The sequence below is a fragment of the Hyalella azteca genome, unplaced genomic scaffold (genome assembly GCF_000764305.2).
Source record: "Hyalella azteca isolate HAZT.00-mixed unplaced genomic scaffold, Hazt_2.0.2 contig15791, whole genome shotgun sequence".
Lineage (NCBI taxonomy): Eukaryota > Metazoa > Arthropoda > Malacostraca > Amphipoda > Hyalellidae > Hyalella > Hyalella azteca.
In genome coordinates this window covers 1-124,917 of record NW_025945630.1, presented here as the reverse complement: position 1 = coordinate 124,917, position 124,917 = coordinate 1, and the positions used below count along the sequence as shown (strand labels likewise).

Genomic DNA, 124,917 nt, shown 5'->3' with positions numbered 1-124,917 from the left:
TGATGCTTGCATGAAATGAATGGTAATTTTACGTTATATGAACTGAATTTTAACTCATAATCTCGGTGAGGCTAGCAAGAGGCTGACGGCAGCGGCCAAACATGCAGGAGCGTCCATATGGGAGCAGCAACCGCTTTAGCCTTTGTTTAGTTCACTTGTTAATAACAGTACATTTCTATTCTATGTTCAATTGACTTTGGTTTCAAAGTTTATGTGTTGCATTAGATTGTTGTCAAATCTAGTTTGAGATTTAGGATTGTGTTAAGAAAGGTACTTCTAACATATAGTTCCATTCTTTTCCATTAAATAGTCAGTTTCTGAACTATCGTTTGAAGTAACTTGTCGTGGTGAGTGCCGAGTCCAAATAATTTGCAAAATATATTGTAAGTGGAAGATAAGTTTGAGTTCAAACTATGACAAATTATATTTTCTTCACTGTGAATGATGGTTTGTGTATGAGATTTTTTGTCTGGTGTCTCTGCCTTGTATGTGTTCTCGAGTTAACATGCGCTGACAGATCAATGCAGCATATGGCCTAGCGAGGCACAGTTCTGTCATTTACGCATGCATGTCGGAATGCGTTTGTCTCCGTTGTCTAACGTACAAGCTGGGACTGTTTATTGACACCCAGTGTCGGGTTTTGTCAAGCCATACGCAGCTCGAGCTGCTCCTCTACCTAACAATTCTTGTCCATCGTCCTTGCTTTCGTGCTCTCATAATCATTGGTGAGACAACTCAATTTATAAGTGCATGATATTCGTTGAACACACATGGTTAATTCATTAATTGTATTTGCGTTGTTTAACTGTAACTTGGAGGCCCAAGAAAATCACTTTTCTGTGCGACTGGCCGCTGTTGCTGCAAGAAGTGGAGCTGTTAACTATTATTATTGAAATATATGAACCCAATCATTTCTTTGTAATAGCTCACTATAACATCTATCATTAGGTGCCAATCTTGTAACCACCAAATTTTGACTAAAACAAATAGTTCTACGCCATTTATACCACATGCAAATTATCATTTAGTTTCCAAAGATTTTAGAAGGTATTCAGCAGAATCAGAAATTGATTAAAAACCGGTTGTTTGAGTTTGGGCTGTGAAGAAAATCAGTCCCTGCTCCTGTGCTGGTTGAACCGAATGTGCTTCTCACTTCGTACAGTAAACAACCCTCGTGGTAGTGACCAGGAGGTGATGCCACTTGGATCCTCTAACTGCAGCTCAGGTTTCTCTTTAAATACTGCGAGGACTGAGCCATTGGAGGGGATCTCTTCCACCATTTAGGCTTCACCGCAACCTCTCAAGCTATATTTGTGCGATGCTCGTCAGAAAAGGACAAGTTAGCCTCATTGCTCTTCACTCAAGTAAGCAATCAATGTGTTTGTCATTGTTTTCTTCTTAAATGTAAGTTTTAAAACATTTGTCACTCGAAACAATTTTTTCTCCATTAATTTCCGAAATATTTTCTATTCCACACATTATTTTTTTAGTATTTAATTGTCATACAGCCATTGCGCCAGCTCCCTTATGAAATCAGATGGTGCATCGTTTCCATTCCGTTCCAATGTAAATTGATTAGTTGCCATGAATTCTCTCACGATTTTCCAGTCTGTATGAGGATCGATTTGGTTGAGGTCGTGGCAAAACAATTCGCAGGCCGAGCAGACCTTTCAAAGTCATAATAATTCTCTCACTTCAAGGCGATGTTGGGCGCAGTTTTGTCGTGCGTGTGTAAATTCGCGTGTCGTGTTTGAATTAGAAGTACATGTGTTTCACTGTGTCTCGCCGCCACGCTCCTTATTTGGACACTTCTTAGTCGACCGTTCTGCCGTGTGCCGGCGAATGGCACTCGCATTGTTTTATCATAAGTATCTTTGGCAATAAGTATTTTTTGGCAATCATAAGTATTTTTTGGCAATCATAAGTATTTTTTGGCAATCATAATTAGTATTATTATTAGTATTTTGGCAATCATAATAAGTATTTTTTGGCAATCATAAGTATACGTTAATTTATCTCAAAAAAAGTTTTTTGACACTCTGTGTGGTTGGGTTTGTTTTAAAATTTCAAAAAGACCGAATAAAGTTTTTGTATTTATTGTCTCCAGAATCGTGCTTTTCGAAACTCTAATTTATTGTTCGCTATGCCAAAATATACAGCGAGAACTTTTCTAATGGAGGTGCTTCAGAGTCTTCTGAAAAATTATGTAAGTTATCGGTAAGTTTTCATTATGTTAGAAATTTGTTCAACTTATTATGAAGAAATATTTCTGCAAACGTTTTTTTAAACTGAATTATTTTCGAATTACTTTGATATAAGTAGCTTATTTTATTAGCCCTGTTTGGAAAGACATACAGCGGTCTTAGTTACTGGTTCCAATGAAGATCCGCTGAGGCGAAGTGAACGTATTCACATGCTATTGAATTTGAATGCCCCGCAAGGTGTTCTTGTGCCAGGCCCTGCAATTCTCTTTGTAGACTTTCATGTTATTTATTGTTGTGCTCCTTGAGGATGCAGAACCTGTTATCGCACGCAGCTCTCGCTACATTGTTGTCCTTATCAACAGGAAACTTGTGCTCCTTCCTCCTCCGCTGTTGCGCTCTTTGCCCTCTAATGTGTCAAGCTCTGCTGAACCTTCCGAGCTTCTGTACCCAGCCTGTGTAATTGTAATCAAAACTTTTTCTATCCATTGCGAAGTTTGCAAACTTAGCAAAATTGGGTTTCTGAACCTGTTGTCCGTAGATCTTCTTGAACCTCAGGTCATTCGAGCGCCTCCACACCCAGGCCGGGTTAACTGGACCAGTCTGGCGGGTCCACAACTTTATGTGCGCCATGCGAGAGCTACGCCTTTGGTGCCATGCTCGGCCGTGGGCATTTCGAGCTCTTATCAAAGTTTTAGTGCACTGAAGCTCCCCATTTGAGCTGTAACGGAGGCTGTGGGAGAGGGTGAGTCACAACCAGCGCCTCTCCCACGCGCCTCTTGCCCGACGTGACGTCATTCGTTAACGTCGCCCTCTCACTTTCCTACGTGAGCACTGGATTCCTTTTATTAACAATTATAGCAGAGGTGTCAAGGATTCAATGTGAGATTAAATTATTGGAACCAGCGCTTCTCCCACGCGCCCCTTGCCCGACGTGACGTCATTCGTTAACGTCGCCCTCTCACTTTCCTACGTGAGCACTGGATTCCTTTTATTAACAATTATAGCAGAGGTGTCAAGGATTCAATGTGAGATTAAATTATTGGAACCAGCGCTTCTCCCACGCGCCCCTTGCCCGACGTGACGTCATACGTACGTTGCCGTTGCCCTCTTACTTTCCTACGTGAGCGCTGGATTCGTTTTATTAACAATTATAGTAGAGGTGTCTAGATTCAATTACTGGCATCAAAAATCTAGCAAGATTAAACTTATAAAATTCGTCTAATATCGATTGGCTGTATGATTAATAGATGTATTATTTGAATGTATTCGAGATTGTGATATCGCTAGTGTTTTTCATGACATTTAGTACATAATAATTACTTTTGTTTACCTTATGTTGCTCACTCTTTTGTCCCGAAATACTGAAAGCTTGCTTACAAACCACTTATCTAGGAATCTCTTGTAAATTTGCTATTAATCCGCTTAGACAATATTAACTTCTATACGATTGATCGCCTGGATCAAATGCTTCAAGTTTATGGACAACATTAAGTTCCTTATTATAACTTAATTTCATTACGTCTACTCTTTCGTTTTTATCAGACAGGTATTTGTATTACAATTGTTATTGCGATGACTGTTATTCGTATTAGTTCGTATTCATTAGTATTTGTTCGTATAGTTTCTACAGATAGGCCGTGTGTTGCAACAGTTCTGCGTTTTAAGTTAGGTCTCGCGCGGTTAAGGTTATCCGTATTAGTTCGTATTCATTCGTATTTGTTAGTATAGTTTCTACAGATAGTCCGTGTGTTAGAACAGTTCTGCGTTTTAGTACTTAAGGTTTGCGTGGTTAAGGTTATCCGTATTAGTTCGTATTCATTCGTATAGTTTCTACAGATAGTCCGTGTGTTGGAACAGTTCTGTGTTTTAAGTTAGGTCTCGCGCGGTTAAGGTTATCCGTATTAGTTCGTATTCATTCGTATTTGTTAGTATAGTTTCTACAGATAGTCCCTGTGTGTTGGAACAGTTCTGCGTTTTAATAGTTGAGGTTTGCGTGGTTAAGGTTATCCGTATTAGTTCGTATTCATTCGTATTTGTTCGTATGGTTTCTACAGATAGTCCCTGTGTTGGAACAGTTCTGTGTTTTAAGTTAGGTCTCGCGCGGCTAGGTGTGACGCTCGTGCTCATACTGGTTGCGCTTGTCTTGCCATTGCTCATTGAATTGATCACGGCCCTAAACTTAGCCGTGCTCGTCTGTTCCCTTCGCCCCCAATGTGATGCTTAAAGCCTCCACTGTTTACTTCAGTCTTGGCAACGCGTTGCAGGCCGGTGACGACCATGAAGTCAGATCTACGGCACGTCCTTTGCATGAATTAAACCGCAAACTATCCTAGGTTTTTGTAACAAAACGAGTTTAATGTTCACACTCAAAACACCACACTATGCGCCAGCAATGATGAAACGTCTCAAAAACACAAACTGTTGCCACATTTATTTAAAAGCCTTTAGAATTCATATCTACAAAATCGCTAAATTCCTACACTGTGTGTGACTAAATTTGGCATATTGTGAGACTAATTCTGACAACACTTTAATTCTCTATTCGAAAATTTTAATTCTAGTCGTGAGTTTGTTTAATACGATGAGGATGCTTGATAACCTTTCTCATTGCTTGTTTCTATGTGTACGTACAAGACTGTTTCCACCTATAATTACAATTTTGATTCGCGAAGCTTAATATTTTTAATAATGTTTGTAGGTCTGGCCTACAAACAATGAAACAAAACTGTTTCAACCTATAATTACCATTTTGATTCGCGAAGCTCAATGTTTTGAGTAATGTTTGTAGGTCTGGAGCCTTACTTTCAAAATTCTCTAAGTTAACGTAATTACTTACGGACTATTTTCTTGTCAATGATTGGTAGATTTTGCTTGAAAGGCCGTCAATGATTGGCTGATGAACTTACGATCTCTTAACTTTTTTTGAAAGTATAGGCCCTGGCCTACAAACAATAATATTTGTTGGTCCCACCCCCGCCTACACAGCCTCCTCACGCGATGTTCTGACTGACTCATGAATGGACGAGCGCCCGCGTGATGAACGACTCACCGTTTAGCGTGCCTATTTTTGAGCTGCATCATCACTTCTTTCAGTTTTATGTGTATACCAGCTGAGTAGCACTGGCAATGTTCTTCATACTTAATCCCAAAGGGTTGATAATCCCCACTATCCTTTTACGACCATTTGTAGATTTAACCCCGCTGGGGGAGGACAGTCTACTTCCCTGTTAAAATTATGATTTCCAAACTTGAATTCAGAATGTTCAATACGGTCACGACCACGAACTCATTACAAATATTAAACAGTTTTAATTTTTTGTAATACATCATTAAAATTTTCATTTTCCAGGATTTTCATTTTTTACAAAATTGAACGTTAAATCATAGTTAATTTTTTAATTCAATTATTATTTTGCGACTCCTGATTACACAAATAACAATTCTATTACAACTTTATATAGATCCCCCATATCTTAACAGTGTTAAACAACAAACACAAATTTTTAAACCATATATATTGACAAATAATTGAACTATATATAACTTGTCAATGCATACAAGGTGAGAGCTACAAAATTGCCAGCCAATGAGTAGTGTAACAGTGAGTCATCGACTAGAATTTAGTACTGCCTTATTAGTGAAGTTTTTGGCTCGTCAATTTGGCGCCAGCGAACGGCAGAGTGGAGCGGTGTTGCCTGCTTGAAAGCTGCTCAGACCTGAACGAAGCCTGCAATACGTGCAAACATCTCGACCGTACATGGCGATGACCACTTGACCACAACAGCATCTGTTTGATGCTCCTTTAATGCTGTGCGTTGATGCTACCTGCGTCTGGTGTTTCGCTGTTGTTGTTGCTGAGACGACTCACTATGCATTTCAATTCTCTCTTGTTGAGTTGATTCTCGATGCTTATCACGCCATGCTGGTCCATCTTGTTCTCTGGTGACCGGTATCTGCTACACCAGACATATAATTGATGGATGACGAGCCATAAGTTGTATCCCTTTCTTTACTTGTACGTATTTTGAACAAATACAAATCATATATAAAGAGGCTGTTATAAATTCCAGCTCAATTGAGGTCACAATGAATTAAGTTTGATTATTATTAAACCAGGAAAAAATATATTGTACTGTTATGCCTATAGTGAATCGATCTGAAGAAGACTGCCATCATCAACGACTTAATCTCTTGTGGCTCGCGTGTGGTCAAAAATCTTTTATTTTTAGTAAACTATTACATCTTATAAATCTCTTGATTGTGGTCGCTCTGCGCTCCTAACACTTCTATTGTTTGTCAAGGAAAGCTTTTGATCATTGCAGTCTTTTTGATAGCTGACATGTTGTCGCAATGAATGTGGTCTGTAGGATGCCTATGTAGGAAGGTGGTGGCTATCTCGTGCGATTAATGTTGTCTGTTTAATATAATAATATCTAGTGTATTGGTGTGATGCCTGGTGATCCTGTGTAATGAATAGTGTCTGTTTAATATTTATTGAAAAAACTAACAAGAAGTTAATAAATAAAACTAATTCTCTGGTCTTTAACAAAACTTGTTTAATATTTAATATACAAATGACACTCGAAACGTCGTTAATATATTATTATTTGCTAAATCTGCCTTTTGATCTACCAACGTCATCTAAGAATTGTTCAACTCCTTGAAAATTCAAATGCACTCTCTGTATGATAACATTTATTAGGCGTCGTCTTAGCTGCTAATGAATAAATTCAATGTGCATCCAATGAAGGCTTTCAAAATCCTGCAAAATGAAAACACAAAGACAATTTTACTTTTTTGTTATGCCGCAGAGCGTACAGTGTGTTTATAGCACTGCATGCAGCGATTTGCATCTTAGGTATCTATTGCCTGCCGTTATTTATTTTTTAAATCATTAAGGCTGCTCATCCGCTGCTTGAGTGGGAATTGACCACGAAATGTTGCCAATAGCACACGTTCATTATGTTAATGCTTCGTTTTAAATTTTGTTTGGTGGCTCCCAGCCTCAGGAAAAGCTTTGATCGTTGTACTTACTGCATGTACTGGTAATATTGCCTGTTCTTCCGGAATTTATTATCTACAGGCAAAATTTTTTTCGCTCGTCCTGGCCGAACATTTTTCAGTTGTACTTTCCATCAATGCAAGAGTTGCCTCTTGCTTCTTGTAATTAGGCCTTAGACTGATTGGCTTTCGGTCATCATTTTACGAAATTGTGAAAGTTTTTGTATTGTGAATATTTAATTACTCGTGGCGCACCTCGCAATGAAATTTTATTTCTTCATCGTTAATCCAATCCGTGCTAATCCATGGCCAACGTCTTTTGTTGATGAGATCTGATTCACCATATTCATTTGTTCATTTCCCTCATTCATTAATCGATGAACGTTGTAAGGATGCGGGCGGCGGTCTCGCTTTACGAAGCTGTCTAGTCATTCCAAGCTTTTGCTTAACTCTTGCATTGTTTTAGTCTCGCAGCTCCGGTGACGTTGGGTTCAAATGACGACTCAAAGATCAAAGAATAAATAATTGGTAAAATGTTCATATGCTGACAAAATTTATTGCTTATTCGCTGGTATTATTTTTGGTCCAGCATACCTCTGCATTTAGCAAGGTTAAAATGATTGAAACCTGTATGAATCTCTCCTGCCTAGCCGCGTAAATGACAGCCCGCGTCTGCAAGTCATGCAGTAATTGCCGTAGCCTGCCACTAGGTTTAAATGTAATCAGTTTTGATATGGATTTTTTACTCTTAATGCAGTTTAGGGGGCTTGAGGCTTCTCGTCCAAAACAACCTGCTGGGTGGGCGAACGCCCGTCAATCGCTGCCAGTCGTCGATGGTCTGTCTGATTGTATTTGGGCATCCACTACTTTTACGCAACGTTCGTTAGCTGCGGACCGGCGTGCGTGTTTTTATCCCTGCGCTAGTTGTGCTAGTTGGGACGGCAGCGTAAAATCGTGACCTAATCTCAAGCCTAGATAAGGTGTCTCAGCTAGATCCGCGAAATGACTTGCAACGCCTATCCGGGCTTTGCTTTGAGTCCAAGGTGCTCTTATTTTCTTTCAACCCCTGTGTGCTTGGGTTTTTGGGATCCCACAAGATTTGGAGAGAAATCCAACCCTCAAACGATGGATATTTTTGCACAATATTCACAGCCGTATTTGTTGTTTTTAATTGGATATTCACTTGTACAGAGTTATCGATTACATTGTAGTGGAATTTTCCTCATCTTGAAAGTATGTATTCGCTCACCAAACTTTAGAGTTTACTGAAGAAGATAATTTACGATATATTCATTGGTTCTTCTCGCCACGTATTGGTGCTGCGTTTGCTCGACACCTGAGATGAGCTATGGAAGCTTTCAACAGAGGGCGGGCGCACTGACTTCAGTTTACGAGGAGATTATGGTACGCTGTTGTCGCGTCAGGTAATAAAGTAACGCAGTGCGTAGCCTTAATGATGTCGAATATGTACGATATTGCTTTCTTAGTATACCCAACTTTCAATGTTAAGCGTGTTGCGTATGCCGTTGAAAAGTGGCCGTACTGTTGTGTAGCGCTGAATCCTCTCAGTGGAAATTTACGTGTATGTTTGACACGACATTTGCGGATGGCATTAGTTTGGCTTGTTAAATTTCCTGAATACCTGTTTAGTGTGAGACTCTGTGTTAAATTTCCTGAATACCTGTTTAGTGTGAGACTCTCTGTGTTAAATTTCCTGAATACCTGTTTAGTGTGAGACTCTCTGTGTTAAATTTCCTGAATACCTGTTTAGTGTGAGACTCTCTGTGAGTTTAGAGCAAAATTGCAGGCCCAAGCAGCGAACTTTGACCTTTATCAGATGTACGCAGTGCGCACACATGGCATCATTCCCCTAACAAAATTTAGAGTCGCCCCAGCTTCTGGTACTCCAAATCAGAAGCTGCCGCGTCTGTAAATTTTCACTGGGAAGAACTCCTACCCTAACAAAATTTAGAGTCGCCCCAGCTTCTGGTACTCCAAATCAGAAGCTGCCGCGTCTGTAAATTTTCACTGGGTCAGATCCCTTCGATGCTTCAATTTCCTTGCATTGGATGACAAAAGAAAAGAATGCCTGCGTTTGCGGAGCTCCTGCCTTTGTGTGCTTGACGCTTCCTGCAAGTACGCAAATTTGCCGCTGAGAAGCTGAGAAAATTGAAGCTGAGAAAACAATTGTTTCTGAGAAAACATGAAGCTGGCCTCGATCCCGATCTAATGGTAGATTTCTACACGAATTGTAAGTAGGAATGAAAAATGAAAAGGGTTTTATACAATACACAAGTTAAACCAGTCACTTGTTCTTTAATATTATTTTATCTTCGATTTTAATTGAGTTCAACAAATAATCTGAGACATTCAAGGAGGTAACAAGTTCGAAAACAGAAATGTCAGCTACTCAGCTTCTGTAGTACGACGGCAAAATTCGTTCATAAATTATGTATCTATTTTTGCATTCTCGTCTCGGTAAATTAAGTCACGATCATCGCTTATACCAAAACAGGTTCTCATTTGGCTTTTCTATCTATTAAACCATGTTTAGAGTTGATAAATTCTATTCATTTGACTGGTAGTAAAAAATTCATTAGTGATGCACACACAAGTAGATATTGCGACAAATAATAATAATTATTTTCTATCCTTACATACATAGATTATTTCTTGCTAGCACCGCCAGTCCGCTTATTAAAAAAAGAATAGATATTGCGACAAATAATAATAATTATTTTCTATCCTAGCACACATCATTCATTTCTTGCTAGCACAGCCAGTCCGCTTATTCAAAAAAGAAGATATTGCGACATATAATAATAATTATTTTCTATCCTAGCACACCTAGATTATTTCTTGCTAACACCGCCAGCCCGCCTTATTAAAAAAACTTGATATTGCGATAAATTATAATAATTATTCTCTATCCTTACATACATAGATTATTTCTCGCTAACACCGCCAGTCCGCTTATTCCAAAAAAGTAAATATTGCGACATATAATAATGATTATTTTCTATCCTAGCACACATCATTTATTTCTTGCTAGCACCGTCAGGCCGCTTATTTCAAAAAAGTAGATATTGCGACAAATAATAATGATTATTTTCTATCCTAGCATACATAGATTATTTCTCGCTAACACCGCCAGTCCGCCTTATTCAAAAAGCTGCGGCTCGTACGCTGACTGCGCAAGACGCGTCTTGTGTTTGGTTTCGCATTAGCGTCGTAAATATTAGTAGCCTTGCTTCGAGGTAAACATATAGCCATCCTGCGCCTGCCTGCCCGCGGCATCTCTCTCGTCAGGTCACACTCCGGCTTTGTGTGGGTATACTTTGAGGTCATTCAGTACGTTTTTTCACAAGATAATGTTCATGTCATCGTGATTTAATACAGACTGGTCACACTCCGGCTTTGTGTGGGTATACTTTGAGTTCATTCAGTACGTTTTCGCACAAGATAATGTTCATGTCATCGTGATTTAACATAGAATGAATCGCTTTATTACTACATTATGATCATGGCATCGTGATTTTTACGTTGACTGAATCGTTTTCTCCCAAGCTTACGTTTTTGTCATCATATGTTTTAAGTATATACAGACTGAGTTTTGAACATGAGTGAGCTACTTCATGTAATTCGACATATACTCGTACTTCTTATCTCAGATTACGACGCTTTTCCAGACTTGGGAACGCAAAAAAATCTTTATTCATTGCCATCAATTTAAACTTAAAATTACCCAGCACGCTCGATTCAAAATTTTTATTAAATACGTTTGAGGTTTAAACGAGTGCAGACTTCAAACTCATACCGTCAGAACTGGGTGATGTATGGAAATTTGAGTAACTGCGCTCGAGTATAATTTATTCAAAGTCTAAATTTAGTAGATTCAAAGTCATATTTCCATCCAAACTAAAAGATCATAAACTTGCATTAAAAACACCATATAAATAATACACATTAAAGTGCTTTTTTGATCCACATCTATGCACCCTGAAGATAGCCTGGTGCACAGCACAACTAAAATTTAATCAATTTCTGTTTCAATATATTGCATCAGTTTCGTGTTTCTCAAGAGATGCTCGTCACGTATTGACAAATGTTATTTGCATCTAGAAGAAAAACACATTTCTCTTCAGATTGTTATACATTATTCGTAATAAATTAACGTTCTTTCTATACACTCCTTATAAGTGCATTTTTGTTTAGTTTTTTTTTCTATTGAACTTATTAACCGAAGAGATTGATAACATCCGGACCAAATTTTTTCATCGCTTAGAAAGTGCGATAAAACTTGCATATGATTATTATTTTAGGAAACTTATGTAATTTTCTATAATATTCAAGAGAAAATGTGTTGCGCATCACCCGTGAGCGTGTCCAGCGCCCTCACCAGCGGAGTGCGTGTGACTCGACTCATCATGGTTAAATTATTACATTTATTAATACGGTATTAATTCAACCATGCGACTCATGGCCCGCGCTGCTGGGCTGCGTTCACCAGACGTCGGGGGCTGGTGTGTGTTATGTCTGGGGCTGTCCTGTGTCCTCTCTCTCCCCTTCCTCTACTTACTGCTCCATTCTCCCTCCTCTACTTGCTGCTCCATTCTCCCTCCTCTACTTGCTGCTACCCTCTTCTTCCTCTACTTGCTGCTCCCCTCTTCTTCCTCTACTTGCTGCTCCCCTCTTCTTCCTCTACTTTCTGCTCCCCTCTTCTTCCTCTACTTACTGCTCCCCTCTTCTTCCTCTACTTTCTGCTCCCCTCTTCTTCCTCTACTTTCTGCTCCTCTCTTCTTCCTCTACTTGCTGCTCCCCTTTTCTTCCTCCACATTCTGTTCCCCTCTTCTTCCTCTACTTTCCACGTTTACTTTCACACTTCTTACGTGCAAGGGTTGGAAAAAATAAGGGAAACGCCTTAAAAATCCGCAAAATGTATTTTAGTATAGTGTAGGTCCACCTTTTGCGGCCATTACATCTTCAATCCTCCTGATTCATACAAAATGATTCATAAAAATGTATTGATTCATACAAAATGTGAATTGTTATTGTGTGACCAGCCCCTGCCGTATAAGCAGCAACAATTTGGTCCTGTTAAAGTCAGAAAGTTCTCCCATTTCATTAGGTTATATCCACAAAAATGCTCTAAAAATAACTAACAAGACTAAAATATCAATTAGCAGCAATAATAAACATTGATTATTATAATATAGATGAAGTTTGTTATTGTTTATAAAATGTAAAAAAATTATAATTCAAAATGTTCAGGGTTTCTATTATTTTGTCAACCCCTGTACGTCTCCCACCAGCTTCCTCTTCTGGCCTCTTTTACAGGAAATTATTAGCTTATACACTTGTTTATTGATTTAATACAATTTTAATTTTGTGCAATGTTTCCAGCCAATTTTTAAAATTCCAATTTTCAAGTGACTTTTTTTCCATTAAAATACTACCACTGACAGAAATCTCATAATAACCATAATGCAGATATTATTTGAGAATTGGAGAGTCTGATTTACTGACATAATTACGCCTTGATCGGGGTATTGAGATTTTGATTAACTTGAACATTTGAAATGGTGAGATTTCCAAAGGGAAAAATGTAACTCAGTACTCACTGCAGTGAGTGACAGAGAGCGCATTTTCTCGTCGACGAAAACGTGAAGTCACGGACAGACGGTCGGACATGACGAGCACAATAGCGCATTTTTTCCATAAATGAGAAAATGCGCTAAAAATGGAAAAATATGCTGTATCAATTGCAATTGCCGAGGAACACTCGTTATCAATGTTTATTGTATCAGGATATTAAAATACGTTGCAACTTTGGCTCAAAGGAAAATGTCAACGTGACGAGGTTGCTGGTCAGACATACTGGCCTCCTGCCAAAATATACCGAGACAAGCGACCAATGTAAGATAAATAATTGGCTTGGTGGATAACTAATCAATTTGTTACGGAGCAAAGTGCAAAATGGGTGAACAAGACGTCGCTGAAATGTCAACGGGGAGACGAGACTCGGCTGAAATCTAGTGCATCACTTTGCATGGTGACGTTTTCTGCAGCTGCTGCTGTTACTTTTTTTATGCTATCGCTGCTGCTGCTGCTATTGCTGCTGATACTGCTACTACAACTATTTATTGCTGGTGCGATTCATGTCCCTGGTTTCGTGGTTACTGTTGCTGCTGTGAGATTTTCTTATGCTGTCTGATGCGTAACTCACAATTCAACGATGCATCGTTGCCTCATACCATTTACGCATGAAGTCAAGTAAACTCATAACTTATAAAAAAACTAGTTATTGAAGAAACTGATTTGCTCGAGATTAATATTATGGACATGAAGAATTTCTTATTAAATTGCAGGGCTAATAAGAACTTTCCTCAATTGGGATTTAGCGTTGGACTGCGGTCTCCGTTATCTCCATCAGCCATGTAGAATTTTCGTACGTCGGGATCATTTTAGAAGTTTGGTTGAATTCAGTGCGCAGAAGATAAAACTGAGCCGGAACTGCACCAAACAGGCATCTAATGTTTTAATAACGTATAATTAGTTTTTTTATACGAATTCAACTCGGATTTCATGTTATTTCGACCTCATTTGCCATAACGGTTGATCATCAGACAGCAGTGGCTTTTCACGCCTCTCTTCTGAGGCCCGTGGGCATGCACATTGCACAATGCCCTCAGTTCTCTTTGCCCAGCACGCTATTTCTGCTCTAAAGCTCTACCTTGTTTTCTTTCAATTTCGTTTTTTTGAAGGCCGTGGCAACTGCCAAACTGAACTAATTCTACCACTGTGAGCTACCTGTTTGCCACCTGCCGCCAACACACGTAGATGCACCTCCGATGTATACCGAGTCGTTCTACTCTGGGGTTCTGCCAAATTTATTCAACGAGTAAGCATTTAATCAGCGCAGTTATGTGCCGTTGGTTGACGTTGCTATGTCGCTTCGCGTCTCTTCTGTTACGCCTGAATTGCTCAATGCTAGTTTATATGGAGGGTTGATTTGAGAAGCTTTTTTCTTTTAAGAGTGTTTGGTGGCTGAGAGGAGTCTATGTGTGAACATTTTTGAAGCTGCATTTATTGGAAAACGTAGAAATTTTCGCTGCTTTGAGCTATTCTTCCGGTTTACACGTACAATATCCTTTGCTTCCAACAATTGCTTTAGATTCACACGTTGGATATAATGTTCAAACAATGCCTTTTTTCTTCATGCAAATGGGACTTGTCTCCTTTGCCGAGCTCATCCACACACTTTCTTAGCAAAAAATAGAGTTTTTGGTCGAAAAAAAAAATATACGCCGTCGTTCGGGTATCGGCGCTCTTTTGTTTACCAGTCTTTCAGGCGACTTGAATTGCAATGAACAGACTCTGGATTGGTCAACATGGAGAACAATGAGACCTGGCGATGACACTCGAAAAACACATTGTTTGTCTGGAGACGTTGCCATGATCCGCATGGTTAGACGAGTGACCTAATGTTAGTTTGGGTGCGAGTAGCGCCTGGTTTTCACTCTTAACACGTTGACTCCGAAGTGGTACATATGCGTACCACGAAATGTATTTCTCCAGGACGTAGTGGTACATAATTCAGGTAACTAAATCACGGAATTTGTCCGAAAAAAATGACCGTCTGGCAACCCTGTTTAAAAAAAGTACAAAATCTGAAATAATAGTACAAGATGAAGCAATCGTAGTCAAAGTGTTAAGCGTCGCTTTTGAATTGTACATTCAGGCTTGACATTTCGAAAGAGAGATAAGTTTATTTATTCAACGATTAGCTATAGATTTGGCAACATCTACATAATTTTACCTCTACGTTGAAACATACAATTAAAAAAAAACGAAGTTTAGAGAAGCATCACTGAAAAAGGGCGATAAATCATTTCTTCCTGCAAAAAAAAAACGAAGTTTAGAGAAGGAGCACTGAAAAAAGGCGATAAATCATTTCTTCCTGCAAAAATCTGTTACGAAGAATATTTTTGTTAGCAATTATGTGCCAACACTTTTATTGATGTTGAGGTGTTCGGGGGCCCGTTAATTATCATGTGTACAGCGGCAGGTAAATTATTGGTGGTCTCACAGGGTGACTACTCCAATTCGTGAAGCTTTATAGATATTAATTTGTTCAGTTCTGCGTCTCACAGTGACGGTCTTTCAAGCAAAATCCACCAATCATAGACAAGAAAATAGAGCGTAAGTACTTACGTTCACTTAGCGAGTTTTGAAAGTATGGCCCCAGATCATCGACGGTTGGGTGATGGCCATACTTGTGCCACAGATGAATCGCTTATAGTTTCAAACACAGAGTAAAATTAGTGAATATGTATACCAGCATAATGGCCTGTTGCCAGTCTCATTCTATGCATTTTCTTCGCAATTTTCGACGAGGATGATTTTTCTTCTTTTCAGCAAAAGGAAAATCATCTCAATTTTGAAGTTGCCCGAATTGTATCAGTTGTTGGATTTCCAACGGATAAGATATTGTGTTTTCTTTTTCTAATTATTTATTTTGTGAAAAAGATAGCAAATGTTTTATGCATCATAATAAATTTTTCACTTGGAATTATGGTAATCATGCTAACTTAAAACGTCATCATCTTCTTCTGAATTATATTTTATTCCGCATCGTTTTTGCGATCAGAAAACTTTATTTGAGGTGCCTTATATCAACCATCCAATAATTAGGAATGCTAATGTCCTTGTTTTCCTTTAAAAATGTCGAGCTTAGGAGTTGCTAATAATATTTTTACTGGCAATAAGATCCGTTAGAATTTTTATACACCACTGTTTCCTCAATAAAATTCTGGTCATTGATTAGTCCAGATAATGAGAAAAAAAATTCACTACACTTCAATGCTTTTTTTCGCCAATTTCACTTCTTATAACATCGATTTTTTATATCCGTGGTTTCAGCTAAAGCTTTTATATACAGCCTGCCACCTGGGAACACGCCAGCGACCGGATATCATGAAAATCATTTGTGGAAAAAATGCACTATTGTGCTCGCCATGTCCGTCTGTCCGTCTGTCTGTTTGTCTGTCCGTCCGTCCGTGACCTCAAGTTTTCGTCGACGAGAAAATGCGCTCTCTGTCACTCACTGCAGTGAGTACTGAGTTATATTTTTTTTACAGTAATGTGAAATCATCCATATCGACTACATGTACTTCTCGCTCGAGGCGGTACTTCGAACTATCTATACAATTTCTATAACTCAACGGTTCCAAAATTTTGAATTCATTTCTTAAAATAACTTGATATATTTTACGTTGTTTTATACATTTTATTCAAAATCCGCTGTTCTTCTTGTGAAATTGAATTATAAATATCACTTTCAAGTTCTATGACTTTTTTAACGAGACATGCATGTTCGTGAACACCTGCTCGAGCTTAATATTATTGCAATCTTAGATATATCGGCGAATTTTTTGTTGATCATTCTTCCTCATGCATGTGTGTCAGTGAAAAATCAGTCATGTATTCAAATTCTGATCACAGAACTTTCGACATCACATTTTTTATTAAGTAAGCGACCGGCTGCGTGTTTGGTCTCGGTTCGGATGTCGTAATGACGTCATGATGGCGGACCCCGAAGCAGCTGCTAGAAATTACAGCTTAGAGTCATGTCCCATTTCACGGTGCTTGATTCGGACGCCATATTTAGGCGCCGTTTGTAGAGGCTTGCATGCCGCGGTACATATAGAGGGAAGATCAGGGCGAGGGCTAGCGGTGCGACTGCAGTTTCGATTGGGACAAACCTAATGATTTAGTGAAATATTGCATGAAAAATTCTATGTTTGAACATAATGGAAGAAACGTTTCGCGTATCGTATTTACATGAAAAATTCTATGTTTGAACATGATGGAAGAAATGTTTGGCGTATCATATACTTGATGCACGATAAGATGTTTATCATTTGAAAATAGTTCGAGTAATAATTGTCAAAAACAAAGAGAGCTTCATGAGTTCTAAAGTACTTTAAATTTATTAACGACGTTCCGAATGCGACAACATTAATTTTCAAGTTATAGGAAGCATTGAATATATTAGGGTGCCGACCAAATTATTGGTAAAAAATAAAATTCAACTTTTTTCGTACTCTCACCCACTAAGAGTGTTCCTCTTGCCTAAAAATGAAGAAAAAAATCGAATACCATCGTTCCATATTTACTTGCTGCATAAGAACTTTATTTTTCTGTTTATAAATCCCAGTTTATTTTTATGGCAATACTTGATTTTTATGTCGAAAGATGCAACAGTGTAAATGACTTCGAAAAAAAGTAGCCATATATGCCTTTGTGCCAGTTTTAACATTTTTATTAACTGATCCCATCCTTGTTTCACACAGGTGACTAATTATAGCTGCATAATGCAGAACTCAATTCCATCTACTAGTGCTATAAGTGACTATCACACACACTCGTGGCACTAGGGTGATTGCAACATCTGAAAGTATCACAGGGTACCAGCGCATTGGCAGGTTCTGAGCAAATTTTTTTACCTACACACACTAGACAAGAGAAATATTCAAGATAGTGCTGCCACTATTGCTCAAGAATCCAAAGATTTTTATGCAAAAGCAAAAATTGCCACCAGGCAACTAACTGTATCATGTCATCAACGCAACGAGATAAAGGAGCAGCACAAGCAATGGCGGGGTCTGAGAAAAGCGACCAGTAGACGAACAAAGTCTCAACAGCAGTAAGAAAATCAACTTAGATCAAAACTTGATGACCACTTTGATGTTGTGCATGCAGATGCATTAAATTTAATCAAGATTCCAAAAGACCAAAATGTCTTGCTTGCACAATGAAAGAAAGACGTAGAAGTTTGGGTGGAATTGATATGGTATTGGATGGTATTGAAAAAACGCAAGGTAGAGACCACAACGAAGAAAAAAAATTAAATATGAAGGTGAGCGGAAGTCAGGAGCAGTGACGCGTGGAGTTATTGAGATGGGTCTCATCTCTTACATTAGTATTATCAACTTTATTATTATTAATGAAGAAAAAATTAAATATGAAGATGAGCGGAAGTCAGGAGCAGTGACGCGTGGAGTTATTGGGATGGGTCTAACCTCTTACATTACAATTGTAGTACTATCAGCAGTACAGAAGACGAGCTCAACCCTGCCATTGGAAGTCATACTATGGAGACAACAGTAAATAGATCAGCCTACATCAACTGTTATTATTGATTAACTTTCAAGTGAATAAACCAACTGTACTATATTGCTATATTGCTGTGTAGCGAGTCAGAGGCAGTAATGCATCGTAGCATTTCAGTAGTGTAGTACATTGAATAATATTTAGTTGACTTAAAATGTTGAGCATTCTATTGAAATTTACCGTAATTGATTTAAGCTTTATTTCTAAAAACTCAACATTCATTGTGGAACCAGTAAACGGAGTAGGATTATTAAAATTTTGGGTTTATGCACTCTGCCTATGAAGTTGAATAAATCTGGACCACGAGACCAGCTAAAATCCACAATTATTTTTTGGTTGGCACTCTAAATATCTTCATAATGAATGTTAACTCGTTCATATGTGGCATAGGCACTTTCTTCTAGACCAATATTTGATGCTTCTCTTTTAATCGTTCATTTGTAGAGCAGATTATTATCAGCGAAGTACTGTGTCTATTAGCTGCCTTTTTCCATTTGACATGAACACTGCCGAAAAATTGAGTTACGCTTTGCAATCACATGGTGGAATGCTAGCCCAACAAGATATATTTTAAAATTAATAGCATATAAATCAAGTCTTTACAATGATGGTTTGTCGAACTGTGGCTGTATTTAAATTTTTTTGGGTACTTCCCACGTTATTGTTGATGTACATAGGAAAGATCCATGAGCGTGACAAGCGCAACGTACGCACGCTTCGGGATCCCTTTTGCCTCACATCTCCCTCAACACTTCCCGTTTAAATGAACGCGTCCAGATCTTGAGATACCCTGCGTAAATTATAATTAAATGACCAAAGCGTCATTTCTTGAAACTTTTTTTATTCCACAATTCAAATACATCTAAAACTCGTTGAATTTTGTTGGGTATACGAGTTGTCCAAGACTTCACTACTAAGTGAAAGCCGTTCAGAAGTTGCATGCCAATAATGTGTTCATTATTCGCGTAAATATGATGCTGCTACCCGTCAGTATTGACCAAGCTTGATCAGCTTTCGCTTACCGTCTCTCTATACCCTGACTTGCAACAGTTGAGCATTTCGCGAGGCCTGCCAGACAGACAGAGAGAGACTGTGCGTATTTGCTCTACTGCCTCCTGGTTGCGAGGCTTCAGCGCATAGAAAGGATTAACGACGTGCCCGGTAGTTAGAATAAATCCATTAGTTAAGAGTTACAGTGTAATTGTTGGAGCAGAGTGTTGACTCAGAGCACTCTGGGCCTCCTTACATTACCTCGCAGTGTGCACAAGACCAGCTCATGTGTTGACTTTAGAAATGCGCCTCCTGTGAGCTCCCGCAAATTAGCCTTGCGTCAATACAGTCTTTCTTCTTTTCGCCTTCTGGTATTGTTTTTTTTATCTCCTTCCCTCACCTTCTTCCCTCTACTTTCATCCGTCCTCAACTTATACCTTCGTACATTCTTCTGCTTTTCGAACCCTTCGCTCCTTGCCTGATACTTGTTGTGTTTGACTGCTACTGATTTGCTGGAAATTTCGTGGCAAAAGTGCATAAAAATTAAGCGCACCGTGTATTCTTGAGATGATGGAGCTGGTCTCCTCAAAGCTTTAAGTTAAAGTATGATGAATTTACTTTGTATTTTCTTTGCTTTTAAGTTAAAGATTTATTAGATATGTAAGAAAGCAAATGATATAAAAAGAGCTACGTGATATTCAAATTATTTTTTGTACTTGATTATTTTATCGAAAAATTTCTTAGCACCCTTTTTTTTCCTAAATCCTAGTGATGTAAATTCAAATTCTATCAACACTCTGATTGTTTTCTCATCTTGCCTGCTTTAATTTTTTACGTTTATGGAGACAACATGTAACTAAATTTATTAGCATATCAATACAATAATAACTTTAACTCTTAATACAAGGCGAAATCAATATTTAAAATTGTCAATACTCATAAAACTTATATAGCGGTTTCGGCATTTTTTAGGTCGCAGACCTGTCGCCGATTCTTAACATTGCAGAACATTCACAGCTTGTTGCGGGCTCGAACTCGCAACTCCCTGCTTCAAATTTCTTTTGCTTAACCGCCCGGCCTCCTCGCCGATTCTGACTAGAAACTGGCGCACAGAGCTGGGATCGAACCCGCGCCTCTCTGCGCCAATCCCGGTACTCTGAACTTTAACCACTGGGCCACCCTGCCCTGTTTAGAAAGATTAATTTATAAACTTAGTTGGAAGTTCAATACTATTAGTGATCACTGCTTGTCTCTGTTGTTGCTTTTGTTTAGCCTACCGCGTCTGAATGCAATGCAAACTTTAACTGCAAACATCAGCTTCCGTCAAATAAATAAATATAAAATGCAGTACAATACTTCTCCTTTGTTTATTACTTGCTTCTAGGACAGCATAATTTAACAGAGACATGCAATGGTGTATAATGTGCCAGGGAAACATTATGTAATAAATGTCCCTGGCAAACGTCGCGGTACATAATGTTACTGTGACACGTCATGGTATATAATATTGTTGGCACTCGTCATGAAATAAAATGTCACTAAATACGGTTAACTTCATGGTATATTATGAAGCCTGTACGTAAAATTTACATAAATAATGTAAATTTATCACGTCATTTTACATAATACAATTTTGACTCATCACGGTGAATTCCCATTCGTCATATTGGCGTTAAAGCTTACGTAGGTTGGTCGGTAGAAGCTATTCTTTTAAAGCTTACGTAGGTTGGTCGGTAGAAGCTATTCTTTAAAGCTTACGTAGGTTGGTCGGTAGAAGCTATTCGCAGCGTGCGACTCCTCGCCTGTTCTCACGCACTCATTACCTCACGGCTTCGACGCTCTCCATCTCCACGTCTTTTGCCAGCTTCGTATCCTGTATACGCAGCAAGCATGAACGCCTCTGCGACTCAGACTTCATGCATTTTAATAAGGCTGAAAACTTTTTCATACAATTTTCTCATATCATTATGTTCGAGATTTTTGACAAGTTATTCCTGGAGTTATGGGTTATATGGAACTCACGTTGGACAGGTGTTAACTATCATTGATCCTCAATGCGACATCACGCGTAGTTCTTGAATGATACTATAAATAATTTATTACTCTTGTTTATTGTCATTTAGAATAGAAGTGTCGGCGCTGAAGAAATAGGCCCATGGCCTGTTGCCGATTCTTGAACTTTTCGTGACTTGATTCACAAGGGATCCGGCCTTTGGAACCCGATCTTTCCATAGCTGACGATTGATTCATTTGCCTTTTTGTTCAGAACATCGTAGTGTTGGAAAACTATGCTCTTTGCATATTTTACTAGTCGTATCTTGGTGAAATTCCCGATAGCGACTGATATTGTATTGATCAAACACCAAGTCTGGCCTCACTTCAAGAGGATTGGCAATCCATGAAGTCCTGAGCGACCATCCGAGCTTGGACCCTGCAAGGCTCAGCTACCGGTAATGTGGTCACCTCCGGAGTTACTTCGGCGAAGGGGAGACTGAAATCCTATATTGAGTTTCTTCGTTGACATGTAGATGCTTGGCATCAATTTATTGAAAACATGGAATCTAACATGAAAAAATTACTTTAATCGTGACGTTTTTTTCTCGAAACGGTTTAAATTCAGGTTTTTTCCACTGTGATTACTGAGAAAATTACTCAAGTTTATTTATTCTGATTCACAAATTTAAATGGTTCAGCCTTGTACTGGTAGTTACAGCCGTGATGATCGAGCTGTGTTGCGGCGCATCATGACCTGGGAGAGCCCAGCTTTATGGTGCACGAGCCTCGAATTAAATTTCTAATTGCAACGTTCATTTTATTATAGGCGGGCATTAATATGATTGAGCTGCCATGGGAGCTACGAACTTCTCGCTCGCTGGCCTATCACTCCAGATCATGTGTGATACCTTAACTCGGTCCCTTACGAAGCTCTGTGCGCTACGAATTTTGTTATTTTTCATAAATAAAGATACACGTGACTGTGTCATAAATTAGTCACTTGACCGTGGATACTGAATTAGAGAACTTGACTCGTTCTAAATTTGGATTTTATTACTGATTGTCCATGTTGCTCGTATTGTTGATGCACACTTCACGGCCGAACGTCTCTAACGGGCTACAGCAGACCTTATCGGGCAATACAGCAGACCTACAGCAGACCTTATCTGCACCTGCCGACGTCTATCATCCAATCGGCTACCTTTAGGACGCTGGTAATTTCAGTAATTATTTAGAATATACCTTCTTGTATTCAATTATTTATAAATTGTTCGACTGATAAAATGTTGGTCACTAGTATGAATGGGTTTAATATTATTTATGAATTACCACTATTCTATTAATTACCTCCCTATTGTTTATTTTAAATTGATATATTTAAGACATTATTCTGATTCTAAGCTATAGGCCTTGCCACGCACGGAACGGAGTGGCAACAGCCATTTGCTTGTTCTCCTATTTACTTACCCACGCGGTAATTCTCGGCTCTAAAACCCACGCTTCTGTTTAATCCATACATGTTGAATTTTTTTATTTAAGTATGCACGACTCGTGCACTTAACCAATGCAATTACCTTAATACAACTCTGGCTCCCACACTGGAGTTTAAGCTACGCCGAGCTTCAAATAACTCGCACTGTAATTTGCGGCACAAAAATCATAGGCAGGGCAAAGAAAGCACTGAGTGTAATCTGGGCACAGAGTTTAGGCCCTTCCTGACTCCGGGACCACACCCTCGTGATAGCAGCAACACCCCCTCTCCTGTCTCGCCCGCCGCCCCGCCCTTACTGATGATCTTTACGGCCTGCAATGCACTTATGTATCTCACACTATATACTTTTGTGTATTTTAGGTACTGGCGTTGTGGATGTATACTTTTTTATATGAATTCAAGTTTTTATGAATAAAGTTGCAGAAAATGTCATGAATTTTGATTGAAATGATTTTTATTATTGCCACGAAATATTTCATGAATTTTCATTGCATTTATTGTTATTATTACATTAGTAGTCGACTAAAATTAATAAATGTATATAAACATCTGTTGTTACTTCAAATTTTCTAGATATTTGCATTTGAATCCGTGCTATCGTTTTTGTGGATAGAGGTATACCCATGTTTGAATAAATACACGTATTAATTCAACCATGGGTATACCTACTTGTCAATTGTGCAAGCTCTTGCTTGAGCTTGCACAATTTTCAGTTTTCATTGCCGTTCTGTTCGTTTCCTGCGCTCGGACTAAAAGAATTGTCTCATATTTTTCATGTATGTGAAATTATACAATGTATTTATTTGCCTTGTATACTCATGTTGTATTATATTTTGTAAACTTATTCCTTGTGTGCACGGCGCACGCAACAAAACTAATTTTTTTTTATAATATTATTTATAATTGTAATGTCGTTGAATTTGTAATAAGCATGTTGTTTGGTAAGAAAATGTTTCCTATTTTTATTGAAGACATATTTTTATATTTTTAAAGCCTCATTTGAGTTTATTTATTGGTAGTTTTTTTAATATGAACCACAAGAACTGGTTGCATTGTCATCGCTTGTAGGCCTTAGGGTGCATTTACGAGTGTTGTATTATGCTCGGTAATGACCGCGCCGTACAGCCAGCGCTGATTGCTTGCTTGTACTCATTACTATGTAGTGCCATTACACTGTTAGAAAAAACGGTCCCACTGGCATTCTAGTGGCCGGCCGCCCCGTTAAAAATAAACTGTTTCGACGTTTTTAATAGTCGTTTTACGGATTTCTGGTGTTAAATCAGAATAAAAACGGCGACACGGTGTTCCTTTTCACGTGCCGACCGGCCACTGAAACGCCGGTAATACCGTTAACGGTCATTTTTCTAACAGTGTAGCGGGATTTGATCTTCCTGCAACCTGTGTCTTGAGGCATGAATTTTTTATAGTATTCGATACTTTATCTATGTAGAATTAGTTGTACAAAAACGAAGAGTTCGTTTATCCGCCAACATTAGTTTTATTCTCTTAGAGGCAAAGTCTAAGCAAATTAACGTAATTTGTGCAAGATATCAGCTCTCGTCGTCATTTAACCTGATTATTTACCTATTATTTAGTACATATTTTATTATCGATTACTTTTTTATGCTTATTTGCCATAACTGTAAGGTTTTTGGTGTTTCTCTTACCTTTACCTGCCATGTAACTGCCCCGCTGGCCGCTGGGTACTTACCTGTGCCTGCATCAATTGCCTCGAACGGCCATTAATGAGTTAATGTTCAGCGACTACAAGATTTATTTCGCAGTCATATGGCCGTCATAATTGTTAAGTGGTTCTTAAGCTAGCGGCACACGGAACTTTATTTATTCATCTTTCTTTTACTCAAAGAACTTTATTTTTGTCCGCGCTGTACATTATTTCTTCATCTCACCAGCGCGCTTTACTGCGGTGCAAGTTGGCGCGAGGTTCGAGTTCAGCTTTCTTCGTGCCGTTGTTCCTCGGCCAGTTTTACCGGCACAGATAGCGATCGTGAGGCACACAAACGAATTAGGTGCGTTAGTGTCATCTTGATGGCTGTGACAAGGGCGTGACGATATCTCTTTTAAACCCCCGAACCTGATCGCGGAAACGCTTCGTGAAGCTCTTGATCCTGATACCGCTGCGTCATCGCAGTGTTCACCTCTTGAAAAGTTAATCCTTCGCTGCTTCCGTTATTTGGCTAATATTCCGTTACGTCGAGAGGCAAATCTTATTTAAACAATAATGTCCGTACACAAAATTTTCTTTGTCCAAGAATGAAATGGATAAATGAAAAATTTCCTCTATTTTATGAGTCATTCGGAACTTAGCTACGCATTTTGTGTTCCTGATATTCTGTTTTTATTGGCAAAAATACATCTGTAGCACGTCCTAAATCGTTATTATTGAGAAAATGTTTCATGAGTGAACGCGAAATTTCTTATTTCTCGTATATATTCCATGTATCCCGTAACAATGTTGTTGTATTTATTCTCATGTGTTACACGATTACAAACGATGAATAGTTTATATCTTAAAATGTATTAAACAATAGTATTTCTTCTGTTTGCAGGCTTGTGCCCCGCGCTACCAATGGTTCACAGAGTCCCTGAAGAAGAGGGAGCCCGTGGGCACATGCTACGTGGCACGTAATGATCTCAAAGACTTCCAGGAGTACTCACCCTGCCGAACACGTGAGTCCTATGCAGTGCCCACGCTGCTGAATTATTAATGTTATTCCTTTAAATAGAGAGTATCGTTAATAGATAATGTACTTACAAGTAATTACTGTTCACCCTGCCGAACACGTGAGTCCTATGCAGTGCCCACGCTGCCGAATTATTTTTATACTTTTAAATAGAGAATTTCGTTAATGGATAATGTACTTACAAGTAATAACTGTTCACCCTGCCGAACACGTGAGTCCCATGCAGTACCCACGCTGCCGTATTAATGTTATGCCTTTAAGTAGAGAATTTCGTTAATAGATAATGTACTTACAAGTAATTACTTTGCACGCGATAATCTTTGTCTTACGCGACGGGCATAGTCGATTGCTGTGCCCACGCTGCCGAAGTATTGCTATGCCTTTAAGTAGAGAATTTCGTTAAATAGATAATATACTTACAAGTAATTACTGTGCACGCGATAATCTTTTTCTCACGCGACTAGTATTGTCGAGCGAATTATTAACTTAGTGATAATAAGTGTATTATTTAGCAGCATCTGTCAACCCACTCTGCAGTCGTAACTCAGGATAGTGCTTTTTAGACCACGAATCACTCAGGAGCGAATTTTACTTATACCTATACTTCAAATTCTTTATGGCATTTTACTATCTATATCTTTTTCCTAGGACGAAAAAAGCCTGTAATTAAAGCCCTGGACTATGCCATACCAAGTTATCAGCCATTCTTATAATGTGATAATTGAAACAAAGTTTTGTAAAAAATACACATTACATTTGGACGCCTCACCCTCAAGCTGCTCGTCTCGTCAGGGTCCACGATTTTTGCCATGCATAAAAATGCACGTGTCGTAAAAATATAAAAAATCAATAGTATTTGACCGTATGTTGTCGAGTAAAATCTTCAAGTAAATTGATACAGAGTTCGATAATTCATCTTCTCTTGGTTCGGTAACATTTCGGTGCGTGACTGTACTCCTCTTGAGGGAGAACTTAGGTGTTATCTTAGCTCACTCTTACAGGGGCGGGTGCGTTCGAGTGCTCTTGTCTTGGTCGTCGACACATTTTGTACGGCTCGAAAACCGCCTTATCTGCTGGGCGGCGGCTTTGAGGCCTCATATTGTCTTTCATCTCAGCAAATTGAGCTTTCTTTCTCTCTGTTCTGCCGGCAACTTGGCAGCGAGGTGAGCGTCGAGAAGATGCGAGATGATCGTCTAGGTTGCATCTCTCAGCCGCATGCTAAGCATCGCTTTCTCACGGAATAATCGATTGCATTGTTTAGTACAGCGCCATGACAGCGGCTGTACTATTGCTCGTAATCTGTACGTACAAAAAAACATTCTGTTTAATGATCAGTAATACGTACATTTTGATCTCTTAAATTCTATAAATCGAAGATACTTGAAGATGAAAAAAATAAATAATACGTACAATTTGATCTCTTAAACTCCATTGATCGAAGGTACTTGAAGATGAAAAAAAAATAATAATGATCAATAATACGTACAATTTGATCTCTTGAACTCAATTAATCGAAGATACTTGAAGTTGAAAAAAAAGATCAATAATACGTACATTTTGATTTCTTAGACTCTATTAATCGAAGATACTTGAAGATGAAAAAAATTCTGCTGTTTTTTTTTTTAAAGTTACTGTGAAAATCCAACAAACTGATAGAGTAGAGGAATCGACTTCTCTCCAATTTATCGCTATCAACGTGTAATTTTGGACTTTTGAAGCTAATGAGTTGTATTATTTAATTAGATATGAAAAAATCAGGTTATAAATAGATTTATCGAATTAACTCGGTTATACTACAGGGCCCATACATTCAAAAAAAGTTAAGAGATCGTAAGTTCATCAGCCAATCATTGACGGCCTTTCAAGCAAAATCCACCAATCATAGGCAAGAAAATAGAGCGCAAGTATTTACGTTCATTTAGCGAATTTTGAAAGTAAGGCCCCAGGAAAAAATCAGCCAGTGGAAGCTGCAAAAGTGCGTAGGGGTTCAGATGAGTTACAGTGGCCTTGTAAGTTCGTAATTCACGTCTATGTATACGAGGATTTGACGCTTTCAAGATGGTTTAATTGATGCGATGTAGTATTTTTTAAGGGACTACTTTCTTTCTTTCATATTATTATTCTGCCGTGCTAAAGAATCTTTAATTATATTTTCATAGGTTTATTATCCGTTCGAAAAAAGTGTAATTTCGATCATGGTATTAGAAAGTAAAATTGTATTTAAATTTAAAAGTAATGGTAATAAAGTCATTTTCATGTAAGCCGTGAAGATGTGGAATTAAATATATTCAGATTAGTGTTCATTGTCAATAAAATTAATTATCTTGAGACTAGTGAAAGTTAATAATTGAGAACGGGTTACAAGTAAGTGACTGCAGTGCAAAGGAACCCTAATAGCGGGGGCTGGACAGATGTGAGGTGTCCCAAGGACGTCATGCACCCTCCTGCTGCAGGCCTGACAGTGTAGGTGTTGCTTGCTTGCTGCTGCGCCCTTGATACGTGCATGTAGGATTGTAGGAGTCACCGTAGTGACACTCCATGCGTGCATTGTAGGTGTCACCGTAGTGACACTCCATGCCTGCATTGTAGGAGTCACCGTAGTGACACTCCATGCCTGCATTGTAGGAGCCACCGTATAGTGACACTCCATGCGTGCATTGTAGGTGTCACCGTAGAGACACTCCATGCATACATGTTTGCCTTCTGTGGGCATGATTGGGGTTGCACAAGTACTCTTTTCTGCTCTGTCACCGCCTGATTCGAATGCTTGCGCACGTGATGTGGCACTTAAGACACGTTTGACCCTCGGTTACCTTAGTAGAGTTGTAGTTTATCGAGTTTTCGTCGTTTGGAATGAGCCATCATGTTGTCGGTGACTGTCAAAAAACACACACACCTTTATCGAAAGGGTTTCGGACGACCAAGTATTCTTCAATTTGCGTTTTCTGTTATTTGGGGTATGCTGGATTTGACTAAATTAACGTAATTATTTAGTAATTTGTGAGAACACACACACCTTTATCGAAAGGGTTTCGGACCAAGAAATATACAATTTGCATTTTTGTTATTTGGGGTATGCTTGTTTTGACTAAATTAACGAAGTCGCGTAGGTTAATTTGTGAGATAATGTACGCTAAAGTGCTTGTAATACTCGTGATGGTGAGGCTTCCTTGAGATATAGAGAATAATTGACTGCAGCATATACAGTACAAGGCAAGTTTCATTCTTTCATATTTTACCCTTACTATAATGTTATTCTGAACCTCTACGTCTGAAGTAAGTACAGTGGCATGCATTCACCAGTCAGCATGACGAGTTTCCTGCAGTGCGGGGGCTGGAATGCAAATACTGACGTATCCAGGCAAGGGCGATTTCTTTTTATCTCGCAAGTGTGAACATTGGGTTGTTTGTCTAGACTTTGTATGGCGTTGGCGTCAGCGATCATTATTTTTTATTAGATATGTAAAAGCAAAATTTCGTGCATTAGTGATTGGTTGACGCTCGAAATTGTGCAATGTGCTCGTTATTCTATAATGTTCCTTGATTAAGAAAATTAATTAGTTACATAATTGATATTTCCTTGGCTCAAGAAAACAAGGGATTACCGTCATGGAAGTGAACAGCGGTGAGAGGAAGCTCCATTAAGAAAACATCATTATGATGTAGCTTTTATTTGGTGAAGTATTTTTGTGTTCGTCCATTATGCATTTAATTTAAATATCGGATTAGTATAGCACTTCCCCTCAGGGTGGACTTCTGACGCGTGTCTGTGCTCGTCAGAAGTCCTATGGGATTTCGCACTCCTAGCGGGATTGTTCCTTAGCGCCCCACCGTTGAGCTCGCGGTGTCTGACTGCAGATCTCAGTTGTAGGGTTAAGTTATTACGTATATAGGTAGGATTCCTTACATTTCCCTTCTCTGTCTCTCTCGTGCGGGCGGCCGACGTCCCGTGTAAGCGACCTCTCGTTCGAGTGTCTTAGTTTCTGTTGCTTTTCACCTGTCCCTCCTTGTCACTTCGTCTCTTTGTCAATTGTATCCTCTATAACAGCAGAGTTTGCAGAAGGCATGCTGCACGGTCTGATGTTAGAACAGTTCTTTTAAGTTTATCATAAGTGTCATATAACTAAGCTTCTCCCAGTGTTCCTGGAAAACGAAGATTCAATCCTTGACATATCACAGAATCTGCTGTGATATTGAAAGCCAGAGCCACAATTTTTTAGCCTAAGTCACGCGTTCTTAAACTCTAGACCAAACTCGCGTATTCTTAGTTTTTAGCTAAAGATACGCGCTCTCACGTTTTTTTTTTTGAGAATGCATTCCCTTTTTACGTGTTTATTCTCTTAAATCTACAGAATCGTCAGTTTTTTTTTCTAGCTGGAGTCAAGCGTTCTTATGTTTCAGCTGAAATCTCTTGCTCCTCTGTTATAGGCAGAAGTCAGAAATTATTCTGCTTTAGCTAAGGTAAAATTCGTTTTTTTTTGCTAAAGTTACGAATTAATATGTTATAACTCAAGTCACTCGTCCTAATGTTTTATCTAAAGTCACGTCAACTTCAGTAAAAAGATACCTAATCGTAAATAAATACCTAATCGTCCCTCTAGCGGAGGTCACGGTTTGTGTCGCAGAGCTTCACCTGTGCGTCCCTGGCGCTCTCTGCGCGCGAGCGACGTGGTCTTCATCTTCACAAACGGCGCCTTTATGCGCCTTTATGCGCGTCAAATGCGCTCTAATTTCACACTTCCGCCAGTGGGGCTGCGCCTAACTCAAGGCGCTGCGTTTCATTAGCGCTGAGTTTTCATTATGACTCGTTTTTTCAACTGTGCTTTTCTTGATAAATTGCTGCAATGGCATGACTAGGTTTTCGAATTCAAAAATAACAACGTTAGTACACAATGAACAATTTGAAAGTCGACTACATAAAAGCCTGGTTTAGCGAAGTAAAATCGAAATAGTTATTGATAAATCTAAATTATTATCAGCGAAACCTTCCTTCAATTTCGATCTTTCTGTTCGCAAACATGGATTTGATTTATTCACTTGCATTCTATGTCAAGCTGCTTCAGAACACTGCCTTCCTTAATTATAATAACTCATGAACATCTTATATATGCGTGCAAACCTTAAATTTTTATTACACGTGGACGATAAAGCTAGTATAGTATCTTCGGCATTGAAGAATATTGAAGAATAGGCCTGGATAGGCCTGTCGCCGATTCTTGTACTTTTCTTGGCTAGACTGGCCTTTTGATCAAATCTTTTCAACGGACGGTAGATTTAAAATCGCTTCTAGATTTCAGTTGTTCCGTAGGATACGAGGCATTTTAAGACTAAGCATATGCTCCGTGCGTGCAAACCTTTAAATTTTGATTACTCATGGAAGAGAAAGCTTTGTTCCCAGTATATGTTGACAGTAAAATGTTAGAATTAGGTTAAATTAGACTCTAATATCCAAACCTGTTTTATGGTTTCAACAGACCGGAGCCTCTCTGCGTTAAGTGCTAATAGTGCGTTGTGTTCGATGAAGAACAAGCTATGTTCTGAATGAATTGCAGCAGCAGAACGCCTCGAAAGCAGTCACCCATTCAATCCCGCCCCATATAAGGAAGGTGGCCCTCATGTCCAGACCTGAGACGAGATCCTGAAAATAATTGCTATTATAGCTTCGTTACATATGCCGTCAGTTTTATAAATAATCCCGCCAATCGCTGATGAGATTTTATATTTAAGGACTAGTTGGATTGCTTAAGGTATTTATTTTCACATAAAGCTCTAAAAATTAATAGTTTTTCTTACACATTGGTTTCAGTTCTATTGGTGTCAGTTCAGTTCTATGCAAAGTTCTATGCAAAGGCACGAAAAGAAAAAGAATCGGCGACAGGCCACATCAGGCCTACACTTCAGCGCCGAGATCACTATGTTATGTTATGTTAAGAGTTCGTTCTCGTTTAGTTACTCGATTCCCGTATGTTCGGCCACTCTAGGTTTGTGTCGGAAGTAGGATCATTGATCCCATCTGAGCCGTGACTTCGTTTCTTTGTTCTAGAAATTTAAAAGCAACTTGACTTGAAATATATAGAATTTAACATAAAATCATGTATATCCACAAAATTTTTCCATATTGTCTTGAATTTGTGTTTACATTGGGATCGAATTTATCAATCAAATTTAATTACGCACCGAAAAAAACGTTCCGGCAGCAATTAAGTTTATCTAAACACAATGCCGGGCAAAAAATGTTTTAAACTGTCTTCTCAAATGATGATTGCGCACAACAGAAAATAGGATTTATAAGTCATGACCACGCGTTGATTGAAGAAAAAGAAACTGCTTGTTGGAGACAATATCACGCTCAGTGATCACGAGGCTGCACGACGTCTCGCTACAGCAATGCCCTGATTGATGGTTCGCTTGAGATGAACTCTTGTCTGTCAGCGGCCGCGCTCCTTGCGCAACAAACGATACACTGACCGCTGAGTTGTTATAGCTGCTGCCGCGCCAAAAAATTACATGTGAATAAAATTATATTAACGTATTTGACCGAGTTGTTATAGCAGCTGCCTCGCCAAAAAATTACATGTGAATAAAATTATATTAACGTATTCGACCGAGTTGTTATCAGCTGCCGCGCAATACAATGCATATGAATAAAATTATATTAGCGTGTTCGACGTATAAATATAACGATGTGGCTCCTGTTTTATTAACACCTAACAATCGTTTCTGAAATAAATTAGCTGCTTTAGTGAGCTTAATATGTAAATAATGCATTGCATGATCTCATTTTGCAAAATAATTTCCCTGTATTTCTTGGTATTATGCTGGTCGCAATGGTTGAACAAATGTAGAAAAGACAAACAGAAACGGTTTTCATCGTCGGAGTAGTTATTTTCTGATCAAATGATACCTTTATTTTGACTTCTTTGTTGATATGTAATTGAAGCTTCACTTCTATACGAGTAGAGGAAACGACATTAAATTGGACAATGAGTGCCTGCGACATATACGGTATTGCAATCGCTTCAAGAATCTGTCCCCAGCTGTCCATTCCTCCATCTGTGTTGCAAGGTGGCCAGCTGGCTGCTGCCGTATCGTTGAGTATACATAGAAGAGCCAGTAGCTACTGGCCCGAGGACGCCTGTTTCTTAAATATTTTCTAAACAATATATACTTCAAGGATTACAATCGATTAGAGATCGTAAGTTCATCAGCCAATCATTGACGGCCTTTCAAGCCAAATCCACCAATCATAGACAAGAAAATAGAACGTTAGTACTTACGTTCACTTAGCGAGTTTTGAAAGTATGGCCCCATGACCACAGTTAATCTATTCAGTTCGATCATATGACAGTTATGGACGAGTTTATTCTCTGTGTGGCATTAGATATTGAGGATTTGCCTCTGCTAGCCCGGTCCAAGAACCATGTAGTTCCCTCGCTAGCCTCGCTTCCGGACTGGACTCTTGGGTCTGATATACGCACGCAAAGAATAGGAGCGTTTATGGGAGGCTTTTGGTGCCCCGAGTGTTTTCAGTGAAAGCCTTCGAACATTTGGGCAACGTTCGCTTTGAGCCCACATTTGCAACCCGAGACCCGCATATTGCCTGTGAGCTGGCGTTTCTGAGCAACACGGCGGCCGATGCCATATTGCTTCTACAAGCACATTACGGCTCTCGGGCTGCGATCACGGGCAACCGTTTGACGCTCGTTCATGTCGCTGGTTTGTTTCTGTACACATACTTTGGTGATCCTTGTGTGAAGGTCCTGAGATTCTTCGTGTTGGGCATTGAGATGCTCATTGGTTGAGATTCATTAGACTCTTATAACTTGAGACTGACGGCGATGTCCGATAATTTTTTAAATTTTTTAGTACGTTTGTTCCTATATTTTTGTCAAGTTGTGTATTGTGAGAAAATCGAATATTCTTATGCGAGAGTTTAGTATAGTACGGCACTGCGTCTTTATTAATCGCCTGCCTTAAATCTTAACTACATTAGAAAAATATAACTTCTTTCTTTCTAGATCGATAATATACTTTGTACCGTCATTCATACTTTCATTGCTAATACATGGTGTCCGTAAAGCCTAGACACATAGTAAAGTGAAATATTTTTCAGAATAGTATTAAAAATTATTAATATATAATTTCTTCATCCACAGATCAATTATGGCTTTGCCAAAAGAATAATGGCGCTCATATTGAAGATGTTATTTGAATAAAATAAATAGTGAAAATAAAACTTATTTCTAATTATTTACCAAAAATATTCAACTATCTTATGTGTTCAGACTTTATGGACACCCTGTATTGTTTAAAAGAAACACAAAAACTTAGCTCTACAACCGGACAAATCATTCTTTTCGAATTTGTTGCATTTTTTGAGTGGCACACAAAATTGCAAGTGAGCCGTGATTTTAATTTTGCAGTGTTGGCTAATTCGAGAGCATTGCATCGTAATTGGTAGTGCAAACGTATTTTTATTGTCTATAACTTTGCAACCCTGATTCCGAATTCGGACCTTAACATTCATGATTTTCTGTGCAATCGTTTGAGCTTCATATGCGTTTAAGCATGCCAATAAAACGGCATCGCTTATGTGGCTTGGATTTTTTCCTTGTTAAATGTTTTTCTAATGTGACACAGAACCTAATATTATTTTATATGTTTTCCGGCCCACCTTTTTGGGATTAAATTCTCTCTCCCTGGCCATGCTTTCAAATTTGAATAGTTTTATAACCAGCATCCACGTTGTCGTGCACCTTGATTGCGTCATTTCTATATATGCTACTCTAGTACCTTTCAAATTGATCAGATAACACAATATATGTGCAAATAATATGGCCCTAACACCCTTAATTTAGGTTTTCCTGGAGAGATAACGAGAGCTCTTATCGCTTAGGGTGAATGCAATGTTATCTTGCTTATCAGCACGAGCGCCCGACGTTGTGTAGCCTGTCGCTCTAACCCAGCCCATGTTGTTCCTGATCTCTCTTGGTCATCAGATATTATCGATAATTCACCAAATGAAAGGTAGTAAGTCAAAGCCGTATGTGTTTGGCTGGTATCTATCAGGCATAACTGACTTCAGCTAGCCTTCAGTCAGCGCCAGTGGATATTGTGCAGACCGTTAACTGCCATTAAACTGATATTCGCGAAGCGGGCGTATAATGAGGCGTCGTATCAGAATTTTCGGCCGATTTTTCGATGTCTTGCATGACAGCGACAACGACTGCATTATGGCTGCGGTGGGAGTGAGCAAACGAACTGCAAACTAAATTTCGTCGATCACACTAGGAAAATGGAACTGGTTCCTCTACAATGAGACTTGGTAATCCTTGGTTGTACCCGTAATGTCGTAACCCTCTACCGCCCTATGTCACTCACCGGGAAGATAACTTTCAGATTTAATTATACGTAAACTATTGAGTGTAGCAACCGGAAGAAGTTTGCACGTGACAGAGAACAATTTAAAGTTATCGCGTACGTGGCGGCAACCATCAGTGCAAGTCATTTGAGCTCACTAGAACGTATCGTCTTTGGGAAGAAGGCTTGTGACAATATTGCTCCGGTAACTCATGTCAGGCGTTATAGAGGGTTAAGTAAAATCCAATAAACCATGTGATTATTCAGCACTGACAGATACGGCGTTTGTATGCATGTCACGTCATTAGAAACAAACTTTATACTAAAATCATCTGCAGAATATTATTTTGACCTCGAGCTACTCTTAAAGAGTTTCATTTACTAAGAGCGGATCTTTTCAGTCTTCGACTTCTCCGTTCGTGCGACACTAAAGAAACTTGGAGCGAAGAGAACTGGTTTGCGGTAATTAGCCACAGCTATGACCCTCTGTGGAGTTGGTTATATAGCCTTCCCAAGCGGACTCGTAAGTAAAACTTAAGAGAATGGAGACATAAATATCTCTTTTCTTACTATCCAAATTTCTTTTGCTGAGAGAATAACATGGGATGGAGGAGAAATGCAAATTGCTTTTTTTAGTTGCCGGCTGCCGTCGGTCTCACGACCGTGTACATGTTGTGCCGTGTTGCTGCTGCATGTGTGTGGGGGCACCTATACGACGTCGTGATAGTGGATGAAATTATTGCCATCACTAATATTGATGGATTACCATGCAGCGAAACTGAGAGCCAGCCCAGCGATTTGGTATTTATGATGTCAAGTCGACGTGCCGGCCTCCATTCTCCTGTTAGAAACCTCGACACGCATTGCAATGGACTGTGCAAGGAATGCTCCTGATAATTTCGGATGTTATTTTCTTTTGAATTGTATTTGATATTTTAACAAGCTATGGAGACATTCATTTGTAATGCTTTACTGCTGATCCCGAAATAAGTTCAAAACTTTTTAGTTTCATACCGTGTTGAATGTTTCAACATGGTGTGAAGTCTTGCATTTCACGGATAAAAGTTCACAAAAAAGTTCTGGCGCTCGTTTCTACATGGGATTTGTTGTAATTATTACAAATTCGCTAAATTCCTCTTCAAAAGGAACTACATCGCCAAATTTGCAATTTGAGAAATTCGATCAGTGTTAGTATCATTGCCAGAAGTGACAGTGGAGTGCCTTGTTTATATAAAGTATTCAATTTATTTATACAAGGCAAAATTTTGTTTTCTTCGAAGTACTCTTACTATTACTTGAATAGAAATGTTAAAAATAATGATCATGGTATGTGGCGATTATTGTCGCTTTATTTAAGCAAAATAGTTATTTCTCCTGACATTTTATTTTATAAATATTCATCATCAAATTATTATATCATGTGTTGTCTATTTAAGTAAATATAAATGTATGTGCAGAAACAGTAAAACTCTACGGAAATTTCACTTCCGAGTCGCACTTTATATATTAATTGCGTATAGACATTGATGTGCGTACTTGAAATTTATCTAACTTTCTTTCACGAAAAATTATTATTTTTTTATTTTTTTATTTTTTAATTCGTGAACCAGCTTTTCGTCCTCGGTATTCTCATTTTACTTTGATCGTCTCATTTACATAATTTCAGTCTCTATTTCGCTATTCCTGAATTTATAAAAATCTTGCTGCACATAGTAACTTCAGTAACCACGCAAATAATTTGCACAGGTTACCCCCATATTCTACACATGGCATTACAGTGTTATACATAACACCGTCCACCTGCCCTCGCTATATATGCATTCACTCAATTACAGCGCCAGTCCTAAACTTTCACCCAATTAGACCCCGCACTCACCGCTCCCTCTGATCATCCTTCTTATATGCGAGGCTCGTAACATTTTTTCATGTTTCCGATAATAGCCTGGCGTCGTCAACTCCGAACGAGGTTACCGCCTCCCATAAAGGCGCTCTAATATCTCATTAAGAATAAATACTTTCCAGGATCGGTTCAACCAAGAATGTCTTGGCCGTTCTCGTTGTCCTTTTATAGTCTTCAGTCTTGCAGACTATTAAACGGCACTTATGTCGTCACCAAAAAGTTGTGAAGCTTTTTGAGGTCTGCCTTAATTGGTGTTTAATCATCAGTTTACTCAAAAATGCATTGTTATTAGCGGGTAATTTGTGAGAGATACGAGTTCTTAAGCTGGTTCGCGGTGATCTTCTTCGCTGTGGCTATTCTGGTGATCTTGGCTAAATAGCATCTCAAGTGGTCGCTTTTTTATTTACCTTTCTAACGGTTTTATTTCGTTCAAAAATGCGTATATATCATTCAAACGACTGTAACGGCAGGCTTAGAGACTTATTTTGTTCTGCGTTAAATTTTGTTTTATCTAAGATCATCCTTTGTCTCTCCGATATTATTATAACTGAATTTATTAAAAAAAATATATTTATCATATTTTTAATGGTTCACTACTATAAACACAATCACTGCAAAATGTCCAGTAATTCACATTTTTGCAGCACCAATTTGTTTCAAAACCACTATAAAACAAAGGCAGTTTGATATGCCGCAGGACTAAGCAACAGTTTATGCCGCACTCGATGTACCAAATGAGCTCAAGGCGCCTACCGCACTTTGCACGGTCATAGACCATAAATTAGGTACGATCGCAGTGATCTGACATTGTGCAGAGGTTCTTCATTAATAGCCTCCTAGAATGAAGACATCGAGGCGCAGCAAACGAAGAAATATTGCCACGCGACAACAGGCATTAGCTGGCCTCGTCCAGTCGCTTTTTAATTTCGAACATCTTTCACTGGAAGCTTGCGGTACCGAGCAGTGATCTGGGGCCATACTTTCAAAATTCGCTAAGTGAACGTAAGTACTTACGCTCTATTTTCTTGTCTATGATTGGTGGATTTTGCTTGAAAAGCCGTCAATGACTGGCTGATGAACTTACGATCTCTTAACTTTTTTTGAAAGTATGGGCCCAGAAGCTGGGGAGGCGATTGAGTTACGGCAACTGTAACGACGTCCGCGATAATTAATATGAACTGCGACTTACATACATTACTGTGGAATTTTTGGGCTTGCAAGCAAGTCACTTTGATGTTTTTCTTATATTCTCATGAACTTTGAGCACATCTTGATGGTGTTTGCAGAGTGAAACCCGCATAGTTTTGTTTTGATCATTTGCGTGAGAGAAAAAAAACAAAAACATTTTATTATTTATTTCCAGATCGCAATACAATTAATGACATTGAAAATCGCTTCAAACTGAGTTTTTAATTCGTCTAAATTAGTTTATCCTTAAAATGAGATTTTTATAAATAGATTCATGATTATAAATTTTCGTTCGCCATGTAGAAAACGCCGACATTACACTTTATTTAAAAAATTTAACAACTGCGAAAGCAAGAATCCCCTTCGTTGAATTTGTCTTCATTCCTGTTCAAGTATCTGCAACTGGCCAGATGCAATCATTTTTAGTGATAGCCTCTTGACTTTTTGTGATCATCTTCAAGTTTATGTTCACCCTTCCTTTTTTTCTTAGGCTTTTTCTAGATGTTCTCATCACTATCATCTGATGCGTCTTCTTCTTCTTCAGTTTTCTTTTTTTTCTTCTTATTTTTTGTTTCCACCATTTGAACCGCCTCGGTTTCTTGCACTTCTTACTTCTTCAATCGTTTTTCCATTTGCATTGGCTCGGGTTGTTGCACTCCTTGCTTCTTCAATCTTCGCTTCTCTTTGAATTTGGCTATCGTTTTTCGGCACGAATCAACAACCTGCTTCGGTCCGTACAGCTTGGGCATTTTATCGGGAAGCTCTTGAACAAGATACGCTCCAACGTATCCTCCTATGCCGAAAAATAGGATTTCCATGAACATTTCGAATTTCCTCCTTAGGGGCTTCTGGAATTTTTTCACAAGGAACGGTTCTTTCGTCACGTCTGCAATTCACTCAATGGATTTAAATTTTCACTTTGATGCCACAGTTTTGGAGTTTCAATTATCGTTCGGAGCGCAGCCCAAGTTTTGAGATTTCGCTGCATCTTTGCGCTATTTATATGCGCGTCGTGTGCTAAATGTATCTTTGATACGTAGAAGTATATTTTCGTTGAAAACTGTGATATTTTGATTTTGTATTCTATTTACTCGCTTGTGACACTTGGTTTTTGTTGGCATAAATTAACAATACCGTAGTCAATTTGGTGTCGCTTGTAAAAATTTACAGGCACTTGTAGTCTGAAAATTTCAAAGCTATTTAATTTTGGTGTTTTAGAGAAGTTACTGTGTAATGTAATTTAACTTATCTATCTAATAAAAGACTACGGCATCATCATTAATTCCTGTATTCCCCGCTGACCACTTAAGAACTGCCTGCCTCCATCCCTCTTCTCCAGACTCCGAGTTCTCCGTACAATGCGGACAAGAAAACTGTAGATGGCATTTTAATAGGCATTTGATAGCCTTTCTCCTGACCAGCTGGTCAGTTTGGTAGCTTCATTGCTACTCTTATTTCTATTCTTCTATACTGCTGTTACTGCTATGTACATACTATTACGGTAACTCATGTTGTCACTTATGAGAAGCTGATATTGGGGGTATTATTAATGAATTTCTGCTCGTTATTACGTAAATAACTTTATTTTTCGGTTTGTCAGCTTGATTCTAAAGTGTCTTCAGAGAAGTTGCACAATGTTACTAAAATAAAGAAACCGTCATGTTGCTGCAACGATATGTTACTGTCATATCGTTGCAGTAATAGTTCATTGGGTTGAACTTGATGTATACTATGGTTTATTGTGTAAACTACTAAATTTGGTCATTGAAATAGATTTCAAACGTTGAGAAAATTAGTGAATATTTGGTGGAGTTCATTTGGGAACGTAGACTGTTAAATTCTGCACCTGTTTGATGTTGCGATAATGAGTACCTACGCATATTTTACAACACTTAGTTTAAGTCAACGAATTGTTCAGCTTCGGAAGTAAAAACCCTTAAGAACAAACAAGAACAGAAATTGAGCTAAGATAAAGGTTGATAGCACGATTCATGCTATCTCGTCATGTCCCTGCTTGAGCGGCACTGCGCATGCGCGGGCGTACTCTGCGCTGACGCTGCGCCGGCGGTCGGCCGTGCCGGGGCATATGTTTAGCTCGCCTCTCTCGACGACGTAGGCGATGCCTTCGTTGTTCAGCAACGGTGATCTTCGATTATCAGTGATTTGTTCGCTAAAAATGGTGGATATATTTTGGACCTTTTTTATAAATTAATGTTATTGAATAAGTCGAATTGTCTGTAAAATATTGCCACAAACAATCACAAATGAGGTTGCAAATATTTTCAAGATTTGGCATTACATGATGCAATATATTCATCTTTTCGAACATTCTGGTATCGGAATTATTGTCCACCAATTGACACAATGTCAAAATACCTATCAGTGCATTCGACTTTTAATTAAAATCAAATGCATCTTTATTTAAATTGGTGTATCACTCATATTCCATTTCATCTCCGATTTTATTCATCAAATCACATTTATTTTTGTCGTTCAGTATATCAAATCGTGTGGTTCACGACACCTTAGCAACAATCTCCTGCGCAACCCGGCTCTTAAAAATATCAGTGCAGTCGACTTTTAACATCAAGTACATCTTTATTTAAATAGGTGTCTCACTAGTATTCCATTTCCTTTCCGATATTATTCACCAATTCACATTCATTTTTTGTAGTTCAGGATCAAATCGTGTGGTGCACGACACCTTAGCAACAATCTCCTGCGCAACCAACTCTTAATGTCGATTTTTTGCCGCTGTCACCGTGTGATATGCAAAGCCCTTCTCTCCAACATGCGTGTGACCTCAGCGACATCAAGTAGAAGGCTTCTCGTTTTTCTTGCCTTAGGACAGTCGTACGCCGAAACAGGTGGCAATTTTTTTTAGGATGTTGTAAGTGACAGTTGCGTCAATGACCTAATAGCAGTCGGTGTCCCGGCAACCATACTTAATCTTTTCTTATGGCCACTTTGCGTGGTGCATAATAAAACCTATAAAATACAACTTACGAAATTGTAAAATTTTAACTCTGGATTTTTCGCACTTCTTGAAGACTAAAGTATACAAAATCTTCCATGCTGTCTTGAAACGTCATAAATTTCGCGAGTTCTATTCTCGTTATTAAAAAATTTTCGATTCCGTGCTTCGAACGATTAACTCAAAATTTTGATCGAATCACCATCACGATGAGAAAGTATTAAATATGAGTGTCGGGTACCCCTGCGTTCCATATGAGGTTTCTGCCAGTAACTTGTTAAAAAAGTTTCAACAAGGCAGAGCGAACGTGACTGAGCATTTATATATCCCATTGAGGCTAAAGTTGAAGATGGATGCCGATATCCGACAGACATATGGCTACCGATATCCGCTACTATACGAGCGGTCGACTTCCGGTCATTTGAATAAATTGCTCCGTACAATAGAGCTGCGGCTGGCATCCTGCAGTTAGAGTGCATAATTATCCTCATCACAATCATAATAGTGGTCGGCGACTGGTCTAACACTGCGATGTTTGATGAGACAACCGAAGACGAGTGGCACAGCGGCCAGTGACGCACCTCAATGATTGTGATCATGGCCACTATCACCGCCAGGCTTGTTCGTCGATTAGAGCTCAATTTCAACAATTTTGAACTTAGGAAACTGTCTTGAGGCTAGCGATGAACTCTTGGTTGGTGGAGGTCAACGGAATTCTGTGCTGCCAATTCCTTATTGCAGATATCGGAATAATTTTAGGAGGCCGAGCGTTGATCGTGAAGAGGTTAAACTGACTTGGTTCACAATCGGCATTCGAGATGCTCGGTTGCTATGAAAGCATTCCTTATTTAATTTTTTGTTGTAATTTTGAATATGTATTTCTACAAACATATCGAGGCGTGAGAGACTTATTTTTCGTTTATACTATTTAATCGCTTCATGAAAGTCGTATTTAAGCTTTTCGTAATTTTTTATACCGAGAAAATGTGTTGACTGCCTTGGCTCTAAGGGTGATTTTTATTCCAGAAAAATATCTATTTTATTATTTTCCAAATTTAACATGGATTTGCAGTGTCTAGGTTATGTGGCCTAGTTTTTTGTTTATTATTTATTTTTTATTTTATTATTTGCCATTACGTAACCATTAATTGTAATCGTGGTTTGATATTCTTCTAGTTTAATTACACATGACGGCCCTTTCTTCCTACTGTAATTTCATTTGTCTTGTATTACAGTGTCTAGGTTATCTGGCCTAATTTTTTGTTTATTTTTTCTTTTCTTATTTTGCCGTTACGTAACCATTATTTGTAATCGTGTTTTGATATTCTTCTAGTCTAGTTACACATGCATGACGGCTCTTTTCTTGCTACTGTAATTTCATTTGTCTTGTAGGCCTTCGATGCATAGGCCCCTGCAAGTCTCTAGTCCTCTACAGCCAACCACTCAACGTCTCAGCGCATATTTACGACTTTGAAAAAAAGCAACTTTGAATTAGGAGCTTAATGGAGAGTGTCCGGCAGCAGCAGGCATTCAATTGAGCAGAGAAAGTCGTCCATTAATTATCGAGTGCGTTTGTTATGCGCGTCTCTGGGCTGGAGACAAGCCATGCATCTAAGCCACTACAGTTTTTTCGAAGTATGGATACTTTGATTAATATATTGATGCTAAGTCAGTTACCGTAACTCGCAAACTCGACCATAGAGACATATTCTGGTAACTTCTTTACCGTTGCATTTTTTAACCCCATCGGTAGCGGCGGTTCTTGTAATGACTGCGTGCAAGGTGCTGCTTGTCTTAGTAGCGTAATCTTTTACCTCCTAGCGCGGCCCTTTAATTTATTAATATATGCAAACAAGGGACTGTTGAGACGACACACTCCATAGCATTTAACCGCTCCAGAAAGCCGAGTTTTCTCGTCACCAGCTTGGTTAATGTGGTAGTAGACCAACAACGATCTGTGTGTCTGGTTTCTCTTATTCTAATGCAGTAGAAGAAGCTGTGAACGCGCTCACATGAATTAAGAGTGCAGGTTTCAAATGCAGGAATTCGAGGTACTTTCGAATTTTGTGTCGTCAAATTATTACCGTTGTTCTTGTACTCACTTTGTTCAAGTATGTCATTTGAAGGTTCTGGCCAGAGTTTTAAATTCAGGAAGAAATTTACATTCATTACACTCGGGAGGAATTTATTTACAGTCATATTTATTTATTTATTCCTTTACACGGTATAGGAATTTATTTAGTCAGCCTGAGATGAGGATCACTTGCAATCAAGCGTCGCTGTCTCCACGTCGTCTTTCCTACTCTAGATGCCGCTAGTTTCTTCAAGTGGATCTATTTAATTAGGCTGAAAAGCTTAATGTTCATCTCATATTTTTTCGATAGACTGAATGAGATTTTAATGACGAATTCTATTTTGCTGGACTACTTGTGGTCTTTGGTTTATTGGCTTGATTTTGGATCTTCGTTTGAGGGAGAATAGTATACTCTGAGTAGCATTGCAGTAATGTTTAATGTTAATGCCATTAATATCCAGCTTGCTAAATTAATCAATTACACCTCAATTTTATAGCCCTGATTTTTTTAATTTTGCTGAAGGTCACTCAAACTTATTGTTTATACAGATGCCGCTCAAGACATGCAAAAATTTCTTTTTACCGGATCTTTAGATCGCAAGACTCGCGTGACTGAATGTTTCCGAAACAGTATTTACAGTTTTAAAAAAGAAAAAATGGTTCTATATAAGAATTTGTTCTTTGATTCCTACTCGGCATCGAAGGATGGCAACGGAATATTTCAGAGATTAGCATCAAACCCTCTTTTTAGCGCATTTTCTCATTTATGGAAAAAATGCACTTTTGTGCTCGCCATGTCCGTCTGTCCGTGATCTCAAGTTTTCGTCGACGAGAAAATGCGCTCTCTGTCTCTCACTGCAGTGAGTACTGAGTTATATATATTTTTTAAATTTTGGAAGTGTGCAGTGTTCAGTACTCGAGGAAAAACCTAGTGATTAAATATAATGAAGGCAGTTTGTTCCATGCTATTTATTTCCCTGTATGTGCGTTCCCTTGCAGCCTCATTCAAGACATATAATTAACACATAGTGCAATGGTGCCAGACTGCTGCTATATGTGCACATACGAGGTAACCTCGCAATGTTTCTTGGGTTCAGACGATCGCCAGTCTCGTCTCTCTTACAAATTACGTCTGTTGATCTTCCTCGGCCGCCTCGTTGTTTATGACGCACAAAAAACGGACAGTTGTGCTCCTCAAGTGATGCACTCGACCGGAAAACTCGCTAATTTATGCTTCCGAAAAAGACAGCCTAAATGAAGGCGCCTTTCTCTCAAAACTCGCGAGGAGATATTTACCAGCTTATGAGCATGGTAGTTGTTCTTGGACATCAGCTTGAATGTTCCAGAGATGAACTGTGTTCTAGTCAAACGCAGAAAAAATGTTTTTCGTCATCATTTAGATGTATCATGAGTTGCTGGTTAAGTTAATAGACGGCTGAACCATAATTCACAAATTTTGTATTCCTGCTTACTTAACAACAATTTTTATTAGTAATTACGATGTAAAAGTCTTGCTTTGTTTATTATTCACAGTTTTTTTATGAAAGTTTGTTTAAATCATTTTGTTTTTGCTGTTTTGATGACCTTTGTATCTTCCAGTTGAAAGGCATGCTGTAAGTTCCATGTTCAAGAAAACTCGTCGACCATCGAGGTGTCGTGCATGGCCTTGTGCAAGGGAAAGCTATCGTATGCGCCTTTGTTGAGCGAGCGAAGCTACTTGATTTCATCTCAAGTAGTTTGGCAGATAAAATTTTCAATCATTTTCGAAACTTCTCAATGCTAGATGATGGATTTTCATTTCATAACAGCGTATGGTATATTTATTTGTCACTCAAAACGAATGTACAACGCTTGGGTTGCGTTAAATTTCAACATGGTCAATTGGTCATCGTAGTCATGGCCGAAATCTGCCACCCCTTATAATAAAAGTAGTCATGCTTTAATATACACAATTATCTCTTTTCCATAGCGTAAATTTTGATGATTCGCTTACCGTCACTTCAATTTTATCCCACTTTTCACATGCTTTTGAGTGACCACTTGTGGCAGACAAACATTTATTTCGCTTTCTATTAGTGTCTCAAGTTAATGAGACTGCGTTCAATTTCGTGAAGCTCTTACCGAGTTAAGCGGTGCGACCAGCTGAGGCAGCTCTCGATGCTGCTGCATTCCATGCCAGGAATGCGCTTCATAGCTTCCTTGGAACGCCGAGCATTCCAGTCTCTCATTCCCTCGCTCCGTACAGTCGCACAAGCTACTATGCGGACAGTCGATAGCAAAATTATACTTCTTGAGGTGAACCTGGCTAACATGCTCACAGTCAAAAGTATAAGTAATGCTTGATTGTAAAATTACCATTTGATTTGAGAGAGATTATTTGGCTAGTGTGCGCACAGTCAATAGTATAAGTAATGTAGTAATACTTGTGTAGTATAAGTAATGTAGTAAAGCTTGTTTGCAAAATTACTATTTGATTATTTATACATATTTTTTAACCGTGCCGTGAGATACAAAAGATGTCGCCGATATATAATTCAAGGTGATCTAAAACTGTGAGCGGCATTTTTTTTACATGTGTTCGAAGCCTAGCTAGTCAATGCTACTCTTATATCTGCTGTATATAATAACAGACACCTGTAGGAAGTAAGACTCAAAAAACCATACCCGCTGTACGTATTATTTTCAAATTAACAATTTGGGCTATTTATTAGAGATAGTCAAAATCCAAGCAGCTCTTAATCGCATTTTTAAGAGTTTTTAGTCATCACATGAATATAATCCAGCAATTATCCTGGATTCAAGTGTTTTTTTAATGGAGATTCTCGTATAGAGACTAACGAGACCACGAGACTTCAGATCGTTTATGTTTACTATTGGAATTACCGTGGAGATCTGCGCTGTCTTGTGGCGAGACCTCCCGTACCTCCCGTGTCTCCCGTACCTCCCGTATCTCCCGTACCTCCCGTATCTGATCGACGACGCTGACACCGCACCCATTACAACCTTGCACCCAAAAACCCCAACATTTGTAGCTCAGGCTGCACTTAGCAGGGCTCTCAGTTTTCACCTGCATACCATCAGTTCTCCTAACGAGGTACTTACATCTTGTTCGGTATTGTAATTGTTTTAGATTAGAAATTCCAGCGCAGGTTTTTTATATTTTTATTTTTTGGATCCTAGAGAGAAAGTCAACGGTCCTCGGCTCAAGCACCTCGCTCGCTTGCTCATTGCTTGTGTATGCCAGACAGCCAATTTGTATCGTTTGATTGCACGGGAACTTTATTGCATAATTGATACTCGTGCTTTCAACACTCATTGAATATATACGATCTTACTTTTCCTAATACGTGCATGAATGCGTTTTTATGTGAGCGCATGGAATCCAATGCACTTAATAACTTGCATTCAAGTCAGCTTAACTTCTTGCTAATCGAACTCTGTATAAAATTTGCCTTTATAATAAGTTGGAAGTGCTTCATGATCAAATTCCTATTCAATCGGAAGTAAATTAATGTATTCCCTAACTTAATTCGCATTTGTTTCATTCGTGTATTCAATAAGTTACCGGATGTATTTTAATAACCATATTTGTTCTGATTTGCATCCAGTGATATACGATCTGAAGAAGTGAATAAAAAATGTAAATTTAGTTTAAACTTTTCCATTTATGTTCATTGTAAGCATGAATTTATTATCAACGTCAATATTTTTAATAATTTAATTTTGTATTCATCCAATTCTGTCTATAACATTGAGTTTATAAGTACTTATATTATTAGTCTGCTTATATCGCAAGTTCACAAGGAATTTAAAAGCAAAGAAAACGCGTTTCTTGGCGTTTTCTTTGATTTTAAATTCCTTGTGAACATTGACTTTGTTACAGTCTGCACCCTGGGCAAGAGCCATCCATGACTGGGACTAAAATGCCTGTGCTTGTGTGGTCAATTCGAAACAAATTTTATGGCTTTGCCTAGTTTCTTTCAGAAAAATAATAATTATCGTTCCGGATGTTTTCTTTTATCCCTTCTGTATCAAGTCAGACAGACAATGCTGCGATTGCTGCAAGGCACGACAATGTCGCAGTCTCTGCTGAAGTGAGCGTGTCGTGTCACGCGCTCATTATTTTGAAATATTTATGCAAACTTTGCAACATTTGTTGAATAATTTAACTTTTTTCCCTGCGCTCTATGAATAACCGGAGTGTTCAAGGAAAACGTATTCCTATGTCTTCGTCTTCAGTTACGATTTAAATAGATACAGCGCAGGTGCGATGAAATAGCTCAGCTATGTTTAATTTTCATATAGCAAGATGAACATACATGGCGTTGTGTAACGTTATGTAGCTCGTTAATTGTTCTTTCGAGTAATCACGATTTGTCGTGACCAGGTCACTCGTGTTCTTCAATAAAAACTTCGTATTTATCCTTGATACTACAATAAATTTGGATTAAAAAATAATGAAATCTTGAATATATAATGAACGCATCGAAATAACGAACAGTGAACGCATGAGCGATGAATCCATGACCTGTTTCACGATGTGAGCGACATGTTTCATTTGTGATTAAATGTTTAACAATTTACGAACTCCAACAATAAATCTGCCTCATGCGCTAATCACGTGCATTTGGGACTGCAAATTTTGTCTCTGGCTGATATAGCTGCTCTGTATGAATGATGTACGAACATCCCAATTATGGTACTGGTAAGCTATTTCAGTTTAATTAATCCATTTAAACATAACTCATCGGGTCGGCTGCCTCCGTAAATACACATCAAGTAGATTTTCAAATGAGAAAAATGAACCAAATGGACAAAATATCTTGTCAATTTTTTATGTTTGAATATTGTCTCATACATGCAATAATAATTTTTTCCTTTGAAATGATTAATAAACACGAAGCTGTACTGCAGCATTATTCAAAGCCTGACGATTTAGAGCACCTAAAATCCCCTGTACTACTGCAGTCTGGACGAGTCTCCCCAGACTGTCACAGCCATGGCGCTACTCCAGTTCTATCAGGGGCAGTGATCACTTCTGGTTGCGTTTGATCGTACAAGGCAAGTCATTAATTATAACACTGAAGGAACATATCTTGCCGGGCACCAAATTTCTTGCTGTTACCATGCAAATTGAATGGTCTGGAGCTAAGCTAACTGGTCTGGCAAGATGATAACATGGGCCAGACTGGACTGGTGCGCTCTTCAACTAGCAGGTTCACTTCACTGCTATGCGTCTGGTTGTTATTTATTTGAAACATCGTTTCTACAGAACTGTTTTTCAGAGTTAGCATTCACTAGACGCAGATTTAAATATTTTACTAACGTTAAATGTATTTGTTTGAATACTGCGCCGTTTGCGTGATAAACGCGCTTGTGTGTGTACACTGTGCTTTGCTGCCACTTTTGATGAAGATTTGTGCGTTATCGTTGGTCTATTAGTGTCATTTAGGTTATCATTGACCTATCAGTGACCTATAATCGACCTGGTATAAATATGGCATCTGTTAGTTGACATTATGACATTAATTTCGGCCTGAACAAGTGCGCTCGCCCACTCGATAATGAAGCTATACTAATATGAATAATGATGCAATTTCCTTCATAATTGAAGCATTAATGGACATGGTCTATCCATAAACCATGAATGATCTATTGCACTTCTTGCGACCCGGTTCTCGTGTTCAGTAAAATCGCTGTAATATTGCGTCTTGACCGCTAGGAACAGCAGCAGCAGCTGCAGCGTCTCACGACCGTCCTCTTAATGACCGTCTTAAGAATTCCTGACTTCCACTTTGATGCCCTCGCTCGCTCTCCTGCGCTCCTTGCAGTCCGTTTGCTGTCGTCTCTCGGAAGAAAGGATATTTGGGACTGCTGCCTGAGTGTAGGATTGCTTGGATGCCCGAGCATCCTTGCCTGGGCTACCCGAGCGTCATGCCTGAGCTTCATGCCATGGCCTGCCACCGGACAGTAGGATTGCTGGGCTGCCTGAGCTTCATACCATGGCCTGCCACCGGACAGTAGGATTGCTGGGCTGTCTGAGCTTCATGCCATGGCTCATGCCATGGCTTACCACCGGACAGTAGGATTGCTGGGCTGCATGAGCTTCATGCCAAGGCCTGCCACCGGACAGTAGGATTGCTGGGCTGCCTGAGCTTAATACCATGGCCTGCCACCGGACAGTAGGATTGCTGGGCTGCCCTGTCAACCTTGCCTAGCCTGATGCCTGACTGGAAGATTGTTGGGCTGTCAGCGCAATATTTACCTAGCCGGTCGAAAATAATCGGCTGAAAATCGGATAAAATCGTTCTTAAACTTTTCTTTTAGCATGCAAACAACGAAGTGAAAAAGTTCTTTCGCTCCATGAATATTAGTCGGCAGTATAAATTTTACCTAATAATTAGTTTCTTATGAACTAAAGTGTGAAGCTCTAGTAGCTAATGAGCAGTAGTACAATAATTCTATACTGCCGAATTACGGCAAACTTTAAAGCCAGTCTTATCTGGATTTATTTCGATCGCGCATTCAGTTATCTAACAGCTAAGGGCTTATTTCGAGTAACTTGAAGTTGTGTTGTGAACAAACCATATACAGTACTCAATATCTGGAGGCAATATTGTCATTATTTGTATCCGGGCGTCCATGATCGGCTAAACAATTGAAAGATGGACCATGGAATGGAGCAACTTTTCTTCCTAGAATCTTTTGATGCGCCACTGAAAATCCTGGTAGTCGCTGTGGGCATTTCACGCTTCGCCGACCAAGTGGCGCTTAGAAGCTCACGCGATCATTTGGCTTTCTCGCGCATGCTCACGTTCACAAGCCGTATCATGGGCATCAATAAAACTTTTATTGAATGCAGCATGCAATCCTGCAGTAAATCGTCGCCTACTTCATATTAATTGTTTTCAACGGCTTTGGCAATTAGAATGTCGTATCGAATCGGTTTTTAACTCATTTTTTTAGAATTGTTGATTCAATTCCCGACTTTGTTTTTGTTGATCAACTTCATTACGACGTTTTGCTTCATTGTAACAGGACGATATAAGGTATAAGAAAAAAATAAGGCAAATTGGTGCCGTAAAATGGACAAAAAATAAACTGATTATTCCATATAATTCCACATGTTTTCAATGCGCAGCGCTTAAACACATTACGTCGCCGTGTGTATGTCTTGCATAACAACGTGCATCTTCCCACGCACGATCTCCAGTTGAAACATCGACCTGTTGTATCCTCGACTCCCTGAATCTGCGAAGCTCTATCGTGATAATTATTAGTCACCGCTCGCTTCTTGCGTGCGTGCACAACAACGAAATTTCCCAGAAACATCTTCTTAATCTCGGCGAAAGTTCTTACCTGCACTGTTAGAAAAAACGGTGAAAAAACGGTCCCACCGGCATCCTAGTGGCCGGTCGCCCCGTGAAAATGAACGGTTTCGCCGTTTTTATCAGATGTTTTACGTATTTCTGGTGTTAAATTGGAATAAAAACGGTGAAACGGTGTTTCTTTTCACGTGCCGACCGGCCACTGAAACGCCGGTAAAACAGTTAACGGTCATTTTTCTAACAGTGTGATTCTCGCGCATGGCTGAAACTACAATACAGGATATTGTCGCTCGGTGCTGATAAGTATGGGTTCTTACCTTTATTCGAAGCTGTGTAATCTGCTGCTATAAGTGGAAGTATATCTTTGAGTTTTGTAGTTAATAGTTATATATAGGCGAGGTGTTTTGGCGATCCAAATAAGTAAGCTTTTATGATCCAATTATGGATTGTTTTTAATGGCGTTATGTGTTAATCACATGCACGGTTCGCTACGTATTTATATGCTCAAGGTTATGTATTCCTTGTTTGAAGATATATATTCATGTCCTGTTTTCCCAGTTCATGCCCAGAATATATGCATTTTCAGAAATATCTTAAGAAAAATATTTTGATGACGACTTTCATTTTGATATTCACCGAATTTTTTTCATTATGGGCATGCTGCTAACGTCTTCACTCATATGGAGATCACCACAGCAAATTTCATGTTGAATAGATGTCTGTGAATTCGTTACATGAATCTTTTCGTTAAATTTGAAATTTTAACCCTCAGATGCTTCTGCATCATTGATTGCATGTACCATGGACGAATTTTATTTAATTCGTCTTTTTGAAGCACATCCAATGAGTAATTCAATACAATAACTTCGTCCAAATAAACAAACTCATAATTCAAATTCTAAAATTGAAATCCTTTTTTCATGCTCTACATAAGAATAAGTTTTCTTTCATAGATATGTTGTGGAGATCGGGGGGCCATACTTTCAAAACTGGTTAAGTGAACGTAAGTACTTGCGCTCTATATTCTTGTCTATGATTGGTGGATTTTGCTTGAAAGGACGTCAATGATTGGCTGATGAACTTACGATCTCTTAACTTTTTTTGAAAGTATGGGACCGGATCTGTAAACCATCACGCAACCTCTAATATAAAGGTCGGAAGCCATGTTCCAATTCACGATTCATCTTGACGTAAGCTATGCATATATTAATTTAATCTATGATTGCCGTCCAACCCTTCCTCCATCAATTCACAGGCAAATGATCTGGAGCTTGCGACCAAATAATTAGCTACCAGTCTAGAATTATAACGGAAATCAGTTTATGCTTGTAAACGTCATTTGGCTCATTAACTCTTATTTTCTAAAATCTTCTAAGGTCTGACATATCCCCGCCTTTATTGACGAATTATATCGACTAACACATGAATAATTTGCGATTTTTATTCCGTCAAAAAAAATCAGTTTATGCTTGTAAACCTCATTGGCTCACTAACTTTTATTTTCTAAAATCTTCTCAGGCCTGACACATCCCCGCCTTTATTAACGAATTCTATCGACTAACACACGAAAATAATTTGCGATTTTTTCTCCGGCAAAAGATGTTTGTATATTTTTAGACTTGCTTTCGGTGGATACGCGTGCAAGTTTTCAGCATATCACGAAAAAAGATGTTTCTTGAGTAGTGCTGCTATGCTCGGTTAAACAAACTCGGCAGTTAAATTTAAATATTTTTCACCGAAAAATTACTTCAAAAATTTGTGCAATTCTGCTGTGCTCGGTTTAAAGACCTTGGCAGTAAAATTCAAATATTTTTCCTCAAAAAATTAATGCAAAAATTTATGCAGTTATCGCACCGAATGCGCTCCAGACGATAATGCAAAAATAAAAACGACTGCTGCTTATATTTGTTATTATCAATCATAATTAGTAGAATACTCTTGGTATGGCTAATACTTTTACTTCTGTTGAACGTTATAATTTTGCTCTCAAAATAGCGAATGACTTTTGTCGATTCCAGCTTAATTGTCTATTGCTTAATAGCGCTACTTGCGTAGCTCGTCTAATGGTGCCCAGCGCTCTACGCGTTATATTCTCTTAAATTATATAATTAGCTGGCATTTTATGTTCTAATTTTGTTTAGTGTTGTGAGTGAAATGTAGCTCACTCACAGCTGTCTCGTCGTCTTATTTCAATCATGTTCAATTGCCCGGGCAGTAATTAGGAGTGGTGTGAACGAGAGGAAGGAGGCTCTTGATGCTTGTGCAACACACTGAGCAGCCATGTATGTAACTGCAACTTGATACTTAGATTACCTGATAAGAATGAAAGAATTGTATTATAACTTGGTTCATTTTGCAATTTTATTGTCAATGATTTTAAATTTATTAGTACAGTTAATCAGTTCACGTTTTTTCATGCTCCTTGTTTCTTATTTCTTGGCCATATAAATTTTCGATCTTAAGAGCCGGCATAATACTAAGCTATGGTCGTAAAAATATGGCCGTGAGAGAAGGGCTTAGTAAGCGACATCGAAGCTGTCGCTCCACGCATTTCTCCATGACGTGATTCGTATTTAAATCGTCCATCATGAACGGTAGGTCCCTAATTCAGAGGCGCGAGGTCACTTCACGGCTCCTTTAACTGAATAAGTTCAGTGATTTCAAGTAAAGTCTGGCATTGCCTGTCAAGAGCAGCTATAAACTCTCTTGGAATCTGCCATTAAGTCTTATGAATCACCCATAAATTACCCGTGAGTTATCATAAATAAATCCTTGCGTGCATCATTGCTCCTTTACCTGCATGCGATCCCTGTGCTCTCGTGCATGGACACTATTTGAGATGTCTGGTTTTGTGTTGATCTATGCGATGGCAGTTGCCCAATAATTGGTGCATTAGTGTGTCAATAATGATGGAGAATAATAGTGCATGTTGTTATCCAAGGTGTGCATAGTGGATATACATACATGCCTGCGTCAATGAGGTATGTTGAATGTGCATACCTATATAGGTCAGTGGTTTGTAACGTGTGGTGAATGTGCTGGTGAATGTCATTGATGAATGGTGTGTGCTCTTGTTTCTGTCAGTCGATTGTGGTGAGTATTTGTCCCAATGTCAATGATGTACATGGTGTGTGATGAGTGTACCTGCAGTGTCACGGTCATGTCGGTTATTAAGCAAATGCGACAATTTCTATCAAGAATATTGATGTTTTTGAGCTTTTCATCAATAATCGATTTGATTGAAAAGTTTATTTTCGGAGCAAAAATACCACTTATATTTTTTTGAGCTTTTCGTCAATCATTGATTCGATTGAAAAAAATTCCGAAGCAAAAGTACCACTTATATTTTTTATACGATGGTTATTTCAAGACTTTTTAATTAAGCCGAGTGATTGGATGCCACCGAGCATTTGTAAGCAATGGAGTACGGGATGAATGTCGCCCGATATCGCCGCCTGCTTCGTCATGTGCTAATTATGTTGTTGCTTGTCTGCTTCATATCGTACGCTTTCTATGGCTTCCTCTTCACGATAATAACTTCAATTATCTGCACCAGTTGCGCTGACTCGGCAATTTAGTTGTGCTTGTGCAGGGCTTCAATGTACGCCCTGCCATGATGACCGTACGTGTCCCACATACATGCAGTGAACCAAAAATTCGATATTGCAGGACGATACGTTTATTGTTCATAGTGAACTCTTTATGCTGTATGTTTAGAAACTTTCATATGTTTTCCTTTGGACAAATCTTATCTAAATTATGCGAGAGAACTTACGATTTACACTCCCCAAGTTCAACAAAACGAATAAAATTGGTTTAGCAAGTCTCGTAATTCTGTGTGGTTTACCGCCACCAATTAAATTTGCACGCTGGGAAAATTTAGATTCACATAATTTTTTATTCATGGAAATTCCATGAAACATCTTGTCACCATTTGAACAATTTTGCTCCGACCTCCCAATCAGATAGGATATCACCATAGTGCCGGTCCGCTACCCAACTGGGTTCCTCTGAAAAAGAATTCCGCGATATTTTAGCATTTATTCTATTCTGTCGGGGTCGTGCGGCTTTCCTTCAGGTTTTCTTACCATATCTTTTACTGGGCCTTAATATCTGGGACGTTATATCGGAGCGAGTTTCGTCCTCGGAGCCATAGAGCCTTCGTCTTATGTGTGTTCATTGAAGCGTATTGAGTGAAAGTCAGGCGGTCTCGACCCAAGCACTGTGAAGTTATGTAGCTTTATATCAACATTGAAGTAGTTCTCTCCGGAATTCGTACTAAATCATTTTTTTTGTAAATGGCCTTACTTCGGTGAAGAATGCTAATTTACTCTGCTTTTTCAGGTCTTCATCTTGCATTTTTAACTATTCCTGTGCAATGTAGGTTAAAATTTTTACAGAAAAATGATATGCAAGGTCGCATATCCAGACTGAATTGTCGTGCTGGCCAACGCATGATCCCGAGTGTGGTTCATGACGCGTCCGTTATCGTGAGGTGGTCCGTAGGTGGTATACCGTTCATTAATTAGCATCCCGCTGGGGCTATGATTCACGTGGCACTCGGTACCTGCAGGCAAGGGTTCTTATAAGCACGAACCAGATGAGTGTGCGGCACCGTTGGGCGCAATGCTCGACCCGAATCTGATCATAAATTCCTTGGTAAGTGAAAATTTTAGACCAAACGGGATGAACTTTTTACAGCTCGTTACTTTCGTGGCTCCATTCGACTGTTTCCGTTTCCAAACGATAAATAAATCAAACATACGTTTACAATGCTTAGACGATTTCAATTTTAACTTGTATCTTCCTGTCGATTGTTTGCTCGGCGTATAATACCATATTCGGGCTTCTCAATTCGATTATACGTCTACATAGAATTAATTTCGAGCCACTCAGTAATTTTATAAATGGTTTAAATAAGATTAATTTTCCAAATTGTCGCTTCTTATATCGTTTTTTTTCGAAGATTCTTCAGCGCACTTGTGTTCGCGGTATTCATCAGTGTGTACCGCAAGAGGCTGTCGCCACCACCACGCAAATGACGTCTCAAGCGACACGCAAGGGGCGTTTCTTCCTGTAGGTGCAGAGATGCCATCCTCCGCGCCTGCACTGTGGGAAATTTACCGGCGACCAACGTCGTCTTGCTGTAGCTAACCATGCACCTCGGTCCTTAATTGTTTTCCTGGGCGCCCAGACAAAGACGCGTTAAAAACACGCATGAAAAGCCACAGGATTTTCATTTTCGACTGCGACGTGCAATGAATGTAACCCGCGTGCTCTGTATTGCTGGTATCAGCTGCGCCGCCCATGGGATGTAGAGAATGCTGGTCAATGGTAAGAACAATCATTTGATGAACTGCAGTAATTCATTGGCGACAGTGTAGTAAATGTCTTGAAGCGCATCAATAAGTCTAGTTATATAAATTATTTTTTAAGTAAACGAGATTTGACGAACACACCTGTATGCCATTTTCTAAAATCAGATCATCCATTCGTGATAATGAACTCAATCTTTGCAATGAACGTTTGAAATCTTGTGGGTCAGCATCGGAAAAAATTTATTACGTGTTAGATGATATCTACCATGTTCCTTGTCTGAAACAAGGAGCCCTTAGCTCTTGGCTCATTATCAATTCGCGTTACTAGTATTAAACTTAGATGGGGTTAGTATGGGATTCGAACTTAAAGGTCAATGTGTAGAGTGGTTGTCAAACGAACTTCTTTTCTGCACGGATCATTTTAATTTTATTTCCATTTGAAACTGCGCTCGACTGCACGTAATTTATTACCGGAGATTATTCGTCTGCGACACCGCCTGCCTCGACTGCGGACAGCGCATGGAGGCTGTCCCGTTCCGCGCTGCTGCTTCTGACTGCTGCGGATGACCCACGGGTTCACTTACGAGCTGTCGCGGGTCAACCTGCGGGTCACGGTCATCCTGCGGGTTACAGACCAACCAACCAACTGGTCTAGGATCTCTTACGGATTGCGAACTATCCTACAGACCACGAGTTATCCTTCTTGAAACATTTCGGGTCACGGTCATTCTGCAGGCCTTGGACCGAACCGTCACTGGGTTACAGGTCACTGTGCGGATACTGGAGAATCTCCGCAAGTTTCGAATAATCCCGCGATCCCGAGCAATCGTGGAAGTTGCGGACGGTCCTGTGAGACTTGAGTTGTCCTACGGAACATGAATAATCCGACTGTAACTTTGCAACTCTGCGTTTGCAAGACAACATTGCCCGTTCCAGACAATCCTATGCCTCACGTCTGATCCGGCGAGTCCCGAGCTTTTAACCTTTTTCACCTGGCATCTAATGAACCTTTGCAATTCATTGACCATCCGACAGGCCCTGTAACAGTCGTCGTGTTTCGGTCTATCCTACGATACCGAGGTCATTCTGCAGGGTTAGTCCCATTCTATGATTGATGGGCCAATATAAATTGCCGGTCCATGGCGTTGCATCTCCCACCTCTTGCGGTCTTCTTCATGCTAGTACAACGCTCTGCTCTACGCAGAGCATGTAAATTGTATGACTTGAATAATTAATATTTTGAGCCTCATTGAAGATCTTGGTCTAGAATAAAATTTGTTCAACAAATGTAATTTCATTATTCATTTGTTGATTTAATAATCATCAAACATTATGATTGTTGGATGATTAATCGACATGAAGAGCGCGTGACAATATTTGTAGATGGTTTCAGGCTGGACAAAACCCGCGGCCTCAGAAGACACAGTCAATTCTTGATTCTTTTCTTCTTAGTTGGACGTATGTAAATTTAAATTTTTTAAAAAATAAACCTTCTTTTATTTGAGTACTTTCCTTTAAATAAAATTTACATCTTCTTTTCAAATTTATTCCTTTCAAAGTTTCAGTTTACGGCAGTTCTGTACTAGTCTAATTAATATTAATTTCAGCTCTAAATGTATAGTCAGTTCGACTTTCCGCAGAGCGATATTCTCAAATTCCGTGAATATTCAACCCTACAACACACACCTCCAGATGAAACTGCTTTAAAATGAAACATCTTTAGCGAGAACGCGTGGAGCCGAGAGCGTTATCGCGTTATCGCCACGGATCGCCGCGTGATCTGCGCGTGAAAGTTGCGTCGAGATTTATGCCTGGGATCAGATGACGTTTGTCTTCCGCCGTCCTGCTCACTCCAGGCCAGAGGATGCTGTTCTTCCCGAGGCATTTCTCGTCTTCGTTTGAAAGAAACGTGCAATATTTTGTGTTGAATTATATTTATATATAAATAGATTCCTTGTTCAATTTTCCGATTCACGGAAAGTATGTTCATAAATTTTGAAATCAGAGTTAAATAGCGCTTGCTATTTAATTAGCGCTCCAGACTTGTCGCGAAATAAGTTTAACCGCCCTTCAAGATAACATTTATGATTGCTGATGAATACTTTGATCAGATCGGTTCTCAGTTCAACCACAATTCTATGCTTATAATAAATTAACCGGGTGATTATGAACGTTTCCGTCTGCCCGGGTTTATATGTGTACAACGCTAAGGTATAAAACACACCTGCAGTGCATCATTTGTACCAGATATTACGCAGCAATTCATAGACTTAACTATTTTTGCCTTTTACAATTAATATCCGACCTTTTTCATTTGCCCGCTGTTGTTTGGTTTAGAAAAAAAGTTTTAAAAATCAAAGGAAACCAGAGTATTTAAGGATCACAAACACATTAAATATGTGTACTACAGCTGAAAGCGCTGCCCAAGTTATAGCATCAGCTGCACAGGAAGACCCTGAAATACCAGTGCTTACTTTCTACCGTGGGTCCAACACAAAGGCGTCTCCGCTGCCTCACTCTATAATGATGACATTTCTGCGACTGCTTACTCATCTTTTAGGCAGAAATGAAAGGTAATTTGTTACGCAGGCCCAGACTGGCCGTCAAATAAGCGCCGTGCCGCGCCCACAATGCCCCGCAATATGCCGTCCGTTCCAGCATTTAGGTCTTTCTATTGAATGGCGGACAATTTGTCGTAAATAAAAGAATGTGAGATATCCCGAAAATAAGAGAATGTGAGATATCCCGAAATGTGATTGAAATGAACTGGTAACAAAGAGATGGTGTTTAATGAATGCGTCCAGCATTTAGGTCTTTCCTTTGAATGGCGGACAATTTGTCTTAAATAAGAGAATGTGAGATATCCCGAAAATAAGAGAATGTGAGATATCCCGAAAATAAGAGAATGATCCCGAAATGTGATTGAAATTAACTGGTAACAAAGAGATTGTGTTTTATGAAGGCGAGCTGAACTGTATCACAATTCATATTTTTCTAAGCATCTGAGATGACTGAGTTTATTATTGAATTATGGCATTATATTTAGTGACCCTGTAAAAGTGACAAATTTTCATCGTTGTTATCATGCACTATCGTTGTTATGTGAGGCACAATCATTCTGCAAATTTCAATAATGTATGTTAATCACCTAAATGGCTATTACTTTCTTGCCTTTTTTGTAATTCTTGCGACTGTGACGCTGATTTTACTCCATGATGGCCGCCATTACTAGTTCCATATCATCGCAATCTCCTTAAATCCCGTTGCCGATCACCCTACACAATTTTCCGCTCACCTCTTGATCTTTTCGGTAGGTTATCTCAACAGTTTCTCAGGCAAATGATCAGGACCTCTGAATAATGAATGACCCCGATCATTAAAATGAGAACAAGCCGTTGCAGCCCGACCTCTCCTCTATCTGACGGCTGCTGGCTCGTACTCTTGCGTTCTTCGAATGCTAATTTATTATCTATGGCATCCTTTTTAATTTTTAGCGAACAACACGGTGTCAAAATCAATTTGAAGTTCACATGACATTCATCGTGAATGCTATAGGTATATATATATATATATATATTTAATTCCTTATAATTCCCGCACATCAAATAATTTAAGTGCAATTTCTTTCATTTCGTTTTTCTTCTTTCACTGATTTAAGTCTTGGGCGTAATAGCGTTCAAACTGTAAGCTTTAAGTTATCAGAAACATCAAAATATTTGAAGGTAATTATAGCCGCATAATGCCCTTTATTAAAATAGCTTGCTAGCAATTGTGCATTGACTTCCTATAGCCAGCCGAGCGTTCGACTGCATAGCTTCATATGGAGCCTCAAGCGCGAGGACTGACGCTGAAATTTCGCGAGTCTTGTTCGTTTTACGAGTCTCAATTTTGAGCTTTTAATTGCCATGCAGTTGAATAGCCGTCTAGTTGAGACCTCCTGCATTTTATTGCGTTTTAAGCAAGACCCTCGTGGGAGACCAGCTCCGTTGAGTAAAATATAATTTTTTCTATATATTATTATTTATGGCTTTCAAGATTCAGTCAAAACGACCGTTCAGCAAATTTGTTTTAAAATGCTGTGTACTTTTTCGAATGTTTTCAGATTAATTTATGCCTAAGTCCTAGCAGGTCAAGCGAATTCTCATACTCGAATCTTCATCTAAATTCTTGACGGTAGACGTACTATTCACAGCACTCGAAAAAAAATCGAGATCTCTGTAGGGGCAGATTTTTCGTGTTGCGCCTTTACATGGCTGCGGTCCGGTGAACCTGGACCGATTTTTCACGCGCGTTACTTGCGCGGGCACAAAAGGAGAGCGTAAAGCAGGAGGAGGAGGTCATTGATGTTCCCCATGATGGATGAAGCCACATGAGGCGCCGACGTTCCGTTCTGCTTGACTGTACTCGTTCAAAGAGCACAACATGGATGGACAGCTGGACGATCGACCTGCCACGACTGATGGATGGACTCATGACAGCCTGAGTGGTCCCTACATATTTCGATGTCCTCAAATGTCTGCTATTATGTCTGCAGGAGATCTGTTAGCGCAAACCCTAAAATTCTGTTGCATCACGCCCTGGAAACACCGCCTCCTACTACACACAAAATCCACTCTGTGGCTTATCAGATACACTGATGTAGTACATCACATACATATATTAATAGTAATCTTTTTAGAATGCATCAAAGTATCGGAGTTGGTGCTTGTACTAGGTATGTAATCCGCGCATGCACATATAGTAATCGGTTTGCCGCGCATCGGACATTCACAGCAACACATGACGAATGAATGTTATGAGTGGAATAATTTATATTCATGGGGTGTTTTTCAATTTTAATACTTTTTGAGAGAGTTTATCAGAGTAATATGTTCTGAAATATACTGTGTTGATTTGCACATTCGCATAAGCGTTTGTCTGAACTGTCCGGCTTACCGATTCCATTCGGCCACGATGTATTAAGTTTTTCAGCGTTCTCTCTCACTAATCTATTTAGAATTTCTTCGATCTTATATGTGAGGTCTTAAGATCCTCACCTTCTCGCCTCAGCGTTTCTTGAAGTGCCTTGAGTTATCAAAATTAGACCGATGGGAAACCGCTTTTCGAAAATTACTCCACCGATTATTCAGACCCTATACTGCTTTATTGATTTTGCGCCAATCTTTATCCACTGCGGTCTACTAATGTGAAGATGCAGATCACTTCGATTTATCTTGTTGAAGCTCCCAATTGCTCAGCTACTGACACTCGCTAGTCTCACTTGTTAAAAGTCACGAGGGTGTTTTACGATGACTGGCTGGTTGTTCAATGGGCCGGATCGACCAATGACAATGATTTAAAATTGATTTTACCTTGAACAAGATTACATGTCATGACTAAATGTCAGAGACACGTTGAAAAGTTTGTACCTTTTCTATGAGAACAAAATAAGTTGTTCAAAGAACATTTTCACTAAATCAATAACCTGAAGCTTTTCTAAATGAACTTCGAAGGGTGACCGCTTTATTCTTTTCTAAATTTTATTCTGTCGTATTTTTTTCGCATATACCTTGTGGGAACGATTATTAATTTTATTTTAACCTTGATTTTTGTTGTCAACAGGCGACTGGGGATACCACAGGCAGGGCTCCTGCCAGGCTGGCTTCGGTGCTGCGCTATCGCCTGTAAGAAGACAACTCTCATTTAGCTAATGATATTTTATTTAGAAGTCCTGTACAATGAGTCTAGGTAAACAATCGGCAACATTTTTATAGGAGAAGACAACTCTCATTTAGCTGATGATATTTTATTTAGCCGTCCTGTACAATGAGTCTAGGTAAACAATCGACAACGTTTTTATAGGATAGGTCGGTTCGGGCCGCGATGAACGCCCAGTGAATCAATAAGTATGCGTTTTGAAAGATGAGTTTGCCCTGCAATCTTTGAAATTGTTCAAATGTTCTTGGTAGATTTTAATGAAGAATGTTTTTTGCAACAAACGAAGGTAGGGTTATTAACATTATTGCATTTTGATCACTGATTAATCAAAATTGAGAAATTAAGCAAATTTCTCAAATTTGATTAATCAGTGATGAAAATGCAATAATTTAATAACCCTACCTTCGTTTGTTGCAATTCATAATTATATATACACTGCAGTTTTAATTAACACGTTGCGTATGCTTCGAGACCCGTGCCTTACCTAATCCGTTTGGCGTTACTTTCATATGATTTTAGAGTTTAAATGAATTATTGTTTTTATAGTGACAAATAAACTCGAGGCATTTTGTAGGGATAAACTTGAGTTCTAAATGCATTTCGACGTGACTCCCCTGTTGGTCAAATCGACGCCTAAAGTTATCTCTTACCTGAGCCATGCAGATAGAGAACATTTGGTTAATGCATTGGTGCTGGGGTGTTACGAATGATTTCAAAACTTGTATTTTAATTATGAAATTGCAAGATCATATGGGGTAATAATATATATAGCCTGGTATAATTTATTCATGTCTTCAATCTATTTGCAGAATGGGAACCATCTTTTCATCGGTGCTCCTGGAGCTTATTACTGGCAAGGTATGCAGCCAAATGTATACTACTGTACTTGCTACAGTATACAGTACAGTATACAGACATGAACAGTACTACTGTACTGTTCAGGTCTGGCATGAAAAAGCCTATGGATAAAAATTGAAAGTTGAACATAAGCAGGCAACCAATCTATTAATTATTATTAATTCGTAAATACGAACGCCACATATCGATATTGATGAGGCTCAGAAGATAAATGTCAACAATTCGGTTTACTTTGCTGACTCGATCTTCATTACGATGCCCTGAGCTGGAGTGCTGCGTCAAGCCTCAGAGCTTATCAACGTCACTTTTATTTTGATCATGAAAATATATTGTGAGTGATTGCCGTTAATATTTGCTTCANTTCAATGTTATTGATTGGCTCGACTTTTTAAGTTAGTGAATGTCCCGCTTGGGAACTTGCCTGCATGATGCCTCAGTGATTTTCTGCAACGCCGAAAATGTACAGTTACTCAGATATTGTTGCATGATCCTTCATATTTTGATTGTTTTGATATCCCAAGCTTTTCATGTACGACTAAACCGTGATTTTTTTATGGGCGTGGTTGACTTGATTTCTTTGAAATGATGCAAGCATTTACATTTAAGTTGAATTTATGTGTTGGTGAGAATTTTTGTCACACTTATCTCCTGTAATCCCCTTGATTCGTCAAATTAGTTTGAAATAAAACTGAATAAATTTTAGATTCGTGACTCGACTTGGGCTATTTTTAATTGGCTTAAAAGTACATTGTGTACGATTTTAATCGAGCCCCTAAATATTGTTCCCTGATATCTAAATATCAGGGAACAATATCTTATAAATACCTTTGATGCCCTGCCAAATGAATGATTTAAACGTTCAAATTTGTTACTTTCACTTTTTTGTTGGTCTTACCCTAATTTTTTTTCCTTTTTTTTTTTGTTGTTGTCATAAGTTTATTTTCAACCTGGAATGTCACTCTTCTGAGTTTGGCTTAGTGAGAGAACTCCAAATATTTCGCCGCTGCTCATTTAGCATGTTTAAAATTACCTAAATCCTATGAAGACCACACTGTTAGAAAAAAACGGTGAAAAAACGGTCCCACCGGCATCCTAGTGGCCGGTCGCCCCGTGTAAATAAACTGTTTCGCCGTTTTTATCAGATGTTTTACGGATTTCTGGTGCTAAATTGGAATAAAAACGGTGAAACGGTGTTTCTTTTCACGTGCCGACCGGCCACTGAAATGCCGGTAATACCGTTAACGGTCATTTTTCTAACAGCTAGTGCACTCATTAAAAAGCGAAACCTGCGTACAATTTCTATGCTCCCCTGTCAGATTAAATTAATATATGAGTTGGAACGGCATTTTGAGCAAAAACCTATTAAATGGTCATTGAACGAGAGTTCAATAACCATCACATGTAAATTACAATCCTAACCAACTGGAGCAATAAATTTGAAATTGTACGCGTGTCAGTATCGACATAATTTCGTTCAATCGAGTTACCAAATTATCCTATAAAATGAAGCTTCATTTTTCCCGTTGCCAAATCCTTCAAACATAACGACGAGTTTAAATTTTCCACGGCAGCAGCTTTTTAGCGCATTTTCTCATTTATGGAAAAAATGCACTATTGTGCTCGCCATGTCCGTCTGTCCGTCTGTCTGTCTGTCTGTCTGTCCGTCCGTCTGTCCGTGACCTCAAGTTTTCGTCGACGAGAAAATGCGCTCTCTGTCACTCACTGCAGTGAGTACTGAGTTATATTTTTTGTTCAACTTGTTTAGTGTGCAGAGCTTGGCTGTGTTATAATTTGCTGTGTTCCTGTTCAATGTTCAATGTTCTGTTCAATGTTCTGTGTTATAATTTGCTGTGTTCCTGTTCAATGTTCTGTGTTCTGTTCAATGTTCTGTGTTATAATTTGCTGTGTTTCTGACGCACAAGTTCAATGTCCCCTCAGGCCAGGGCTGGGTGGCGGACCTGCAAGGTAAAAAATGTCCCTCATGTTCCTAAGTCTCTTCTAATTTATGTATCCAGGTCTTTGGGACTCAAGAGACTTAATCAAATAATCACTTTTTTCTTATAGGTTTGATAAATATATTAATTTTCTGTAAGTTATTTAAAATATTTCTTAAAGTTTTTTATAATTTAATAATGCGTTCTGCTGTGTTTGCTTCACCGCTTTCACTCGTGAATGTTCCAATTAATGTTAATTAAGTTTTGTTTTGTATTAATTCAACTTTTTTGTTTAATAACCTTTTCCGCGTGTTATACTCGGATAACTTCACGATCACATTGTGACTCACTATGAACAATTAAATATTGAAGATTTTCTTACATTATTACAACTGTCCATTTTAAAGGCTTCTTGCTGATAAAGTGATGCACTACGTCATTTTCCTATGGCATTTATAGCAAACCCAACTCCTCTTATATTAGGGATTTCATCTAATTTTGACTAGACTGCGAATTTATATTGATGGTTTGGAATACATGGTTTTCTGCTTGTAGGGCATTTGGCTTGATTAATGCAAAGTGGCTAATCTGTGATTTTTAATTTTCCTTTGCACTCGTCGTTTATGCTTCTGACCCCCTCTCTGTATTTCATATTTAACTAGAACTTGTTTACCTATCCCTACGATTTGTTTACGATCCTTAAGTACAAGTAGGGATCCTTACACAACAAGTAGGGATCCTTACGATCCCTACTTGTTTACCTATCCCCTGTTTACCTACGATTTTTGCCAATCACATATTCTACGAATTTTATGCGTCGCTGAAAAATATAGGGTTAAACCGATCCGGATGGTCCTTCAGTTTACACGGTTGGTGTGAAAATCCAACTTAGTTTGTCATTATTTTCATGAAACAATGAATAAAATCTTTGGCAACTGTCGAAGTAAGAAAGGATGTTTGTAAAAAATATTCCTGACCTAAATCGATCGTAAAGTTCGGTTGTATTATAACTGAATAAGAAGAATTTTCATGCTAATATTGCTACTAGGCTCATCGTGTGAGATTGTCGATGATGACACCTCAATTCGGAACATTCAAGCCTTTTCCTGTCATATTCAATAATAGCTTTCTTCCAGTCACGCATCCTTTCCTGCCTTCAATTATATCTCACCAGGTCTCTCCACACTCCTAAATAATCCTGAATACTTCTTAATTGTTGTTCCTGCAGGCCAGATACACTCGCAGAGTCTGGAGCGACGTGTCGAGTATGTGCGTACAGGCGAAGGTCCAGCCATTGATGACGACCAATACTTGGGATACTCGATGGGGGCGGGCGACTTCTCCGGCGACGGTGTTGCAGACGTGGCCATCGGCGTGCCCAAGGGACTCAACTATACCGGCAAGGTCGGTATAGATGAAAAAAAAAAAAAACTCGGGGAGGTAGGGACTCAACTATACTGGCAAGGTATAGTTGAGCCCTCGGGGTATATAGACTCGGGGAGGCTTGCGACTTGGAGCTTTCAGTGGTCCAGATTTGGGGTAGCATCAGAGGAGTCGGGACTCGGGGAGGCTTGTATGACCTCAGGCTTGCGATTTAGAGCTTTCGGTGGTCGAGATTTGGGGTAGCATTAGAGGAGTCATAGTACGGATAATTAAGAAAATGTATTTTTAGCGCATTTCCTCATTTATGGAAAAAATGCACTATTGTGCTCCGTCCGTGACTTCACGTTTTCGTCGACGAGAAAATGCGCTCTCTGTCACTCACTGCAGTGAGTACTGAGTTATATTTTTTTACTTGTTGGATTGAATCATAAGTTGACGGATATTCCCACAATTTATTTTACTAGGGTAAAAATATTTTATTTGATGTTGTATCAAATTAATGGAGATGCTATAGAATTATAAGAAATATTATGCTGGATTCTTGTAGATTCTTCTTTAAAATAGCAGCTCATCTTAATAGCATTAAAATAAATTCTGCTCATCACGCATCTTGTTATTAAGGTTGTCTTATTTTAATCAAGCGCGCGATGCGCTTGATTAAGACATGCATATCTTGAATTTCCCTAGGAGTAATAATTTGAATTGAATTTCCCTAGGAGTAATTTCCCATCAACCATTTGAACAGCTCCTACACTGTTAGAAAAATGACCGTTAACGGTATTACCGGCGTTTCAGTGGCCGGTCGGCACGTGAAAAGAAACACCGTGTCGCCGTTTTTATTCCAATTCAACACCTAAAATCCGTAAAACAGCTGATAAAAACGGCGAAACCATTCATTTTCACGGGGCGACCGGCCACTAGGATGCCGGTGGGACCGTTTTTCACCGTTTTTCTAACAGTGTACTTATTGCAAATTTTGCCTCCTTTAACATGCACTGACGTTCAACTTGGAGTATTGTTTTGGTTGTAATATTCCCCAGTGGGTTTAGTATATTAGTACACTTTATTATTGGTCCTGGTTCTCGGCGACTTCATTGAATACATGCCTACCTAACCCTTAAGCTGTTAAGTGCAATATTTCACCTTCTTGTGTAATCAGTGAACTCACCTCCAGGAACCACCATTCATTTTTTTTAAAGGCCTCTCGGCGACTTCCTTGCCAGCATTCATGTTGATGGAAGACTATATAGGATTGAATTGATTCTATTCCGCATTCTTATTGCAGCCAAAGTGGCTTATAATCACGTGAAGTATGCATGTAGTATAGCTTTATACACACAACACGTTGACAACCTAATAAAGAAAAATTCGAGTGGCAGCCTCCTTTCCGGGAATAAATAAACCNATCTGACATGTAATTTTTCATTATGGATTAACTTTTCCCCCTATGGTAGTGTTATTACATAGACTTCATATTTATTTATTTCCTCAAGACACGGACCATCTTATGAATGATGAATGTTGAACCGCACTCAAACTCGACCATCTTATGAATGTTGAACCGCACTCGAATTCATGAAATCTTTCGCTTATCAAAGTCATAATATTTTTCGTTGTGGGTGCCAGGACGCGGCCCATCGTAAGCATGGTGAACCACACTCTGGTCTTCAAGACAGAGTCCCGCACCCTCAACATAGAGGACACATCTTGCACAACACTCAGCGGCGTCGCCGTGCCCTGCGTCGACCTCCAGATCTGCCTCTCCTACACCGGCGTCGGTGTTGGGCCTCAGACTCGTAAGCTCACTTTTCCTCATCTCTGTAGGGTCGGTATGACGGTCTCTGACGTAATAGATCTCTGGGGTCTCTGACGTCCGAGATCTTTGGGGTCTCTGACGTCCTAGATCTTTGGGTCTCTGACGAACTAGACCTTTGAGATCTCTGACGTCTTAGATTTTTGGAGTCGTTGACGTCCGGGATCTCTAACGTCCTAGATCTTTGAGGTCTCGAATAGTGCCATGGTACGATTAAACCGATCCGGATGGTCCTTCAGTTTACACGGTTGGTGTGAAAATCCAACTTAGTTTGTCATTATTTTCATGAAACAATGAATAAAATCTTTGGCAACTGTCGAAGTAAGAAAGGATGTTTGTAAAAAATATTCCTGACCTAAATCGATCGTAAAGTTCGGTTGTATTATAACTGAATAAGAAGAATTTTCATGCTAATATTGCTACTAGGCTCATCGTGTGAGATTGTCGATGATGACACCTCAGTTCGGAACATTCAAGCATTTTCCTGTCCTATTCAATAATAGCTTTCTTCCAGTCACGCATCCTTTCCTGCCTTCAATTATATCTCACCAGGTCTCTCCACACTCCTAAATAATCCTGAATACTTCTTAATTGTTGTTCCTGCAGGCCAGATACACTCGCAGAGTCTGGAGCGACGTGTCGAGTATGTGCGTACAGGCGAAGGTCCAGCCATTGATGACGACCAATACTTGGGATACTCGATGGGGGCGGGCGACTTCTCCGGCGACGGTGTTGCAGACGTGGCCATCGGCGTGCCCAAGGGACTCAACTATACCGGCAAGGTCGGTATAGATGAAAAAAAAAAAAAACTCGGGGAGGTAGGGACTCAACTATACTGGCAAGGTATAGTTGAGCCCTCGGGGTATATAGACTCGGGGAGGCTTGCGACTTGGAGCTTTCAGTGGTCCAGATTTGGGGTAGCATCAGAGGAGTCGGGACTCGGGGAGGCTTGTATGACCTCAGGCTTGCGATTTAGAGCTTTCGGTGGTCGAGATTTGGGGTAGCATTAGAGGAGTCATAGTACGGATAATTAAGAAAATGTATTTTTAGCGCATTTCCTCATTTATGGAAAAAATGCACTATTGTGCTCCGTCCGTGACTTCACGTTTTCGTCGACGAGAAAATGCGCTCTCTGTCACTCACTGCAGTGAGTACTGAGTTATATTTTTTTACTTGTTGGATTGAATCATAAGTTGACGGATATTCCCACAATTTATTTTACTAGGGTAAAAATATTTTATTTGATGTTGTATCAAATTAATGGAGATGCTATAGAATTATAAGAAATATTATGCTGGATTCTTGTAGATTCTTCTTTAAAATAGCAGCTCATCTTAATAGCATTAAAATAAATTCTGCTCATCTTTGGCGTTCTGGAAATAATTTTAAATCCCTTTTTTGTGCTGTTTGGTTTGGAAAGCCCTTTAATTTTTTAGTGTACAAATTACCTATTAATTAAAACGATAGTTTTCATATGGGGATTTAGACAGTTTGGTTAGCGTAAGAGCTGACAGTTGCTCTCCCTGTATATACCTACCCATCCAACTTGTTTTGTATATATAAATATATATATATATATATCATGATCATGCACAGCTTCTTGTTCCAATTATAATTTGTAAATTCTAATGTACAGTCCTGCAGTATTCATCTAAGTTTTTTCGGCCTGGTTAAACCCTGAATATTTTTAGAGCTTCTACAGGTGCCCATTAACTTGAAATTCATTTCCGTTCACCCTTTCATTTCGTTGCCTTTTATACAAAGTTTATTTTGCCTCATGAATTGATTTCATGAAAAAAAAATTTGCGCAAATTTGACCAAACGATTCTTATTTGAATCTTGTGGTGGTCTCCCTAGATCAGTAGTGAGCACAAATAAAACTAAAAATACAAAAGATTGAAATTATTTATTATTTCCGCATTTAATACTTTTCTACTTATTATTATCTATTATATTAAATATTTTCAGCAAGAATGTTAGAAGTGAAAAGTTTATTCACATTTAATTTTTTTAAATGGCCTGCCATCGTTAACATGTACATATTTGTGGCCTCAGTTCAATTAGACGCTATAATTAGCTTCTAGTCTTCTAACGAACGCATTCAAATGCCGATTTTTGTGAATAAGAACTATCACGTTGTTATTTCTGCAGTAGTGCATGACTAGAATACATAAACTGGAGTGTGTGAGTGACAACTTAGTAGTCTTGTCCTTCCGGTCTGAGCTTCACGCACGAACTTTTTTGAAGTATTTTGGTGTCTATGGTCCATGAGGTTTTATATACATTTCATTTTCTGGTGCATTCATTTTAGCGCTTTATTTCATTGAATCTCGAATTTCGTCACGCATCTTGTTATTAAGGTTGTCTTATTTTAATCAAGCGCGCGATGCGCTTGATTAAGACATGTAGATCTTGAATTTCCCTATAGGAGTAATAATTTGAATTGAATTTCCCTAGGAGTAATTTCCCATCAACCATTTGAACAGCTCCTACTTATTGCAAATTTTGCCTACTTTCACATGCACTGACGTTCAAATTGGAGTATTGTTTTGGTTGGACTATTCCCCAGTGGGTTTAGTACATTAGTACACTTTATTATTGGTCCTGGTTCTCGGCGACTTCATTGAATACATGCCTACCTAACACTTGAGCTGTTAAGTGCAATATTTTACCTTCTTGTGTTATCAGTGAACTAACCTCCAGGAACCACCATTCATGTTAATGGAAGGATTGAATAGATTCTATTCCTCACTCTTATTGCAGCCTAAGTGGCTGTGAAGTATGTATGTAGTATAGCTTTACACACCACTAGGTACACGTTCACAACCTAATACAGAAAAATACGCCTCCTTTCCGGGGATAAATAAAACGGTTATGTTCAACGCTGGCTCCAAGGCCTGATCATGGCGTGTCGTTCCTTTAGGTTAAATTTGGATTATATTCAAAGTTACATTGGCCTTTGCACTAGATCTTCAGACGACGCATCCTTGTTTTGTTCAGAATCCATCATTCATTTCATGTCTTGGCTGTTGTCCCGTGGTTAATTTTGTTTCAATTAGTCCCTTAACTAACAGTTGAACTTAACGCTCAACGGTAAATCAACGCATGTGTTCGTTTGCGAGAAAGATACTCCTATAAATTGCCATTTCGGTCTACGTTCTTAAAGCAAATACGTCACTCTCACTTGTGCTTGCAAATGTTGGTTTGCACAAGGCTTATTAACTTATGTTGAGGCCAGACTGAACTTGAAAAAAACCATAGGTACGTTGTGCACTTGTTCCTGATGTGCTACGCTGTATGTCTTTTATGTCCTGCTGAACTTGGCTGAGACTCAGGACAACAGCAGATGGAAGTGAGCTTTCAATTCCGTCCAACTGCGCCAAAAATGAAAAATAGTCTTCATTCGTGTGTTTCTCTACCGCCTAAGATTTCTTTCTTCAACTTAGATTGAATGCTACATTCTTTTATGTTTTGTTTGTGGTCGGTCGCAGTCGTTTTAAGCAGCACATCGAAATGTATGTATACTTAAACCGAGCGTTGACAGATACATGGGCGTGTTGCTTCCTTAAAGACCAATTTTCCTCGTCATCCCAAGAACATCCAGCGCGAGAAACGTAAGAACAAAGGAGGAGTCCGAACGAGCCGCAACCCCACGCCGTTTTGGCTCTTGCAGCAAACGGCTTGGGCGGACTCATTCGAACAGAATGGTTTTGTGTTCAACGCTAACATGAGTACAGGATATGAATGCACCCCTCTGAATTCAATGAGTCAAAGTCCTGGAAGAAACAAACCAGCTTACGGAGGCTGGGCGATCGCGTTGGGTGAATTCAATTCCCATCATCCATTCGAGGAGCTTGCAGTGGCCATTCCTAGAGGGCCCGACAAGAATGGGATCCTCACTGGCAAGGTAGTTTGTTGTTCCCGCATTTCGGGACCTAGCCAAGTTTGCCTGCAACAAGAAATTGGATGCTGCTTTCAGTGTCTCTTACTTGCTCTGCAGGTCTCGGACTCGCCGTTTCAGGTGCCGTCTATCTTTCCTACGCCTGTTCGTTGTTGAGAACTACGAACCACCAAATATTCTTTCTTAAAATTTTAACCAATTCAATAATTCATTTGTTGTTTAATAATATTTGTTAGTCTTGACCTTGGAAGAATTTTCGGTGGTGACGCGAGGAGACTCACGAAATCGATGATTTTTCTCCATCTGATTGTCTGTCATGAGCCAGCCATTGGCAGAATGTGAAGGCTATCAATCTAATAATCTTATTTACGAAAGATTTTCTTAAATAAACTACCATGAACTGAGAGAAATTCAATACCTGGAATTTTGAAATACGTCAAACAACTGCAGCTCGTCTTTTAGCGCAGAGAACGCGCTGTACCTAGATCTGACTGCGAGTGATGTCTGACCAAGGGTTCTCACTTCTACTTTTAAAACTTTGAGCTTTTAAAACTTTGTATATGTAGTGATTTTGCCATAAGTTATACCTCAACTTGTCAAACTGATTCATACGTACCTCAACTTGTCAAACTGGCATGAAAGAAACTGCTGCTTGAAAAACCGAAGTAAATTTGGAATTTTGTCCACTTACTTAGCCTGGATCATAAAATGTCAGAATTTTCAGTTAGTCATTTCTCTCTTCTTTACCACGAATTATCAAATGAGTTGAATGCTAACGCAGTTTTCCCAAAACCTGTGGCTTGAAATGAACCAAATTTTCTATTCTGAAAATGTATTTCGTAAAATCGTTGATTATTCGACTGAATGTTTTACATTTCCCCTCGGCTGACTGATTAGTGTCCGTCTACAGTCAATGTTAATAATGACGCTGAAAAGCCAGAGGCTTATTGTTCTTTGGTCGTTTTTAATTTTGAACGTCATTGTTTATCTCTTGGATGTATTGCCTACTGACAGCTTTATTTGTTGGTGCAATTTTTGATGTGCTTGCGAAGGAGCATCGTGCTAAATTAATGTAGCACCGCGCTAAATTATTGTGGTTTCTGTACATTTTGAATGTTTGCAATGTTTTGATGTGCGAACTGCACTGTCAGTGTTTTTGCGTTTCTGCTTCATTTTATAATTGTGTTTCTATTTTAAGAGTTATTCATGCATTTCTGTATGTGTTTTTACGAAGTGCATGTTGTCATTTATTCCCCATGCCTTTTCAATGATTTAAAATAGTTCGTCCGTTTTTCGCTAAATTTCATTACAATTAATAAATTTTACATTCACTTTATGTGCATCTTAAATACTATAATCTGAGTTTTTTATCTTGTTTGTATGTGTGCACGATTTTTTTTTTTTTTTGCTCTGTGTTTCCTGAGGACATCGCTTTAAAATTTTGTTTTAATTTTACAATTCTCTTTACAATTTTGCTTTAATTTTACAATTCTCTTAGCTAAGCATATGAAAAGAAATTGTATTCGTTAAACAATTATTAATAGCCTGCATTAGAACACTCGCACGTTTTCTTTTTATAAAGCACGATGCATGCAAAATCTTTAGTGTCTCGATGCTTGAACAAGACAGTCAGTCTCGATGCTTGAACAAGACAAGCCCTTTTCCTATCAAAGAAATATTTTGTCTTTCATACTTATTTTTCTGGAACGTTATCTTCCCGAAAAAATGCGCGAAAAAAATACAATGACAAGTATCAATGGAGGCAATTGATCCACTAATGTATATGTATATAAATATGTATATATACATATAATATGTATATGTATATAAATATTATATGTAATATATTTACTCAGCTCTACAAATGCTTCTCTTAACGCTTGCATAATAACGCACGCATTTATTCTTGTATATAAACTGCATTATGTGTACATTTTTGACATTTGGCACGTGCTGTAAAACATCGCAGAATGCATGTTTAAAATATATAATGATATATCTAAACAATCTTTAGATTGTAACAATCGCTACGATCTTTAGATTGTAACAATCGTTACAATCTTTAGATTGTAACAGTCGTTACAATCTTTAGATTGTAACAATCTTTACAATCTTTACATCTTCGTTACAATCTTTAGATTGTAATAATCGCTACGATCTTTGGATTGTAACAGTCGTTACAATCTTTAGATTGTAACAATCGCTACAATCTATAGATTTTACAATTGCTACAATCTAATTGTTAATCTCCCGTTAAGCGCGTGCTAACTTTTAATGTTCAACATCGCTCGGTTATTTTGTATGCTCGCATTTACCTTGCATTTTCTAATCTTAACTCGAGGGCCTTAAAAATGAAGCAAAGTGACGTCACGGGGTCGATAAGATCCCAAGCTTCCAAAGATTATTTAAAAACTTCAGTTTACCTAAGAATAGTGAATTTATTTTGTAATGTCGCTGATAATTACCGAATTTCATATAAACTGAACCTATTGGTAGCACATGTTTGAATGGTTTGTTAATTTTCTTTCTGCTCCATTTTTTCTGAATTTTTATTTTGTTTTCAAATGTGTGAATCTTGAGCATGAAAGTCTTTACATGTTACTTTCTTTGGTGAAATAGATTCTCAATTTCGCCAAATATATTCGATTTAGCTTGCTGAAAACGCTAATCTTCGTTTGTGCTTATAAGCCTGTTTTTGTTACTATTTGCTTCCGTGTGAATTCTAGGATTATTTGCTAGCAATGGTTATGTTATGTTTTCTATAATATTCACAGTTCATCGTAACATTGCCTTCTACGAAATCAATCAATATCTTTTTCTTATCGATATATTTCTTTAGCATTGATATAGTTTTTTGCAACAACAGCACGAACAATGTCATTTTTAATCATCAATTATGATGTTTTGTACCGATTGCGTGACTATTATTAGATTCATACAATTCAACACGTTTCGACTTATTTCTTGTGTGCTGCTTACACAACCGCTTAATTATTCCAGCGTGTGTCGAGCACAACTGAATCTATGCAAAAATACATATAATGAACTCCGTTTTCTGATAACGTTGAGTCGAATCGTAATTTTCATCAAGCAATAATCAGTTTTGCTTTGTGCCAAAAAGAATCCTCCTTTGTACATATATCTTTGCATCTCTCTATAAATTTTCGACTTTTTTTCTCGAAGCATTTTTACTAGTGCTGACCTAACTATTTACAATACAATGTACGTTCTCTAATAAACTTCCATCAGAATATTAACAGCATTTCTTATCACGGATCAGATTGCGATCTACTCGCACGACCTGATCAACCTGCAGAACATCTCGGGATACCAACTGGGATCGTATTTTGGCTACAGTCTCGCGGTGACAGACTTGAACAACGACGGCCGCGACGATCTCATAGTTGGGGCTCCTCTATACACTGACTACCTCGACAGGGAAATGAAGTACGAGGTCGGACGAGTCTACATCATCCTGCAAAACAGTGCCGTGAGTAACGCCATGTGAAACTTCTAGTTTCATGGACAGTTATCAGTGCACACCGATCATTTGGGTAGTCAATGCACAGTGAACACTGGTAGGTAGAGTCAGTAAGATGTAAGAGTATTTATTAGTAAGTGTTTTTAAGTCCTAAGCGGTCTGTGTTACTTTTACTTTTGAGTGTTAGCCTTAGTGAAGTTTCTTCCAACACAAATCGGGCGACGAGAGCACTGTTGAATGCGTTTTTTCTATATGAATCATGTTTTATAACGAGAAATATCACATGTGTAAGGAAATGTTCATAAAGCTTCACATTGTGCCAGCATAAGTAAATGAACAGACTAAGCAACCGACTCCGTGATTGTAAAAATTATTTGCACCATATTTTATTTCTACATGATCGAAACGCGTTTCTCTATCACCTGCTTCACCTATTCAAGTTCTTCATATTGAGATATTGAGGATCCAACATGTTAACCGCCTTCACTTTCTCAATTAGAGTAGGTAACCGCTTAACAAACGTAATTCCCATAAGACCTTAAGTAGTTCACGTTACCTTCGTTGATGCTTTAAACCGGTCAGCTGTGAAAGCGTATTTCGAATTTACGATCGTCCTTAATGAAAAATTTGTTCAGTATCTAACCTCTGCATGGCAGGAATGTTGAGAAGAAGGCGCGTGGAACAGCCACTGTGGCATCCATAGACCGCAGCTGTTAAATCATTACTGCCGAGTCATGGTCTGCCAGAACACGAGTTCTCTTTTCAGATTTTTTAAGTGAGCTCCGTAATTTTTGATTGCCATTGTGGCAATCTTCTTATTTACGCCAAACTGCCGAGTCACTCATACACTTGCAAAATTGACCGCAAAACTGTCGCTGTGTCCCACAGATTTGTGTCTCGGTAAACTGTTGAGCGGCGCATCTGGCGAAACTTGTGAAACCCACGCAGCTGTGTAAACCTGAAGCTGTGAAATTCTGGTGCTAGGAGCTCTTCCAATTTGAAGGAAAGGATTCCCTCTGCATCTTATGCATCAAGTTGTCCGAGTTAGGGACTTCGTCGATTTTTGTGATAGCGAATTGTTCTTGACATTTTCATTTAATTTTTTTTGTTTACTATTGCATGAAGGTGGATGACTTTCGTTCGCTGCATACAATTTGGCAACTCGCAACAGGTGGTTCCATTTTCTCAGGCTTCAGCCAACCAAGTTCAGTAGACCTTGATCAAATTGTATACAAATTAGCTAGGAATGCAATTTTTTGTGATTTCATTCCTTTCTAATAATGAATTTTATTAACGAATGAGTTGTAAATTCAAATATCTCGATGATGCTAATTTTTTATCATATTGATAAGACTTCAGAACCTCGTGGCTATAGTTTAGCTGGCCGCCTCGCCTAATTCTTATGAGAAAAGTATTCGTTGTTGCATCACCCGAGGTCGCTATTACAGCCTGGCTGTGTCCAGCCAATTAAGGTCGTTTGAGGGCCGCTATTAGCAACTCTATCGCGGCCCTAATCGAACGACTTGCGGTGCATCAAGACGTCATGCTGAACCATGCCACAATTACAGCTCTCTCCAGATGCAGTGCCTTAGTTAATTCAGCCTCAGAAGTTAAACTTAACTTTGTCGACTGTTTGTTAGAAGTTGTTGTTAGTTTTACTAATTATTAATTACATAGGTTCGTATAAAGACCTAGCTGACAGCTTTCTAAATTTTTAGAAGTTAAACCTAACTTTGTCGACTGTTTGTTAGAATTTTTAGTAATTATCCGGTATGTTTCGTTGCTTCTGTATTTCCTTAATTATATAGATTCGTATAAAGACCTAGCTGACAGCTTTCTAAATTTTCAGAAGTTAAACTTAACTTTGTCGACTGTTGTAAGAAGTTGTTAGTTTTAGTAATTATTCGGTATGTTTCGTTGCTTCTGTATTTCCTTAATTATATAGATTCGTATAAAGACGTAGCTGATAGCTTTCTAAAAATGTCCTCGTTAATTATTACCGAGGGATTTTTAGTTCTCTCTTTAATCATAAATTCCACCAGTTACTTTACGAGTTTGCTGTAAATTTTCTCATGTTATTTTATTTATATATCTTTTAATTCACGTGATCCGTTCAAAAAAATCGAGTAACATGGGAATCGTGCTTAATTAAACTTTGAGTTCTGAGTTCAACCCATTTACAGTTAATTCAATCTTCTACCTCTTGATCTCGCTCATCTTTGCCTGATTTATAATTCATTGGAGCGCTGAAACAGCAATTGNTCTCGCTCATCTTTGCCTGATTTATAATTCATTGGAGAGCTGAAAGAGCAATTGTTCGCGGCTACAGGTCATTTCTCCGCCCCTCCTCCCAAAAGCAGTTCTATCAATTTGGTCGCGGGACGCCGAACGAGAGGAGGTCACTTCATTTATTAGGGCCGTGCTATGGCCTATGATGAGGACCGTTAGATTGCAAGATGTCTTCATCGGGCGCTATAACGATGTTGTTGTTCAGGACCAAGTTGCTGCAGCTAGTGATGTTTATTTGTTTATTATAGAATCCTGATGCTAGAAATCGTTGCTCAACCTATATAGGTTGCCTTCTGAACAAATGGTACTTAGAGAGTCATGTATTTATGAATGAATTAAATGGGATTTTGTTTACAATTTAAAAACCTGTACTATTATTTTCACAGCATCACATGAAGATTGTACTCAGCCTTGAAGGAGAGGTTACGAAGGCAAGATTCGGTTTGTCTGTGGCAGCCATCGGCGATATAAACATGGACGGATTCAACGGTGAGAGAGCAACTATTTATTTATTGTATTCAGTAAAGTTCCATCCTTATAGAACGAGAAGGCTCGTGGCACGCTGAGTCTCAAGTAAATTGTAATGAGCTTTTTTCATTTGAAAAATGAGCAAAATGTGTGAAATGCTTAATTGAGATTAAAACTTAAGTCATTGTTCTACATTGCGAGCGTATTTTTTAGTGTCTAGTACAGGAAACATGTCCTTTGTGCGTTGCTTCGCTTTATTTTTTTGTTGGAATGCTCGTGTCAACTTCATTCTGGAGCGATTCTTTAACATCTGGAACTCGACGTATGCCTACCATTAGGTTTCTGGATAAACAAACCTCAAATTTATTTAGTGAAGATAATTGGTTGTGATTAAGAAGGATCTTAGATAAAGATTTGTTTCTGTATGCAATGTTGCAGACATTGCAGTGGGCGCCCCATACGGCGGTCCGGATGGCATGGGTGCGGTCTACATCTACCACGGCTTCGGCCTCCGCAGCAGCGACCTGCCTAACCAAGAGAAGCAAAAACCTGCACAGGTAAGGACTCTCGAGAAATAATCGTTTTGTTCTACATTTGATTTCATTTTGTTGAGTATTGCCAATGTTATACATCGCCTTAGACAAGCTAATTTCATTACTTAATAACTTGCTTTTGCTATATAAAGTTTTTAACATGACTTTACTCAATGCAGCGGAGGTTCACGATCTCAAATTTTCTCATTTCTTTGCGGGATTTTACGCATTTTGTGCAAATTATCACCTTCTAAAATTTGACGAGCTTCTCGCGTTGCAGGTGATCTACAGCAGACAAGTAGGAGGCGGCATCAGCACCTTCGGCTGGTCGCTGTCAGGAGGTCTGGACGTCGACAACAACGAGTACCCCGACCTCGTGGTGGGGGCCTACTTGGCCAACACCGCTGTCATCCTCAAGTGAGAGGGGATATTCTCTTGCAATGTCCGCGTTTTATTTATTTCCAACAGTTTTTGAATTTGTGGCCCAGTGGGTGGCCAGGGTGAACTGAAACAGGGTGGCCCAGTGGTTACAGTTCAGAGTACCAAGATTGGCGCAGAGAGGTGCGGGTTCGATCCCAGCTCTGTGCGCCAGTTTCTGGTCAGAATCGGCGAGGAGGTCGGATGGTTAAGCACAGCAGAATTGAATCAGTGAGTTGTGAGTTCCAGACCGCAACAAGTTGTGGATGTTCTGCGATGTTGAGAATCGGCAACAGGCCTATGGCCTAATAAACGCTGAAACCGCTATTATATTATATATATATACTGATATCAACTGTTGTTACCGGGCATTAAGAAAGGTTGCATCGACAGCAATTAATATATCCATGTATCAAGCTAACTGCGCTAGGTTTAAATTATCTGAGATTATAACTCCTTCAGTTATCAATAATTAATTGGAATTTTGAAGTTGATGGAAAAATCTGGGAAGTATCAACACTATAATACCACATGCTTCTATTCTCTATTGTCTTTTGTTGCTGATGTGGGTGGCCGTGGAGGCAGAATGGAAACGTACCGATTTAGACACTAAGTAAATACTAGTACTAAATACCAGTAAAGAACGTAATTATTTTGCGAAACTTCGTCAGTGGAAATACTTCAATTGAACTTCACTTGGAAAAGCACGTATCCATGCAAGCGTTACCGTTCATTTTCAATTTTCGTTAAAAAAGGCTGACATCTTGAGCACATTGTAATTTTTTCATTATGGATTAACTTTTTCTCCCTATGGTAGCGTTATTACATGGACTTCATATTTATTTATTTTCTCAAGACACAGACCATCTTATTAATGATGAATGTTGAACCGCACTCAAACTCGACCATCTTATGAAAGTTGAACCGCACTTAAATTCATGAAAATTTTCGCTTATCAAAGTCCTAATATTTCTCGTTGTGGGTGACAGGACGCGGCCTATCGTAAGCATGGTGAACCACACTCTGGTCTTCAAGACAGAGTCTCGCACCCTCAACATCGAGGACACATCTTGCACCACACTCAGCGGTGTCGCCGTGCCCTGCGTCGACCTCCAGATCTGCCTCTCCTACACCGGCGTCGGTGTTGGGCCTTCTCTGACGTCCTAGATCTTTGGGGTCTTTGACGTCCTAGATATCTGACGTCCGAGATCTCAGGGATCACTGACGTACTAGATCTCTGGGGTCTCTGACGTCCTAGATCTCTGGGGTCTTTGACGTCCTAGATATCTGACGTCCTAGTTCTCAGGGATCACTGACGTCCAAGATCTTTGAGGTCTCGAATAGTGCCATGGTACGATTGCCTACAAAGGAATCGATTGTAATCATGAAATAAACTTATATATTTTTCAGATTTGTAGAAATAAATTCTAAGCGATTCCTAGTGTGTCTTCCGAATTGTGACCGGCCAGAAGAGAGTATACAAGGAAAAATAGAGGATGTTTCATTACCTTAACCAAAAGTATCCACCTGATAGATATTTTTTTTTTTTTTTGTTTCAGAGCTCGACCTCCGTTACTCTCTCGATGAGAAAGTTAACGAGCCGAGAATTTACTTCATCGAAAATAATAACAGAATTTTGACCGAAAGAATCACGATGAACAAGAACTCTCCTCTCTGTAAGATTCATCAAGTTTACGCAGTGGTGAGTTCACTTTTAGGTCAACACAAACTGGGCGCGATCCACAAATTTAGAATGAATTCTGCAATGAGGCAAGAAACATCCTTCATTTGCTTTTTTATTTAATAAAGAAAGTAGCAAAAAATATCTTTTCATCAAATCTATTTTTTATGATTTTCCATTAAATGAATTTACTGGATCGAGTGTATGGTTTCGGAAGCTTGTATGATAATTGAATGCAGTCGACAAATTAATTCTCCACTTACATTGCCATTAAATGGGTTCTCATTTGATATATTCTCAATTAATAGACATTTACGGAAAATTTTATTATTAAACTCACACTTGATTATTTACAATTTTTCAGACGACTCTGACAGATAAACTATCGCCTCTGACCGCAAACGTGACCTACACTCTTGTGGACGCGCCGTTCGACCGCCGTCGCCGCAGCGCCCTCACGCCAATCCTGGACCAGAAGCAGCAGCTCAGCCTGCATGACGCCATCACCATCTGGAAGAATTGTGGCATAGATAACGTCTGTGTGCCGGACCTCATTGTCTTTGTCGAGGCGTGAGTTTTCCTTTTTTTGGATAAACCGATACTATTAAAAGTTATGATCATTGATATTATGCGACGAAGAGATTATCGTGACTTCAGGTCTAAAACTTCGAGGGCACGTTACATACTTTTCTAAGTTCTAAGGTGAAGAAAAAAAGACACACTAGTTAGGATATGAAAGAAAAAAAAACAGTTATGTGCAATATTCAAAAAATCTACAAAATAGTTACGTCATTATTCATTTGAATTTATTTTATACGCCACAAATCCTGCGATGTGTTTGTAACTGAATATATTTTCTGAGTACAATTTTTATAAATGAAGTGAAATAACAGCTATACACAATTTAGTTGTCGTAGTTTTGCCCTAATATGCTCCATTTACATCAAGTATTAACAAGATGATTCGTTGACTGTTTGTCTCCAGACCTGACACGTACATCCTGGGCAAGCCGGAGCAGCTTTCGATCAACGTTCGTGTGACCAACAACGGCGAGGACGCCTTCGAGGCGGCCGTCTACGTGCCCGTGCCCCCAGGGCTGCTCTACAACAAGTTCATCTCGAGGGACAACACTTCAGGTGCGTTGCCATGACGCTTCATCATCATTTTCATCTTGCATTGATTCCGTAATAACTTTAGGTGCATTGCCATTATGATTCATCATCATTTTCATCTTGCATTGATTCCGTAACAACTTCAGGTGCGTTGTCATGACGCTTCATCTCCATTTTTATCATAAATTAATGCCGTAACAACTGTAAAATACCCGTATAATAATATTGCATTGACATTTCTTGGGAACAAGGAGTGTGAGTGTAAATAAAATGTATGATGCAGTTCCATTTTAAATTTTTTTTTAAATCGCCTGCAGAATTTATAGATCACTAGAGGGAACTTGGCTTTACCAAATTTTAGAAAATGTCTGTATTCTACTCGTCTTATTTAATAGTCGCCAATTGGTTGACCAATAGTATCATTCATTATTATTATTATTTCAATAATCAATTGTGTTTCAGTGACGTGCTCTCCACGCAAGCGGGACGGACAGACCATCATCATCTGCGACATCGGCAATCCTTTACCCATCCGCAAAGGAGTGAGCAGCATTTCCCTATGAGCTCTTGTGGATTGTGAAATTATTTAGAAACGCTCAGCTTGTCTCCTGCGATGAGTTGAACGTGTTAAAGTTGGATTTTGAGTCTACATTGTATTTAACGTTAACTTTGGATTTTTTAGTCTACATTGCATTTAAAATGAAAAGATATCTTTTCGAGAACTTCGTCTTTAGAATGTATTGCTTAAATTCAATGCAATTGAGGAACAATTTTTTGCTTACAGAATTTCGTAGTAATTGACACTATATACATTGTCAATTATTGATAAATGACACTATATACGGTAATATCTCAGCGGTATAATAGAGACTTCTGAAGAGTCAATTTCACACCACCTGCGATATCTTTTCGAGAACTTCGTTTTTAGAATGTATTGCTTAAATTCAATACAATCGAAGAACAATTTTTTGCTGACAGAATTTCGTAGTAGTTGACACTATATACATTGTCAATTATTGATACTTGATACTATATAATATCTCATGCGGTATAATAGAGTTGAACTTCTCAGTAGTTTATTGCCCCTGTGTCCATCAGGTGGTGTTCGACATGCTGTTCCAGCAAGGCGGTAACCTGGAGCGCCCTCACTTTGAGTTCGTTGTGATCGCCAACTCCACGAACCTGGAGGCTCAGGTGGTGTTCGACATGCTGTTCCAGCAAGGCGGTAACCTGGAGCGCCCTCACTTTGAGTTCGTTGTGATCGCCAACTCCACGAACCTCGAGGCGGAACACACGCGCGATGACAACGTCGCCAAGACCAACGTCATCGTCAATGTCGACACAGAACTCTTCCTTTACGGGTACTCACAAGTTCTCAAATGTTTGGGAAAATTTGCTCATTGAATAGAAAACATAGGTTACAATGGATGTCCTGACCTTTCTTATATTATCCTAGGACACAAAATACTGCATTCGACCTTTCTTTGATATTCACTTCCAATCCGCAGAAGACAAGATTTTCATCAATACTTTCATCATGCGTCTCGTTTTCTGCTATATTTTTTTCATTTTTCTGTCGTTAAACTCATGTTCCATGGTTTCAATCTTCTAGTACTGAATGTAACATTGCCTCAAACATTTTCAACACTATCTTTCTCCCTTTAGTAATGTTGTGGTTTTCTTACTCAACTTTCCTGATAACGAAACTGCCTAATTTTTTGTATCAGGAACTCGGAGCCTGAGATCCTCGAGTATAACATCTCGCACTACGCTGAAGGCGCGTACACCTACGAGGAAGAGTTCGGTCCTCTGGTGATGCACAAGTACGGCCTGTCGAACAAAGGGCCTTCCGATGTCCTGCTCGTCGATATCGTCATCCTGTGGCCTTCCAAGACCCAAGAAGGTCAGGAAAATGTTTTGATTTGATGTTCGCAATGTGAGATTTAAATGTTAAACATTTATCTAAAAATTGTCAACAGAAATTGTTCAAATAATTTTTCAGTCTTTATTCCCCGTTGAGACAAATATATTAGAAACAACATTGGCGTAAGTGATGCTTGTAGTAGTAGAATATAATTCAATCCTTAACTTAGTACAATACGAGTGGCGAATTAACTAGCCATATGTAATATTACTGATGTGAAGTAATTGCGTCAATATCGCAATAAAAATAAATATGTCATAGCGTGAAATGTGAACTCTTTTCTCATTTCTGTGATACTGTTTTTCGGGAGGCAGGCAACGACCTTCTCTACCTGCTGGAGCAGCCCTTCACGAGCGGGCCCGTGGTATGCGACCCAGTGCCGGACCTGAACCCTCTGCAGCTGCAGGTTATTTTTATTTCTTCTAATACGACAGACATGACAAATTTTTTAGATCTTTATTATTTTACGTAGATTTTTTTCAAAAATAAATATTAAAGCTATGAATAATGCCAGCTTATTACACGAAAGAAAATCTGAAATTGTACAGATGCTTCACCAATAACATGAAATTTTTGTCTTGATAGCTCGCCAATCGCGCTGAGACGTACAAGCTCCTCAAGCTACAGGCGGGCTTGGGCAGCGGCATTGGAGGTTCAAAATACGCTGCTTCGACCTCAAGCTCTTCATCCACAAGCTCCTCAAGCTCATCTTCCTCTTCATCAGTTTCGGGAAGCACTGGTTTTTCAAGAAAGAATGAATTCTCAAGCAGCAGTGCCGGTGAATCCAGTGGGGCTGGATCTAGGAGCGAGTATAGTTCTAGTTTCTCATCTAGTGGTGGATCTTTCCGATCAAGCAGCAGCAGCTCGAGCAGTGCTAGCGCTCATGGAGCTTCTCTAGCTGGCGGATCACGGTACGAAGGTTCGGGTAGCGGATCCATAGAGACCTCAAGGCAGGGTACAACTTATCCGGCTTCGGGAACACTACATACCCGAACTGTCATAGGGGCTGGAGAAAATATCCATGCTGGATCTAGTGATGGCTACTCTCGTTCCAGTACTGGATCCTCTAGACAAGTATACTCACAATCCAGCCAGAGTGGAGAATACTCACAAGGAGGCCGTGTCCACGGTGGGGTCCACACCCAGTCTAGTGGTGCAGTGTCTGGCCACGTATACCCTACGCAACAAGTTGACGGACAATATCAAAGCTCCTGGGAATATTCTCAGCCTGACTCAGAATCAAGGAAAGAACTTCATGAGTCGAGTACTAGGTACCAATCTGGCAGTGGCTACCAAAGAGGGAGTGGCGGTCATCGAAGTGGGTCTTCTCAAGTTAGTGGTTACCAAACTGGTGGTGTTTACCAAAGCGGTAGTGGTCAACCATTGGACCATGCCTCTCAAGTTGATGGTTACCAAGCAGGCAGTGGCTATCAAACTAGGGGAGGCTACCAAAGCAGTAGTGGCTACCAAACAAGTGGCACATATCACAGTGGATTAGGAGGAGACGCTGACCAAGGCATCAGGAGGTCTGGCTCATCATCTCACCATTACTCTTCAGGAGGCCCCGGCAGAACAAACATCTCCCGTAGCACCACAACTTACTCGTCCAGGTCCTCGTCAAGCTACAAGACAGACTCAGCTCCTCAGAATCAAATTATAGAACATCGCTTTAAACGCGACACCGAAGACCCGGAGCTTGATTGGGAGACAGAGGTTGGATTTCATTCAAATCAATTATTCTAATTAATTTTCGTTCCCTCGCTTCTTTTAAATTTGGATATTTGTATTGAGGAGATTACATCTTTATTTTAATTAATAGTCTAATTTACATTGCACGTTCTAACTAATGAATTGAACTCACGATAAACTTTGCGCAACAAAACGAAATTGATGTACGGTAGTTTGCAGTGCAAGAACGTTTCTCTACAGTCTGATTGTACGTGTTGCCCCAGCTTGCTAGATATATTTCCTTCTAACTATATCCCATATGGTGAATCATTATCATATTACCTATTTCCTGCTACCTTTATCCCAAAAAATTGACCTTTATCCTACAAACTATATCCTATATATGAATTATTATTCCACCACATATATCCGCTATTATGAATCGTTATCTTAAAACCTATATCCAATATGATGAATTGTTATCCTAGCCCCCAAATCCTATCAGATAAATCGTTATCCCATTACGTATATTCAACAGACGACCAACTGTGGCGCCACGGCCTGCACGTTCATCAAGTGCACCGCAGGACCGCTGGCTGAAGGCGACGATCTGTACGTCATCTTGCGATCTCGCGTAGACTTGCACACGCTTAAAAAGGTTCGTTAAGTACTCATCAATTGGGGAGGCAGAGCCTTTTATTAGCACTCTAGTTTTCCGTTAACAATTTCTGACAATAAATTACTTCAGCTAGTTTAATGGAGATAAAAATTTAATAAAAAAATAAGCTAGTTTAATGGCGAAACATTTATTTAGCTTGAATCTTAGCCTTTGCACTGTTCTTTCAACAGCAATACACTGTTGTATATTTTAGTTCTGCAAGCATATTAATTAGTTCTGCAAGCATATTTAGTTCCCTGCAACAGACATCATCAAACAATAAATTTCAGGTATTATCGTTATGCAAAAAATCATACATTCGTACACAGTATTTTAATAGATCGTACAAATTATCTGTCCTAAAGTGGGTCCAAAGTTCTTCTCGAACTAAAATCTTCGTGCGTCACTGAACCCTTCAACGAAGATCTTAATCTCTCTTCATTGCAAGCATTGGTACTGATCTCAAGAGGTCCTCTGGGAGAACCTGCATCCGGTTGTTGAAATTCTCAAGTCATGTTACATATAACCATTGAGATACGCCCAGCTCCTCTTCTGATCTGCTGTTGCTATCACTCAATCATTCAAACGACCGCTACGCTATCGAGCATCAATGTCATTCATTGCGCATTCCGTGCTACCGCCGCTTATCGAATTCTTCAAATTCCTTTGCAAGTCAAATATTTTAAAGGGAGATGAACATTTTCAATCACTTCCGTTCCTGGTTCTATACTTTCAAAAAAAAAAAATTGAGAGATCGTAAGTTCATCAGCCAATCATTGACGGCTTTTCAAGCAAAATCCACCAATCACAGGCAAGAAAATAGAGCGTATATAAGTACTTACGTTCACTTAGCGAGTTTTGAAAGTATGGCCCCTAGTATCGGGAATACTCGACAGGAATGCATTGTCATTAATGATCTCCTTACAAATTTGTGTAGTATAGTTTTCCCGTTCAGTTTACCATTGATGGTCGAGTATTTTTCTTCAGATTTTCGGCATTTATAATTATCAAGCAGTAAGTTCTATTGCTGTGAATGGCGAGAGTTCAAGTGGTTGCACTTGATCATTGGTCGATTATGTTTAAGTTTGAATGCAGTCGCTTATCTGTCGCCACAAATAGCGCATTCCTCAGTCGAGTAGCTCAAATTCTTCACACGTTTCTCTATTCAGTTACTATGCCTGAGTTGATTTTCCTTAACTTATTCAAATATTTTAAAGGTCTTCAACGTTGGAATCATTCCATATATTTCAAAATTTTTACCGTTGCTATGATCGGATGACTTTACTGAGCGTTAGTTAAATAATACCAGGTGCGTTTCGGGTGTGCAACTTTCGCTTGATCGCTCATGTAAATTTTTTCACTGCCACCTAGAAATGTGTGCAGTTGTAAATTTATACAAAGGAATTTAAATTCGTCATGCCTTTACCACATTTCATCCATAATCAATTTATACGTATATATTAACGGCCTGTTACCTTATATTAATAGGCCGCTTCACTGTGGTATCTCTTCCACTAAATTTTTTACTAAGTTTTCCCTATGGCAAATGTAAGTCAATCCCCTTAATGCATCAAACGTATTGCTTTCTTATACGTAATCTTCAGATGTCATGCAAATTATGACCTATTGCGATGTTATTGTGTGTCATCATGCACGCAGTTTTATTGACAAAATCGGTCTCTGTGTCCTTCCAGTGCATGAATTTTTCCTTTGTCCAGTCTCTGACTCATTTTTCGTATATATTCGTATTTCTTAAGCAATTAAATTCTCGGCTTGTCCCAAAAAGTGTTGCATAGGGCTCGAAATGAAGCTCATATAAATGAAGCTAAATGAAGCTCGAGTTTATAGCCACACTAAATCTATAAAAAAATTTAAATGCGTAGAATTTATGTTAATAGTAATGATCAATCGCCATCTGCAGTTGATGAATGATCTGATTTGGCTGTCGCTGTGGAAAGCCCTGTTAAACCACTGGGAAAGCATCCGATGGAAGTTATGCTATTTTGTTATTTCAGTTGTAGCTTGTGACGGTGAGCCGAGTAACGCGTCTTAATGCGACATGGTGATGACATCAAACTTTTTTGCAAATCGTATAGCGTGTCTGAATGCTCTGGACCCATACTTTCAAAAAAAGTTAAGAGATCGTAAGTTCATCAGCCAATCATTGACGGCCTTTCAAGCAAAATCCACCAATCATAGTCAAGAAAATAGAGCGTAAGTACTTACGTTCACTTAGCGAGTTTTGAAAGTATGGTCCCTGCTCGTTAGCAATTCTATTGATAACCTCAATGATTGTTTTTGCTGAGTCATCTTCCCAAGTTGTTCACTTCTGTAACTATTATTTTGTGATTTTCTTTTTAAAATATTTTTCCTAAAATATGAGTATTTATTAATTTGTCGATATATGCAGCAATCTATTGCGAGTTTGCAGGTTTTTTCCCATTTTCTTTGTCTTAAATTCCCGCACTTGTTGTCTCTTGGAAATATTTAAGCGCCATCGCATAGTAATTGTTATTTAGAGTTATTCTCGTTAGAAATGATTCTGTATTTGCGCATAATTCCAGTAGATTATTTAATTCAAGAAAGTCACTAAGTGAAATGCCATTTAAATTAATTATTTTTTAATAATTCAAGCGTACGTAAACGTACGAATTGAATAATAATTGAAGCGTAATAATTAAAGCGTAATTAATAATTGAAGCGTACGTAAACGTACGTATTGAAGCGTACGTTTTATGTTTAATAATTGAAGCGAACGTAAACAGAAAAACGTGACATAAATTACTTGTATTCAATTCTATTGACTTTGTTCGCGTTCATCCTTCAATTCCTAATTTCTTCTTATCTTCTTACAGGATCCAATGGTATGCTGTCTGGTAGAGTATGTTTGTATGAAGACGTTCCTTCATAATTTTCGTTTTGACTAACATTTTGCCAATTAATGACCCACATTTTTCACTTGTGCTAACCCTACTTGCTGTTGACCATGCGATTTGAGTAAGGGTTTATCGGTCGGTCAGAAGACGTCTATTTTCTGTATGAAACGTATTGAATTATTACAATCAATGTATCTCCAAGATGTGATCGATCTTCAGTTCCCAAGACCGAGATATTTTGGTGAAACGTTCTGCCTTTGGGTCACAATGTTGAGGATAGGAAAGGTTCAATCTAATGAATATGTTATGAAAATTTTTTCGATGAGCCTGCTGCAAAGGAAATAATATTTTTTTCTTGTGTTCGTTTGATTTAGAATACAATAAATGCACTAGTAAGATTCCTAATAGAGGTGTTTTTTCAAGTACTTATATCATTAGTCTGCTTATATCGCAAGTTCACAAGGAATTTAAAAGCAAAGAAAAGGCCAAGAAAATTGGGCAAATAATATATATAAATATATATAAATAATATATATAAATAATTATGTTATGAAAATTTTTTCGATGAGCCTGCTGCAAAGGAAATAATATTTTTTCCTCATGTTCGTTTGATTTGGAATTCAACAAATGCACTCTTAAGAGTCCTAATAGAGGTGTTTTTATACGTCGTGGTCAGCCTAATAATAATGACTAATAAAGCCTTTTAACCCAGGGTGCGTGGTACAGAACTGAACCTATGAAGCGGCTTTAGTAATTATTTTCCGTTTTTATGATTAACTGATTATGAAATTTACATAAATTCCGAGTGTGGGCTAATGGTTTGTGTCTGTGATAAACTTCTAAGAACGATGGCGTAAAAAATTACGTAGAATAAAGTCTAAAAATGTCGTTTTATAACTAAATCGTTTTACTTTTTTGCTTCTTCATGTGTAATCATTTCCTATGGTGGAATTATATGCATTAATGTCAGTTCCAGTATTAACATAACATATTTGATATTTGAATAAAGATGTTATATTTACGTACTTTGTGAGGAAGGGGCACGCGAAGGCTACGGCCAAACTAAAAGTGTTCACGAGTTTTTAATCTAAAAAAAACGCTTTTAGGTTTACGCACACAGTGAAAGCAGGTTGCCAGCGTGCTGGTTACCTGCTCAGGCTGGCGCCTGAAACCATAGAATACAGAAGCCTATTCGTACAGGTTTTCACTGTGAACACTTACATTATTATCCTATGTTCATTCTAGTGGCAGGTTGGAGCAGGTTGCCCGCGCGGGCAAACCTGCTTTCACTGTGTACGTACCCTTAAGTCTGGCCGTAGCCTAAGAGTACATTGGAAGCTTTACTGGCATTGGAACGCTCAATTGGAATACTGAACAGCTTGGATGGAATGTTCTACAAAGTCCCACCTATAATTTTACTGGTATATCACCGCATCTCTAAATCGAAGAACTACAGCAATTATTTATTTTCAGTCGCCGGTATTAGTGTGTTACGTATGTGTTGTGGTTTATTGTTCTTTTAGGTATTGCATTCTTTATAGGAATAATTTTTTTAATTCATCATTCAGAGGGTAAAAAGGAAAACTTTTATTGTTTAACTTAACAACAGCTTTGGCTTGCGAATTTTTTATTCTTTTATCGGTGGTGCTTCTCATCTTTTATAAATGTTGTCGTACCACTAATATCATACCACTTAGGAATCTTTTGATGCAGTATTTACGCTTATCCGATGCACTGCCAATTGTAGTAAGTATTACACGCGTCGGCCTCCCGCAAAACCCAGATTTTGCTTCCATTTCACTGTCGCTATCGTCGATCAGTAAGGTCCTCAGTACCGATCACTGAGACTCTCGTTACTTAATCAATATAAGCTCGGTGCCCTTAAATACAACTCTCAGTAACAATCATCATTACTACTAACATACTTGGCTCAAGCTTAACACTTTCCTCTCTGCGCAGTTCGTGTACAAAGACGTTCAGATCAGCAGCCGCATGGTGGCAAGAGTGCGCAGGCTACCGCAGAATGTCAGCCCCGACTTCCTCAAGGTGAAAGTCGTTCAGAAACTTGAACATGAATTATTTTTGCGTGACAATGTCGCATCTCAAACTAAAGCCTCTACAATCTAAAATTGTGTTTCTTTAAAAAAAAGTGAGACGAGGAATAATCATGTTGAAACGGTTATTAGAAGTTAGAATTATTTTAATGAAGGAGTTATCGACTCTGTCTCAGGTACGAAGCTTGTCTGTCTCTACGCCTGTGTCGCCGTCGGTGTCTCTTGACGAACCTCCGCCCATCCCGTGGTGGATCATCGTTTAGTACCATGTATCTACTCTATCATGGTTATCTTATTTTTATTCGCAATTACTCCACTGTTTCAGCTACAAGTAAATGACTTTTTTGTTTTCATTCAGGTAGATCTCGCGTTTTCTATTTCAAATTGTTCATCGTTGGCTGGTCCTTCTTTCACACGTGATTCTCAGCATGTGCCGGTTGGCCGACGATAATATTTCCACGGATGATGATTTATTTATCTCTTTTTTTTTATTCGATGTGATCAACCTTCTATTTGTACTCCCGTCGTACATGCTCTTCAATGACTTAGTTTTTACACTAGTCTTGATCTTTCTCTTCCGAAAATAACTCTTGATATCATTTTCCATGTTACTAAATATATTCATTTCTTATGAAAGTCTATCCTGTTGCTTCACCTTCGGGAGCCACAGCTTCGTTGAGATCGCTTAAGCAAACTCTTCATTGAGGTTTGTTTTTGCCCCTCCCATTTATATATTTAAATTGCACCACTCCTCACAAATTCTTGTCTCTCCGTGGCAGTTGGGATTCTTCAAGCGACGTCGACCTCAAAATTATCAGTAGGCGCTTCAGCTGCTGATTTCTCTTCTTCATTCGTACGTTTATGCTCTTCTGATTTTGTTTCTCGCTTCCACTAAATTGCTTTTGACTTTGTTTCCTCTCACTTTTACAAAAATTCAACTGGGCCTAATATTCCAACTCATACTTCTAACTTAACCTTCAGTTGTCTTCCTGGGAAAACCATCGCTACGATATTACGTGTTACGTTCTTAGTGAGAACTCCTTACCAACAGCTTCTCGACGGCTTTCTTAGGGTAACTCGTTGCCGGCTATGCATTTCGTGTACCACGCTCTGCTGATAATGAAACTTATGTATAGAAGCATTCGCCAGATTGTTTGCGAGTTTACGAATGTTTCAAAACAATGTCTTAAACAGTTCACCATTTATTTTTACACTAACTTCTTTGTGAGCCATGTTCGCGGTTGTGCGAGACCTTGCTTCTATATCACGTAACTGTTCCTAGGCGTGAGCGGTGCTTAACGTTCAGTAACTTTTTGTTCCGCTTGGTCGACTTATTTTGCCCTTCTACTCTGTTTTAAAATAACGACGCTATTACCTCAATATGGTATGCTAACTCGAGATTGTAAATGTTCATGACCAGCTGTTCTTAACATGAAACGGGTTTTAAAGCACTGGAAATAATATGGAATTGGCAAATTTACACAATTTTGCATCATTTGAGTTTAATTAATTGTCAGATACATTTGAGTTTGTTAAATAATCAAATTTCATTCATTCAAGAATTTTCTCTTTGACATATTCGCAATTTTTGCGGAATCATATCGTCGCCTCTAAAAATGTTTACCTAATTGCAAAGCTCGTTGTTGTTTTATTCACGTTCCTACTCATCGATAATGAAAAAACTTGTCACTTATCTCGAGGTTGTACTTTATTAATCCATATGTTAATCACTAATTGAAAGTAATACTGACAAAACCAATGTTTTTCAGTGTGGTTACTTCAAAAGAAATCGTCCGGAAAAAGAATCCGCGGACGAAGCTAGTCGACCGTTACACTCCAACGGTCAGTCCAACGGCCATCCGTCGAACGTTAACGGTCGAGGATATTCAGCCAACGGCCGGAACGGTCAAAGTTCAATGCATAAACGTTTACACCCTGGCGACGAAGCTCTTTGATATTTAAGACCATAAGAAACTGCTGATTTTGTCGAGTTTTTTATATTGGCATGAGCCTGTTACTTAAAGAATCTATCTACCGCATTTGCAATTTCTGGAAAATTGAAATTGATTTAAAGGGAAAAATGTTCTTTTTATTATAAAATATAATGGGTATTTTTGTAGATGGAACTTCATATATCACATCCTTGAACCAATCTGCATAATAAAGTTGACGCCCAACGAACAAAGAAGCTTCTACTGTAAAATAAAATTTATTCGTGTTGTGAGCCATTGTTGTTATAGTCTTGTGTGAATAAATGTCCAATGTGATCATGTCATGTACTAATCTGACTTGCTTAATTAAGAGGCTAATGTGTATTGTGTGTATGTGCCATGAGTACTCTGCGTACTGTGTGGGTCTCTGTATTTGTCGGACCTTATCTGTGTTATAATCCATCGGTGTGACTTTTACAACGTGCCTTCTATTAGCTTCATTGTACAGATGCAAAGATATATAATATGTAACACTTTCAATGTACGCTGTTTTTATCTTTTATTGCTCTACGATTCTTACAATACCGCCAAAATTGCACAAACTTTTCTATGTGGATTCCCTATTGGATTGAATGTTTACTGTTCATTTTTACGTAATTTGAAAAATAAAGATCACTGGAAAGTACTGTTTAAATTTTTGTGGCGGCAGAACAACTTAATTCGACTTCTACAACGCTCGTGTAATATTTTTAGCGTGAGAAAAATTTGCGCTTTCTTCATTTCAGTGCTGTTACATGTGTCTTATTTGATGCCTTTTCGAATCTAGGTAGAATTTGTGTATTAATGGTGCTTTATTCCTAGGATATATTGAGAAAATAATTGATTGTTATTTTTTTTGTAAGTAACCAAAGCGTTTTCCATGGAAAATCGACATCGCTGATTTATTCTGTGGACATCGTTTTGTAAATATTTAGCTTTAAATATATTCTGCTTTGCCAAGTCTGATTGCCATGGCCTCTGACTGAAATTGACGCTCCCCAAATTATTCTATTAACGCTTTAATTAAAGTAATCTCGCTCAAAGTAACCCTCGTTTGTATTGAGTTTTGATCTTTTTGCTCATAACTCTCGATGAAACATTTTAGTACTTTTATCCTTCCTCAAGCACTGATATGTAGTAGATAAGAGATATGTTCTTTGTACTATCATCTCTTGCTACAGCATCAGTGAGGCGTTCAAGTCTTGCAGCATCAGTGCGACGTGTAGACTGTGCACGATGTTTTCAAACGAATGCCATTAAGTAGTTATCGCTTCGAAACTTCATTTCAAATAAAGTATTCTCCGGTGGACCTAAAACTTTCGTAATCATTCAATCTGAAGAAAGTTCTTTCCGATACATTTTGTCTGAATAGATCTGACAATCTTTTTTTAATTGGCATTGATCTGGTCATTGGCACCTACATCAACGAGCAATCGCTAACGAAAACAAATTAATAGTTCATCAAGTGCCGAAGAACTATTCTGACCTCTAACATTTAATTATATTGATAAAAGTGGTGACATTTAGCCAAGTGCATGTAAGGTTTCATTTATACTCCCGACACTACTATCTTATCATGGAGGGGGACAAGGGTTTACCAGCAGTCGTTGAGTGTTGGCTGTACCTTCATTCATATATTTCTTCTCAACAGAAAAGAACACAGACAAAACACGTTTTCAACAATTCACTTGGTATCGCGCTTCTTACCGAAGCACTTCATATTTTAATTGATCTAATCTGCCATTCATGTTAGAACAACACACAGTCACGTACACATCGATAACCTTGATGTTCATCCTGATGTGAATTCCGTTTTAGATGAACTTATGTTTTTAATTTTATCATGTCATCATTTTGTTTTTTTTTTAAGTTGTCGTACTTACTACATATGGAATGAGAGCTGTCCACACTTTGAAATTTTTTCACGGCATCAGTAAAACTTTAATTTTATTATTTTGGCAAGTGTTACTAATGCTATCTGAAACTTTAAAAACGCAAAATGATTGATTTGTTGGTAGCAGCCCATATTTTTCGAACTTATTGTCGGCCAAAAATGATAGATGTATTTCGGGACTACCCTATAATTAATTTTGAATTAACGAACATGAAAAATTCTCTGATCTAGCGTTTCGGATTTCTCTCTTGTGCTGAAATTTATCGTAAAGCGTCGGCTGTTCTTGAAAAATTCCGACATGAATTCATAATAAATTCATACGCAATTAATTATTCTCTCCGTAAAATTTGTTAAAATTCTTATTGTTTGTATGAGGTTATGAATCTCAAAACATTTCGTTCCTTTTATGATTTACTGGATTGATTTGTCGAAGAGCATTACTTATTTTATAAATATTTTCTCGCGAGTATCATAAATAAATTTTGCTGTCTGTTTTGGCTAGGACTTATCTGTACATATGTGAATAATCTGTACAAGAAATAACTTATTCAAACTAATCTTAATAAAACGCTCACATACATCGTGATTATTTATTATTGTAATCCTTCCGGAATGTTCCGTTATCAAATTATTCGTGGGTTGTTTTGAAATCGTTAAAACCATTGAAAGCATGGGGTTTCATATGTTTTAGGTGGCTGAAAAATCCAGTGATCATGAAATGGAAAGCAAAATAAATACTTAATAGAAAAAATTGTTCATATAACTAATTTGAAAACTTACTGAATGCTGAATCGGAGAAGTGTTTCCTAGTCGGAGAAGTGTCGATTCGGTCGGTAAATCATAGTTCACAGTTCTGACGTAAGAATAAGTCTGTAACTGGAGGAGAAAGTGGGACGGATATGACGCTTCATGTTTGAAAAATAACTTAGACTATTAAGTTCACCTAGAACAGGAAATTGATTTATCATTGAAATTATATTTTAAATATTACTGAAATTTATTGATTCAATATTTGTCTCCGCATTCTAGTTTCCGCTTTAGCGTCCGTAGTTGCTTTCTACGCTCCTACGTCCAGCCGCAGCCTCCATGTTGCCGCCAAAAACAGGCTGGTGTTACAGTTCTATTAGTTCAACTGTTCAATAGAAAGCAAGCATGTAATTCTAGTGCTTTTAGTGTTGATTTGAATCCAAATTGAAATGTGTTATTTGCGTACGTTACTCTAGTAAATTTCATGGTATTGCCGAGGTACAGGATCTCAAGCCCAACAGTCTACCACGGATCTATTCTAATACGAGTTACATCATGAGTCATCGTCAGAACGTGTCGCCCGAAAACACTCAACTATGGTAAAAGGCAACTCGCAGCACTTGATTAATATCTGCTAGTGAGTAGAAAGAAATTCTTTTTTAATCAATGCAGACCCATTCATTTAGTAAGCAAGTTTCCTCGGCACAAATTTTACGGTAATAATGTAATTATTATTGGAAACTGCCGTGATAAATTCAGCTGCTTCCTTGACGCGGGTGGAAATGCATGAGCAGGTGAGCGTTTCAACTTGTTCACCTACACATATTATCTATTCCTTTGCATTGAATTGTCTGTTGCACCCATTACCCAATGTATTCCTTGGTTAAAAAAGTGACGTTACGTCAGTTGTAGACTTGAGAAGTTCTATATTCATAATTTCATATTGGAGGCCAGGTAAGAAATGTTCATCAACTTCAGCTGCCATAAATAATAATTGATTACCGGTAGGTAATGTTAAAACCATTGCATACTCAGAGTCAGTTTAGCCTGCTGACATTCCAATTTAAAAAAATTGTCAAACAAACTAGCTTTTTTATTTATTTGTATACCTAAGTGATCTTGCACAGATCTACATAGCCTCTTTCTAGCCATCTAGGAAGTAGGTAAGGAAGCTGCATAAGCCTTAAGCCATAAGTATAAATTCGATCTGGATATATTCTGTTGAACTTCTTTAAGATCATTGTTATTAAAAAAATCCATGGTGCATCTCATCACGTAGGAGGTTATTATAGCAATTCCATATAATTGTTATTTGTTATCAATATTAATTTTGCCTGAAAATGCTTTAGAACATATTGTTAGTAGTTAGAGCATCCTTTCAAATCACTGTTGACCAAAAACATACAGTATTTATAGGAAGAAACGTTAATTATTCTCTCAAAAAATAGATCTTCGTCCCACTTGAACTTTCTCATTGATTTGGCAAGCGGAGGCACACTCTCAGTCCACAAACGTATTGTGACTGATGACTCGACATTGTGATGACACGTCACACGTCATAATCATAAACCCCTACACCAATGTTTTACATTCATGGCACGTTCTTAAAAAATATGAAATGACTAGGTCAGGCCAGGGTTCTATAGAAATTGAAGCATCGGTAAAATGAATCCAACTATCAGCACAGATACCAGGTAGTACTTCCGTTGACGCGATCCAACTAATGATTCGGCTGATAGCCGAAGTTTCCAAGTAGTTTCCAATGTCACTGGTTGACGAAACTATTGCCGTTTCACTTCGCTAGATCTACCAGCCTTTTAATTATATACTTTTGTCTCTATCTGGCTTCCCGCCTAGTCTGGAAGCTTTCATTTGTCTCGCAATGTTCTCTGATTTGCATGCGTTCGTATATGAATACTTGTAACTAAGGCGCGAGCAGAACCACACACTTGGCAGCTCGTCGAGGTTTGCCGCCAAAACTTAACATGCGGCGCTACCTTGTACCGGCATTTGTATGTTCTCGTCGTAATCTAAAAAAACTTGTGAAATACTTAAAGTGGTTTTGATTCCTAGAGGGTTTTTATATCGTATACTCTTGAATTATTGAAATCACAGAGATCGCCTGAACCTATCTAGAATTTTTCTGAATGATCGAGAATTTTATACAGTCGTCTAATCATCTCGCGCTGTTGAGAGCGTTTGCTCTTACCAAATAATGTGGTGCAACATAATCAATGCGTTTTGCCGCTGTTCTCCAAATGATGGTTTAATTCTTGCTTATTTAATATGCTCGAAACTATCTAACGTGGACAAAAAGTCATTCTCTGGTGGTTGCTAGTCAAATTTCTATCAAGACTTCCGGTGAATTTTTGACTATACTCAGAACTGAGCTCCGTCGTTTTTTAAATCACGTGAAATTGTTGCACAGATAATTTTTCCCGTTGCTATTAAGGAAAATATCTTCATTCAGCTCCTTAATTAAATTAAATCGATCGATAAAATGGGCCCATGATGCCCAAATTCCCAATAAAAAAAAAAGATGCATCTCATTCGAACTGTAATTCATTTTTTTGTATGAGCAACCAATCTACTTCAGGCTGATTTATTTGCTGATATGGTTTATCCAACATGTTCAGCGATTGTTTGTCCGTGCTTGGTGCTGTTTCCATCTTGTAGAACGCAACGACCAACGAATGAGTCACAATTTACAACTTGTGAGCAATATTAGCATTCGTGCGCGAAATTTCGAGAGCATTACCTGTTCCATCTCCAAATCTTTGCTTCAAAAACCAACACACTTGCCGAACTTCAAGAACCAATGTGCAAACATAGCTAATATTAGGAGAAACTACGTATGTTACTATAATTTTTTATATGAATACCTGTCTTATGTCGTTACGTCTTACTCATGTGAATGAATGTAAATCGTTGCTGAATTTAAGAATGCGGTTGAGTGTGCCTGGTATCATGGTACAATCGTCATACAATCAGTACGCAATCGTTGGAAGAAGATATCGTCGCCATTCAATTGCAGCTCCAATAACTTGAGCAGAAATTTGAAATTTCGTCGGTCTTGAGTAATGAGTAAGTTGCGCTAAAATTCTTACTTGAAATTTGAACTGTTTTCTCCATTATTCATACCAATATGATTCTGAATGCATTGTTGAAGCATCTCATGGTAGAGGTCGAAGCTGGGTTCATGCGTTATCGCCATGACTCATTATATGTCATCACGGAATGCCACTGCACCGAACTCCCCTCTATTCAACTATAGAAAGACCTAATACGTCTCACAATTGAATTATTTTTATATATTAATAGTATGAATGTACATTTTATGTGAATTTATATTAAAGTTATTCAATTTTCATAGAAAACGTTAAGTAAAATTTGTAACACTATACCTAACATCAGTCAAAGCTACGCTGATTCTACTAAGCATACTTTTGATGAAATTTTATGGAATAGAGAGAAAATTAAGAATGAATGTAGGGACTTGATTATAATTACTCCATGTATTTTCAAAATCCATGCTCAGTAATTCCAATTATAAGAGACTGTGAGCTGTTTAGTTCCTATTAGTGATGCTCGTGATAACGTTGCTTTATGAAAAGTGCTGTCACTCCCTCCGCGGCCTAATTGGCCTAATTGTATAATATAGATGCAGATCATAATTATTTAAGAATAACTTATGTTATACGTATGTCTGGTAAATAAATTTCTCATCGACAAAAGGATTTAAATAAACATTGAAACAAAATGTATGTTAAAGCAGCTGATGCATTTTTACTGATATTTTTGTGCTATTGATTGATTATTTTTTTCAGTTGAATTTTTTGTAACTTTAAACGCAGCGCACGATGTAACAATCATATGATCATGATGTGCTGAACATGTTACGAATTAGGTGAATACCACCATTTAGACTAGATAATTTGACGCTAGGTTATGAAGGCAAGTATAAGTCGCTTGTTCGAATTAATGGCGTCATCTCCTGATAACGTAGCTGATTGGGTCTCCGCGTTAGCAAAATTGGCGGGAATTGCTCAATTTTATTGAGCAAATCATTTGAGATGCTTTATGGTGTAATAATTGACTTTGATAAACATTTGGCATTCACGGCTTAACAGCAAATTTATTAATTTGTTGTGATTTTTTTTGCGAATTTTAGTTTTGAGTGAACATCTCGCTTTTTAAAATTTAGTATAGTTTATTATTAGAGTTAGCGCATCTACAAGGATTTGCTGAATCGCTAGAAAATAAAATCACTTGCTAAATCGTACTCCATTTTCAAAAAATCTAATACGGAAATAATCCTGATTTAAACGCGTTGTTTAGTCAATTATTTTTTTACAATTGAGAATATCTGTATTTAGATTTACTTACTGAAAGTATACTTAATAACTCATTAATGAAAAATATATATTTTATTTGTAGGCTTGAAACCAAGGCTTGAACTCTTGCGGAATTTAATGTTCGAATTTGATTAGGTGCTTACTAAAAAACTCGTCTTATTTCTGTTCCTTTAATCAATGCTTCGAAAAATATCGATGAACGATTTATCAAAGACTAAGATCAAATTCTAATGAAAATATTCAATCAACGAAGCGGAATTTACGATTTTGAATTTTTTACCTGTTTTTTCTATGATTTTCAAGCGTTAATGTTCATTTAGATATGGGTTATTGACACGAAATGGCATCCTACGCTGGCGGTAATCTTAATTAACGAGCATCTGCCAATTTAATCAATTTTAGTCATGTTTTTTTACAAATCGTCTCAAGTTAGTCGAGTAATAAATTGTCACTAATAATTCAAATTTGCTGGCACGAAAATCCGTTACAGCCTTTCAAAGTTAATGATTCATAATAAAAGTTCGAGAATCTTTTTAATTAATCAAATAATCCACGAGGGAGAACAAACGTACATTCCCGTGCGTCATAACGTTTCAATACCGTAGGTATACATTTCCTTGAACGTTTCGGAGGTGTCGTGAAAATTAACGTGACGCAATGCTATCGATGTTCGATGAGTCCTGCCACGGGATGAAAAACGTTCGTGTGCATGTCCGTTTCAATCGATAAATTTATTTCTCAATCTTAGCATTTGTCTTAACGGGTTCTTCGATTCTGCTAATCCGCCCTGTATTACCGTCTGTTAGTTTGCTTGGACGACCAGGCCTTGGAAGGTTTGCAAAAGCAAGCTCTGAATTTTTTTAAATTCCTGATTTTTTCCGACTGTATCCAACGAAAGATCATGCTCATTGGATAATATTCGATACCCCTTCCTTTTCTTGCGACAATCGATGATCTTTTGACGCAATTCTGTCGTCAACTCTCGAGTTTTAGCCTTCTTAAATTAAAATTCAAAGATGAAATTATAAGGTGAAATCACATTTCACTGGAACACAAAATCTTGTAAATAATAACAAACTGCACTGATTAACAAATTAGAAAACGATATGAGATTAGTGGGACGTCTAAAGTGAAAAACGAATTTTAAGTACTATTAAAAAAGCTATTTTTGTTCGTTTTTGAACATTTATCCAATACTTATGCATCGGTTAATTTTTCTATTTCGTGTAATAAAATCTAAACAATGCTTACTTTTCAATATACATTCTATATAATGTTTCTAGTACCATTAGCAATATACTGACCGAGTAGTAGGTAAAATCTCAAATTTCAACTTGAGATATGATGAAAACTGTAGTGCATCCAATACCTTTACGTGTTATTGTATATGTGATCTGAGGTTGGTTGGGTAAGTGGTAGTGCTACGAGGATTAAATGAGGTACAGCGTTACCGTTATAGAGTATTATTTGAAGATGATTATTATGTAGATTATTTTATGATTATTACAAATAATAATCATATAGATGATTATTATTTGAAGATTATATGCGGCTTCCAGTTTATGAGAATAAAGGCTAATATATCGGAGACTAAACACCACTGTCATCGGCTCACGACTCTAACGGGAGTGGGTTAATTGGTTGGCATTAACTGGAACAAGCGACTTACTTGCCTTCTTAACCTAGCGTCACATTATCTTGTTTAAATGGTGGTCTTCGTTGAATTGATAACCATGCTTCAGCACATCATGATCATATGATTGTAACAATTGCCTATTCGATTGTATTGTAATTCTACTTGCCTTGAAAATAAGTTAGAATATCACGATATACGAACATTATTTCCCCGATATCTCAGTGCAAATTGCAATTTATCTCATTTAAAATTATTGTTGCTCGCTTTTGTCGCTCCCGTGGGCCGTGATGAAGCAATCCAAGTTAGTGCGCGATGCGTGTAATTCGTTTGGCAGGCACGATAATCAACAAATAAGTTACGCAAACTATGTAACGACTGCATTTTATGTGTATATTTTTTATGACTTGCGTTATTTTCTCGCCACGTAATATTTTCTCGTAATATAAGTCAATCATTGTTGATCATTTGTATGTTTTCTTAAATACCTGCTTATTATCTATTAATTTCACTAGGGGCGAAATTTATGGGCAGTGAACAAATAAACCCACTTAATTTTCTATTTTTCTTTAACTTGAACGCTTAATTACTAGTTATTTAGTCACGACTTAACTTCTTGCTGTAATTGCGTTACTCCGCTAATCCACTCCTCGAGACCAAATCTGCTGAATTTTCCAAATAAACCAAATATTTAATTATTCAAATATATTATTTAATATTTTTATTTAATTTTCCAAATAAACCCCCCCGGAAGGACATAAATAATACTGCCTAATTAATTTTAATTTATTTTATTAGTATGGATAAATTTCGAATTTTGTTTTTTTGCTATGGGGCGCCGTGTTAGTATTGGTATGTATAATTTTGCATATATGCCTGAAAATAAATTACGAAGTGATGTACAATAAAAAGGCATGACGATGCATTAATGCCATAATCTCCACAAAGTTTGCGCCATCGTTAATATTTTTTGTAGTGGACATTTATACTACACACGTGCATCAATCAGTCACGACACTTTTTATCTTTTTATGAAAATGCTATGGAATAAAGATAAACTGAATGACTATTTTTGTAGTAACCTTTCTTATGCATATTATTTTATAGGAACTCGTAGAACAAATAATATTTAAATATAATATTGCATAATAATACATATAAGTTAATAAATAGCACGAGTTTTCAAAACTTGCTATACATGTGAGATCGCGGACATTTCCTCCATTTGAATCCATGCCAACAACTAGTAGGTTCTTGAGCGTGGAAAGAAGCCACCCGATGTCTAGCTTTGTTGCACTGTTGCTCTGGACTCGGCGATGAATTTCTGTCCCTGGTACAACTTGCAAGTGTATTCTTCGGCATGGGAGCTCTGAAAATCCACAAACACCAAATAGGCGTATGGCAAGTGATTCTCCTGGCCGATAGTGAAGATAGAATGATTTTCGTGGCGCCAGGAGGTAACTTTGTTCCCTGCAGAATCATACCAGTAAACTCGATAATTGTGAAGATTTTCAACATTTGTGTCACTTATCTGGCACCTTGTGTAGCCGTTGTGAAGGCGCTGTATATTTAATGCTGGCACGTTGATGTAAGCTTCGAGCTGAGGTCTGGTTGATGCAACAGATCGGGCGGCGATATTGGGTAGGATGCACATCAAGACCAATACGGCCGAGAATTTGAACAGAAAATTCATGTTGTTTTTATAGATGTGGAGAAATTCTTTGCCTCAGAAGTCAGAATTTATTATTCTTGGATGAAGTGTTGGTTCGATGCTGAGCAGTAATGCGAGTAATCGGCAAAAAGTTGTTATATTTCACTTTGTTTATAACAAAATAAGTCGTCGTCGGCAGGGAATGCAAGAAAAATCCGCTTGACCGCCTCTCTGTAGATCGTTGTATCTCGCCCGGCTTTGGGAAAAGAATGAGCAGGCGTCCTTTGAATGAGCTTTTTATAGGACGTTTTGCAGCTCATCAACGTTATCATAAATGTTATCAAAAATGACTCTAGCTTTTTATTTTTTATCTGATGCAAACACTTCCTGCCTATAGAGCTTTGTATTCGTTATTATTCGTTTGTAAACACTTCTTAACTTGCATAAAATATGGCAGCATGAAACGAATAAGGAATTTCTGCGCAGCATCAAAAAGTTTCTTGTGGATTAAATTGCAAATTGAAATAAGATTATGTTTTCTGGATTGACGTAAATGAACTGTGTAAAGAGTCCACTAATTGAGGATGCGCGTACGTTCCGCCGCTCATTTCATGGCTGAAGAAGATCGATCGAGTGTCACGCAGCGCACGAGCCACTCAACAGCGATTACACGGATATGCAAACAGGTCATTGAAAATTAGTTATGAATGATGCGATCGTACGTGCGTCTTGTCTTCGGTGGAGATAGGGTCATTGAATGCTTGAGTATGATAAATTTATCCTGGGTAACATCGAAACTTTGTTATTGTCGTTTCACCGTTTGCTTCATCTAGGCTTTGCTTTAGTAATCTGGCGTATGGGGCCACTCGTTCCCAGGGATTTAGATCTTGAATGTCCCACTGAATGCCTCGAATTCTCTGCCTAGCTGTTGATCGGAATCATTCTCAAGGGATCTGGCTGGGTCCTATCACCTTCTTTAATTGGTTGCTATTATCCTTTTTAGTCATTCGTCACTGCCCCCTACTGGGGAAAGATCGGTCACTCCTGCAGTCAGCAAAGCAGGCTGCAGTGAACTTTAGTCTGAAGATACTTGTTAGTAGTAATGCAATCGACTCGAATCGACTAGTTGGGTTGACTGCATGCGGTGGATTTAATCTCTTTCGATTTCAAGATTAAATCTTTCCTATTACTTCTTCTGGATTTATGAGTGGTGGGAAATCGTCTTGCCGTTATGAAGTAAAGGAACCGGAGCCATTAATAATTTGTAACGTCTCAGTCGTAAGTCGGTACCTATGTCAGAGGAAACCATTAGGATCGATCTTCAAAATTCTTAACGTTTATTCGGTGAGAGGAACGAGCTATTTGGCTAGGGGTAGGGTTCTGAGCTTGCATGTTTGCTTCACGTGCCTCGAATTATCGATGGCTCATAAGGAAATCCATTCTTAAAATAGCCGTATAATAGGCTGTATGATTCAATTCTAACTTTAGAATTATACTGATTGCATCGGTGAAGTGAGCGCTATAACTGTGTTCGTACTTTCGCAATTCGTTAAATCATTGAGGCCAGTTTTGTTTTATGTGGCAAAGCAATTTTCCCCGATTTAATGCTTTGAGTCGGTGAATGCCTCGAAACTGTCGGGCCATGGGGTTACATTTTTACACTCGCGTTTACAGTTTCGGACGCATCATGATTATGGATGTACATATTTAGACCCTATGCTCGTTGTTAACTTGCTCGTTTCATGGAAATAATTTTTCCGTCGATTTGACACATAATTAAATAAGATTAACACCAAACATTTCGGTTGTTCGTTTTTGCTAAAAAAATTAGACGCTATATTTACTAACGTGCTGTTTGTGTAGATGCGAAACAGTTGAATTTCATTAAGTTTCTTGCTACGATTTCGCTTTTCATCGACAATAATTCGACATTCAGCCGACTGACTGTTTGTTTATTTAAATTTATAAAAACCCTATTTATTTAGACAACATATCACAAATGCTTAAACACATCATGAAATGCCCCTCACCAAATTTCAAGTGGTCTCCCGATATATGTGAAATTATTTGAACAATTTTCAAGCGTTTCTAGTTCAGTGTCAGACACCTAAAACACTTGTAAGTTTTTACAATGCCACGTGTATTCCATTTTCGCATATATAGTAAAATTTTCATTAGCTATACATTGATATTGTGTACCAATAGATTTCAATAAGTTTCAAAACTTTTCTTCATAAATTGTTTAGAGTAAATCGAATGCAGGAGATTGTGAGGTTGCGATGTCCAGAGAGGAATTGAAATCTCGTGTGTTACTTTCGCTTGCAGAATTGTTAATTTTCACTTTTTGGCTGTTAGGAAACCTGTCTTACATAGACATTTATTGTCATTATACATTATCTACATTATTAGCTGAAGAGATTTGCCGCTACGCGTGCTACATGCGTTGGTATTGCCGTATTGGTGTGTGTAATTTTGTATATATACCTGAAAATACTATACGGAAATGACGGACGTTAAGAAGGCATGATAACGTATTAATGTTATAATCTCCACAAAGTTTGCGCCATCCTTATCTTTTTTTTGCAGTGGACATTTATATTACACACGTGCATCAATAATTCAAGACACATTTTAACTTTTTATGAAAGGGCTTTGGAATAAAAGAAAAACGGAATGACTATTTTTTATTAACTTTTTATATGCATGTTTTTATCGGAATCTTAGAACAATTTATATTTAATTAAACTATTAAATAATAATATAAATAAGTTAATAAATAGCTCGAGTTTTCAAAATTTGCTATACATGTGAGATCGCGGAAATTTCCTCCATTTAAATCCATGCCAACAACTAGTAGGTTCTTGAGCGTGGAAAGAAGCCACCAGATGTCTAGCTTTGTTGCACTGTTGCTCTGGACTCGGCGATGAATTTCTGTCCCTGGTACAACTTGCAAGTGTATTCTTCGGCATGGGAGCTCTGGAAATCCACAAACACCAAATAGGCGTATGGCAAGTGATTCTCCTGGCCGATAGTGAAGATAGAATGATTTTCGTGGCGCCAGGAGGTAACTTTGTTTCAAGACCAATACGGCCGAGAATTTGAACAGAAAATTCATTTTGTTTTTATTGATGTGGAGAAATTCTTTACCTCAGAATTTTTTTTTCTTGGATGAAGTGTTGGTTCGATGCTGAGTAGTAATGCGAGTAATCGGCAAAAAGTTGTTATATTTCACTTTGTTTATAACAAAATAAGTCGTCGTCGGCACTGAATGCAAGAAAAATCCGTTTGACAGCCGCTCTGTAGATCGTTGGTATCTCGACAGCTTTTGGCGTATGAATGAGCTTTGCGTTGGAAAAACTGGCTCTTTTATATCTCTGCGTCCCTTATCTAAGATGGCGCTGGCTCCTAATAATCTATCTGAATGCACAGTGCACACTCTTCCGGCCTAATGCTTGGTTATAGTATAAAATGGCAGCATAAAACGAATAAGTAATTCCTGTGAAGTGCCAAAAAGTTACTTGCGGATTAAATTACAAATGAAATACGATTATTTTTTTCTGGAATGACGTAAATGTGCTGTGTATGAGTCCACTAATTGAGGATGCGCGTACGTTCCGCCGCTCATTTCCTGTTAGAGGTGGGATCGATCGCGTGCCAACGCGTGCGAGTGACGTAACGCACGAGCCACTCAACACTCTGATTACACGGATAGTATATTAGTATAGTATCTTCGGCTTTGAAGAATAGGCCTGGTGTGGCCTACATCAAGACCAATATAGTAGTATAGTATCTTCGGCTTTGAAGAATAGGCCTGGATAGGCTTGTCGCCGATTCTTTTAGTTTTCTTGACTTGTTTACAGATCTAAAAGACTGGCCTTTTGATCAAATTATGCAAACAGGTCGGACATGCAATCAGGTCATTGATAGTTCACAATGAATGATGCAATCGTTCGGTCATCTTATCTGCGATGGAGATAGGGGCATTGAATGCAGGAGTTTGATAAATTTATCCTGGGTTACATCGAAACTTTGTAATCGTCGTTTCACAGTTGGCCTCATCCTGGCTTTGCTTTCGTAATCCGGCGTATGGGGCCACTCGTTCCCAGGGATTTAGATCTTGCATGTCCCACTGAATGCCTCGAATTCTCTGCTTGTGGATCGGAATTATTCTCAAGGGATGTGGCTGGGTTGGATTCCTGCCACCTCCTAGGGAAAGATCGGTCACTCCTGCAGTCAGCAAAGCAGGCTGCAGTGAACTTTAGTCTGAAGATACTTGCGAACAGTAATGCAATCGACTTGAATCGACTAGTCGGGTTGACTGCATGCGTTGAATATAATTTCTTTCGATTTCAAGATTAAATCTTTTCTATTAATACTTCCGGATTTATGAGTAGCCGGAAATCGTCGTGCCGTTTTGAAGTCAATGAACCGGAGCCATCAATAATTTGTAACGTCTCGGTCGTAAGTCGGTACGTCAGAGGAAACCATTACGTCAGGAAAGCACCCATCAAGATTCTTAATGTTTTATTCGGTGAGAGGCACGAGCCATTTGACGAGGGGTTCTAAGTTTGGCGTTCGCTTCACGTGCCTCGAATTACCGATGGCTGATAAGGAAGTTCTTTCTTAAAATAGCCGTATATTAGGCTATATTATTCAATTTTTACTTTAGAATTATTCTGATTGCATAGGTGAAGTGAGCGCTATAACTGTGTTCGTACTTTCGCCATTCGTTAAATCATTGAGGCCTGTTTTGTTTTAAGTGGCAAAGCAATTTTCCCCGATTTAGTGCTTTGAGTCGGTGAATGCCTCGAAACTGTCGGGCCATGGGGTTACATTTTTACACTCGTGTTTACAGTTTCGGACGCATCATGATTATGGATGTTTCTTAAAATAGCCGTATATTAGGCTATATGATTCAATTTTACTTTAGAATTATACTGATTGCATAGGTGAAGTGAGCGCTATAACTGTGTTCGTGCTTTCGCAATTCGTTAAATCATTGAAGCCAGTTTTGTTTTATGTGGCAAAGCAATTTCCCCCGATTTAGTGCTTTGAGTCGGTGAATGCCTCGAAACTGTCGGGCCATGGGGTTACATTTTTACACTCGTGTTTACAGTTTCGGACGCATCATGATTATGGATGCACACATTTAGACCCGATGCTCGTTGTTCACTTGCTCGTTTCATGGAAATAATTTTCCGTCGATTGGACACATAATTAAATTAGAATAAAACTATCATTTCGGTTGTTTGTTTTTGTTTAAAAAAAGTAATCTACACGCAATTAACTGCCGTGCTGCTTGTGTAGATGCGAATTAGTTGAATTTCATCAAGTTTTTGGCTACGATTTCGCTTTTCATCAACAATAATTCGGCATTCAGCAGACTGACTTTCTCGTTTGTTAAAACGTTTTCGTCACGCACAAATTTGTTTCCTTTCGTCGATGTGTACAGAGAACGTTTTTCTTGTAAAACTTTACATCATGCCAAGTTGAGGTATTGCAAGGGCCGTTATCTGTCTACTAACTTCTGACGTGGAGTTTGACCCCGACCTTCCTTTACTGATAAAGAAGGCTCTTTTTAGAAAGTCTAGCGAAGTTATAGCCCTATTATTTGACGTGTCGATCTAAATATGGAAGGTCTGAAGGAAAATTGATTACTATTCACTATCATGTGTTCCGTTGCTACTTTTGGGATCCGGATACTATAAATAAAAATATGCGCCTATCCCACAACTCTGATCACATATTTAACTTTCCAGTAGATCGGAAGTTTTGAATTAAATGCAATTATTTAATTACAGATGAATTTGTATTAGTACATTAAGGGTTTTTAACGATTCACAGTTGTGCGTGCTTTAATAGATTACCAATTTACTAACCTGCCTTTTCTTTTGTTTCCTATAACATTATCATTGTAACATTATTTCTGTTAGCAGCACGCAAAATGAATAATTTTTTGACGTAATTATACTGTATGATAAATTTCGATTGATAATACAATATTTCGCACATTATCAATTTCGATTGAGCGCACTTTTAAAACTTTGGTCAAAAAGATTGCATAGGGCAAAATTTGCCTAAATAGTTAAGTGAAGTTAAAGAAAAAGCCTGAAGTATCAAGTTTATTAGTTCACAACCGGTCATGTTGACAACGTGCAAACATGTAGACCTCTTAAGTTTTAGGTACATTTAAAATTAGTTACAAAACATATCACAAATGCTTAAACACATGCAGAAAATGCCCCTCGGATCACCAAATCTAAAGTTGTCTGCCGAAATATGTGCAATTAGTTGAACAATTTTCAAGCGTTTCTAGTTCCAGTGTCCGACGCTTAGAACACTTGTAACTTTTACAATGCCACGTGTATTTGTATTCCATTTTCGCACGTACAGTAGATGAAAATTTTTATTAGTTATACATTGATATTGTGTACCAATAGGTTTCAATATGTTTCAAAACTTTTCTTCATAAATTGTTCAGAGTAAATCAAATGCAGAAGATTGTGAGGCTGCAATGTCCAGAGAGGAATTGAAATCTCGTGTTATTTTGGCTTGCAGAATTGTCAACTTTCACTATTTGTCTATTAGGAAACTTGTCTTAATTAAACATTTATTGTCATTATACTTTATCTACATTTTTAGCTGAAGAGATTTGCCGCCACGCGTGCAACACGAGTAAATTCAGCGTTTGCCAGGAATTTTCAGATTTTCACTGTATTTCGACTCACTGCTAAAGCCTTCTTCACCGCCAAGTTAATAAATCGCCTCACCAACACTGGTTAAAGATGCTAGACTTCATTCCTAGTAACGCTAACGTTTAGCTTAAGCTCTTTGGGGGCCATTTCTGGACTTGCCGCGCTTTCGTGTAGGACGGTTTCATTTCATATAGATAAGGAAATTTACCCATTAATTAAGAACAAAAAATATATCGTTTGCGATGACCGTTGAAGCTCTCTGATCTACAGCTGAATTTTTTTTATATTTTTAGTTTTGACTTTATTCCTTACACATTTCTCTGGCAATTTCCCGGTTTTTCTTCTATTAATGCCAAAATTCAGCCATAAAAATATCTACTGCACGCCGAAAGCAGACAACTTTTCCTGCCCGGCATTAAAATAATAATAATAATAATATAATAAATTAAGCGACGCATAAAATGCACCGCGGGCGCCGCCACGCATGACGGATGCTGCAAAGTAAAGCCTTATTTTAAATGAGTGAGCAATAAACACCAGCTTAAATTAGTTTTAGATGGAAGCCACTCGTGCATTACACTCAAATCGGTGAAATTATTTCATTTGACATCAAAATCTGTACTAATAGATGCAGATAATTGGGCCTATTCGTAGTTCAATTGCAGGGTATACACAGAAATTTTCAGAAATAAAATTAGGTAACTCCTCATTTTGAAAAAATTCAAAATTTTTGGTTCTTTCGCTAAATTGCAAGGGGCGAGAAAATGAAAGTAGGTATGAATTAATTGTATGGATGGCCAGTCACCGATGTATTTCAAATGTACTAATGATGATGATGAACGCTGAGCAAGACTACGAGGTCGCAACATCATGCTAATCTCTTTACAAAAATAGACTAAAACTGTTGTTAGATTGAGCTCTTGGTTTCGGAGCTGACAACGCTCTTGTATTGCGGCGGTCAGTAATTCATTAGGACTATAGTACCTGGACACATTTTCTGTCATGTCTTATATGCTACTACGAATATTGACATCGATCTTCTGCTTTTTTATGTACAATCGAAATATGAATGTTGGACACACGTTGGTTGTACTATCTATTTGCGTCATCAAGACTGATCGAAATATCGATCGGTTGATCCGAGTAATTTTAGGAAAGTGTTCCGAGTTTAGGTGTGAACAGTTACACACCATGTGAACTGTTCTACAGCTCCTCACTCAATAGGGTTAATGCTTGTATTTGACCTAAATTGGTCGCTGCTTGAGCCCACTAAAGGCATTCTCGAGATTGACAAGACATTTTTAGTGGACATGTAGACAATAGTGAAATGTCAATAAATCACAATAGTTTAGTGGACAAGACATTTTTAGTGGACAATAACTGATGTGGACAATATTGATGAGGTGCACAAAAGACCGTAGTTTAAATCAGTAACTTTTTTAAATCTTCCTATAATATGACCTACACTCTGAATTTCGTTAAGTTTCATCAGATTTATTTCCTGAAGTATCTCGAATTTTACTTGACGCGCACCTAAACATTGAGCTTCATGTGCGCCAAAACATTGCGGAATCGTAAGATGAAAAACTGTTCACCAGTTTTTTTATAAATCGAGGATCGATATATTATTTAGGTGGGTTCATATTTTAGTTTTTTGAGCTGTGGTTCCTCGTTTTTTTCAGGATCCACTCCGTTGATTGCCTGCCTGCGGTCTCCATTGGATATGCCGCTGGGACTGAGGCCTCCAGAGAAGTTCTCCCGTCGCGCTGACAGAAACTGTCGACATGAACAAACCTGATGCTCTTACATTTGTAACTAATTTCTACTCACAAATAGGTAAAATTATTTATGCATGAATGTTAACGGTTTAATATACATGGTCGATATCCGGTTTAAATACTATAATGACAGTTAGGTACTTCATGCCTGAAGGAAATGTGCATCATAGTTGCATTTTACTTACTTCGATTTAAACTTGCAGTCATGAGATTAATAAATTACACTGCAATCTCATTAAGTAAGATCGCAGGTTGAATATAATATTGGAAAATTGTTTCATCAAATAGCCGGTCGAAAAAAATGGAACTGGTCCGTAAATGATAACGCTGACCGTAATAATTCACCCGTGATCAAAACGGAGATAACATTATTCTGTTGCTCACCTCAGACATGACGGCTATGGGAGTGCGGCCCAGCACGTTGGCCACTCTGCGCTCGACAACATAGAACATATACTCGTCGTACAACAGCCTGATCAAGTGGAAAGATCCGAACGACGCCGCGGATCTCAAGGTGAGATCTCTGATCACCATCGAGCTGCCCAGAACATGCATGTAAATATACAGTTCTCAATGTTAAGGACATAATATTCTGTAGCGAATACTGCTCTGAAATATTCAGTATATAATATGCTGTAGCAAACTCGCCAGCTTGAGACACGGTTTCGTGTCTACCATTGCATTGTTATAAGCCTTCTTGCCTATTTGTATTAGGATTGTTAAGATCTATGATAATGTAAATCAGTTTAAATCTACTCTTGTTAACGATTCACAAATTTATAGCAGCACATTGCAAAAAATAATTTAGTAGGGCTGGATCAAATATATTTCAATGCACATTTTCGAATAGAATTCCAACTTGAATGGCCACATGCAAGTGGCTACAAGATATGATTTCAAATATATTGCGGTAATATGAACCTGTAGAAGCTCCATTTGAGCAGGAACTGGCGCGCATGCAGAGGAAAGTCGGCCTGTGCGCGGTGAGGCTCGAGGACGTCGTCGACGAGCTTGTTGAGCCACTTGGCCCAGTCCTCGAGGCTGCTCGGCCGCTGTAACGTCACCTTGAAGTCCGCCTCTAGTCGGGACACTATCGCCTCGTCGCACCCGCACACCCAACTCGCCTTCAGCATACAAATTAATTAGCATATTCCACAGTAATAAACATCTCGTATCTAACACACACAAACTGTGCGAGTATTTATAACATTACACCAAATACCTATATACTGTAACTCAATATGACATTGATATCGAGAAAGCATTGATGGTTACATCAAAAATTGCTAATAAACACCAACAGAGCATCCATATCGATCTAGTATTGCTGAAAGTCAATAATATGAGACGAAGCAGTGGTGCCTTAGTTACCTGTTCATGAACGTTATGGAAGTCAACTCTGTTGAGATCCTGCAGCATTTGTTGTATTTGCTCGCCGTTGTGCAGGACCGCGCGTGCAGCCTGCGCCAGGTGGTTGAGGGACGTGTAGCGACGCAACATCTGGCCCAGCGATGATACCGCGACGATCTGCAACGGTCTTGTGAATCATTTATTTGCGCACTGTGATTCCTAAAGTAATGGTTTGTATCATTTTCGGGAAATACTGAGGTGCACGAAATAATTGATGCTGCACAAACGTTTGTATATTATTTATTTGCGCACTGTGATTCTTAAAGGTTTGTATTATTTTCAGGAAATACTCAGGTGCACGAAATAATTGATGCTGCACAAACGGAGTTCAAAAATCGTATATTAATATTGCTTCAGATTTTAAATCTGTAAAATTAAAGTAGCGTTCCAGTAGCTAAATAGAGCAATAGCATAACGACCTACGTCACCTACACTTGAATTGGCCTCGTTATATTTTTACCCTCGGCTTGGTTTGTTCGTGAGCTTATCTAGCGCATAGGTCCCGCTCGTAAATGTGGCTTGTCTGGGGACAAATGAATGTTTCGACTATTTTGCATGTTGAAGACATTATGGAACACTATGCTAACGCTCGAAGACATTTGTCTTGACTCAGAAGTTCGAATGATATTGACTTCTTGGCAAAGTCTATATCATTGCCAGAGAGCTATAGCTGGTGGATGTGACAGAGCTTTGAGGAAGGGACATAGATGAGGTGGAGACGAAAAAATGCTCCGTAAGAAGCGAAACAAAGTATACAAAATACCGACGTAGCTAGAAAAGTCACAGGTCACATTATCTTAATCATTGCGAGGCAGGAGCTTAGTAAGTGCGCTCTTTTATCATATAACATCACTTGGACCAACCAGCAATAAAAAATCAACGCTCGCAGAGTTTAAATTCCAATTTGTTTGCACCTTGAGGTGTTGTAATTGGCGAGGGCACCCAAGAAGCGCCTGAGAAAGCCAACCCTCGAGGCTCTTAGCGAAGTTACGGACGGACTGCGTGAGGTTCGTTGGTATGGAGCGCAGCACGTCTGGCACCAGCACGTCTACCAGACACTGGTACAGCGCGTAGTCTGCCGTCTCCACGAACTCTAGCACAGGACGCGCCCGCATCAGAGCCTGCACCAACAACAATTGTTACCATCAACGAATACCATGAATAATTAAACAGGAAAAGTGTATAACTTTAATATTTTAAAAATGGTAATCACCTAGCCACATCGAAAGTAATTTTATTATCTTGATAAAAATGCATTGTCAAATAATGAAATGTTCTTATTTTGGCAGTCGTAATGATGCAACATTTCGATACTCAGTTTCGAGGTACGAATGAAGTTTCAAGTTTATTAGTTAAAGTGAGAACTATTTACATTGCGTAATCTTTTCCCTTAAGCTTCACCTGCAAAGGACCAGGCGGTATTCTAGTGGCAAGATTATTTTCATCATCTTCGTCTATTTGTGAGAGAAACGCATCTTTGACGTCCATTGCGTCGTCGTTGTTGTTATTATTGTTGTTGCCTCCCATATGCCAGAACTTCTTCCAGATGCTCTCTACAGCAGAGAACTGAAAAAGAAGAGTCGTGTAATACACAAAGTTTAACGGCAAACTTTACCCAGAAATGTAACTACTCGAGATACCTATAAGTTGCAGACTCGTACGTAAAAATATTGAAAGACGGTATCCAATTAGAACAAAACGTCTGTTGAAGGAAGAATTCTTTTCGCCCAAGCTTGAAAATGAGATAAGTTCCTACAACGAGTCAGAGCAATAAAAGTTTGAGTAAACGACTACTTCTTCAAGTTTTTATTCATCTCAAAGATTATTAATGCGAATGCCGAGATAATATCCATCGTAGAACTAATAAACGCCGTAGAAAATTATAGATGATTGCCTACGGGAACAGTTGTGGCGGCCAGTAACCCATTGCATGAGGCCAGTAGCATGATAATTATTTGCAGTTGGTAATTAACAGTTTAACTTGCAGCCACTACTCTCCCCGTGTTGAAGAATCTGAAGAGCGGTCGTGGTAGTGAAGATACACTGTTAGAAAAAACGGTCCCCCTAGCGTTCTAGTGGCCGGTCGCCACGTGAAAATAAACTAACACTATTAGAAAAAACGGTCCCCCTAGCGTTCTAGTGGCCGGTCGCCCCGTGAAAATAAACTATTTCGCCGTTTTTATCAGATGTTTTACGGATTTCTAGTGTTAAATTAGAATAAAAACGGCGACACGGCGTTGTTTTTCACGTGCCGACCGGCCACTGAAACGCCGGTAATACCGTTAACGGTAATTTTTGTAACAGTGTACCTTGAGAGCGTGGACGGCATCCTGCAGTGTGCTGCAGTGTTCCCTGTACAGGTCCGAGAAGGTGTTCACGTGTGTCATGGTCACACCGGGCGGCAGTGGGTTAGCGCCCCACTCTATGTCAGGGAAAGCCAGCATGTCGCTGTCACCCAGGTACTGTTGGTTCGCTAGCGTCTGCAAGCACGAACATTTCATGAACCCAAACAAATAAAGGGAAAACAAAATAGAATATTACGAGAAAAAAATGTGACTCGAGAATATTACGAGAAAAAATATTGTGAGAAAAAAATGGAACTTTCTCACTGTGACTAAATTCACAGAGAAAAAGGTGCAAGATCGTTTCATAAAGGCAATGAAGGATGAAGATTAAATCGAATAGTAGATAAAGTAAAGAAGTTGAGAAATAATCCACACAAGAAAAAAAAGAGGCTTTCACTGGCAACGTTAACGAATAGCTTTAAAAAATGAAAGAAATGGGTTGTGTGAGAATTTTAAGCATTTACTGCATTATCTGCTTGCATTGATAATTTAGTGTATGGCCTATAAAAAAAGTCATACGTTTCAAAGTGGTAGTGGCTTTCTTGCAAGTGTCTACTAGGCGCGATATTTTACATTCCAGGCCACTATTGCTTAACGAGTGATGTCATTAAAATATTGCCAGTACATACAAATTCACGGTAAGTATTGCGGGTCAACAATTAACCAAGTGAGGTCACTACAATTTATAACTCCACGTTGATTTTGCATTGATTGAATTATCAAAAAATTAAACCTTTCGTTCAGCTTACATTGCTGACTTAAATATATATATTTTACAAGTTTAGGAAGTATTTGCGTATATTTTGGGATTTTGATGATAAATATGAAGCAGTACAATTGTATAACTTTCAAGAAATAAATATAAGGTCACCTGAGGGCTGGCGTCAGCCGGCATGGGGCGCTCGTAAGCGCCAGACTCGCCGTACGCAGAGCTTGTCTTGCCAGCGCTGCAGCTTCCCTGGACAACGCAACGAGAAATGTTCAAAAGCTATGCTTTGAAATACTCACCACTCTATTACAGATTAAGAAGAACTGGTAGCTAATTTAAAAAGTGTAGAAAACTAAACTTTTTAATAATTCTGACTCATAGTTTCCTTAGATTAAAAAAACTGGTAGTTAATTTAAAAAGTGTAGAAAACTAAGCTTTTTAAAAATTCTGACTTATAACTTCCTTTTCAGTAAAATGTAACTAACAAGTAGTTGATTTACAAAAAATATTCAAGACAGAGATTGTCTGCCCTGGTTAGTGATTGTGAAAGGCAGAGGGATTATTGTTGTATAGAAATTTTTCCGTCATAAAAAGTAATGAATGAATTATAGATAGATTATATAATTCACGAGAACAAGTCTTGAAATCGAAGGAAACCTAAAATTCAGGCACATCCTACAGTCCTCAAAAAGTCAGTGCTGGGATATTAGATAAGATGAAGCTCGTGCCTATACCCCGATAAAACAGAACCGTGAAAATTATACAAAGCATGACTGCATTGTTATTCCTTCAATTCAATTATAAAATAACCTGAAATGAATGTATCTTCTTGGATTGTTATTCCTTTAATTCAATTGTAAAATAACCTGAGATGAATGTATCTTCTTGGCTGATGGAGAGTCGGGGGATTGGTGTGGTGGAGACTGTCCTCCGTCATCGTTGAGGCTGAATAGCGGCGACGTAGGCTTCACGCGTATACCGTAGTAGTGATATTTGCTGTTGCCTCTGTAGGGGTAAGCAAGTAATTTAATATACTTATAGGTAGATAAAACATTACAGCTTGATACTCGTGCAATATTCCGTAACCTACACGGTCACCGATATTGATGACCCTCTGTACCGTCCCACTCTCAGTATATACACGTGCCCGCGTGAGAAGCAAACACGTGCCTACGTAGGAAGCAAACACAAGCTCACGTAGGAAACAAGCACGTACCCACGTAGGAAACAAGCACGTACCCACGTAGGAAGCACACACGTGTCTACGTAGGAAGCAAACACGCGCTCACGTAGGAAGCAAACACGTGCCCATACGTGCCCACGTAGGAAGCAAACACGTGCCCACGTAGGAAACAAACACGTGTTTACGTAAGAAGCACACACGTGCCCACGTAGGAAGCAAACACGCGCTCACGTAGGAAGCAAACACGTGCCCACGTAGGAAGCAAACACGTGCCCGCGTAGGAAGCACACGCACGTGTTCACGTAGGAAGCACACGCACGTGTTCACGTAGGAAGCACGCACGTGTTCACGTAGGAAGCACACACGTGCCCACGTAGGAAGCACACACGTGCCTACGTAGGAAGCACGCACGTGCCCACGTAGGAAGCACACACGTGCCTACGTAGGAAGCACGCACGTGTTCACGTAGAAAGAGCGCACGCGCCAACAATAAATCATGCAGGCGAGGAGCTACAGGTCCAGAGGGTCCATGAGTGCGATCGCGGCCGATAAGGCCACTCGCTCATGCTAATCAAGTCGAAGAGCCATATTTTGACGGCGTAGTTAAGGCAACGACAGTGAAGTATCGAGTCCATGCCACGCATTGCCATGGCAACCAACGCCGCAACACAGGGCTGCTGCCAACCCATCTTATGTAAGGGCACGAGCCCCGTTACCTTGGATACCAGCGGCTCAACACAACCGTGCAGCACATGCGACACAACCGCGCAGCACATTCTACACAACCGCGCAGCACATGCGACACACCCGAGCAGCACATGCGACACACCCGAGCAGCACATTCTACACAACAGCGCAGCAAAACCGCGTAACAGTTATAACTCAGCTGAGCAGGTTGTTTTCTGTGTTGCAACGCCTAAGAGTGCCCCGCACTGCACGACTATTCAGCGAAGCCGTGCACACTGCACAGGTCTATCCCTCGAGGAGAGACACTCGAACAAGAGGTCGCTTACACGGGACGTCGGCCGCCCGCACGAGAGAGACAGAGAAGGGAAATGTAAGGAACCCTACCTACATAAGATTCCTTACATTTCTCATTTCAATAAGATCTAGATCTCAGTTCAGACCTAAGAACAGACCTGGTGCCCAGTCGACGAGTTCGTAGACCCATGAAGACGCTGCGTATAAGCTTGCCAAAGGAAGCAGCGTTGACAGGGTCGAGCTTGTGGTCGGCGCAGTGTCTGATGTAGTAGTTGTAGAGGGTGGACCGTGGCAGACTAACGCCCTCTGCCGGCTCGTAATTGTCCTTGAGCCACTGCACCTATGTCCAATAAAATAATATCTTATAGATAGAAAAAGCATTGAATTTTCTCGCGTTCATCCTTTTACATTCCCACAAGATATCACACGGATGAATAGAATATTAAGGGCATATCCTGCCCAACGTCGTCGACAAAAAATCTGCCACCAAATGCCGCTCTTATTCAGATATCCAGAGAAGCTTGGATGTGCGTATCTAATAAAATGAGAGAGCATCGAAACTCAATGCACGATCTGAAAAATATTTTTTAAAAATTGAAAAACGGCCAATCATCGTCCGGTTTTGATTATTCGATATGAACAATCGTCATTGTATTTATCTAAGATTTAAAAAATAATTACTTAAGAATGATAAGTTCAAAACAAGCTTAAGATAAGTCTGCTAAGCCAAATGTGTCGCTGCTGATATCTTACCGAAGCTGGGGAAACGCGGTTAGCCTGCGCGATGCTGTTGGTCTGAACATCACCGTCTGCTCCTGTGACCACAAACTCGATGCTGCTGCCTTCATCACTGTGTGTTGTGAGGAACACATTGCCTTCATCACTGTGTGTTGTGAGGAACACATTGCCTTCATCACTGTGTGTTGTGAGGAACACATTGCCTTCATCACTCTGTGTTGTGAGGAACACATTGCCTTCATCACTCTGTGTTGTGAGGAACACATTGCCTTCATCACTCTGTGTTGTGAGGAACACATTGCCTTCATCACTCTGTGTTGTGAGTCAGTGCAAATACACCTTCACACATGGCACACACTCAAGAGCATATAAGGTGTCTCATTGCAATAATAGGTCACTTGTTTGGTTAAATGAGTGGAGAATTGTATAGTGATCTACAGGAGTACAATGAATGGTCGTGAGAAGGTGATAAATGATAAATGCTCCTGTGTGGGCAATCTTGTTATAATAGGTGAGTTGTTTGGTGGAAGATAAAAGAGTGGTGAATTGTATAGTGATCTACAGGAGTAAAATGGTTGTGAGAAGGTGATAAATGCTTCTGTGTGGGCAATCTTGTAGAACTTTAGTCACATGTGTGTTCATTTAGATGTATGTGTGTGTGCGCAGGAATGTAGAGTTATTATGGTGCATCGTTATTAGTGTGGCTAAAAACTAGTGACAATAAATTGTGTTGTATAGGTAAAAACACTTCTAGAAACCATAGCAGTAATCATGTGCTGTGATCTATTCACACTTCACCTACCTGAAGTTGGAAGAGTATAAGAATATTTCAGTAAATATTTAACCAAAAACTATAGAATAGATCAATAAGAAAGAATATTGAAAAAAATGCATGGTTGAATTGATGAATAAAGATGCCCGAGATTTTGTATATATACTATACAACGAAAATATTGATATTAAGTGTGAAGTTGACTAACTTCATCGCAGAAATATGCGATGATCAATTTATTAAATATTCCCAATTAAAAAAAAAAGACATAAATCAACGGAGATTCAAAAGCTCATGACAATCGTTTATAGATGACTCAATGATGGTCATAATAAGAACTCGTTCGAGTTGTAAAACCGCAGTTAAATTAGTATTCGAAAATGGAATGTAATATCCTATACATGTTAATAGTTGTAGAAATAATTTCAAGCAAACATTAAAAGAAAAATACGAACAAATCACACACGGCAGGACAATTCGGACAATTCAATATCACAAAGAAGAAATATCAGTCTCACAAAAAATAAATAATAATGCATTACCATAGTATGATATGAAATACTGGCATTACATGCATGTCCACACATAAATAGAAATGATTGAATTAAAACAGTGTTCGCTTGTGCCGATCTTTACCACTTCAGCTGACATCCTGCAGCATCCTTCTCGACCGCAGCCGATATCGCAAACGCTAAAATACTTACGGGGCTATGGGACCTCTTAGTCCCCCGTCGTATGTTGCCTACGCAGTACGCACATATACATTTCATTTTGCACATGAACATACATTTAAATACTGAATATACGTACATACTACTTTCTTCTGGAACTCGCATTTTATACCAAATATACGTACATTAAATTCTGTATTAAAATATAATTTTTTTGTGAATACGAGCGTTAAATTTTCTACCGGAATGGAAGACATTTCTGAATAATGAAACGAGTGAACTCGAGTGAACTTCAGAAATATCTTCGGAACTTGGCGGTGAATCGAGCGAGCAAAAGGGTTACATATTAACACGAACGAGCAGCGGATCCGTCATTTCCTTCAAATCAGTGGTTCCCAAAGTGGGCGATATCGCGTCCCCCCCCCCTGGGGGCGGTAGAAAGATCTTTGAGGGCCTCTGGAAAGATCTGTGTTCAACCTTTCTCTTTCAAAATTTTAGCATACTAAATATCAAGAAAGAGGCGTTTGTTTTTATACGTGTCTGTTTGCAGGGGGGCGCTAGATTCACTGGGGAGCCAAGGGGGGCCGCCAGCCTGTAGAAGTTTGGGAACCACTGCTTTAAATACTGAGGCGGAAGATTACAAGATTACCTTAGAACGATTCGCATAAAGCCCCTTTCTGCAGTCACTTTTAAAAATCCGTCAAACAGGAAGTCAGAACAAGTCTCGGAAGCTAAACCTTGAATATGCTAAGAAGTTAGGGAATTAAAGCCACAATCGGCAGCTGCTTGCGACGTCACGAGTGTCACTATCACGAAATAAATTAAAACGTTGCAGCAGCGGCCATATACTGGTCGGTGGAACATCCGAGAGACACACGCATTTAACTACTTAGAAAAATATTTTCGATATGCCCAGACATGGACGGTCGCCATAGCAACAGCTGCGGCACCTCAGCATCGCGTCCTGGCATCTCTAAAGCCTCACTCACTGCGTGCATCCATCGCAGAAAACCTATACCGATGGCAGCTCAAGTCTTAAAAAACTTGAATAAAAAAATATACTATCAAATTTTGGTAAGCTAATTAATTAAAAAAAAAAAGATTAAATTTTGTAACGAGCATCCCTTGCACAAAGCTGCTCATATCCAACGAAAAAAATAATAGAGCCATAAGCTCCACAGCTGTTGCGCTGAAACTCTGACATAAATGATTAGCGACAAGAATGCATTACACACAAATGACCAAGTGCATTTAATTCCTATTTCTAAATCACAGTTTTTCTATAACACCATATTTTTCAAATTTAAATTAAGCCCGTTTCTGCACGTAGTAAATATAAACAGGAAACATATATCCGAAAGCAATAAGAGATTTGAAGTATATGCATCTGATCAAGTAGAGATATGAACCAAGGCTGAGAAGTGCGGCATGTGAACGCCATGACAACAAGACATGCAGGCGCGGACACACCGTCGCGTTCATCACGGCAGTCACCACGGCAACAGCCGCCGCTCCAGCCTATTTAGCAGCGCCCTACGCCCACCCTCGCGCTCCCAAACGCAGTGCTAAATAACCAAATGCTCAGCGAAATGAGGCTCAATAGTGTAAAGTTTTTACACCCATTTCTGTTTAATTATTTCTATCTAGAAATTATTCTATTTCTATTATCTATATTATTTTAGACACCCATGCCCAGAAACACGGCGCTGAATAACCAAATGCAGAGCTAAGTGAGGCTCAATAGTGCAAAGTTTTTACACCCATTACTGTTTAATTATTTCTATCGTGTGTGGATTTTAAAGACCCGTGCCTAGACACACAGTGCTAAATAACCAAATGCTCAGTGGTATGAGGCTCAATAGTGCAAAGTTTTTAGACCCATTACTGTTTAATTATTTCTATCCAGAAATTATTCTACTTCTATTATCTATATTATTTTAAACACCCGTGCCCCGAAACGCAGTGCTAAATAACCAAATGTTCAGCGAAATGAGGCTCAATAGTGTAAAGTTTTTAGAACCATTTCTGTTTATTTCTATCTAAAAATTATTCTATTTCTATTATCTATATTATTTTAAACACCCGTGCCTAGAAACGCAGTGCTAAATAACTAAATGCTCAGCGAAATGAGGCTCAATAGTGCAAAGTTTTTACACCCATTTCTGTTTAATTATTTCTATCGTGGGTGGATTTTAAACACCCGTGCCTAGAAACGCAGTGCTAAATAACCAAATGCTCACTGAAATGAGGCTCAATAGTGCAATTTTTATACCCATTTTTGTTAAATTATTTCTATAGTGGGTGGATATTAAACACCCATGCCCAGAAACACGGCGCTGAATAACAAAAATGCAGAGCGAAATAGTACAGAGATTTTAGACCCATTTACATAGGCTAATATCTGAAAATAGGTACATAATTCCCGGGTGATTTACGGAAACTTCCTGTTTTGCATTTCGCGCCAAGCAGCCAGATGTTGTATGATAAGGGAGGGGAGTATTTCATATGAAAGGCTAAGTCATGAAGTTTGAAATGATCGATTATTGGAGTCATAACAATCCGCTTGAACTCTATCAGCGGCCACTTCATTGTGAACGCGTAACTGTGTGGTGTGCGGTGTCGGCATGATTGATCCACATTTCTTTAAGGAAAATGAACACGCAGCAACAGTGACTGCAGCTCGGCACACGCAAATGATTATTAACGCGTTTTTTTTTGCCAAAACTGGCTGAAATGAATTTCCGGGATGCCTGGTTCTGACAGGGTGGAGCCACGGCCCACACAGCGAGGTCTTCAATGAATCGTCTGCGACAACATTTTGCAGAGCGCCTCATCTTCTTGAGAGGTGACCTTCTTTAGCCGGCCCGATACCCCGATTGGGCTTCGTGTGATTTTTTCATGGGTTATCTTAAATCAATTGTTTACAGTGAGGGTCCAAGAACCTACATCATTTGAAGAACAACATACGCCATGAACATACGGACATGATGTCATGATCAGATTTCATCTATAAAACTAAGTGATAAAAAATTCAGATAATGTATTTTTCAATAAAACTAATTTTGTAATGATATCTTTACTAGTACCTACTTTTTTATTGAGCTTTCACACGAGGAAGTTTCCGTGAATCACCCTGCATTAATATTATAATTAATCCAAGGATAGTAACACGTACGGACGGAAAACAGAACTTAAGAAAACAGAACAGTACCGACGGAAGAAAGGAGAAATGAAGGAATGCTGTGTTCCATTACGTACGTTGAGACATAAAATAGAACTAGTTGTAGAAAAAACACTCGATTAGAAGGTATGAAAATTCATATCGTTCTTGTGATGCCCGTAAAATGAAATTAAATTCGAAAAAAATGTGAATTTGAATATTTAGTAAAACTGGGTGTATTGAACAAACGATTTCACGAGGTTATCGAGCGATGATGAAGCGCGGGATTGTTCTCATAGAACAATTATTATCCATAGAATTATTGTATCTATATAATAAATATTTATATAACTACTGTATCTATAAAACTATGTCTCTATAGAACTATTGTATCTATAACTATTGTGGCAATAGAACTTGCAGTATTCATGAAAAATAAAATGAAATGGGAAATACGCTGGCTGCTTGACAGTTGCGTTTTATAAATGTTCGCACAATTTTGCCGAAGTTAAAGTCCCTTAAAAACAAGGATTGTAAAAATATTATAACAAATTTCAAGTTACTTTAAGATTGCGGCTACAAGCTACTCAAAGTATTTTGTCGTAATAAAATTACTAGATTGCTTAAATCGCAAGTTAATCAGGAATTTAAAAGCAAAGAAAACAGCCAGAATATTAACCATTTTTATAAGAATGAAAACGTTTTCATTCTTAAGAAATGGTTAATATTCTGGCTGTTTTCTTTGCTTTTAAATTCCTGAGTATTTTATCGGTCTCACTTGAACTGCGAATTAAGTTTGTAGTATTCACTGGCAATGGATAAAGTCAGAGCTGATCAATGTGGGTCTGGTGTTTGTGTGCTTCTCCTCATCTTCTTAAGCAGTGACCTTCTTTAGCAGGCCCGATCCCCCGATTTGGCTCCGTGTTATTTTTTCATGGGTTATCTTAAATCAATTGTTTACAATGAGGGTCCAAGAAACCTACATCATTTGAAGAACAACATACGCCAAGCCATCGCCAACATACTTGTCAATATTCTTCAGCGAGTTGAACGGAACTTCGAAAAATCGACTAACTGAATTTATTGACTATCTCTCTGTCTCTATAGAATTATTGTAACTATATAACTTGTAATTATATAATTATTGTATCCATAAAACTATTGCCTCTATAGAACTATTGTCTCTATAGAACTATTGTAGCAATATAACTTAACAGAATTCTTGAAAAATAAAATAAACTGGTAAATACGCTGGCTGCTTGACAGTTGCGTTTTATAAATGTTCATACAACTTTGCCGACGTTCAAGTCTCTTAAAAACAAGGATTGTAAAAATCTTATAACAAATTTCAAGTTACTTTAAGATTGCGGCGACGAGCTATTCAAAGTGTATTGTCGTAATAAAATTACTAGATTGCTTAAATCGCAAGTTAATCAGGAATTTAAAAGCAAAGAAAACAGCCAGAATATTAACAATTTCTTAAGAATGACAACGTTTTCATTCTATTTTTGTAATTTATTCCGACAAATTCCGACAAGTATTTTTTCGGTCTCACTTGAACTGCGAATTAAGTTTCTAGTATTCGCTGGCAATGGATAAAGACAGAGGTGATCAATGTCGGTCTGGTGTTTGTGTGCTTCTTAGCTACGTTGCGCCGCAAGGAGATTCAGCGACGAGTTGCCAAGCACCGGACAATGTTTGAACAAACACCGCCAGATGGGAAACACTGATAGCAACCAGGCTACCCCGCAACCAGACAGTACGCATCCAAGGA

General features: G+C 38.6%; 2 protein-coding genes across 2 annotated transcripts; one reads left to right on the top strand and one right to left on the bottom strand.

The window, feature by feature from the left end:
- Positions 1-25,427: 25,427 nt before the first annotated feature.
- LOC108683028 (integrin alpha-PS2) lies at positions 25,428-94,901 on the top strand (the record flags this gene model as incomplete). Its single annotated transcript, XM_047884648.1, has 26 exons — positions 25,428-25,548; positions 61,306-61,367; positions 62,211-62,259; positions 64,198-64,224; positions 65,422-65,597; positions 65,638-65,658; positions 70,934-71,296; positions 74,571-74,780; positions 77,447-77,549; positions 77,967-78,085; positions 78,342-78,478; positions 79,468-79,635; positions 80,036-80,180; positions 80,524-80,729; positions 81,144-81,295; positions 81,734-81,813; positions 82,466-82,632; positions 82,999-83,174; positions 83,510-83,601; positions 83,781-84,908; positions 85,402-85,521; positions 88,377-88,385; positions 90,357-90,443; positions 90,628-90,713; positions 91,202-91,304; positions 92,221-94,901. Coding segments are annotated over 26 exons (4,293 nt in total), but the record flags the coding sequence as incomplete, so codon positions are not given.
- A 13,907-nt stretch (positions 94,902-108,808) lies between these two features.
- On the bottom strand, positions 108,809-118,861 carry LOC108683026 (DNA-binding protein RFX2; the record flags this gene model as incomplete). The annotated part of the gene is made up of 11 exons (XM_018172304.2): positions 108,809-111,172; positions 111,559-111,712; positions 112,096-112,298; positions 112,546-112,701; positions 113,499-113,705; positions 113,986-114,150; positions 114,894-115,064; positions 115,801-115,887; positions 116,505-116,643; positions 117,961-118,142; positions 118,556-118,861. Coding segments are annotated over 11 exons (1,917 nt in total), but the record flags the coding sequence as incomplete, so codon positions are not given.
- Positions 118,862-124,917: the final 6,056 nt, after the last annotated feature.